General features: G+C 39.3%; 2 protein-coding genes across 2 annotated transcripts; both read left to right on the forward strand.

Annotated features, from left to right (window-relative positions):
- Positions 1-49,684: 49,684 nt before the first annotated feature.
- LOC148033353 (protein DYAD-like) lies at positions 49,685-105,331 on the forward strand. Its single transcript, XM_087680901.1, has 3 exons — positions 49,685-49,804; positions 103,951-104,855; positions 104,932-105,331. The coding sequence occupies exons 1-3, from the start codon at positions 49,685-49,687 to the stop codon at positions 105,329-105,331; spliced, it is 1,425 nt and encodes a 474-aa protein (XP_087537027.1).
- Positions 105,332-105,468: 137 nt separating this feature from the next.
- Positions 105,469-106,366, forward strand: LOC148033354 (uncharacterized). The gene is made up of 4 exons (XM_087682269.1): positions 105,469-105,624; positions 105,777-105,863; positions 106,039-106,109; positions 106,195-106,366. Exons 1-4 carry the CDS (start codon positions 105,526-105,528, stop codon positions 106,364-106,366), a joined length of 429 nt encoding a protein of 142 aa, XP_087538395.1. The 5' UTR covers positions 105,469-105,525.
- The last annotated feature ends 37,813 nt before the right edge of the window (positions 106,367-144,179 follow it).

The raw sequence follows: 144,179 nt of genomic DNA on the forward strand, positions 1-144,179 counted from the left end.
AATACCCAAAAAGGGTAACCTATATGCCACACAATATTGAGTGGAATCACTTCAACTTGACACCCCAAGGCATGTAGATCTGATTCAGTGTAGCTAATGAGAGATGATTTAGTGACATTAATATGGAGGCCCAAAGCATGATCAAATAAACATCCAATACCTTGTAGAGATTACCTCTATCTACTTCCAATAACATAAAGTGTCATTAGCTAATGCTTTTCTAATAAAATATTGATTCACAGGACCGAGATAAATCAACTCACTACTCTTTGTTAACTAGATGCAATAACAAAAAGAGAACCAGATGGGTAGTAGGGGTTAAAAATAGGGGATTGAGAGGACAACCTATTTGATCGTGCAAGAGTAAAGGGCTTAGTAACACCACAATTTAACATGGCACGTAAAGAAATGTCACTATTAATAGTGTACATCGATAGGGATATGTATGGTCCAAAACCTATGGTTTGCATAAGCTCCATAAGGAAAGACCGGTCCAAGTAATCCAATGCCTTGTACAAATCCAATTGGACTAGAATAACCTCCAAATTGGAATATTGGGTACAATCTATGCCCATATATACATTTAGGATATTATAATATATTCTTGATCTTAATGAACCCATGCTAATGGGGATGCACAATGCCAAGAAGGTGCTTATGGTGGGAATTAGCCAATACACTTGAGAATATATTATATGTAGTACCCATAAAGGAGTTCGATTGCTAATGTTTGAGCATTGAGGGAGAGGGGACTTTGGTGATCAACCTAATAACCCTCTTTCTAGGATGTAGGCATGATTCTAATAAACCAAACCTCTTGACATGTAATGGTTTGACCAAATGGGTAATCAAGTCTCGAAAAATTTATATGTAAGACTATTTAATTGGAGCTTTTATTATTGGGCAAGTGCAATAAGACATCCATAATCTCACGTTCATGAATATTAGCCCCTATAGTAGCATTGGCATTAGGGGAAACCTCATCCCTAATCAAGTGTAGATAATGTGATCAAAAGGGGTTTGTCTTGGACTAAGAAGATCTAGAAAAATTTTTCTGCACATATGAACAATGAACTAGGGTTCTGCAACCATCTAAGCATCAACATTGTGCAGTTTCACCATGTTCTTTTCCAAGAAAGAAATGCATGCAAACCATAAAGGAATATATGGGATTGGTAGACAATGGAGCTATGGAAGCATCATTTGGAGATTCAAGAAATATGAAGTGAACCAAAGCCAGTAATTTCTCTGTAGCATGCATAGGTGGCTTGCAAATCAAAGCATGATGAGTCCCATATTCTATGGAAACCCTTTGCACATTTTGAATCAACTATTCAAAGGAGGCATTGGCTATGCATGGAAAGTCTCAAAAACCTATTAATCAATAGCTCCATGTGACCATTGAAGATTGCATAGCTCAAAGAGTAGGAATCAAAACACAAAGGAGGCTTACTTGAAAGTTGTGCATAGGGGCTAATGGGCTATCTAACCATGTCATACTGCAGAGGAAAGTCATTCGATAAAGTGTATTGCTGCACTACTCTCTAGAATCTTTGGGAAGAAAACATCATCGTGCATAACATATATGTAATCCAAGTGAGTCCATGTTACCATGTGATGCACTAAATGAAAGGTAAAGCCTGAAGCTGATGGGCAACTAGAGATCCTAGTTGAGAGTAGCTAGTGCAAAATCATCCCAAACATGGCTCTCTAGTGCATCTATTGCTAATTGCTTGTCAGAAGTAGACTACAAAGGGTCAACATACATATTGAAGTCAAACATGAGCAAGCTAGGTCTACAAATGGATATACTTACTTTCATGCAATCCCATAAGTCACCTCAATGCAAGGAACGATCCAATGCATAGACCCCAATAGCCATAGTACTTGGTCTTCAAACATAAAATTACTTATCAAAAAATAGCCAAAAGACACATCGCTTTTAACGAGCATTGATTGAAATCTCTCATGAACAACCATGAGGATGGTAGACTAATGCATTGTAATGCTTGAGCATAAAACAATTGAAACCCATGTCATTCAATAATTCTACTTGCTTCATTGTGACTCTTATAGTTAGTAGAAACAATAGATGCATTTTGCACATGCCATACTATTCGCTACAAGAGAAAATCTCACAAACATTTTGAGTGCCAATCTTCATAAACTAGTAAAAGAAAGATAAGTCTTGATGCTAATCATGCCTTGATTTAACTTTTTCTATCAACATCTCAAGTAACCCATCATCCAAAAAATCAATCATCACTATAAAGGCAGTTTTCCCATGACTCTTAGACTTGGATGAGGAGGGCTTATCCTTATTTTGGAGTTCAAGTGTGAGTATCATTGATCCCATAGTGTAGTTAACTTTACCTACTTATCAAGTGCTAGATGTGTAGGTGGATTCCACGATCACTTGGCATGTGCTCACAAATGTGCAAGTGACTTAGAACCAAATGGAGCCATAGTAGGTGCATTTGGCACATGTGGAGACTTATCTTTTCAATGTCTTTTCAATACATGTACATATGAAAGGACCCTAGGCACTTATTGATAGGCTAGTTGATTGCTAAACATTGATCTTCTTGGGTTTTTAATTCTAAAAATAAATCCAACCCATCTCATTAGGAACCAAAGATAACACATGCTACTTGCCCTTAGCCAATGCATGCCATGCAATTAAATCTCAACCAATTAGGCCTCTTCGTGTAGTGTCCCACAACATACACACATGGTTTTTGTTGGTTGCCCTTATACTTGGAGGTACCAAAATAGTGTAAATAACTACTACTATATTCTTTAACAAAGGCTAATAAACATTTAGGCAATATTCAACCTCAACCAATTTTGAATATTTCTATTTAAGAAAACATTTAAAATCATCCATGCATCTCCATGGCACCACATGCATTAGCTTTCTATCAAATAAGAGAGGCCACTTGAACAAATCATCATGGTTATTTATTTATTTTAGCACAACCTCATAGAAGTCTCGAGGACTCATAAATATCTCTTATACACAATCCTGCTACAAGATGGATGCCATCTATTGGCAAATCCAAGAAAGCACCAAAATTTAACATGTGGAAAATTGAGTTGCATATTTTTTCAAATTGAAATTTTCTACTTTTTCCCTTTACTCCATATGAATGTTTGAATTTTGCCCTAGAAGTGGGTTTTGACATCATCTTGTTCGTCCCTTGCAATTGGATATAGTTCCTTTCTATAGCATTCCATTTTGAGCTTTGGTTTTAATTTTTAAAGCGTTTTGTGTGTTTTTCATTCCATTCGAACAAATGTTTGTCCATATTTTTTATTATTAATTCTCCTTTTCTTTTTCTTCCAAAAATTATTATCATATTTTTTAAATTTTTATTCACTAGTATAATGTTTGGTTCCTATTTTGGCAAAATCTTTTACTTGTTTTAAATTTTTGACTTACATTATTAGAAAAATAAAAACAAAAAAGAAAACCAAACAAAAATAATCCTCATAAGCACCCCTTTTGGGATTGCCTTCCTATTATTTAGGCATGGTTGAGATGGTTCCATTTTTTAAAAGCACAAATAAAATGATTTATTACTTTGTTTAAGTAATTGGCTAGTTAATTAACTAATTACTTTATTTATTTTGAACCTAACTACATTTCTCTTGCCTCCCTATCCCTCTCGTTATCCAGTCATGTGTGTGCACATGTGCGCGTGTGCATATGCTCCAATCCCCTTCTTCCTCTCCCCTCCTCCCTCTCCGGCCACATCACCATTACTATGTGGAGTCTACCTATCGCCGCATAAAACATTGCCACCATGCCACCTAGTTTGCCTTGTGTGTCTTGTTTTGTTGTGCCCATCCTGTCACCTTTGCATTGTTTGACTTTTGGGTTTCCACTTGCACTACTATTGTTTCAACCTCCTTTGCCTCCTCCTCATCCCCTCTCTCCTTAGCTGCTCGCATCTCTTCCTCTTTCCCTATCTCCTCAACCTCGTCCTTCCATCGCCGCCTCCTTCTTCCTTCGTCAACCTCCTCCTCTTGTGCTTCTTCCTTCTCCCTACCTCTTTAACCTTCTCCTGCCTCCCACTCTCCTACCACCTCCTCCCAAAACCACCCTCTTTCCCAAAACTACAACTTCAACTAAAACCACTCTCTATAAAAACCGCCAGTACCAAAATCACCCTCTCACCAAAATGTCAGAAGAGGACTAAGAGGTGAGAGAAGAGAGTGCAAAAGAGAGAGAAAAGAGAAGAGAGTAAGTGATAGGAGAGAGAAAGACTAGAAAGATAAGAGAGAGGAGAGAGAAGTCATGAAAGTTGTGAACAAGAAGGTAAGATGAAGAGATTATAATTGCATGAATGAAGTAATGAAAATTTACAAGTCTCAACAACTTATATACCTATCCTAGTGTGACATGGTATTATTAATAAACCATCTAAAAATAAAGTGTCTTCCCAATTTCTTACAATCCATCCCTTCTCGAAGGTTTTTGCCCACAAAAACAAAATTACAATGGCTGAAAGGTTGGGCAGAACAAAGTACTACTCTGTTTACAACCATATAAATAAGGGGAAATGAATGAGAAAAATAAAATCTTTGATTGAAATGAAGACACAAGTAAAATTCTCTATCGCGTATACCATCTGGATGTCTTTAAAAGAGATTTTGGGCCTTTAAATGTTCAAGAAAAGATCCCTCTAGAGATAGCTTGCTATAATAACAAGCCTTGCTTGACAAAAACTACCATAATTTCTCATAGGGTAGTCCAAATGAGGCGTGCCACACATTGAAACATAACTCTCAAAGAGTACTATAGCGCTATGTAGATGGCATTTTGCTGAAAATTGGGCACAGTAAAAACTATTCTAAAACAGTTTGTTTCTAGGTCCTTTTGCACCAAATTTGGCCCATTTGGAGCTATACTTTAGTGAAAATAGTGTCAAGCCTCCAAGAAGCTTCCTTGAGTGACAATCCTCTCCAGTTAATCAAGTACTCAATGATAGATCTAGAGTGAAGCTTCTTGTCACGCTATCCTATGATTTCCATAGGGATATACTATATGAGACCTTCATCAATGAGACGTAGCTCATCTATTGTATCAACATGGGTGCCATAAAATGGATTGAGATAACCAAAATGAAACACATTGTAAATCTTAGTGACAGAGGGTAGTTTGAGTCTATATGCCCAAGTCTCCTATGTGCTTCAATATCCTATATGGTCCATAAAACCTATAAGTAATTTTGTTGCTCGAACCATCTTTCAAGGTAGAGTAATGACACTTGGGTACATTCAACAAAACCAACTCTCCTTCTTGGAACTCCATAGGACGTTTCTTCTCACTAGTATAAACCTTCATCTATTCTTTATCTTTGCTAAGATTCACTTTCCATTTCCAAAGAAGGGTCTACATCCTCTCTAATTCTTCTTTCCTATGAGGGTTATCTTTTCATTGAAAAGAGCTATGGGAAGGGACACACTAGCCATACATGCCTCAAAGGGAGAAACTTTGATACTAGCATGGGTAGAGTTTTCATAAGGAAACTCAACTAATTGTAGTTCAGAGTCCTACACATCCTGCACATCATGATAGAAATGGTGAAGGAAGGTCTCTAACTAGTTATTAATCCTTGTTTTCTACCCATTGGTCTCTCTATGGATGATAAGATGTAGAAGGAGCCAACTTAATATCCATGGGGCTAAATACTGCCTACCAAAAGTTACTCATGAACTTTGTATCCTTGTAATGCACAATCACTTGCAATAATCCATGTAACTAAAAGATGTGCTCCATGCACTGATTGGCCACCTGTGATGTAATAAATTGCATCTTCATGGGAATAAAATGGGCTACCTTGTTAAACCACCACCACATAGATGTTGTTCCATCCCTTTTTTAGTTGTTAATAATAAAATCCATGGTTATATGCACCCATTTTTCTTCTCAAATGGGAAATGGCTATAGTAAACCACTTGGCTTATGAGTCTTATCCTTATTCTATTGACATGGAATGCATTTCATGACAAAATCCTTCACATCTGTCCACAATCCCTTCCAATGAAAGATTTTGCTAATTTTATCATAGGTCTTGAATAGACCATAATATCCAACTGTAGGCAAAGAATGTATCTCCTCTTTAATTTCCAACTTGAATTGAGAAGTAGAGGGAATAATAATCCTACCATTGAGCTAGATGAGGCCATTCTTAAGCTACAAGTGTGAGTTTTTCTCCATTAATCCTACTCTAATTTTTGAAATGGATGGCTAAGTTCTTCATCCAAAAGATGGGCTTCATGTAGCTCTTCAACAAAATCATCATGTAGCTCAGTCATGGGCTGAAACTTTACATGCCCACATCCTTAAAAGAGAATTAACCACTATATTATCATTTCTTAGAGTGTGTGTGATGTCAAAATCATAATTTTGTAGGATAGCCACCCACTTGCACTACATAGGAGTAAGATTTGACTAGGCAAGGAAGTATTAAGGACCCTATGATCACTCTTGATCCTAAACTGATTGCCATACAAGTAATGGTGCTACCTTCTTAAAGGCAATGACACTATGGTCATATAATAATATAGCTCCTATGCCTCTACCACTAGCATCACATTGTATAGTATACTTCTTAGAGAAGTATAGGAATACTAAAATAAGAACAGAAGTGAGGAATTCCTTTAATTAGTTGAAGCTTCTACCTACAAGGGTATTCCAAAAGAAATCTTCATGCTTCAACTTGTCAATATTAAAGGAGATATTATAGTCACATGATGCTTTATGGACCTATGGTAGAATGATGATAGATCAATAAATCCTCTAATAAAAGTAGTAGTGGTAGGCGTTGGTTAATCCTTGACACTTAGGATCTGCCTGGATCTCTTTCTCACAGTGATAATGTGGCCTAACTACTCCACCTCTATTTATATGATGAATACTTTTTCTCCTTAGCAAAGAGTCTCTCGTGCCTTAATATATCAAGTGCCTTCTTTATATGTGATAAATGGTTCTCCAATGTCTTACTATAATTCGGAAGGTTATCAAAGAATACAAGAACAAACTTAAAGAGGAAAAGTTGCAAAATCTTATTGATCAAGCTATGGAAGGTGGCTGGGACATTGGTTAATCCAAATGGAATTACCTAGAAATGGTATAGTCCTAAAGGTTGCTTAAATCTCATCACCCTCTCCCACGTGGAACTGATGATATCTTTATCTCAAGTTAATATTTGTATAAACAACTTAGCCCCTTGAGCTCATCAAGCAAATCGTCCACTCTAGGAATAGGGTACTTCCTCTTCACTATGATCTTGTTTAAATCCATATAGTCTATACACATGTTAAAATCCAATTTCTTATTCACAAACAAGACCATTGATGCATATGGTAAAGAACTAGGCTTAATGAAACCCATATCTAAAAGCTCCTTGATTTGCTTGGCCACTTCTTCATGCTCACATTTAAATAATCTATAGGGTGGCTTATTGACTAGCTTGGAGTGAGGTTGTAGATGGATCAATTGCCCATTAATGGAAAACTCCATGTACAACTGTAAAAAATCTATAGTAATCATTCCTAAATTCATTAGCCAATCACACCTAAGTACTACATCTATGGGTTCATTTCTAAGGTAATCAAATTCACATTTTGCTTCATAGTTTTTAGCCAACTTCATGTGAACCTATGGACCCATCTGGGTGCCGATTTCTTCTTTATCATTGGCTACTTGAACTCTTATGGGCAGTCGTAAATTAGTGGGAAAACAATTCAATCTGTCAGCAATTGGCTTATTTACAAAACTATTTGTACTGCCACTATCTATAAAGATAAATACATATTTTCCATGAACAATACCCTTCATAGAAAGCATATTAGGGATCTTATAACATGTCTAGGCATCCACAGAGATAGAACAAAGAATAGTGGCAACAATATGCTGATTAGTCCCACCCAGATCAAATGAGTTATGTCCATTAGGCTCAAATGCAAAGCCATTTGATGGGTCATAGAAGTAACCTTGCTCAAGATCCTCATCATGATCCTCAAATTCAGCATGTGCACTAACAATTGGTTCCTTAATTTCTTCCTCATCAACATCTTTAAGCACAATCATAATGTAATTTTTAGCATTGGAATTCTTATAAGCACATTTGGATGCATGGTTAGTTGTGTAATTTCATCACACTTAAAAGCATAGACCCTTCTTTTTCTAGTCTCTAAAGAGATCCATAAGTATGAAATTTCCACCATTGGTTGAATTATTATTGTGTCTATTTTCACCTTGTTTAGGCTTAATTTTATTGTTGAATACTAGTTTTGAAGCACTTTGTTGCCTTGAAGCATTAAATGTGGGATATGTAGGGACTTCAGGGCTACCAAATGAAGTGCTAGATCCACCAAAATTTCCACCAAAGTTTCCCTATCTATTTATAGCCCTTGGCTGTCCAAAAGAAGCATGTGTAGGAATATCCTTCATGTACTTATGAGTATACCTCCAAGCTAACACAATAGCTTGGAATACTACGGTAAGTTTATGGGCCATACTATTAGCTAATAAACTAAGCTCCAAAATATAGATGTATCTATGTAGCTTTGCATCATCACTCATACTCTCTGCATATATGGTAAAGTTCAAGAACTGGTTGGCTTATCCTCTGATATATAGGCTCCTTTGATCCAATTGATACCACCTCCTAGATAATTTCTATTTCTATATGGGAGATATGAACACTTGAGCCATCTTTAATTTGAAATCCTTCCAACTATCAATGTACTAGTTTTGTCTTTTAATGTATCTCCACCATGTATGAGCAAAGCCCTCAAGGTGAAGCGTTGCAAAATGAATCTTTTGATCATCAAACCTAGGAAAGATATCAAAGTAAGACTCTAATTTAGATATCCACACCTCCAAATCAAATGGCAAAGATGAATGGCCATTATATTTAGTCAACACTATCTTAACATGGAGCTTCCTTTCTAAAAGCCTTGCTATCCATTTAATTCTTGGGGATGGATGTACATATAACAGTGAATTGGGAGTTGAAAGAATAGAAGCATGCCTATGATAGTTGGTTTGGAATCTTCCTAGAGGAATAGGTGGCTGACTTCTAGGTCTTGGAGGGTTGGACGCATTAATTCTTAAGATTGGCTCATCATCCCTAAAAGATGTCTCCCCAATCTCATTAGTATGTGGTATACCCTTCTTTCCAATGATATCAAGATGTGGATTAGGATTTGAAGGTTGAAATGATTACTTATCCCTACTTTCCTTGTTTGCCATTTGTTATGTGAGCATTGAGCTTGTCCAAGGATTCTTTAGTGGTCTAATATTATACCTCATCCCTGCATGCTAATAGATACCTTAAAGGGGCAAGGCTAAAAGGGTTGTAAGCCTTTAGAATCTATGTCAAAAAGGAAAATGGAAAAAAAGTGACAGCCCACAGTCACCGTAAATTACCAGCGCCAACTATTGTAAAGTAATGCAACCATGCATGAAACAGTCGGAGTCCCCTTATCCTTGTGAGCTTCATTCCACCCCCATTGTCACATATATCTCCCTCTTAGATCGATAACTACCATACGATCCTTGAAAGCCACAAAGAGAGGGTTTGATAACCATAACAAAGGGAATGAGAGTGATGAATGAGAGGAGGAGAATACCTTGCAAGGCTATATATGCCTTAATAAATTACCTTAAGAACAATCCTTTTTCCATTTTTGAAACATCGATCCACGCACGCACGCATGTGTGTGCATGTGTGAAAAGAGAGAGAGAGAGAGAGAGAGAGAGAGAGAGAGAGAGAGAGAGAGAGAGAGAGAGAGAGAGAGAGAGAGAGAGAGAGAGAGAGAGAGAGAGAGAGAGAGAGAGAGAGAGAGAGAGAGGAAAAGAAGAGCAGGAGAAGAGGGGAAGAAGAGGAAAAGGGAGAAGAGGGGAAGAAGAGGAGAAGAGAGATAGAGATAAGGTAAGGAAAGACAAAGATAGAGGGACTAAGATAGTGAGAAGATGAAGATGGAGTAATATGAAAGAAAGAGAAAGAGGAGAAGAGAAGGAGAGAAAGGGAAGAAGAGGAGGTGAAGAAGGAAAAAGGGAGAGATAGAGGGAGAGGAAGAGGGAGAAAGATATGCAAAGGGGAGAGAGAGAGAGAGAGAGAGAGAGAGAGAGAGAGAGAGAGAGAGAGAGAGAGAGAGAGAGAGAGAGAGAGAGAGAGAGAGAGAGAGAGAGAGAGAGAGAGAGAGAAGAAGGAGAAGAGGGGAAGAAGAGGAAAAGGGAGAAGAGGGGAAGAAGAGGAGAAGAGAGATAGAGATAAGGTAAGGAAAGACAAAGATAGAGGGACTAAGATAGTGAGAAGATGAAGATGGAGTAATATGAAAGAAAGAGAAAGAGGAGAAGAGAAGGAGAGAAAGGGAAGAAGAGGAGGTGAAGAAGGAAAAAGGGAGAGATAGAGGGAGAGGAAGAGGGAGAAAGATATGCAAAGGGGAGAGAGAGAGAGAGAGAGAGAGAGAGAGAGAGAGAGAGAGAGAGAGAGAGAGAGAGAGAGAGAGAGAGAGAGAGAGAGAGAGAGAGAGAGAGAGAGAGAGAGAGAGAGAGAGAGAGAGAGAGAGAGAGAGAGAGAGAGAGAGAGAGAGGCTAAACCAAGCCCATAGTCATGACCTAAGAAGATCATGAAGACGCATTCATCAAGCTCCCTTAAGCATATAAAAATACTTTTCCTCTTTTAGAATTTGCAAGTATGAGATAACAACTCTTAGTGAGGCTTGGGGAATGAGTAAAACCAAGGAATTGAGGACTCAAAGGAGAAGAACACCATGGCATTGAAGAGGAGCACTATAGGAGTAGGCCATGAAGTTGCACAAGTAAGTGAAGCCTCTCCATCTCTAAGAAAAATCTAGGTGTTATGGTTGCTGTTAACCCTCAAACGAACAAAGGTGGAAAATCTGAAAAAGCTAAAGCATAAGAAAAAGGCCAAGGAAAAGTGAAATGAAAGACAAAGGCGCACAAGGAAAAGCGAAAGTCAATACTTTTGTAAAAGAGTGCAAGCACATCATGACTTAATTTAAGGAGCGCCCGGCTCTCACCCGTGCAATTTGTAAATGTAGATGGGTGGTGGAAAGAAAGCTAGGAAGATAGAAGGACAATGGGGAAAAGGGCCTAGGCCACTGTCGGCCATGTAAAAAAGGGGATAAGGGGATGACCGCCAAAAATGGATTTAGGGTTATGTATATAAGGTTCAAAAGTGAATGAGAAGCTCATTCTTGTGTGTGGCCAAAAGTGGCTCTCCTCCTCTTCTTCTTCTTCTTGTTCTTGCTTGCTTGAGCTTGTGCTTGAGAGAGGGAGTGTGAGAGTGTGAGGGAGTGAGTGTGTGAGGGTGAGGGACCAGGGAGAAGAAGCTCTCCATCTTCTCCTCTCTTCTTCTCTTCTCTTCTCTTCCCTTGTCTTGCTCACGACGATGGAGCTTGGAGCGTGGAGCTTGAGGATGGAAGCTTGCACTTGGATCATGGAGCTATTGGAGTGCATCGGAGAGGAGGTAACTTGATGAGCATGGAGGTAAGCTCACTACACCCGTAGATGTGGATGGCGCATCGGCTATGTGAGAGGTAGCCATTAGTGCTCGGCTTGAAATGCTTGAAACAATAAGCAGTCCGTGGGTCTTGGCGTTGAGCGAAGGCTCCCACATTTTGGTTCTTTTTGGCCGGGACCAACGGATTCAAGCCCTGAGCGCTTGCGCGCTTCGAATCGAGCATTGAAGTAGGGTTTTCCCTGAACTGGTGCTTGAGGTAGATAGGTAGGAAGCGAGGGAGTTTGAAGAGGTATTCGATCTCCTAAGCAAGTAGGTTTTTGTTGTTTTGGACTTGGGAAATCATGATGGAGTAGTGTAGGTATTTTTCTTATAATTTTTTCTTGCATTTAGGAAGGATAGGAGCAAAACATTGGAGCAAATAGTAGGGTTTTCTGTTGTTGTATAACAAGCTGAAATAGGGAAATAAGGGCACAGATTCAGATTTCTAGCTGGAAGAGTATGAGGGACTAATTTCTGAGGTTACATCAAGCTGGGATGGGTGAGCTTGAGAGCCAGGAAGAGAGCGAGAGAGTTGGGGAGAGACTGTTGAAGTGCTGATCGATTCAAGTGCTGCATTGCTTCCAGGTATGCTTGGTAGTTCTTTCTATTGTTTTGCACCTATTTGGAAGGCAGGGCATGATTCCGTGGAGTAGGCGTTGACCTTGAGGCATTGTGTGCAACCCGCGGACCGTCGTCCACGCCGTCGGACCAGTTCGTCCGAGTCCCAGAATAGGACTGCTCGACTTCTGGAGTCAACCGTTCGATTCTGAAAATCGGACCACTTTTTCGATCTGATTCCCAGAATCGGACGACCGTCCGATTTTGAAAATCGGACACTCGAACCCTAAAAATCGAACATAAGGAATTGGATGGCTCAGAATCGGACGCTTGTCAAAATCAGACGTGACCAATATCGGACTGCTGCACCGATCAGACCAACCCAAAATTGGACGTCTGATTTTGATAATCGAACTCCTGAAAATCAGACATCTGAGAATCGGATAGAAAAATTTCAAAATTGGACAGGTATCTAGAACACAAATTTTGATGCATCTAAACCCCGAAATTGACCCAAAGGCTATGTAGAGCTAAAGGCACATCATGGATCCATCACTAGACTGAAGCTTAGAGCAAGTAGTTCAAAATTTGGCTATAAACGGTCCTCCAAATTGTGCATGGTGTTTACCATACCGGCCTTCAGCAACACTACCGGGTGTGAGGATAGTCACAACCTTTAGCAAGGGTGACCTCATCGAACCTCGAGGGAAAGGCAAGGAAGGTGCTGTCATAATAGTCAAGCCTGCTAATGAGAGCAAGGACTTGTTGGAAGAGTTGATACAAGCACAAGTCAAACAATGAGAACTAGTGAGTGAGGCCATGCCTGAAACAAGAAGGTCAAGAGACAATGTTAAGGACGGGCTTTGGACTTACAAATATTGTAGAAGACCCTAGAAGAAGCCCAAGCCTTATAGACGAAGGCATCGATGGAGGGTCAATACAATGCCGAGATGGATATCCAAAGCGTTGCTACGTGCTCAAGGGTATTATGCAGGTAACCGATGGATTTGGGTGCCAAAACCCCCTACTAAACCTCCTTTTTCGCTTGAAGGCCAGTTTGTATCAAGAGCAAAGAAGCGTAGGAGGAGATCTAAACAAAAGATGAAGTCTCGAGTCAAAAACATTGGAGTGACTGAGCCCCTCACGGTTGGAGTCAAGAAACCAAACGAGACTAATCGGCGGGTAGATCCTCACCCTAGTATGCTTGACAAGGAGATACCAGATATAATCATTGAGGATACACGAAAGCCACTAGGTCCCAAGGAGCCTTTGATTCCCCAAGAGGATAAGGAGCACTAGAGGCACAATGCTCCTTGTGAGAAGGCTGATTACTCAACAAAGAAAATGACACAATCGTCTAATAACCTCGAGCAAATCATTCAGCTAGTGCCACATCCACCCAAGAATCCTAGATCTCCTACACCCTCTTTTTCCAAACGGACATAGGAAGCACAACAACATTCATCAAAGGCGGCTGCTCAATCCCAATCTCTATCTCCATCTAAGCTCCCAAATGACCAAGAGGTGGGACATGACACCACCCTTAGCTCCCTCTTTTTCCAAACGGACACAGGAAGCACAACAACATTCATCAAAGGCGGCTGCTCAATCCCAATCTCTATCTCCATCTAAACTCCCAAATGACCAAGAGGTGGGACATGACACCACCCTTAGCTCTCAACCTAAGGATATGCCTGTGCAATCTACCATGACTAGATCTTGATCTACACAAGTGAATGCTCAAAGGGCAACAAAAGACACGACCACTTCCAATCGACCTAAGGACTTGACACCGCAATCCACCAATAGTAGCAAGTCCACTGAACTAGTTGCTACTACTTCCAATCAGGGATCACAGTAGTCACAGCCCTTGGCCGTGACAATGCCCCTTGCAGAACGTGTCCTTAGTAGTTTACCTATGGAGGAGGCGTGGCAACCAACTTCAATGATAACTCCAACACTTCCCGAGCGCCTAAAGTCTAGGCTAGAGGAGTTAAATAGAAGGGAAGAGGTAGACTCTACAAAAAGGGAGGCTGTTGTACCCTCACACCCTAGTGAGGCTATTCAGCAGGCCACGGCTACGTCCCATGAGGACACACTAGAAAAAGAGAATGCTGAGGCCCAACCAAGCACATCAACGGTTGACCTAGTCTAGGGTCCTGAGTCATTGAGAGATGCACCTTCACTGACCAAGAAAAAGAGGAGAAAACAATGAAAACAACAACAGTTACAAGTGGTTGTGGACCCCAAGAACATTGACACCAAGAGCGTTGGAGAGCTGAAAAATAAAGCATCGAGTCCATCCACCAATGAACCCATTGATGCCTCTCCTAATAGCGGTGAAACCTCAGACACATCCGTGTGCTCTGAAAAATCAAAGCAATCGTTACCATCAATGGTTGCTTGCAACACTCAATCCACCGACAACAGAACTCGCATTGACCAATCAAGAGTGGATGCAACACTGTCACAACAGGATGACAAATTTATACCAGTCACATCCAAGGAGAACCATGATGCAATGAGAAAGCCTCGGGAGAAACATGGAAACCCCAACAGCATAAGAAATCCTAGGATTGGCCAATCTTGCTCCTCTAGGCCTGAGCCCCCAGCTATGCTAAAGCCTAGGCAAACTCCTAGAACCTTGCATGAGATAGCAACCGAGTAAGCCCTCGTTGAACATAGGAGTGTCGTAGAATGCTTAACTGAGTTGGATGCTAAGCTCAAAGTGTTCGCACGTGTCTATGTCCTGGCAGACATGGGCACATTCCCTAAAGAGTAGCTTGAAGAATACTTGCCATTTCCCTTATCCTGGGAAGAGCAAGAACATCTTGACGAGCACTATAATAGGCTCCTGTATGAATGCATGCGGCTCATCTTTGATGAGGAAGCTGATGAACTACACTTAGCTATAACATTCAATGATGTGCTCTGCCAACCAAATCTCTTAGAGATAGAGCAACTAAAGCGACAATCAGAGGATCGAAGTCAATTTGAATAACGTTGTCAAAGAGTTTATTGTTCATAATATAACTCATGAGATTCTTATGAACACAGAAGAACTTTACTAGGATTTATAAGAGGAATTTTCATACATAACTCAGTCATTGTTACCCAACAACCAACTTAGATATCACTTAGTTACATAAGTTCATTTGTATTTGTCATAAAATTTTCAGTTGTACGATGTATATTGATAACAAATTAAGTCTATGGGAACCTATAACTTGATTAGCTGGAAGTAATTGACAGTCAGCAGGATAAATCACATTGATTCAAGTGGAAAACATGGTTAGAACTCAAGAAAAATGCCAAAAGTCCAATAGGTTCATGGGGGACATGAAGTAATAAACTTAAGTGACTTGTCAATGACCTAATAGGTTAAAAAGTGAAGTGGGAGCTGAGCAGGATGTAGCCCGCATTTTTCGACGCAAAATGCGGGCCTGCATACCTGCAACAACTGGAGAAGAATTGTGAGCTATAGTGCATGCTTTGGAGCATGCAAATTGAAGGCTAACTGGAGCTGAAGATGAAGATATAAACAAGAAAGGTGAGAGCTCCTCTTACCCGTCCATTTGGTATGACAAAAATGAATGGTATGACAATATATAAAAGGGGGAAATCTGAGAGAAAAGTATTCAGCTTGCTCTTACCCAAGTACTTGAGTGACTTTGGGGCAAGCAAAGGGGGATGGTTTTGAAGGTGTATGGGCTGAAAAAACTAGTCATAAACAGGGCAGCCCACTGTTCTTGTCCATTTTGTTGAGCAAACAAGCGATCCATGTGGTTGTAATAGAAGAAATTGACCCCTTATCATCAGGGCTTTACTCATTAATGATTCGAGGAGCTTATTCTTGAGTTTATGTACACTTTTTGAGCTTGATTATGGGCTGGAAATTTTTGTTTTAAAACAGGGCCGAAGTTAAATTTATGCTCCATCAATGCATTTCATGTACTATTGATCTATGTCTTGAATGTACTTGAGTCTACCATCAAAATACTTGTTTCTTGGAGTTGTAATCCGTCTATGTACATGAGATAGAAGCCCTTTGAGCATGCATTTGGATTAAAATCTGAGAATATCCTTTATGTAATGGCTTATTTTTCCCAAATGTATTTGATGTAATCAAGTTAAAGGCATTCATTCCATTCATGTATGCTAAATACATAGAAAAAGCTTAATATCTTCTTCTTCAACTAAGTCATTTCTAAAACCCGAATCTTGTCAAACTCCATTCTTTTTCCCTTCTCCAAACCTTAAATCCCACACTCTTCTTCTGCTCTAAGCTCCGGTGGTAGACCTTCAACTCCTAACATGACAACAGTGGTGAACCCGACGTGAAGATTCACTACGGAAGAGGAAGTACAATGGGAGAATCATCAAGTTCGGGAGGAGATGCCTTGCAACAGTTTGTTCGTCTGATGCAAAAAAGCCAACAACAACAATTGCAATTTCAGCAACACTTGCAATGGCAACAACAACGGAGACAAGAAGAAGAGCGGAATGATGCCACCGCCATTAAAGCTTTGGAAGCAGTTGCAATTTAATGGGCAAAATGTGTCTTCTTTTATCCGCCTCTATATTGACAAGATGGTCTTCTTTGGAGTTCCTCATCATGCCTGGAGCCGATTTTTTGCCCGTTTGGTGGTGCATGGTCTCTAGGACCGAATTCATGGTCTTTTCCAAAAAGACGCGGGATGGTCTGCATTCAAGAAGGCTCTTCGAGAAGAATTTTTTCTTGAAGATTCTAGCCTTATGACAAAGAAAGTTTTCACTGAATGGGTTGAAAGGCCCAATAAGGGTCTAACTGCCCCCATTGCTCTTCATTGTGAATTTGAAAGAAAATTTGCTCAACTAGATCCTGACGATCAGCAAGGTATGGAAAGCCAGAAGATTGAATTATTTCTAAAGGCTGCAGATCCTTTCCTTCAAGAGAAGCTAACTGATCGACTTGAAGATCCTGACTCTGAGACGGGATTGAAGACTGCTTGGAGTGATGTCACTAAAGCAGTTAATATGATTGCTCGAAGAGAGCGGTTGCGCCTAAGATGGGGATCTACCCCTACTCCAACTGAATCCATGAAGGAGCGTGTTCCTGTTTCTTGACCTTCTGTCTCTATGGCCACGAGCAACCAAGAAATTCTGATGTTCCATCTCCAAAGAAGGATGTCATGGACGAGCTAATTAAAAGCATGCGGGATCTCCATCTTAATCTAACAGAGATTAATTCCAAAGTGGAAAAGCTTGATGTGAAATTGGAAGAAAGGGGATGGTCAACTGCCCAAAGACCTGTACAAGAAGGCTTCAAAAGACGTTGTATCTGGTGTGATAGCCTACAACATGATAAGAGGGAGTGCGGTGCATTCCGTAAAGCTGAAGCACAAAAATTAGTATTTTGGAAGGATGGTAAAATTCATGCAACCAAAATTGGGCTTCCTCTTGAGCCAAATTTCAGTAACGGTGGCATGAAGAAAAGATTGGAGGATTTGGCAACAAGGACAGCCTATGTAGCTGTTGATGCAGCAACCTATGGGTTGCAAATTGAGCCAACTAATGAAATTGTTAAAGCATGTAAAACTGATGCAAAATCTAAAGTGTGGATGTAGGCCTTAGAACGCATGGAGCAAGGCAAGGCAACCAAAGATGATTTAACTACTGCCAGTCAAAGCATCCGAGAAAGAACCGGATGAACTGAGCCAGTTGATTCATTTTCAGCTTTTGCTTGGTTAGCTGAAATTAATAATCATGAAGCCATGATAGAAGAAAAGAGAAGAATAGATGAAGATGTTGCCGGTCCTTCTTCTTCAGGGCCAACTAAACGCGTGACAAGAAGTAAACCAGATCAGCAGAAGGCTGCTGAAAATCCATCATTGCCAGAGCTTGATATGGGAGATGCCCCTCAAGCAAAGAAGACAGAAGGAAAAAGAAAAAGCAAACATCCTAGCTACAAGTTGCAGTTTGACATAGAGACCACAATGGATCTTAAGCGGATCCTAGAAGAAAGGATTCTTGGAAGTAGAATTGAATTTACATTAGGTGAAAATCTCGAAATTACAAAACGAGGATTTCACGATGTAATAATTGATGTACTTAAACGAAAAAGGCAATATGTTGGTGAGGAAACTAAAGAATCCGTGCATGTTTTTTTGCAAGCAATTCATGTGTATTTGCAGGATGAAGAGAAGCTGAAAACTCAAGGGATTCGATTGGAGGCAATCAAAGAATTGATTGCAGCCATAGAAGCCAAAGATGAAGACATCTATGAAGTAGAAACAGAAGAAGCTATTGCAAAAAATGTTATGGTGGGGACTTCTCAATCCAAAGTGCAGCCCACGCATAAGAAAGAAGCTCATCTTCATAACATGCAAGAAGAAAGTGATGCTCACTTTATTCCTAGTAGTCACTACTCCTGTACCCATTGGGCAAGGGCGACCACTGAAACCATTGTTAAGATTGGAGAAAAAGAGACTCCATGCATTGCCCTTATAGACCATGGCTTAGAGATTAATGTGATGTTAAGAAGTCTCTACGAGAATGGCGGATGGCCCATTGATGTGGACCCAGGATGGCGCATGAAAGCAGCCAATAACTCCTCTGGCGATCTTTATGTAGCATGCCCTTATGTACAAGTTGCTATTGGTAATGTAAAAGATGAATTTCATTTCTTTGTTCAAGATTCCTGCAATTATCCTATCATTCTTGGACAACCTTTTATTTCCAAGTCTCGTTTAGAGACAAAGGTCCTTGATGATGGTTTGGATAAGAAGTAAGGATGATGACAAAGCTGTCCAATTCTTGACTGTATGTGTAAATCATTATCGGAATAGAGATTGATTGAGAGATCATCTTGTTCCTCCTAATGCTTGAGAATTTAAGGGTTTTTAGGTAGCACTGCTGTAAGTGGAGGCTATGGCAATGCATCGTGTTATAAAAAATTGCATCCACATATAATGAAGGCAAGGCCAAAAGCTGACTTGCAAGTTTTTATGGCCAATAGTGTTGGTTGTTATAAACAGTTTTCAGCCATGAATGGGGCTGAAAGAAAGCATTTATGTCATGTGGAACAAGAACTGAAGCAAATTGATGTTTTGCCTAAAGATGAAAAAATCTCAGGGCTATTTTATGGGCTGATTTATAATGATACAATGGCTGATATATATGCAGCTGTTCATGTAGAAAATCAAGCTGAAAATCAGTCCATACAGGTATGCACATTGGATATGTATGACATAATTCAAGAATTTGCATATTATGAAGCTTTTGGATAGCCAAATAAGGATGAGGTAAGAGTAGAAACAAAATATAAGACAGTTGATAAAAAGGTCAAGCTAGTGGCTACTCCTCTACCACCCGAAAGCAAAGGACTGGCATAAAGGGTATCCAAACAGCCAAGCCTTTGTGATCCCAAAGGTATTGGTCACCAATTTACAGTAGAAAGTCTACAAGAGCTGAAAATTAGTGACAACTCTTTTCTCTTGCAGCTGAAAAGCAAATATTCATGCAGATGTTAAAGAATCATAGCAAAGCCTTTTCATTTCAGCCACATGAAATTGGCTGTGTGGATCCAAGTGTTGTGGCACCAATGGTGATTTTTACGGTCCCGCACGTTCCTTGGAATCTTAAACCAATTCCGGTACTAAGGGCTCATTTGCCTAAGTTATTGGAGCTTCTAAATGAAAAGATAAAAATGCAAATATTGGAGCCGTCTTCAGCCCCATATTCCAACCAATGGTTTACTGTGCCTAAGAAAAATGGATCTTTGCGATTCATTCAAGATTTACAGCCTATCAATAAAGTCACTATTAGAAATGTTGGTTCGGGGCTAATTGTTGATGAATTTGCTGAAGCATTTGTAGGAAGAGCAATTTATTCCATGGGAGATTTATATTCAGGCTATGACCAATTTCAGCTTGCTTTGGAGAGCCGAGACATTATCACAATGAAGACGCCTCTTGGCTTAGTCTGCATGTGTACTCTACCTCAAGGAGCTACGAATTCACTAGCTCACATGATGAATGCCATGCACAAAGTGTTGAGAGATTATATTCCCCAATTAACTCTTCCTTTCCTTGATGATGTACCAATCAAAGGATGTGAAGTTCATGAGAAGAATGAAGAACACAATGAGCTTGGATGTCGCAAGTTTGTTTCCGATCATATTAATGATTGTGCTCAAATCTTGTCTAAATTAGAAGAAGTCCATCTTACTCTTTCAGGTGCTAAATCTGTTTTTGGAGTCGAAGAAGTTCTTGTGGTAGGGCATATGTGTGGTTCATATGGCCGAAAGCCTTCTCCAACCAAGATTGATGCTATCAGCAAAATGCGGGAAATATGCACAAATGTTTCGGAGGTGAGAAGATTTATTGGTGCATGTGCCTTCTACCTTATTTGGATTCCACATTTTGCTCATGTTGCTGAAAATCTTTATCAACTACTAAGAAAAGGCCAAAGGTTTATATGGGAAAAAGAACATACTCAAGCTATTCGAAAATTGAAGAAATTGCTGATTTCAGCCCCCACCTTAAAGAGGGCTAATTACTCTAATGGATAGCCTATTATACTCACAATGGACACAAGTCCTATTGGAATAGGATGGGCAGTCGGTCAAGACGACCTTGGAGGCAACAGATATGCAATTCGTTTTGGAGCAAAGGTTCTTAATGAACGACAAAGAAGGTATGCTCAAATTAAAAGAGAACTTTGGGGAGTAGTAACTACATTGAAATGTGACCAGGAGTACTTCATAGGCGCACATGTAATAGTTGAAACAGATTGCCTTCCACTCTTGGGCATGATTGCCAACTGTTCCACTCCCGACATAGCTATGCTAAGATGGATAGCCTATATTAAATCCTTAAATCCTGATTTGAAACATATTGCAAGAAGAGATAATCCAGTTACTGACATGCTTTCGCGTGCCAGATATAAGAATGAAGAAGAGATGATGGATGAGGAAGAATCAGAGTCTATATTTGCTAAAAATGATGCTGTAAATGCAGGTTTGGATCTGAAAACAGCAAGTACAGTTGTACCTAATGATGGCTCAACTGTCAAAAATGCAGGTACAACATTAATTACAGTAAGTACAACATGTTTAGCTGCTAAAACAAATTTTACATCAGCAAAGAAGGAAGAAACATCCAAAGAAGGACAATGGGCAGCTGATAGGCAGCATGCTCAATGTTTTGTTATGGTTTGTTCACACTTTAAAGAAGAATATTATGCAGATGATTGGCTAAAAATTGACCAATTTTTGAGCACTATGACAAAGAAGGAAGATTGGACTAATGAAGAGTTCAAGAGAATCAAGAGAAAAGCTTATGGCTTTTTTCTTAAAGATGGCTACCTTTGGAGGCATGCGAAAAAGAAAGGGAGGGCGCCTGTTCGTGTCTTAGGAGACAAAAAAACTCAAAGACAGGTCATGAAATAATTTCATGAAAGCCTATTGGCTGGTCATAGAGGCATATGGGGCACTTTTGCCAAAATAAAAGAGAAATTTTGGTGGCAAAACATGTATAAAGACATTGAGCATTTTGTTGAGTCTTGTCATGTTTGTCAAATGTACTCTGTGGTTAAGCATAGAGATGGGCTTCAGCCTACCTTTCCTTTATCCATTCACTATAAATGGGTTATTGATTTGGTAACCATGCCTACATGAATTTGGAACATGAGATATCTAGTACTTACTAGAGAAGATCTCACAAACCAAGTGGAAGGAAAAGCCTTGACAACAAAATCTACTCAAGCCGTTTGTAGATTTTTACTTGAAGAAATATTTTGCAGGTATGGCTGTGTTGCCAAAGTAACCTCTGATAGGGGAGAATTGGATGCTGATGAGGCTTGCCATTTCTTTGCTCAACTGGCAATCAAGTTATCTCTTACATCAGCCTACAACCTTGAAGGCAATGGTAAGAGCGAAAGAGATCATCAACCAATTCTTAAAGCTTTGGCAAAATCTTGCAAAGGACAGATGAGGGAATGGCCTAGAATGCTACCATTCGCATTATGGGCTGATAGAACTACCCATAGTGCAGTAACAGGTTATATGCCGGCTGAACAAATATATGGACAGCCAGCTATTATTCCTATTGAGGAGTCCATTGCCATATGGAGTATCTTGCCTTGGAATGAAGGCATGAATAGAGAAGAGTTGTTGACTTTGCGCATAAGGCAACTTGAAAGAAGGCCAAAAGACAACCATTGAAAGGCTGAAAACAACAAGATTAAAGAATAAGAAAAGGTTTGACAAGCATCATCGACTTTGTCCAAGAGCTATTCAAGAGAATGATTGGGTACTTGTTTATGATAGCAACCTAGACAATCAATATAGTGCTCATAGAAAGCTAGGGAAGTGATGGTTTGGACCATATGTAGTAAAAGTAGTACATGATAATGCTATTTATTCTTTGGCTGAAATGGATGGAACTATGGTAAAAGTACCAATAGCTAGGAAACATATCAAGCTCTTCAAACGGAGAGAATATTCCACTTATGAGCTTGATGACTTGGATATGAGCCATCTACTTGAAGACAAGCAGGAAGGAGAAGACTTAGAGGACGAAGATGAAGATATGTTAGAAGAAGACCCTCCTTAAACCTGTAATCTTGTGAAATGGCACATGCCGGAGGATGTGCAGGTTAGGAGGGGGGTGAATGTCAAAGAGTTTATTGTTCATAATATAAATCATAAGATTCTTATGAACACAAAAGAACTTTACTAGGATTTATAAGAGGAATTTTCATACATAACTCAGTCATTGTTACCCAACAACCAACTTAGATATCACTTAGTTACATAAGTTCATTTGTATTTGTCATACAATTTTCAGTTATACCACGTATATTGATAAACAATTAAATCTATAGAAACCTATAACTTGATCAGCTGGAAGTAATTGATAGTCTGCAGGATAAATCACATTGATTCAAGTGGAAAACATGGTTAGAACTCAAGAAAAATGCCAAAAGTCCACTAGGTTCATGGGGGACCTGAAGTAATAAACTTAAGTGACCTGTCAATGACCTAAGTAGGTCAAAAAGTGAAGTGGGAGCTGAGCAGGATGCAGCCCGCATTTTTTGGCACAAAATGCAGGCCTGCATACCTGCAACAACTGGAGAAGAACTGTGAGCTATAGTGTATGCTTTGGAGCATGCAAATTGAAGGCTAACTAGAGCTGAAGATGAAGATACAAACAAGAAAGGTGAGAGCTCCTCTTACCCGTCCATTTGGTATGACAAAAATGAATGGTATGACAGTCTATAAAAGGGGAAAATTTGAGAGAAAAGTATTCAGCCTACTCTTATGTACGTCTTCCTTCATTTTATTTACCTTATTTATGGTCCTAAGTACTTGAGTGACTTTGGGGCAAGCAAAGGGGGAGGATTTTGAAGGTGTATGGGCTGTTATGGGCTGAAAAAACTAGTCATAAATAGGGCATCCCACTGTTCTTGTCCATTTTGTTGAGCAAACAAGCGATCCATGTGGTTGTAATAGAAGAAATTGACCCCTTATCATCAGGGCTTTACTCATTAATGATTAGAGGAGCTTATTCTTGAGTTTATGTACACTTTTTGAGCTTGATTATGGGCTGGAAATTTCTGTTTTAAAATAGGGCTGAAGTTAAATTTATGCCCCATCAATGCATTTCATGTACTATTGATCTATGTCTTGAATGTACTTAAGTCTACCATCAAAACACTTGTTTCTTGGAGTTGTAATTCGTCTATGTACATGAGATAGAAGCCCTTTGAGCATGCATTTGGTATATACATTTGGATTAAAATCTGAGAATATCTTTTATGTAATGGCTTATTTTTTCCAAATGTATTTGATGTAATCAAGTTAAAGGCATTCATTCCATTCATGTATGCTAAATACACAGAAAAAGCTTGATATCTTCTTCTTCAACTAAGTCATTTCTAAAACCCGAATCTTGTCAAACTCCATTCTTTTTCCCTTCTCCAAACCTTGAATCCCACACTCTTCTTCTGCTCTAAGCCCCGGTGGTAGACCTTCCACACCTAACATGACGACAACGTTGATGTGAAAACTGCGTTGCAATGACCGAACTAGGAGCCCAGATCATGACAGTCTCAGAGGAGCGATTGGCCAAATGGCGGTCTCAAAGAGACCCAACCTATGTGGCACTAACTTTCTTTCGAGTGGTGCTGATTGCCATTCGGGGTACGGACTTAGCTAAAACTAGCCAAGAGAACTCTCTGTCTGATAAGGTTCTCACTGAGGAGGAGTTACATGTTGCCAGTAGACTTGGACAAGGTTCTATGCTACTCGATGTTGCAAAATATCTATCGGTATTGAGTAAGTTGCCACGAGTACTAGATGTGTGTGCCACACTCCAGCACAATCCGAAGTTCTACAATTGGCTTTTATCGTCGTGAAGTGACATGGATTCGTAGATATGTATATAAATAAACAATGACTTTTGTGACCCTATATAGACACTATCAACACACACAAGCAATGATAGTCAAGTGCAGAGAGAAGACTTGGGTTCAACAGGCTAAGCTCCTTAGGTCCTCCTCTCACCAAACATTTAAAAGTTGTGTGACCATTTCCGCCTTGAGGTGGAGGGCATGAAACCCTCATTACCACCATAGGAACCCCTGATCAACATCTCTGATTGTGTAGATTGTGTACCATCCCTTTCTATACACCTGTCCCCCTTTCCGGTCTATCCTTCCAAGGTTGAGCCTTGCCCCACTCCATGACAACCAGTCCACGCAACTTAGCATGATCCAAGATTTGCTAATGGCTGGAGGCCAAATGAACATCATCATGGGGGCCATCCCTCTACAACAAAAATTGCATGCCTCACCTCTCCTCTTCTCATCATGTGCACTTGATAACCCACTGTATAATCCCTTCCATGCGAATAGTTTTATCTTGCCTCAAGGCCTAATCCTTGGTTCGCATATTGCAGGTCCCCCTATGGTAGCTGACATGGAGCACCCAATGCAGCTAGCTTGCAAGGATACTGATCCGGGTTTTTTACAACCCGGATTACTACCACAAAATTTTGGCCAAAGCCCCTATCAAGAGCTTACCATATCACTTTGGGTTTACTCTTCAAGCACTAGGTATGCTACATTGCTTCTCGATTACGATAACTCTAGCAAATGGGGGGAACAAGTTCTTAGGAGGTATGTCAATGTAAAGGGTAAAAGGGATGGTTATCTTAGTGAAGATGAAAATGGATTACACCTAGGAGTTGAGTGAATGCATGGATTTTTCAAAGGACTAGCCTCCAACTACACATGGGCCCCGTCTGCATCACTAAGATTTGGAATCTATCACCATCATTAGAGGACACCTCACCCTTGCACACAAGTCAATATCCACATCATGGTGTCATTTGGATCTTGCACAAAAGCTTACAAGCATGGACCCCTTTTGTCACATGCTTATATGTATTTATATACATATGGGATACTAAAGTCAAAGCAGCTTTTGGAAGCCTTTTTTATAATCTCAATAACTCCCAAGAAAAAGCTAATTTCAAGAAAATTCCCACGAAGGCCGATCGGTTTTGACCTGGTCTACAAAGTTGCAGAAGAAACTTTTTTCAAATTCCTCACGGATTTGAAGTTACGAAGGCGCAGACTGCTGGCTACATGCAATTTTCTTCTCTCTTTCACCACACCAACTTTCCACTCTATCCTTCTTGTAAATATATTATAATAATGTGCTTTGGGCACCCACCTCTTGTAATCTAGCTCCATTTCTCTATGTTGTCTACCACCACCCTTGGCTTCTTGCATGATGACCAAGGTGGGGACTTGTCCCATTCACTATGCTCCATATTTTCAAAGATGCCATACATCATCTAGGATTATGTTAATCAAGAAGATTAGCTTAATCTAATCCCTCATGGAGGCTATATAAAGAGCCCATAGGGGAAGGGGGAGAGGAGGGCGAATGACAAGTCCATGAGAGCATTCTAGAATACCCTCATCTCTTTGAGGGAAGCTATGAGTGAGTTCTTTTATTATGTAGCATAAGGCAAGCTTCTTCTACCTCTTCTCCTAATATCTCCCTCTCTTCTCATCTTCTCATCTTCTCATCCCATGTAGCATAATGGCAAGCTTCTTCTACCTCTTCTCCTCTTGTCTCCCTCTCCTCTCATCTCTCTCTCTCTTATATTTCAATATGGTGTCTAGTACATATATTCTCTCTTGTAAATTTGTGTCTTGGTTCTCTTGATTCTCTTTGAGAAAAGGAAAGGGAAGGGCGAATGACAAGTCCATGAGAGCATTCTAGAATACCCTCATCTCTTTGAGGGAAGCTATGAGTGAGTTCTTTTATTATGTAGCATAAGGCAAGCTTCCTCTACCTCTTCTCCTCTTGTCTCCCTCTCCTCTCATCTCTCTCTCTTATATTCCAATATGGTGTCTAGTACATGTATTCTCTCTTGTAAATTTGTGTCTTGGTTCTCTTGATTCTCTTTTAGAAAAGAGGGAGGAGGGACAATGACAAGTCCATGAGAGCACTCTAGAATATCCTCATCTCTTTGAGGTAAGCTATGAGTGAGTTCTTTTATTATGTAGCATAATGGCAAGCTTCCTCTACCTCTTCTCCTATTATCTCCCTCTCTTCTCATCTTCTCATTTCATGTAGCATAATGGCAAGCTTCTTCTACCTCTTCTCCTCTTGTCTCCCTCTCCTCTCATCTCTCTCTCTTATATTCCGATATGGTGTCTAGCACATATATTCTCTCTTGTAAATTTGTGTCTTGGCTCTCTTGATTCTCTTTGAGAAAATGGATGTCCTAGCCCATCCTCCCTTTGGCTAGGTGGTGCCCCTCTTTAGTTCTCTTAGTGAGGATTGGAGGTTGGATGGGTAAGAGGCAACCCATTCATCATTTCAGCCCTCAATTTTGGTGCCCCCGCTGAGGAGTTCTCAAGCTATGCTCTACAACTTCCATGAAGAAAGAAACATCTAAGGAGTTGTCCTCTTCTTCAACGAGTGTTTGTCAAGAAATCACTAAGGAGGAATCTTCATCAAACCCTATTCAAGGGATTCGCCGCTCAAGAGTACCGCAATGGTCTCCAAAAGCAGCTCAAGAGAAGAAGGACCTTTATCGACAAACGGCACGTATGCGGGTAAAGCAAGTTAATTACACACATCCTTCTTTGCTTCATGAGAAATCTTGCTCTCATCAAGTCTCTACGTCAAGGCATTGTGTTGAGTGCTTGGTGTCTAGTGTAAAGACACTCCCTACGGAGCTTCGTCTTCAAGTGGTGAAGGCGCTTTCAAATTCGGGGATTAACAAGTTTTTGGAGGGTGAGTTACACATCAATGGTGTGCGGTATTGGCGAGAGGCTACATATGGTGATGCGCTTCAACTACTACTAGCAAGAAGACTCAAAGTAATTGAAAAGATAGCTATCGAAGCCTATGAACTTTACAAGGCTGATGATGGTCACACAAAAGCTACGCTAATCAGCGGTAAGCAAGTCCTTCGCATCTCTCGAATGGTGGGATCTAAGAGGCCATAGCTTCAACGACACGCTTCATGAAAGTTTGTAGTGTACATTTGTAGTTAATGCATAAATGACTACTCCTACTTTCTACAACTTTCAATCGGTTCAAAACATTCGGGTGGATGTGTGCATTAGTAGAAAGATACATTTTCAGCAAAGGTTGGTCTTCTATTTTGGAGCTGAGAGGTTGAGAGAGATCTTATTGTCTCCTGATCCCATAATACTCCCTATTTTGGATTATAACATCTCCTTTAATGTGCACATATTCATTCTACTCTAAGTGTGTCCCATGAACCATAGGGACTTGTACGGACCTATCCGTCCACTTGCTAGACAAACCGTGCATATAATTGTTAGCACAAAGCTCAGGTTTCAAAATATTATAAGGGGCTTATTAGGCCCTCGTCGTCTTGCTGAGATTAATGCATCTATAAATCCATTTATTCTACCCTTAATAAGATATGACTTGGGCCTAGACGTGTTCATCTTTATTTTGTATTGAGCTAGGCCAACATCTTCCTATCATGGCTTTTCCAAGTTTTTTTGGGCACAAAGGGGAGAAATCTCTAGACTTTTTGGATGACTTAGAAATGGCCTTCCTAGTCACAGGCCGGGATGACGAAGCAACCAAAGTACGGGCCTTTCCTTTAGTTCTAAAGGGTGATGCTCGAGTATGGTATCAAGCTCTCTCAGAGGCTACAAAGGGTAATTGGGAGGATCTCAAGACCGCATTCATGCACAAGTACCAAGATACAGAGCCACCTGAAGATATTTGGAGACAACTCTTAGATCTTCGCCAAACCATAGCAGGGGAGTACCAAACCTATGAAGGCATGTTTATAAAATTGTGGGATAAATGGACAGCCTCTTTAGCCGAGGGAGAAAGAGTACCTGATTGCCTTAAGAAAGATTGTTTTCTAGCCGGACTCCATCCTCTACTAAGGGAGAAGGTCAAAGGAAAGTTTCCCACATCATATGAAGAATCAGTCACTTATGCGAGAGAGAAAGATAGAAAATTGAAGTATCAAGCCCAATTGAAGGGGGGAGTTGAGCCCATGCAGGTTTTACCAACCATGCCAAGGCCTAGAGAAATAGCAGAGGCCCCACCTGAACCAGAGATACCACAGCAAGAGCTCCTAGAACGCATTACTAATCAACTCGAAAGCCTTTCATTAAATTTGGTGCAAGGAGTGCGGCCCCCTCCCCTCATAAATGAAGGCAATCGAGGTCCAAGAAGACAAGAAAGAGAGTATGTTTGCTATAATTGTGGGGAGACTGGCCATGGTATGTACTTTTGCCCTCATCCTAGGCGTTTTCCAGGAAATGGGTTCCAACCAAGAAGGAGGGGACAACAAGTGACACCACCTAGGGAAAGGTTTGTTCCACTGAATCCAAGGCCTCCACCACCGGTTCAAGTTCTCCAGCATCCTCGACCACTTGCAGAGGTGCCGCCCTTGCCTGTTCAACCGCCAAAGAATCATGATGTTAGGATAATTAGTTTAGATGAGAGTGATGTCAAAGGAAATGACAAAGTAGTAGAGGTTGAAGCAATGCCGGTGAAGAAAGCCCGGAGAATTGAGAAGATGGAGCCTACACCACCAAAGGAGGTTGAAAATATGGAAGAGGAGGCAGAGTCATCAGTGGCTGCAAAGACACGCAACAGTAAAAAGAGGAGGGCTCGCTCACGCTGACACATTGAGCCAGATGATTTTCCCTTGGGTAAAGGTACTAGAGCTTATGATTTGCTTGCTGATGTGAGGAATCAAGGGCCAAAAATTTCATGGCCACAATTACTACATCTATCTCCAACAGTGCGGCGACAATGGTCAAAGATGGTAAGCATTAGACCCATGAAGAATAGACATGTGAATGCAATCCAGGCTAGAAAGATGAAAGATATTGTACCTCTAGTGGAAGCCGAAATCAATGGGCAGAGAGTGTCAAAAACATATGTGGATGGAGGTGCAGAGATTTGTGTCATGACGGAAAAGTTGATGCATCGTTTGGGATTAGAGGTAAATGAAACTACTAAATTTGGGGCCAAAATGGCTAACAATGTGGTAGTAAATTGTTTGGGAGTTATAAAGAAAGTCAAGGTAAAGGTGTGTGGAGTGCAATTGGAGCTTGACATGTATGTGATGCCAGTGAAGGGGGATGGCTATCCGCTCATTCTTGGGCGACCATGGCTAATGGGAATGAAAGCCAGACAAGATTGGGAGACAGGGGCTCTAGAGCTCAGGCCACAAAAGGGGCTGCATAAAAAATGGAAGAGCACTATCTACAACATGAAGGAGGGCCGACAGGAGGATCTTGTGTTAGAAACCACCGCTGATGAATGGAGTTCCAGCGAGGGTTGGTCATCTATGACAGAGGGAGAGTCTTCTAATGAGGAGGAAGAAAGCTCTCTAGAAGTGATGGGGATTACATTAAAAGGGCCTTCTAGTAGTGAAATTCCGCAGCAGCTTCTAAAGGTCGAGAAGGAGGGGTTAGAAAAAATGTTGGCTAAGGATCTATCAGTTGAGGAGAAGGCAGCCTACATGGAAGTGGTGATAAAACATTCTGCACTTTTTATTTCTGATTATGAACACATCACAGGTGTGACAGCAGTACAACATCACATTAATCTAAAAGAGGGAGCACGGCCAGTGGTGCAGCGACTACGACGATTGGGAGTAGTTCAACAAAACGCTCTACTCACTGAGGTGCAACGACTTTTAAAGGCATGCTTTATCTATCCAATAGGGGATTCAGAGTGGGTTTCACCTGTGGTGGTGATACCCAAGAAGAATGGAAAATGGAGGATTTGTGTGGATTACAAGCCGCTAAATGCCGCAACTAAGAGAGATCACTTTCCTCTTCCCTTTCAGGATGAAATACTCAACGAGGTGGCTGGGCATGAGAGATACACTGTTTGTGATGGGTATTCAGGTTATTTCCAGATCCGAATAGCTGAGGAGGATCAACAGAAGACCACCTTCATTACACCTTGGGGTTGTTTTGCTTACAAAGTAATGCCATTTGGATTAACAAATGCCCCAGCTACCTTCCAACGATTCATGAATTATGTCTTCCAGCCATATTTTGGGAAATCCATCAGGGTCTTTATTGATGATTTTTGTATTTATAGTTCCAAGGCTCTACATCTAGGGAAGGTGGATGAAGCTTTCAACCGACTCGCACAAATGGGGGGGCAATTAAACCATGAGAAGTGTCGAATTGGCGAAAGCAGTGTAACTTTGTTAGGGCATGTCGTAAGTGAGAGGGGCATCGAAGCAGATCCAAACAAAGTTAAGGCTCTATTGGCAGTGCCATCACCATCTTCTGTGAAGCAACTAACCTCTTTCATTCAGAAGGTGCGATATATGGGGCGGTTCATTCATCTCCTCTCCCAATTAATATTTCCACTGCAACAGTTAACCCACTCCGAGGAGCTCTTGTGGAGTGACGAAAGCGAAAGGTGCTTTCACGAGGTGAAGAAGGCTCTTAGCACCCTTCCTATAATTTTACAGCCTTGTTGGGATCAAGAGTTTTTTGTCAACCCGAGTTTTGGGGACAATGCTCTAGGGGCAGCACTAATACAAAAGGATGCTAAAACTGGACTAATGAGACCGGTTTACTTTTCTAGTAGAGTAATGACAGCATCAGAACGAGGGTACAAGATGGTCGAGGTAATGGTTTTGTCTCTAATGTTTGCTATAAGAAAGTTTCGTCCTTATCTTCTCCCTAGGCCATTCACAGTGATCACGACAGAAGAGCATTTTCCCTATGCCTTACAGCACATGGATGTTTCAGCTAGAATCGCTAAGTGGGTGATACAACTCCAAGAGTTTGACTACACCTTCAAAGTGGAGGATTCTACTCGAGCTTGCCTAGCTGATTTGTTGACCCATAGATGCCATCAAAAGAAGGAAAATGAGAAGGGAAAGGTAAAAGAGGAGACACCTCCTCTTGAGGAGCCGCCACGGGTGGAGAATGCCCACGCCCTCTACTTTGATGGAGCCTACAAGCGTATTAAAGACAGAGCGGCAGCAGGAATAGTGGTGTTCAGTCCCGAAGGTGACAAGCTTTATGGAGAAGGTATCAGCTTGGAGGATGTCCATTCTAACAATGAGGCAGAATATCAAGCCTTGCTTTTAGGTTTGAGGTGGTGTCTTTCACATGGTGTCACTCGACTTAATGTTTTTGGGGATTCTATGCTCATTGTGAAGCAAATGAAAGGAATCTGGGCTTGTAAAAATGATAACTTAGCAGTGAAAATGAGGGAAGCTAAAACTCTCATGAGAAAGCTACAGAAAGCCCAAATCTATTTTGTGCCAAGGCGCACAAATGGCGACGCAGATGCTCTAGCAGCTGAAAAATTGAAAGAGGCAATGGTGGGCATCATTGCCGTAAAGCTTCCCTTGTTTCAAGGAAAGTTTCAACTACAAGATGTGCTTTATTTTCTCGAGCAAGGTGAGGCACCTACACATATGAGTAAAAGTGAGAAAAGGTGGCTAGCTACTAAGGCCACTAAATACCGCTTGATAAATGATGTGTTGTATTGCAAAGGAAAGGATGCAGTGCTTAGAAGGGTGCCAACAGCAAAGGAGATTATAGATGTGATTAAGAGCTGCCATGAAGGGGTTTGTGGCGGACATTTTGCTCAAGAAATAACCAGCAGAAAGATTCTCCAAGCCGGTTTTGTGTGGCCTAGTCTACATCGAGATGTGCAACATTGGTGCCGCACTTGTGACGATTGCCAAAAGGCCGGACCAAGGAAGCTAGTGCATGAGGAACAAAATCCCATAACTACATATGGCCCATTTGAGAAATGGGGGATTGATGCAATAGGACCACTCCCACGAACTCAATCTGGGAAGGAATACATCATAATGGGAGTGGACTACATGACGAGGTGGGCAGAGGCTTCAGCAACTAGTAGGATCACAGCCCAAGAAGTGGGAAAATTTGTGTTTGAAAATATTTGTTGCAGGTTTGGCACACCTTTGGAAATTATCTCTGATCGGGGTCCTGGTTTTAGGGCAAACCTAGTAGGGGAGCTAATGGAAAGGCTAAAAATCAAGCACAGGCATTCTACTCCCTACTATCCACAGTGTAATGGTTTGGTCGAAAAAGTGAATGGGCTGATTTGTAAGATAATTACCAAGCAGGTACACATGCACCCCAAGCACTGGGATAAAAAATTGAATGCAGCTCTTTGGGCCTACAGGACTTCATTTAGAACCTCGCTTGGCTATACTCCATTTCATCTCGTCTATGGCCAAGAAGCTTTGCTTCCTATAGAGGTGGAACTGGCCAGTTTGCGTGTTTTAGTAGCCAGTCAAGAGAAGAATCAAGATAAGAAGTTAGAGGAAAGGATATTGGATCTAGAGAGGCTGGAGTTAGATAGAGAAGCAGCAGTCCAACACTATTCCATGCAGGCTGAAGAGAGGAGGAAGACCTTTAATAAGAAGCTGGCTAGCAAACACATAAGGGAAGGATCACTTGTGCTACGCTATGATAACCGCTTCGATAACAGAAAGGATGCTAAACTTGTGTTCAAGTGGGAAGGGCCATTCATGGTCATAAGGAGATATCCAAATGGCAGCTATAAGCTAGGTGACATAGATGGGAAGGTTCACAAGACAAGGGTAAATGGATGGCGACTGAAGCCTTATTTTCAAAGAAATATGAACACTTTGGAGCAGTCATTCAATGAAGAGCCACCAATGAGTGGGTGCAGTCCTCCTTGCTCTATTGGACCATCATTATCAAGCTAGAGGCATGAATACCTCTAGCCTAAGGGGAGGGCTAATGATCCGGGTTTTTTACAACCCGGATTACTACCACAAAATTTTGGCCAAAGCCCCTATCAAGAGCTTACCATATCACTTTGGGTTTACTCTTCAAGCACTAGGTATGCTACATTGCTTCTCGATTACGATAACTCTAGCAAATGGGGGGAACAAGTTCTTAGGAGGTATGTCAATGTAAAGGGTAAAAGGGATGGTTATCTTAGTGAAGATGAAAATGGATTACACCTAGGAGTTGAGTGAATGCATGGATTTTTCAAAGGACTAGCCTCCAACTACACATGGGCCCCGTCTGCATCACTAAGATTTGGAATCTATCACCATCATTAGAGGACACCTCACCCTTGCACACAAGTCAATATCCACATCATGGTGTCATTTGGATCTTGCACAAAAGCTTACAAGCATGGACCCCTTTTGTCACATGCTTATATGTATTTATATACATATGGGATACTAAAGTCAAAGCAGCTTTTGGAAGCCTTTTTTATAATCTCAATAACTCCCAAGAAAAAGCTAATTTCAAGAAAATTCCCACGAAGGCCGATCGGTTTCGACCTGGTCTACAAAGTTGCAGAAGAAACTTTTTTCAAATTCCTCACGGATTTGAAGTTACGAAGGCGCAGACTGCTGGCTACATGCAATTTTCTTCTCTCTTTCACCACACCAACTTTCCACTCTATCCTTCTTGTAAATATATTATAATAATGTGCTTTGGGCACCCACCTCTTGTAATCTAGCTCCATTTCTCTATGTTGTCTACCACCACCCTTGGCTTCTTGCATGATGACCAAGGTGGGGACTTGTCCCATTCACTATGCTCCATATTTTCAAAGATGCCATACATCATCTAGGATTATGTTAATCAAGAAGATTAGCTTAATCTAATCCCTCATGGAGGCTATATAAAGAGCCCATAGGGGAAGGGGGAGAGGAGGGCGAATGACAAGTCCATGAGAGCATTCTAGAATACCCTCATCTCTTTGAGGGAAGCTATGAGTGAGTTCTTTTATTATGTAGCATAAGGCAAGCTTCTTCTACCTCTTCTCCTAATATCTCCCTCTCTTCTCATCTTCTCATCCCATGTAGCATAATGGCAAGCTTCTTCTACCTCTTCTCCTCTTGTCTCCCTCTCCTCTCATCTCTCTCTCTCTTATATTTCAATATGGTGTCTAGTACATATATTCTCTCTTGTAAATTTGTGTCTTGGTTCTCTTGATTCTCTTTGAGAAAAGGAAAGGGAAGGGCGAATGACAAGTCCATGAGAGCATTCTAGAATACCCTCATCTCTTTGAGGGAAGCTATGAGTGAGTTCTTTTATTATGTAGCATAAGGCAAGCTTCTTCTACCTCTTCTCCTAATATCTCCCTCTCTTCTCATCTTCTCATCCCATGTAGCATAATGGCAAGCTTCTTCTACCTCTTCTCCTCTTGTCTCCCTCTCCTCTCATCTCTCTCTCTCTTATATTCCAATATGGTGTCTAGTACATGTATTCTCTCTTGTAAATTTGTGTCTTGGTTCTCTTGATTCTCTTTTAGAAAAGAGGGAGGAGGGACAATGACAAGTCCATGAGAGCATTCTAGAATACCCTCATCTCTTTGAGGGAAGCTATGAGTGAGTTCTTTTATTATGTAGCATAAGGCAAGCTTCCTCTACCTCTTCTCCTCTTGTCTCCCTCTCCTCTCATCTCTCTCTCTTATATTCCAATATGGTGTCTAGTACATGTATTCTCTCTTGTAAATTTGTGTCTTGGTTCTCTTGATTCTCTTTTAGAAAAGAGGGAGGAGGGACAATGACAAGTCCATGAGAGCACTCTAGAATATCCTCATCTCTTTGAGGTAAGCTATGAGTGAGTTCTTTTATTATGTAGCATAATGGCAAGCTTCCTCTACCTCTTCTCCTATTATCTCCCTCTCTTCTCATCTTCTCATTTCATGTAGCATAATGGCAAGCTTCTTCTACCTCTTCTCCTCTTGTCTCCCTCTCCTCTCATCTCTCTCTCTTATATTCCAATATGGTGTCTAGCACATATATTCTCTCTTGTAAATTTGTGTCTTGGCTCTCTTGATTCTCTTTGAGAAAATGGATGTCCTAGCCCATCCTCCCTTTGGCTAGGTGGTGCCCCTCTTTAGTTCTCTTAGTGAGGATTGGAGGTTGGATGGGTAAGAGGCAACCCATTCATCATTTCAGCCCTCAGATACTATTCGCCGTCGAAGGGAGCATGTAGCACAAGCTCCTGCACCGGAACGCTACGTACCTACCCTTAAAAGGTACGCAAAGAAACGAGGTCCCAAGCAACACCGCCGCGGACGTAGCCCAAAAATCCCCAAGCCACGGGAATAGAAGCTCAAGGGAGCACACAGGGCATGGCGACACCGGTCGTGCAGGCCCCCAACAGACGCTCGGGCACCAGGTGGTCGAAAGAGGAGAGGGCAGCTCGAGACAAGCAAGAATTTGATGCATTGTTCAAAAGTATTTTGGAAATAGTTGCGGCCAGGGACTACACCATTCAAGTCCCGCGTGACATCTTCATTGCCCAACCTCACAGGAGCCCCTCACTAGCAAAGCCTCAGTCGCCCGACCACCCGGACTCACCTCGCCTCGTACAAATAGAGTAGCTCCATATTATGTAAAAGGATTATCAAATGCTACATGGCCATGAATTTTTGTCTCTAAAGGGTTACGTATTGACATGTTCCCCAATTGTACAAACTTTTCATATCTACGTTTACTATGTTTCATGTCTTTAGCAAAAAAAAAGATAATCAAGTGCATGTGATAAGTATCTAAGTCAACACCATGGAATTCAGATAAGTGATGTCTCCTTGTGTTGCACTGGTTTATTATAGTTGTGGCATGAGCCGTGCATGTACTCTCATGAAGTGACAAGTGGATGCAGGATGACACAGGACTTCGTGCGAAAGTGTTCAATACCCAAGACACCACAAGACCACTAACCCAACGAAGAGCCGTGACAAAGCCACACTGTCAAAAGCGAAAATCACCCTTGCGAGTGCCCACGTCGCATGGCCCAAAGCATGAGCTTAACCACTTCCTCTTTTTGGGGTACACTCTACGCTGGGCACTCATGGCAGTTGTTACCCCAATTGTACCAACATCGCATGTTCCAAAGAGGGTTGCAATATCTCAAGTGTATCTCCCCTCTCAACAACTGCTTCTCTAACAATGAGGCTAGGGCACAATCATCACTGTAATATCCGTTTCCTGAGCCTTCGAAGCTTGACATTTCCCAACCCATTAAAAGGCTGATAGCCTCAACATATTACAATGGTTGTACTCAGGCAAGTCCAAAAAAAAAAAGAAGAAGAAGAAAAAAAAAAGAGAAAAAAGAAAGAAAGAAAGAAAAAAAGGCAAAAGCAAAAGCACAAGAAAAAGAAAACGGAAAAGGAAAAAAAGAAAAGAAAAGAAGAAAAAGATACGAAACACCCACAATCACAGCACATCACCTAGGGGTCCTCAAATTAGGTATGTCTAGTGATCTTGGTCAGCTGGCTCCGTCCCTAGTCCCCTAGCCCTTTAGCATTACCCACAATTGTTCACGTCACATTAAGGACAAGACATACCTAGGGAGCTTGTCTCGCCTATGGTTAGACCTGTCACCCTGACCCATTCGCACGATTCTCTCTTGCACTCTGCCTTAATACCATTGCAACCAATTGTGATAAGCACCACACGAATGGCCATGAAAAGTACACCGTCCTTATCAAGCAAGTCGAATAGCTCCCAACTACCGAAAGTGCGGTGTCCTTGTGTTCAATTAGGCTACGTTGTGCAGTCACAACACAAAGGATGTCTCATACACCTTCATGTGTAGTTCTTCTGAACATGGACAACTTTGCTTCATCCACACATTGTTACAAGAAACCAGCCCACGGTCTTCTAACTACGTAATATCTAAGTATGCATGAGCACTCATGTAATATCTGCACTAAAGTATATACACAGTTTGGGTCCTCAAGTGCAGGACAATACTCTCAGCTTGGTTAGAGTTCAACCTGTCTCCCAAACTAATTGAACTATGTCTTGTGCACGATAGAGAAGACTAGCACTACCCCTAGGGGGAGACCACCTATAACCTTTTCAATTGTAGGTATTGAAGACTCCAACGAAAGTGTCATTTGCTCTTCATCGACACTCAACTCTGAACTCTTATTCTTTATCATCCTACAAGCTCGCCAAGAATCGTCATGTGCAGAATCCCCAACAAACCAACACTTGTATCCATTAGTGCAATCCCCAACGAAGAACAACCCTACCAACAACTCCAACAACCCTACCACCAGCCACCTAGGCCACCTACGTGCCCCCAATGACCTTCCTCCACACCACCACCAACACTCCTCCATGGCAACCATTGATGTCCCTTTCACCCATGTCTCAGTGCATGCCAAAGCCTGCTACCTACGCCGGTGAGTGCCATGGGACTGGCACTCGTCTAGGAGGGGGGTGATGTTAACCCTCAAACGAACAAAGGTGGAAAATCCGAAAAAGCTAAAGCAAAAGAAAAAGGCCAAGGAAAAGTGAAACGAAAGACAAAGGCGTACAAGGAAAAGAGAAAGTCAATACTTTTGTAAAAGAGCTCAAGCACATCATGATTTAATTTAAGGAGCACTGGGCTCTCACCCGTGTAATTTGTAAATGTAGACGGGGGCGGTGGAAAGGAAGCTAGGAAGATAGAAGGACAATGGGGAAAAGGGCCTACGACCGGCCATGTAAAAAAGGGGATAAGGGGATGACCGCCCAAAAGGGATTTAGGGTTATGTATATAAGGTTCAAAAGTGAATGAGAAGCTCATTCTTGTGTGTGGCCAAAAGTGGCTCTTCTCTTCTTATTCTTCTTCTTCTTGTTCTTGCTTGCTTGAGCTTGTGCTTGAGAGAGGGAGTGTAAGAGTGTGAGGGAGTGAGTGTGTGAGGGTGAGGGACCGGGGAGGAGAAGCTCTCCATATTCTCCTCTCTTCTTCTCTTCTCTTCTCTTTCCTTGTCTTGCTCGCGGCGATGGAGCTTGGAGCGTGGAGCTTGAGGATGGAGCTTGCTTGAAGCTTACACTTGGATCATGGAGCTACCGGAGTGCGTGGGAGAGGAGGTAACTTGATCGGTATGGAGGTAAGGTCACTACACCCGTAGATGTGGATGGCGCGTCAGCTATGTGAGAGGTAGCCATTAGTGCTCGGCTTGGAACGCTTGAAACAATAAGCGGTCCATGGGTCTTGGCGGTTGAGCGAAGGCTCCCACAGTTACCTAATCAAAGTACTTAAAATTTTAATTATCAATTAGAATACCTTGACATTAAGACCAAACTAGGGATAAAGGTCAATCCTAGAAATTATGCATTTTGACCCCTTACAACAAATATGATCTTAGTCAAGGTAGTTAAAAATTGCTTATAGGAACCATCGATTCCACATCTATTGCAATTATACTTAAGGAGAATGCTTGGAAAGAACCAATGTTGTCCTTAGCTTAGCTAATATTTAAACTTGCATCAATAAGGATTATGAGTAGCTTCTATCCATGCACTCAAGTTACTTGATTATTATCAAGTTATTGTGTCTCTAGAAGGGGATTATAAAACTAATGGCCTCTTTTAGGAATTTGGAAGGAATTGTTCCTTGTGATACGTTTGGGAAGTGGTTGGTTATCTCCCAAATATTGCATCAATCAAAGGAAAGTTTGTGATGTTATAAAGAGGCTTGAGATGTGACTATGAAAATTAGTAGCACAAATTTCTTGAATAATATAGTTTGATTGATTAGAAAATTTAGGTGATTGTATCCTCTTTCCGAAGTATCCAAAGGACAATGAATTGGTTTTATGATAAGGCTTATTGTTTTGAAAAATAGAAAAGATGGATTTTCCTAGCCAATGTTAAGTTGGTTGGATAACTCTTATGGAATATCCAAGCAACTGTTTGGATTGATATTATGAAAAAGGAAATATTTTCCTAGATTGTTGTTGATAAGCTAATTGCTTAATTCTGTTTTCATAAAAGCTATTGTGCCCTCATGGGCAGACATATAGTTATGCACTAAACTTCCCCCAAGGTTAGTTATGGAAGACCTTCACCAAGGGGTTGTTTGATTGTCTAGAGGTTAACCCCATATGTGAGAGATCTCTCTATAAGCAACTCTTGGGCATGAGGAGATGAGGATGCCAAGGAGGCTTTGGCTAGTAAGCCCCTTATGCTCCTAGGAATTTCCCAATCCCTGCATGACCCAATATGACTTCTTGAAAGGCCCTAATGCTAGGTAAGGGTGGATTGGTGGGTCATGTGCTTGAGATTGGACACGAATTCTGGATTAAGGGACGGAATGCTAGGTTGGTATTGCACCTTGGAGAAGGTGCAAAACAAGCACATTGTTGTGACATAATTTATGTAAAGGAACTAGTGTTTAATGGCTAATTAAGGAAGCTCTTTGTGCATATTAGGACTACATGTGTTAGGATAATTAGATAACTAAATTAAACCCTTGAGGAAAGCAGGAGGATGAGATCCCAGATCGATCTATCCTACGGATGGGTGGTCTTGATGAGTCAAGCGTTTTTCTTCAAGGTGCTAGATTTAGGAAGTGGATGAATACCTCGATTAATGCCATTTTAGAGGAACAAATTTGAGACTATACCCTAGAGGTAAAGGGGTTGATGCATATTACTCCCCCTCATTTCTCACTTGTTATGAATCAAGTGTGATGTTGATCTGCTTCTATTTGAGTTGACTTGTGAATGCAATGGCTCAAGGGACTGATGCTAGTTAAGTTAATAGGCGACCTTAACATTCATCACAAAGTGGACTCGAGAGAGTCTGAGCAATAAAACCTATGTGATTCTAAGGAGTATTGGGCACAGTTGCTTAGGAAAGTCTCTCGATGGACCACTAAATCGTGCCATTGAGGGCTTCTTAATTTGGCACATTAGACGTGGAAAGAGCAAATTTCTCATAAGGACTCCTTAGTAGAGTGGGCCATTTACCTCATTACTTCTTTGATTTTGGCATTTGATTGAACCATCTATTGAACCACTTGGTCTAACTTGGAAAAAAGCTCCATGTGTCTAATGGAATGTCTAGTTTCATGGTTATAAAGTATGACTTTAAAAGTACCATATGCACCATACTCTTCTGATTCCTCTTCCTCATGATGTGGCTCAGGTATTGCTTCACATACTTCCTTGATTTATTGTTGGACATCCTCATTGGATTTGTGCTTTCTCTTATCTCTAGCCATTTCTCCTCACTATCAAAGTGCAATCCAAATAGGCCTCATGTCACAAAAATGTCCCTAACTTTTCACCACAATATCCAAATGATAAATTTTTTGATTCAAAATGAAGCTAACAAATAACTCTTCAAGATGAGCCATCACACTTCACTTCATAATTAGATTGGAATATTTTTAGAATATTTTTTTCTTGCTATATAAAATAGTCCAACACCTTGTAAACTCATTGTTTCAACCAATATGAGAATTTTGAGAACCTTTGTTCTACCATCCACCTCTTTATCTAAGAGCTCCGCCTACCTCTAAAGTTTCCATGGCCTCTTGAAACTTGCATTTCACTGAACTATTGATTTAACCTATGTTGTTGGTTATCGGTATCATGTCTGGAGGTAGTCAAAAGGACAAGTGAACAAAACAGAGCAAGCCCAAAAAAGCGAGCGAGAAAGGTGAATGATATAGTGGAAGTCAAGTGTAGTTTAAAACTAAGATGGGATTTTATGGAGTTTAGAACCTATATAAAATTATTGAGTGTAGGTAATTATTAAGGATCCTTGATTTTGAAATCTCATATTCCAACAAAAGAAATTATTCTTAAATTAATGTGACTTTCACATAAGGAAACAACTTTTTATACTTAAAAAAATCTAGACATTATTTCAAGAAAATGATTGGAAATAACTCTAGTCTTTTCTAGTTAGTAAAATAAAGGTAAGAAAGCAATCTAGTCCTTTTTTCAAGCTTGCAAGTGAGCTCTCTAAATCGATTGATAAGGAAAAATGTTATCATAATTTCATTGCTTATGAAACTCCTTATGCCATAAAGCTTGTTGTATGCAAGCCAATAAGCCACTACCTATACTAGTCATTTTTACTTGCTTACATAATAAAAAGTAAGATTCATGGTCAATATCATCCCATTATGTCTGAATGAATTCATCATCCACATATTAACACTTTAATCTATCCTTCTCCACAACATCCACATCATACTTTGAACTTTGAGCCATTATCTCTACCATAGATCTTGCATAACATGGAAGAATGCTACAAAAACACACACAATAAGAATAAGATAAAATAAGTTACTTTGTATGCCCAATTCTAAAATATGTAACACATAAAGAAATAACAATGAGTTAGGATACAATATAAATGCTATGCTTTAACATAATAAATCTAAAGTTCTCAAAACATAGTATCTCCCAAGCTGTCATCGGTGTGAATGCTCACTAGTGTCCACAACTTGCACTTTCTAGACATCTAATTCTAAGTTCTCATCAAGACCCAATCGTGCCTTGTTTGCACCTACTTCTTCTATAAGAGGTCCAAACTACATCATTGACTATATCTTCATAGATATTGAATGAGAAGAATGGATGAGAAGATGCTGGGTATGCACACATTAGAGATGTGATGCCACACCCCATCTCCAAAATCAACCTTGATAGTGGACACAAAAGATCCAATACTACATAGAGCAAGAATATAGGTGATCTCTAAAGAGCTCGAGACTAAAGAGATGAAGAAGACGGTTGTGCCAATCTATTTCTCTCTAGAAGGTAGTGGGGCCAATAATCACTCGATGGATCAAATTGTAACTTATGAAATTGAGAGCTGCTCTCTCCAAGAAAAGTAGGTGGGTGACATCCAATGCAATGAGCAAATACCAATAGAGAAGATCAACTCTACATAAAGCATAAATGTCAGACATTTACATCGAAAGAATTATAATAAAAAATTTAAGATCACTGACCCTTTAGATCACATTGGTTCCCATAGCCACATGGAAACTTGTCAAGCACAAAAACTCTCCTAACAACTTCAAGACCAAACACATGTACATACTTCTTAAGCCAAGACAATGCATCACACATTTTGTTAAAGAAAAATTTAATATCTTGTTTATTTAGGTGCTTATACCAACACAAATTAACCAAGACAATATACTTATTGAATTAATCCAAGTAACTTACCATTCGTTGTCTCCCAAAGAGATAGTGGCAAATATAATTCCTAGGTGAACGTGTGCTTCCATGGGCATAATCCAAGTAGGTAATGTGGTTTCTTTATCAATCAAACATCTAGTAGGAAAGTCAATAAAGACAACATCACAAGCCCATTTTACGGATTTCCCATTTTATACATATGTCATATAATCTTTAGCAAGCTTAGAAAAGAACTCATGTACTATCTTGTAAGCATCATTTCTTTTCCTTGCAACAAAATCTTGCCCCATAGAGAGGTAGTCACCCATCATGCACCTGTATCAAATCTTGCCATCATTTGTTTTTGAAAGCATACCATTTAGTGGCCAATGAAGAAACACAAATGGAATGACCTCCTTGACAGCCACCCTTTGCCCTACAATAAAAGAGAAGGATTTTCAATATTTAATTACAAAACCAAAATCCATATATATGTGTAGAAATTGGATGTACAACATGTGTTGTAATCTCCAATGATAAACCAAGAAGTGGAAGGTCCATATCATGCCCATCTTGTTAGCCAGCCTTTTATGTATCCTGGCACGTTCTTTTTTCAATGCCTCCTCTTTGTTCTCCATTGAAACTGTATTTGATACCAAATCTTTAATCTTGTTGAGTTTTGAAGTGTACTCAACCTTCACAATTGAAGAAAAACCAATAAATTTTACCCTTGCAAAGAAAACTTATCTATTTGAATCCCTTTTAACAACAACTATGACAAATATTACTTGAAATACAAGTCTTTCCAAATAGCCCCTTGTCAATGGGTACCATTGTTGTTTTCCCTTACACTACTATCTTTTTCTCTAAAAGACTCAAGTAGTTTCACTTGATTCTAAGGTAAGGCACTCAAGAATGCATTGATGTCACACTTGAAGATATTATTGCAGTTTCAAAGAACATCCCACAAGCTAGGTTTCACGATGGAATACTTGTTCATAGTAACAAAAGAAAACTTCAAAATTTAAGCCATATATATATTAATGTTAGTCATCTATTCATTGATAATAAAAATATTAGTACACTTACCTATTAACTCTCTAGAGTCTAGCAAGAAGAGCAATCTTTGAAATGCATGTGGGATCAATAACAAAACACACAACCCTAATGTGATGAGATTTATTTTCTTAGTATATCTGTGAGATCAACTCCATCCAAGTAGTCAAGCAGTGGTTTCTTTCCGATACATATAATATTTTTATGGACAAGAACCTGAAATTTGGTTTTGCCAAGACCTCTTTCTCAAATGTAGCATCCACTTCACGCCACAAAGAAGATCAAGTTGATACTATGACAAGGGTCATTGGTGTTTCTTCTCCTTTATACATATATGTTGAAATGCACTGTTTAAGGAGGACATATATGCACATATCCCTCTAGCAATAGCATGTGCAATCCCTCTAAGTGCTCTATGTAGATTTGTTTACAAAAAACATCACCATGTCTACTAATAGCATTACTTGTTTGGAAGGTACAAATCTAAGAAAATATGGTTGTTAAAAAATTTCACATGTTTTAAATGCATGTTGGTTTAGAAATGGCCTTCTCCAAAAATATAGGACAAGTGTAATGATGCCATTTCAAAGGAGTCATGGTCAAAATAATTACAATTGTTAGATGTCATACTCAATATTAAAAGAAAACAATTTATTGAAAAGAAGGAAGATAAGCTTAGAGATAGGGGCTACAAATATCTTGGCATAGCCAACCCCACTCATGGGGAGGATTTCTTCCCTGTGCTTTATGAAATTAGATGGGAGGAAAAAAACATGATGGCAATCACGAAAGACAAGTTGTATGCCATTTGTAGTGCAAATGTTTCATCAACAAGCTAGAAATTCGTAACTATTTAGAAAGCTTGGATATGTTGTAATGTATAAAGTGATGTCAAGCTTGCTTACTCATGATTTACTTTTTCAAATGGAAAAAATGAGATTTTATTGACATTAGCATGTGTAAAGGCGAAAGACCTTCCAGGGTCACATATGGCTGACCCAAAGAAATTTTAGATTTAGAGCTAAGAGGTGTTTTGGTACCATCTCCTTGGCGAATCATTGTTACTCACATCAGATCATTACAGGTGGATGTCATTATATTGCCAAACACCTTTTTTTTAAGGTACAAAGGCAGAACCATGTTCTGAAAGTGTTCTCCCATTTGGTTATCGACATAAAGCATGATGCAAAATTTAACAATATGCTAGAGTTAATGCAAACTAACAAATGTTTGGTATATAGATTGGCATTATTTTGTGTAGTATATTTATTGTTTTTGTTATTGGCACATGTACATTTAAATTGAATAGATGTTTGTGTGTTATAGATGGCTAAGAGGTATTTTATATGATGAAGGATTTGCAGTCTTGCCTCCTCTACTAGAGGAGTGATTGTACCTTTGTAGCAACAACCACATTTACTCGAAAACAATGTTGGTGACACCATGGGAGTGCCAGTAATGCCCATGGAGGTTAGAATAGCCATTAGATGAGATGCAAATACAAGAGATTGATATTTGAGAGAATAAGTTGTCAAGGTTTCCATTTAGGCTTGGTGATGGTGATGTGACCATTTATTGATAATTGTGTTGGTGTTTGATTGCAAGATTCCAATTAGAGGCAAGCCATCACAACTACCTCATGAAGTTGCAAGGCCCACAAATGTGGATGAGGGTGTGAATGCACCAAAGGCTCATAGTGCAAAGAAATTCTATGAAAAATATGCCCATTTACCAACTTAATGACTTAAGAAATGTTTATCTAGGGTGTATGATTTTTAACAAGAATAATAACTTTTTTCTCAAGTAGAAGGGGAGTCATCTGATGGTGAAAGAGTAATAGCAATGCCATTGCATAACATTACTTTAAAAATAGAGATTATTGAAGGTTGTCTTATACACTCCTAGACTATGTGCATTTTTTGTTTCAATTGTTTAGAAGTATTAATGTGATGTGTTGCAGGAAATGGCATTGATATCATTAGCATAGACATAGAAGGTATAAAAGCAACAAAGGGGGCCACAACTGTTCCAATTGCAATAAACTTTGAACGAGCACATGATTTAGATAGTGAGGAATGAGAAATCAAACAAATGTATAGAAATCAAGCTTATGTTTACCTTGTTAAGTCACAATCGAATGCCATTTTTTAATGTAGACAAAAGAAAATGCCGACGGAAAGACAACCATGGTGTGCACATCAAGCTAGCCTTGAAAACTTTATTAGTAGACCACTCCTTTGTATCCCTCACTTCAATTCCATTTGAGGAGTTTGCAAGTCACCTAGCCAAGTGGAAAACATGTATTACTATTTCTTGTTGTAGATCATGAATCCACATAAATCATGATGCCTTACTTACCATGGAAAGTAGCCTAATATAAATGTTATGTTTTGAAAGGCTTCCAATATCAAACTCTTGTTGATGCTTAATGGTAGATGTATATGCATTGGACACATTTGCATGGGTTGGGTACATGGTTTCTTCTTTCCATTTACATTGTGTCTTGCTAATATACAAACTGGTATACATAATAGTTATTACAGATGTCTTGTACATGTAGCATTTTGCACTTTATGGAGACAAATACATACAACATGTAGTGCTATGAGATGGTGCCCTCCTTTGGGGTGGCACTCTTTCTTTTTGCTAATTTCCCTACTTCCTTGCTTGTTTCTAGGATGGAGGAACAAGGTTGATATATTTTGCACATTATGGTTGGAGACAAATACATAGGACATGTTGCACTTTATGGAGATACACAATAGGACATGTAATGTCATGAGGTGTCCTCCTTTGGGGTAGCATGCCTCCTTTTTGCTGAGTTTTATACTTCCTTGCTTGTTGTTGGGATGGAGGGACAAGGTTGAAATAATTTTTATACTTTCAATTAAATCTTCATTTTATGTAATTAAAAGTGAGTATACAAATTTACTAAGGGTAATGTTCATTGCATTTTAAATTGGTGGAGGTGTCCCTGAGTGGAACATGCTTTTCACAAAGTTGGTGAAGGGAACTATATATCTAGCCCATAAGTTCCTTGTAGATACATAATGTTTGGCACAACACTTTGGAAAAGTGTTAAAGGGTGTACAAAGTGCAAGCTTAAAGCTCCATCGTACATGGATTCTCATGTGCAATGGAGGCTATAAGCATCCAACCACTATGAGCTCTAGCTTTTTTCTATTAATTTAAAGTACTATTAAGTAAATTGGCAATGAACACTTCTCCACATGTCATTGATTTGACCATTGGATTGTTTTATCAAAGAGGAGTCCCTATGCCCATGTTTGATCATGAAGAGGGAGAGAAAGTGGGACCATACATGTACCCCCTAAGACGGAGCCTCCTCCTAGAGTCTAATACATTTGAGTGCATAGATATGGATGGAGCCCTTTGCAGGGATGTGGTGAGAAGTAAGACATATGATAAGTCATATCCTATGTATGTATAAATAAAGTAGACATTATGTGTGAGGTGAATTTAAGGTCAAAAGGTATCTATCACTTTATAGGATACTTTTTTGTGTATCATAGTTGACAATGAGAGAAGGAGAAGAATAGAGATGATGAAGAAGAAAAACTCTTAAGCCTCCATATCTTGTGCCATTGCTCCTTCCATTGTGTATCCTATTCTATTCTTTTCAATTGGTATCAAAAGAGTGGGAATGTGAAATCAAAAGCTCAGATTGAGGGGTGCACCAAATTGAGATCTACATCGAATTGAAAGCTTGTTGTTCACCATTAAATCATGCTACAAAAGAATGCATGGCATCAAGGTTCAATCAATTTTCAATTTTGGATTGGCTCATGTTTCTCATGTTTCAATTGCTCAAAGCTAGGGAGTAGCTTAAGCTCAAGGCTTGCTTGAGTGGGGGGACTTGCTTGTGAGAAAATGCACATGAACTACTTGCAAGAAAGCTTAGGGCTTGCTTAGGAAAAAGAAGTAGGGGGTTTGATGCAACAGACAAAGAAGAGAAAGAAGGATACTCATTTGGGCAAGGGCTTCTGAAGAGTTGTGCAAATGAGTATGTTCCTCTCACAATCAACCATGCAACATCATCTGAAAGGGTTGGCATGATTTGATGCAGCTAGAAAATGGCTGCCTTACACTTGTTTGATTCTAGTAATAAGCTTCTTTAAGCTTTACCAAAACTTAATACGTTAACAAACATGGATCTTGAACTCAGTTTAGCTATGGAGGCTTGAACTCGTAAGCAAGAGACATGAAGAAGACTGATGATTAGATACAAACTTTTACTCAAGTGAATTAGGTTCCAAGATAGATTAGCTTGGACTCATAAACACAATCTTGAGTGGATAGAGTTACAGACTCTAAGTACAAAGTACAATAGCATTTATAAAAAGGCTGAACCAAGTACATGCTTTTATAGCTTTCCAACTTCTCCACTATCCTCACTGTGCATATGGGATTTAGGATAGCTCTTCTTGAAGCATACATCATTTGTCTATTTCTCAACACCCCCCTCAAATGATGAGTCCCTACACTTGCTGGCTTTTGCCCCCCCTACATGATAACATGGCCTGGAAGACTAGCTCATAGGCAGCCTAGTCAAGTTAAAGCTTGGGACTTTACATTTTGGCAAGGGTTTTACAAATCAAATCCACTAAGGGAACAAATTCCTTAAAACAGTTTGTCGTAGTTGTTGATGGTAGCGGAAGTATCTTTTTCTTCTTCTTCATTCATGAATTGATTTTGATGGTGGTTATTCTGCATCTGTTGTGCTCTTTTCTTGTGGAAGCATTCGTTGGAAATATGGCCAGTTTTACCACAATAACGACATGTCATCCGATTCTTGTTGTCGGTGTTGAATCCTCGACCTCTTCCTTTGGGTCTAGTAGCTCCTCTAGTGTATAAGAGGTTTTCCATTGGGCTAGTTTCTTTTACATCTTTGCTTTTAAACTTGCTTTCTTCATCAAGCAGTGAGTTCTCAATATCTTTGAGTGAGAGACTCAGAACATTACTTAGAGTGGACACAAGGTTCTCATATGGATCCTTGTTTACACTTGCAAGCAGTATGGCTATTGCTTCATCTTCATCAATATTTTTTTAAAGAGATGCAAGCTGAGTTTTTAAACTCTTAAACTTATTAATGTGTATGGTCATAGAAGCAATGTCTTTGATATCCAATTTATAAAACTGCATGAGAAGTTTTACCTTTGAATTCTATGCTTGAGTACCAAACATTCTATCAAGTTCCTCCCAAGCGGTTCTAGCATTTCTAATGCCAGATATATGATATAGCACATCATCACTTAATCCCCAAGCAATGATGCCTAGTGCCTTATTATTCATCTTCTTCCATTCTTTGGATTTGAACTGGTCTTCTTCAACGAACCCGTCTTCATCATCTTCCTTCTTGTTATCTGCATCATCTTCAAACAAGTCCCACAAGTCTTTCCGCATAAGATGGTACATGGTCTTCTCCTTCCAGGCATGGAAGCCTTCACCATTAAACTTTGATATATGTTCTACTTCAGTCATCTTAGTAGGAGGTCTTACCACAAGAACTCTCAGGCAATGTCTATCCCTTTACAAGAAGATTGAGATTTACAAGTGATTTTATAATAAAACATTACATAACTTGAGAATGTTCTTCAAAATTGGAATCGAAAGATGAGTTACTCTTGAGTAACTGAAATATTCAAGTGCCAAGAAGCACTATTTGAGTATCAATAGATACTATATCTTTAAAGATCTTGATATTTTGCTCGATGTTGCTAGGTAATCTTTGAACTTCCCTGGATCCTTCTAGATCTGTAGTAGGCTTCAGAGATAATTTTAGAGTGATCAAGGTCACTATTGATGATGCCAATAAGAAAAGATAAGGTTGCCAAGCTTTCTAAGTTCTTGGCTATGGCTTCCACTGTTTAGGGTTTCACACAACCCTGGTTTTTTTGTTTTAGCAGGAGCTTGGCGTAGCCATTTGAGCTGAAAATTGGATGGGGGATAGCCTATAGTATAGGCTTTAAATGCCCCATACAAGCAGGGCGAATTGGAACCTCCAGAGGTCGCGTAGACTATATGACTGCAACAGGGTGCAATAGAGACAGCGATGGCCGATTTTTGTAATGCTGGGCTCTGCGATGGACAATGTCGTGCTCTGATGCGACAGGGAGCTACGCTGGGAGCAGAAGAAGAGCTTCTCAGTAGACACCTTAAGCTAAAATTGTCTGTATGATGAGATCTGAGAGCTCCACTAAGGATAGGTACAATCTGGCTATGGTGTCCAAGAAGAAGTGTGTGAAAATAAAGTAGGAGATGAACTCAACTAGTTGTCTTGAGCTGGAGTTGAGCTATGATAAGCTGGAGAAGTAGGAGAAAGGTCTAAATTGAGCTCACCATGGCTTTGATACCATGTTAACAAACATGGATCTTGAACTCAGTTTAGCTATGGAGGCTTGAACTCGTAAGCAAGAGACATGAAGAAGACTGATGATTAGATACAAAATTTTACTCAAGTGAATTAGGTTCCAAGATAGATTAGCTTGGACTCATAAACACAATCTTGAGTGGATAGAGTTACAGACTCTAAGTACAAAGTACAATAGCATTTATAAAAAAGGTGAACCAAGTACATTCTTTTATAGCTTTCCAACTTCTCTACTGTCCTCACTGTGCATATGGGATTCATGATAGCTATTCTTGAAGCATACATCATTTGTCTATTTCTCAACATAATAAACCTTTGAACTAGTTTAGGTTCTGATGAGTAGAGGTGAATTGGTTATTTTGGACAACTCTATTCACATTGACAAGCAATTAAATTGGTTTTTTTTGCAAATTGATTCACTATTGGACTATGCACACTATAGAGGGTGAACTAGCTTGGTTCAAGACTTAAAGGCTAGTTTATGCCATTTTCGAGTGCCAATTGGAGGGAAAAATGTATTAAAAAAAATTCCAAAAAATTTATAGTGGGTTGAGCTTGTTTGGGACATCCTTCTTGGCATGAAAAACTATAGAAAATTTGGTCAATTTAGACACATTTTTTGATGCTTTTTGGGTCATACGTGTACAATTTGAGTCCCATTTTCACTATTTCTTGCTAGAAGCCGATGTTTAGGCATCATGTATGGACACATATGATAGTAGTTGAATACGTGTACAACATCTATTGCAATGGAACTCAATTTATATGTATTTTCTTGGGGATTTTGAATGGTTTATGATTGCAATTTTGATCGATTGATGCTTTGTCTTGTTCACATGCTTGGATATCAATGTGACACATTATTTACATGTACTTTTGCTAAAATTGAAGCCATCATAATGTCTAAGACAACACAAATTATGCAAATTGTGGGTGACAAATTGACTAAGGACAACTACATTGTATGATCCTACTATATGGAGAATTTCTTAATGGGAAGAGGTCTATGGAACCTCATTATAAGTGAAGATGCATGCCCAAAACCACCTAATGAGCCTACTAAAGATTAGAAAAATGAGTGCAATGTTCCATTTTTTTTGCCAAAAATGTATCTTTTATGGATCTTGGGCCACTTTTGTGCTTTAAATGAGGCTCTAAAATTTAGGTTTCATCCACACATATATACCTAAATCTTAGCAATTTTCTACACATCAAAACTAAAAATTTCCATTAAAAATATTTTTATTATGTGTTTAAATATTTATTATTTATTTTCTTGATTTTCAAATTTATGAAGCTTATATGGATTGGAATACAGTAGTATATTCTATACAACACCATAAGAACATCATTTGAACTATAAAAACCCATGAAATTACCAGTTTTCTACTAAATCTTGCATTGTGAGTTTGACAATTTTGATTTTCATTACATGAATCGCTAGAATTTACTGATTATTTTATAATGTCAAATATTTTCAAGTATATTCAACCATATTTCATAACAAGAACAAAATATTTATCATAAAATTCAATAAAAGACCATTTACGCTATAATCTGCATACGCATCCCATCATATTTCAAAAACGAGAAGCTGTTGATGCTGTTTTACACCCGTTGAAGCCTCCTTTCTGCCTTGTTCCATTCCTCGCATCTCGTCACAAACCAGTACTCATTCCACCTCATCCTCTTAGCCCATATGAATAATGATTATGGTGAGGGAGAAAGAGAAGAAAGAAAGACAGAAATTTGAACTTTTCACAAAGTGCATCAACTCTTGCATAGTTTCTTGTGATATGGGCTATGGAATGATAGCATCTCAACTCCAGGAGGAGGAGGAGGCTTGATTTGAATAGTCATAAATCTCCATTTTTTGTATTAAAAAATGGGACACAAAAAAACTTGCAGCCCCTCCCTCCTCATGACATGGTTTTTTGTTCTTGGCTCTCTTTTAATCTTAATTAACATATAACTTCCAAAGAAACTAGTTTGACCCTTGCATATTCACATTGTTTGAAAGTGGTTTCGGTCTAAATGGAGGGGCAAACAACCTTGAATTCGTGATCCGATTGGAAGAGCGGCCTCCTGGCATCGAAATCTAATATCATAGCCTTTGTCACTTGCTTTCCGGCTTCTAGATCAAATAGATGTTTCATAATGCCAAAACTTACGACCATTAAATAGGGGGTTAAAAGGACTTTGATTGATGAACGGACACTTGCGTTGGATTCCCGGTTGTGTCAAAATGCACTTAGGAAAACTCTAGCTCCTTGATCCTTTGATTGACCCATTTCTCACAAAAAATGTCTCTTTTATGGATCTTGAGCCACTTTGGTGCTTTAAATTTGGCTCTAAAATTAAGCTCTCACATTGGATATCTATATGTATCTCATCGACATTGATTCCGCACATTAAAAAGGCAAATACTTGCAAAGATGCTTGGGAAATCATTGAGAAGATGTATGGCATATGCACAAAGGCTAGGAAAATACAACTAAAGTAGATATTGCATGGTGCATTGGAGAGGAAATAGAAGTATCGGTGACTATGTGGTAGAAACAAAATAGGTTGTAGAAGATCTTGCTTCAATACATACACCAGTTGATGATGATGATTTGGTATACAAGTCCCTTGATACTTACATTTCTATGAGAGAAGACTCTATGCCTGATTTTCAAGATCTTGTATGTCAATAAATTATCCAGTTGATGATGATGATTCGGTATCTCATAGAATCAGGTTGTAGAAGATCTTGTATGCTTCAATAAATACACCAAAGGAGACTCTATGCCTGATGATCAATAAAGGACTTGGACCTGCATACAAGTCCCTTGATACTTCCATTTCTATGAGAGGAGACTCTATGCCTGATTTTCAAGAGTTGATTGCTTTGCTTCTAATGAAAGAGATGAAGTTGGACCTCAATGCATCAAGTAGGGGAAAGAATGCAAATTGGGATAGTATGTTTTATCATTAGTGAGGCCGTCATAGCTCATCTAGAGCTAGAGGATCATCTTATGGTTGTGGAGACAATTTTGCATGAGGCTATAGTACTTTTTGACTAGTCACTTTGAGAAAATGTGCTTTCAAAAGAGAAATGCTATGTTTAGGGGTCAAGGAGGACCCAGTTTGAACACTATGTAGGTAGATAAAGTGGTGCCGGCTATGATTCTAGATGTTCCTCACATGGCTATTGACTTATTTCTTATTATATTTAGTTTGTTGCACCTATCTACGTTTGGCATAGTTATAGCACCAATCGATTAGTATCATCAGTTATACATTTTTTAACTTACTAAGCCACTTTTCTTTATATTATATATTATATACACTTTGTGTACATTGTATTGTGTGTAAAAGAATAAGAATAAAATGGTAAGAAAATGTTTTAGTCTCCATATCTCTCTCTTCTTATGTTCTTGAGTGAGCTTCCTCTTTTGTATATGGTGTGTGTTTAGCGCAACGACTCAAGCAAGTCCCACTATCACATGATTCGTGACATGATATCAATGCGTTACTAGTAAAAGAGGCTAGTTTTGAAGGCTAAAGTGAAGGAGAAGAAGCAAGGATTCGAGCAAGAAAGGGCAAAGCAAAAATCTCAAATTGCTATGAGATTTGGTGAGCGAGCAAAGCACTGTATATCTTGCAAATGAACACTTAGAACTTTTTTCAGAGATTTTTTGGATCCACAAGATTGTAGACAACAATTTTAGGGTATATTGTGATTTCGGTTGTGTCAGCCAAAAGTGAGTCCACAAGTTACAGATTTTGAATATATAAGTTTTAAGCTGCATTAACAGCAAGTCTTATCTGTAATCAAGTTATAGATTACATGTACTATTGAGTAGTCTATGAAAAAGGCTACTTGGTATATTGTTGTGTACTTATTGTGAAAGATTGTAGAAGAATTGCTTGCTGTTTTATATCAATTTTTTGATAATGGTAGAGAACAATGAAAACCCCATCATTAAGAAGTTAGACAAGAGCAACTATCCATCATGGAAGTTCAGTGTGATGAAATGGAGCTAGAGCTAAGTGATCCTGCAACTACAGATGAATTAAAGGCATGAAAATAATATAATGCAAAAGACAAAGAGGTGATGTATTGGCTATTTGGAGTCATTGATAATACTATGTTATTAGAGCATATTAGAAATGAAAAAAGTTCACATGCAGTATGGACCACATTTAAAAATATGTTTCCTATGAATACAAAGGCACAAAAGATTTAGCTCAAGCAAGGGCTGAATAATTTAAAGAAAAAAAAATCAATGAGTATGTTTTGAAGGTAATGAGTACTGCAGATACTTTAGTAGCGATCGATGCAATGCTTAGTGATGATGATTTGTTATCATCTACTTTGGGTATTCTTAATAATGAAAAGGCTTGGAAATCATTTGTTACTTCTTACATGTATGGAAGCCACTTCTAGATTTTGATGTTAATCTCTCTCATGATAAGTGAAGGGATCAACATGTAGGGTGAATCATAAAAGAAAAGTGATGAATACGTCCAAACATCCTACTTGAGTTTAGGAAGGGGATGTGGCAAGTCCTCTTCAAGAGGTTGTGGCATGGGATGTGTTGATGATAACCAACAAAATAAGTCGAATGAATAGTTTGGTGATATACAGGTTTCAAGAGGCCGTGGAAACTTTAGAGGCAGGGGGAGCTCTAGAGGAAGAGGTGGATGGCATAACAGATATTCTGGTAATTCTAGTATTGTTTGTCATTATTGTGGTAAAATGGGTCATATTGTAGCCCATTGTTATGCTAAAAAGGAAATTATCTACAGTGGTAAATTATAACAAGGAAACTATGCATCATCTTCTTGACAAAAGGAAGACAAAAATGAGCATCTATTTGTTATCTAGAATATGATGAATGTTGTTACAAGAAAGGAGAAACATGATGATGTATGGCATGTTGATTCAAGTGCATCTAATCATATAACTAGCCATGTTGAATGGTTTGAAGAGATGCATGATTTACAAAATCCATGTTATGTACAAACATGTGATGATTCATGCCACTTGATTTTTTTTACACATTGTAAAAGTTTCCTTGTCCTTGCAATATGGTCATGACAAACAAAGAGTCTATTAGATGTTTTACATGTACCATCCATCTCACAAAGAATTTAGTGTTTGTTGGTCAAATTATAGATCAAGGATTGCAAGTTTGATATAATGCAAAAAGCTATTTTTTGAAAGATTTTAATGATAAGTACAAGTTAGTCACAAAAGAAAGTAGAGTTGGTCACATGTTGACTTTAGATGCTAGAATTTATGTTATGAATGCTAATGTATGTTGAAGGCAAAGGAGTGGTTTTGCTGACATTGAAATATGGCACAAACAAAATTTCATAAAGTATATGAAGCATGTTAGTTTGGTAAGTAGGTAAGATAACCTTTTTTGCATGATAGAGGTATGAATAGGAATATACTTGATATTATGCATATAGATGTTTGGAGGCCTACACAAAACATATCTAAGTGGTGATAAATATTTTGTTACATTTATTGATGATTGTTCAAGGATTCTATGGATGTATTTCATGAAGGAAAAGAATGACGTGTTTAAGCACTTTTAAAGCTACTCTTGAAATGAAAACAACCTTGAAATTTAAGCGTTTGAGGTCAACTGAAAGGGAGAGTAACTCTCTAATGATTTTAATGACTTCTTGAGGTCTCATAGGATGAAGAGACAGTTTACTTGTATAGATATATCCCATAGCAAAACCAGATTTCAAAAAGGAAAAATAGACATATTGTAGAAGTTGCATGGGCATTGATGGCTGAAAAGAATTTGCAAAACAATTTTGTCTTGAAGCTTTTCACACTATTGTCTATATTATGAATAGAACTCCCATAGTTGTACTTCATGGGATGACCCCTGAAGAATGCTTTACAGGCAAGAAGGCCAATGTCTCAAACCTAAAAGTATTTGGTTGTACATATATTCATACGCAAGATGGGTACGAAAGAAGCTTGATCCAAAGGATGAAAATTGTATTTTCATTGGATAGTCTTTAGAGTGGAATGGGTATGGCTATTATAACCCTGTCCACAGGTGAGCTTAGAGTGAGTAGGGATGTTATATTTTATGAGATGAGTAGTTGGTATGCATCTACTGGTGATGCATTCGATGATAGTAATGATTATGATAGTTATGTGCAAAAAGAAAAGCAAAAATCACAGAGTCTTAGTGAATCAAAAACATCATCTGGTACTATATCTATAGTTAGTTCTTGGTGTCAGAGACTAAGGAGCGGTCTCATATCTTCAGGTGGATCTACTAGTCTTATAAGTAAAGATAAAAGGGAAGAAGAAAGTGTCAGATGGTAATGATCCATCTACTAGTCATTTGGGGTTTGATGGAGATTCCAGTGGTTCATAGAGTTTGGATGATGAACTCGGCATTCCTTCAATCGAGACACCATGTGTATAGAGAGCACATGGTAATGTAAAGGCTCCACTAAGTGACAAAGATTGGGTTTTAAAGGTTATATAGCCCACCATTATGCTTATATGGTAAAGGTGGTTGAGGATGTTGAGCCCACTTGTTTTGAAGATATTATTGGTCATGCTCATTGGGATACATCAATGGATGAGGAGATGGTTGCATATTAGAAGACAATAAGACTTCGAATCTAGTGCCATTGCCTAAGGGCAAGAATTCTATTATTAAGAATAATGTAAATAGTTATGTTAGCAAGTGTAACACCAGGTTGGTTGCAAATGGAGGTGCTCAAATATACATCATAGATTATGAAGAAACATTTAGTCTAGTTGCTAGGATGGCAACTATTAGATATGTGATTACTTTGGCAGCAACCAAAGGTTGGAGTTTGCAGCAAATGGATGTAAAGAATACCTTTTTGCATGGTGAATTGTAAGAAGAGGTGTATACGGAGCAACTAGTAGGTTATAAGGATATAGAGCTATTTCACTTATGTATGTAGGTTAAAGAAGGCACTCTATGGGTTAAAGCAAAAACCTAGAGCATGGTTTGATAACATTGGAGAGTATCTTGTCAGCATTGCCTTTCATGTTACTAAGGCTAATCACTCACTTTATGTGAGAAAGGGAGATGTAGGTTTAGTTATCATAGTCATCTATGTGGATGACTTGATCATTACATGTGACAATGATAGTGGGATTGTAGAAGTCAAGAAAAATTTAAAGAAGAAGTTTGAGATGAAGGATTTGGGTGAGCTAAGATACTTTCTTGGTATTGAGGTAATCAGATGTGATGATGAAATATGGCTATCCCAAAGGTAGTATGGCTTGGATATGTTGTCCAAGTATGGTACAACATGTTTTAGTGCCATTAGAGCAAAATGTAAAGTTGAGTGCTAATGTTGGGGATGAGATAAAAGAACCTACTATGTTTATGAGGATATTAGGAATAGGTTTTGGCCTTGTGAGCTAGATTATGTAGATGCCTAGAAAACCTCATTTGGATGTATTTAGATGCATACTGAGGTATGTGAAGTCCACTTTATATAATGGAAAATTTTATGAGGCAGGTAAGGATATACATGTGTTTGGATATACAGATGCAAATTGGACTAGTAGGATGGACAGAAGATCTACTAGCAAATTCATGTTTTCCCTTGGTAGTATAGTAGTTACATAGAGTACAGAGGCTGAGTAGTATAGAAGAGCTACTATGGCAGCATGTGAGGTGGTATGGCTGTAAAAGTTATTGGGTGATTTGCATGTATAAGGAGATACTTCAGTTATCATTCACTATGACAACATGAGTAGCATATAGCTAGCTAGGAACCTAGTGGTCCATGCTAGGATAAAACACATTAAGGTGCATTACCACTTTCTGAGAAAGAAGGTACTTGCAAGTGAGATTGACTTAATATTTGTTAGTACTACATAGGTTCAGATAGTTGATATTTTCACAAAGGCATTGGGGGTGTAGAGAAGCTTTGAAAATTTCGAAGCTCACTTGGAGTTATAGAGATACAGTTGAGCTTGAGGGGGAATGTTGAGATGGCAAGCTTAGTATATGCAGACATTGATGATGGAGTGCACATTTTGATGGGTCTGCACATCTACACTTAGCACATTAGTGGTCATTATGATCCTCACATGGCCATTGATTTATCACTTATTATATTTAATTTGTTTCACATATGTAAAGCTGGCATAGTTACAGTGTTAGTCGATTACTATAGTCAATTATGCATTGTTTAACTTAGTAGGCCACTTTCCTTTATGTTCTATCTTATCTATACTTTGTATACATTGTATTGTGTAGAAAAGAAGAAGAAGAAACTGGCAAGAAAACCTTTTTGGCCTATATCTCTCTCTTCTTCTGTTCTTGAGTGAGCTTCCTCTTGTATATATGGTGTGTATTTGGTGCAATAGCTTAAGCAAGTCCTCCTACCACATAATTCATGACACATCTCTTCACCATCAAGTATGTACTTGGTAGTATGACACACTCTCTAAAGAGGATGATTGGGTTTTGGACTCAAGTGCTACAAAATATATGACTCACCATGCAAAATGGTTTGATAGAAAGCAACAAATGCAAACTAAAGAGTATGTGGCTATGAGAGGTGACACATTGCATAAGACAACTCATATTGGGAGTGTGCCTTTGGCAACTAGAGATATAACTAAAAATAAGCTTGGGAATGTCTTATATCTGCCCATTATTACTAAAAATTTGGCTTCAATTGGTCAAATGGATGATCAAGGATTGCAAGTGAGGTTTAATAAGTATGGTTGCTTCATTGAGTTCAAGAATGAAAAACTAGGTAGGCTTATTACTCGTGCTCAAAAGAAAGGCAGGTTATTTGCTTTGGATGCAAGAACTCCCATCATTCAAACCTCTATGTATATTGAGATAGAGCATGGATAAGATAAAGATGTATAACTATGGCATAGAAGGATTGGACATGTAAATTTACAAAGGCTTAAACAGATGCAATCTAGATAAGTGGTTTGTGGGCTTTAATAGTTTGGGTATGTAATTTATGATTATGTATGTGAGAATTTGGCAAGCACTCTAGACTCCCATTTCCAAAGAGGGGGAGAGTGAGAAGCTATTCTTTGGAAATGGTGCATCCCAATATTTGGGATCCATGTCAAAATGTGAGTGGGAAATGTAGGCTCTATATCACTTTCATTGATCACTTTAGGAGGATGATATGGGTGTATTTTTTACAACACAAAAGTGAAGCATTTGAAGAGTTTTTAGAGTTTAAGGCTATGGCAGACAAGCAATTCTAGGGTACATAAAATGCTTTAGATCAGATAATGGTGGAGAATATATGTCAAATGATTTCTCTTACTATTTTAGAGGCCATTGGATCAAAATATAGATTACTTGTAGGTATAGACCATAGTAGAATGGTGTGGTAGAAAAGAAGGACATGATTATTATAGAAGCAATAAGGGCAATGTTGAATCAGATGCACATACTCTTGATTTATGGGGTTGAGGTAGTACATACTGTAGTCTATATCATGAATATGACAACTATAGCTTTTATGCACCATGTCTCCATATGAGAAGATGTATGGTAGGACACCTATTGTTGCATACCTTACGGTATTTGGTTGTGTATGATATGTACATGTCCTTGATGATTAATTTTCAACAAGAAATAAGCGAACCTTTGAACACATTTGGGTAGCAATCTTTCATCCCCATTGGCTACGTGAACTTTTATTGGATGCCGCAAATCTATGGGTAGACACTTCAAAATCAATCCATGGAAGTGTGTGTTGCACTTTCCATTAGAATAAAAATATTCTTTTCATGGATGCTTCCTTGGGTTTGAAGTATCCTTAGACTCTTAGAACTAGTCCATGCATCCATTGAGATAGACTAAATAGAAATGGCAACATGTGAAAAATCATTCCCACATAGATCAAATGGTAGATTCCCACTTGGATCAAAAGGAAAGCCATCGAATGGATCATAACATTGTTCCTGACCACTTTTCTTGCCATAATCTTCAGTTTCATTATGATTCAAGATATTTGGGTCCTCCTTATTTTAAAATATTCAATGATGGACATGCTATTAACTTTGGCCTTTTTGTAGCACATTTAGAGGCATGGTCTTTTGTACATTTCTCATTGTACTTAAAATGCAAGACTTTTTCCTATGATTCCTTCAATAGGTTCATGTGAATAAACTTTTGATTTTCTGAAATAATTGATCATTTTGGCTTGCTATCCACTTGTCTATTCTATATTTTATCATTATTTTTTGGTCTATAATTACTTTGGCAATTAGAAGAATTAAATAATGGATAGATTGGTCTCTTGTACTTCTACTAGGTATGTTATTGTTGCCAACTTGGCCCTACTTTAAAATAGTTCTTGGATGTCCATAACAACGTGACTAAAATGTAGACTCTCTTCTATACTGTCTTCTATACCTTTCCACAAGCTTTTTAGCCTTAACAAGGCTAGTAGGATTTCCTATGCATAGTGACATTAATGAATTGATTGGTATACTCATGCATGATGAGACTCTCTTTGCTTCAATCCATACCACCATCTAGTAAGCTTCTCTTTCTCAATCCATACCACCATCTTAAATGCTTTCCATGAATCCAATAATTGATTCTCCCTTTTGATGTAGCTCCACCATGTGTGGGAAAAAACTTCCAAGTGTAAGGAGGTGATACTCAAGTGTTACATATTTTCCATGTTAAGATGGCAAACTCAATATGTGTGGATATCGAGGACGGAAAACTCGGTTAGATGTGTCTGCACATCTACACCTAGTACGTTGGTAGTCATTATGATTCTCACATGGCCACTGAATTATCACCTATTATACTTGGTTTATTACACCTACTTACAACTGACATGGTTTTACAACATCAATCAATTAGTATAGTTAGTTATATACTATTTGAGTTAATGGGCCACTTTCCTTTATATTGTATCTTATTTATACTTTATGTATATCATATTGTGTGAGGAAAAAAGAAGAAAAACTAGCAAGAAAACATTTTGGTCTCCATCTCTCTTCTTGGGTTCTTGAGTGAGCTTCCTCTTGTGTGTATTCAATGCAATAGCTTAAGCAAGTCCCTTCGCCACACACTTTGTGAGAAGCAAATATAGTTCTTAAGGTTAAAGTAAAGGAGATTGAGTAAGGATTCAAGAAGCAAATAATTAGTAAGAAGCTCTCCAATTTTCTCTCTTTTTCTCTTGGATATCGGTGCATGTGGAAGCACCAAAAGTAGGGCAAATCAAAAATCTTAGATTGTTGTGAGATTTCGTGAGCAAAAAAAATAGAGTATGTTCTACCCATTAGGGATTTTCCACTATGTTTTTGGCTATCTGAGGTCATTTTGGGCCTTCTTTTATCTCCATAGGGTTACGCGAAATAATTTTAGGGCATACTATAATTTTGACTATGTCGGATACTCTCAAGTGTACAGGTTGCAAATTTCAAATTTGGAAGTTTATGAGGTGTTTGTTATTAAGAAGCAAACATAATGTTTATTTGCAAACAAGTTGCAAGTTGTATGTATTATTGAGCAGTCAATGAAAAAGTATGCCCAATATATTAGTATGCATATCTTGTGAAGATTACAGATGTTTTGTTTGTTGTTTGGTACTCAGTTGTGTCATAATGGTTAAAAATAACACAAATCCTATTATTGAGAAACTAGACAACAATAATTGTCCATCATTGAAGTTTTGTATGATAAACTTCCTTATTAGAAAAGGCATCTTCAAGTTTATTTGAGGTAAATAAAGGAATCAAAGCTAAGTGATCTTGCGACTACTACAAAAGAATTAAAGGTGTGGAAAGAATGGAATGCAAAGGAAAAACATATAATGTATTGGTTATCTATAGTCATTGATAAAACTATAAAGGGGCATATAAGACATGCTAAAATTTTATTTGCAGCTTGAGAAACCTTCGAGAATATGTTTTCACTAAATACAAAGGCATGAAAGATTATTAATGAGTATATTTTGAATGCTTTGAAGAAAAGGAAGATGTTAATTAATGAGTATATTTTGAAGGTGAGAAGCATTACATATGTCTTAGTAGGTATTGATACAATGCCTGATGATAATGATTTGGTTTCATCTACTTTGGGTAGCCTTAATAATGAGATTGCCTAGAAGTCTTTCGCTACTTCTATATATGTACATAAGTAATTTTTAGATTTTGATAAGTTAGTCTCTATCATGATCACTAAAGAGATCAATATGTAGGGAAATCATCTAAAGGAAGTGGTTAATAGGTCCAAGATTTTACTCAAGTTCAAGAAGGAGATGTGGTAGATCCTTTTCAAGAGGCCATAGTATGGAACATACTAGTGATAACCATCAAAATAGGTTAAATAAAAAAATTGGTGAAATGTAGGTTTCAATAGGCTATGGAAACTTTTGAGATAGGGGGAGCTCTAGTGGAAGAGGTGGATGATAGAATAGGGGTTTTAACAATTTTGGTATTATTTGTCATTATTGTGGCATAATAGATCATATTACGACCCATTGTTTTGATAAGAAGGATAACATTGGCAACGGAAAGTTGCAACAAGAAAACTATGCATTGTCTTCAAGATAGAATGATGAAGAAAATGAGTGTTTGTTTTTCATGAAGATACAATGAATATTATTATAGAAAAAGAGGCATGTGATAATGTATAGAATATTAATTTAGGTGTATCTAATCATATGACTACCCATAATGAATGGTTTAGAGACATGCAAGGCTTAAAAAGTCTAGGTTATGTAGAGATAAGTGATGATTCATGTCATCCAATTTCACATATCAAAAAGTTACATTGTCCTTGCATGATGGTCAGACAAAGTGTTTGTCAAATATTCTACATGTGCTATCCATCACAAAGAATTCGGTATCTATTGGTCAAATGGTAGAGCAAGGGTTGTAGGTTAGATTTAACATGAAGGATTGTTTTGTTGAAGACTTCAACACGATAAGTGTAGGTTGATTGCAATGAAAGCAAAGTAGGTCACATATCTACTGATGTGCCCGACTGAGGAGCCCTCATTGGTATGATTTAGTAGTCTCTCGAGAGAATTTTCCTAAGTGACACCACTTGGTACTCCTTAGAATAATTTGTCACCTAGGTGATCTCTAGTCCACTCCGCAACGAAAGTTTTGGTTGTAACCCATGAGGATCATCGACCTAAATTCGAGCTCCTAATTTGACACTAAGGTTATCTAATAGCTTAGCTAGTGTTGGTTCTTGAGCCACTACATTTGCAAGTCAATTCAAACCAAAGCAAATCGATGCCACACTTAGTTCATAGTGAGTGAGAAACAAGGGTGAGCAATATGCATCGACCCCTCTACCCATAGGGTATAGTCTCAACTCCGTTCTCCTAAAACAACATTGATCGAGGTCTGAGACAAGACACTAGGTAGTCATGCATTCGATCACTTTCCTAAGTCTAATGCTTTGAAGGAAAACTCTTGGCTTACCGAGACCACCCATCCATAGGACAGATCTGTAGGGGTATTGCCCTCTCGCTTTCCTCGAGGGTTTATTTTAGTTATCCAATTATCCTTACACATTTAGGTTTGACATACAAATAAAGTTTCCTTAATTAGACATTAAACACTAATTACTTCACATAAATTATACCACGAACACAAATACAATATTAAAGAAATCTTTTGAAGAGTTATAAAATTATGTACTTGTTCTATATCTTCTCTAAGGTGCAATGCCAATTTGATATTTTGTCCTTAACTTTGAGACTTGTGTCCAATTTCAGGCACATAATCCACCAATGCACCCTTATCTATGATGAGGGTCTTCTAGGAATTGCATCCCATCACCTAAGGGTTAGACAGACCCAAGGGGTTTACAACCAGATTCCCCCTTGGTACCCTTGTTGCCTCCTAGCCTAATGTCCTCTCTATGGGGAAATCTCTTGTATCTAGGGTCAGCCTGAACCTCCAACATTGTCAAATAGCCCCTTGGTGAAGGGCTCCCACCACTAATCTTGGGCAAGATTTAGTACGTAATCAAAAAGAAAAATCCACCCATGAGGACATAAGAACTTTTGTGCAAATATGCGGCCAAGAAATCGATTTATGATTAATAGCTAGGAAAATATTTCTTTTCTATAATATCAATCCAAAAATTACTTGAATACTCCATAAAAATCAGGCACTTATTTTGGATAGCAAGACTATCTTTTTCACAAATAACTAGTCTTTTCTTCAAAGACAATCTCAATAACCCAATATACACCCTTTGCTCGATGCTTTGCAAATGAGAATGCAATTCCTTTTCTTTAATTACTTTGCAATAATGATGCAATCTATAATAACTTATCCTTCCATTAAGGAGCGATTTCAGTGTTACATGCTAAACACATAACGGAGTACCATGTTTTTCAACCTTTTTATTTACATAATACAAATTTCCTTTTTTACCCAATCCTTGGATTTTTCTATAGAGTGATATCTATTCTACATTCTTCTAGGTCACTAAAATTCTCTATCACATGACCAGCTTCAATACTTAGCAATATGAGTTGCTACTTTACAATGCAATTTTCTGCACACTCTTTATGCTTCAACTTTATGAACACCCTTCATTTCTTATGCAATAGCAAGAGGTCTAGATATTAAAGATATGACTTATGAGATTAAACTAGGACCGTATGACAACCATAATTCTCAACTCATTTTTATAACCAAAAGCAAGGAATATAGGGGGTTGTTGGGCTTGGAAAGTTTGTGATGTGGGTGGAATGACCACCATAGTCACGGAGGAGTGCTTGGCATTGAAGATGATCCTCTTGGGGTTCATCATGCATCCCAAGCTTTATATGCTCTTTCTTGAAGCATGTGCTTGTCCTTTACTTTTTATCTGCTTGGAGAAGTAGTACCCACTTTCTTAATCTCTTTCTTTCCATCTATCTCAAAATTCTTTCTTCCTCTTTATCTCTAACTCTCTCTTCTTCTTTTCCTTCTTCTCACTTCTCCTACTCCTCCTCTCTCCTCCTTTTCTCTTCCCCTCTCCTCTTCTTCTACTTCCTCTTTTGCTTTACTTCCCTCTCTTCTTCTACCCCTCCTCTCTCTCTTCTTCTTCTCCCTTTTTCTTCTATTCTTCTCCTCTCCTCCTTCTCTGCCCTTCTACTCCTTCCCTCTCCTCTTCTTCTACCTCTCTCTCTCTCTCTCTCTATGGATACAATAGCCACGACTAGCAGTAAAGAAGAAAATTAAGCTAATACTAAGGCTCTTTATAGCCTTAGTTACTAAGGCTTTGTAGTTGTCGTAGTGGGTGGAGAGAGAGAGAGAGAGAGAGAGAGAGAGAGAGAGAGAGAGAGAGAGAGAGAGAGAGAGAGAGAGAGAGAGAGAGAGAGAGAGAGAGAGAGAGAGAGAGAGAGAGAGAGAGAGAGAGAGAGAGAGAGAGAGAGAGAGAGAGAGAGAGAGAGAGAGAGAGAGAGAGAGAGAGTAGAAAAGACTAGTTTATTATCATCCCCATGGAAGGCCAAATTATGACCCATGGGACCTTTCTAGATATGATTCTCCTCCAGTTAGGAAAGGGTAGCTATGGTGAAAGAATGATCTATGCAACGTGGTTCTCCCGAAAGCGTAACATGCGGGTGATGAGAGCCCCAAACTTTGATATAGGAGTAGTGGTCAGAAACTTGTGAAATGGCCCCTGTAAAGGGATATCAAAGTCAGCCCGTATGTGTGCATATGCTGGGCATGCCATAATCATGTGCTCCTCTGATTCTACACTCTGTAGTCCACATAGCTTGCATAACCTCGTCTCTCTTGCCTATCCACTCCATGCACCTATCTCGATCAATAAAGTGTGTGATCGAGTTCGAAGTCGTGCAATATTCCATTTAAATACCACCGAGAGCAGGTTGACTATGTATGGCTGCATGTGTGCCTTTGCTTACATGTAGGATTCCCAACATGAAGGATAGATATGCATATTGTAATAAGAAAGTTTGCCATTTTCTCCCTTGTTTTGATGTTTTTCTTGATACACTTGTAAGAGGTCTGATTGAAATGTGTCCATGCATACATCTTCGGATGCCATATCTAGATATCTATCCACTCCCCACCCTTTAGACCATTTTCACATATCCAGCACCCATCTCCTTGAAAGCACTTTACTTTTCCACATTTTTTGTAGGCGTGTGCTAGTATCACATGCCCATTTGGGGAGCCTACTGTCATCCATTTGATGTACTCGGGTGACATATCTCAGTACTCGGATCATAGAATGTACCTCAATTGGTCGATGGCCAACCAACTTGATAACATTAAGCTATGGTTTTTCCATTGGCCATTTTTGTTCTAATACTCACTTCTGTTGTACTACATCTAATCATGCAAGAGTACCCAAACTCGAAGAAAACTTACTCAAATCAAGAAAAGAAATTATTGTGACATTTTGTTCAATTGTTATTGCAATAGTAGAGGATCATTACAAGTATAGGGTCTATTACATCTAATGACTATCTTTCTAGGATTTCTAATTATTCTCATATGGGTTCCTAGTCTTCATCGCTATCTGATTCTTGAAGGAAACTGAATGCAAAACTTGTACGGCTTCACTTTGTTTCTAGTTCCTCATCTTCTTGATCTAACATACATCAATTAGCTTGGATATGTCCTAGTTGCAAAGGAAACATTGGCAATTTGGGCATTTATTTTGGATGTGCCGTATCTCACTACACTCATGATATTTCTTCCCTTGGTTTTTCAGATAATCATAGTCTTCTTCGATGTCTGTTAGGAAGTAGTTGTCTTCAAGAAGTTAGTCTCCATTAGGCCTGATCTAAGCTTTGGCTCGTATAAGAGTGTCTTGCAAGTTGGTTGGCCTTAGAGATTCTAGATGGTGTTTAATGACTGATTTAGTCCATGGTAGAATTTGGCCACTTGTTGGATAATATCCATAGGTAGTGCATATTTTTGCAGTGCCACAAGTTGGGAATAGTAAGTCTCTAGGCTTTTAACCTTAATTGGTGCAAGGAGAAGAACTCGTTCATCTTGATGGTACGATAGGAAGGTGGCAAGTGTCTTTGTCATATGGCCTTCTTGATAACTTCCTAGCTTATTAGGGTTTTATTGGTAGCATTTTCTCGCCACCACTATTTCCACCATAAGCATGCCTCACTTACCAACTTTAGCTTCGCAATCATAGTCTTGTTAGCTTCACTTATGTCTATCACATGAAAACAATCTTCAAAGGTTTCAATCCAAATTTCAGTATCACTCTCAACATTGGATCCTTTTCTTGTGAAGTCAAGCAGCTTGACTTGCTTCAAGAGAAACTTTTTTTCTTGAAACTCAACATTCATGTTGATAAGATGTGTCTAATAATCAAAATCATATCATTTAGGCATGTCAAATGTATTACATGTGCCATCCATCACAAAGAATTTAGTGTCTATTGGTTAGATGATAGAGCAGGGGTTGTAGGTTCGATTTAATACAAAAGGTTGTTTGGTGGAAGATTTTAATGATAAGTGTAGGTTGGTTGCAAAAGGAAGTAGAGTTGGTTGCATATTCACTTTAGATGTTGGAATTCCTACTATGAATGCTATTATGTATATAAAGGAAAAGAAGTAGCTACAGACATTGAATTATGGCAAAAACATATTGGACATGCAAGTGTGCGAAGGTTGAAACTAATGCAGTCCAAATGGTTGGTTACAACATTACCTATTTTTACAGTCGAAGAATTTCATAAAGTATGTGAAGCATGTCAGTTTGGTAATAAGTAGACAAGGTAACCTTTTTCACATGATGATAGAGATGTTAACATGAATATACTTGATGCTATGCATATAGATGCTTGGGGGCCTACACAAAATATATCTCTTGGTGGCAGTAGATATTTTATCACATTTATTGATGATTTTTCAAAAAAGCCATGGAAGAAAAAGAGTGATGTATTTGAGCACCTCAAAACTTTCAAGATTAGCGTTGAAATAGTATTAGGCTTGAAAGTTAAGTGCTTGAGGTCAAATGGAGGGGGGGGGGGGGGTGCACCTCTCTAATGAGTTCAACGACTTCTTGAGATCTCATGGGATAAAGAGATATTTTATTTACAGGTATACCGCACAACAAAATGGGATTGCGAAAAGGAAAAATAGGCATATTGTAGAAGTTTCATGGAAATGGATGGGTGAAAAGAATTTGCCAAAAAGATTTTTAGTTTGAAGTTTTTTATACTACTATTTGTATTACGAAAAGAACTCCCATAGTAGCTATAGTTCATGGGATGACCCCTAAAGAATGCTTTACAGGGGCAAGAAGCCCGATGTGTCATACTTTAAAGTGTTTGGTTGTATTGCATATGTTCATATGCCCAATGAGCTACAAAAGAAGCTTGATCCAAAGGTTGAAAAATACATTTTCATTGGATACTCTTTAGAGCAGAAAGGATATTGCTATTATAAGATGTAATCCTATCATAAGTGAGTTCAGTGAGCTGGGATGCTATTTTTGATGAGATGAGCAATTGGCATGCATCTAGTGGTGATGCATTGGATGATGATAATGATCATGATAGTTATGTGTAGAAAGAAAAGCAAGAACTATGTAGCCTTAGTGGACCAAAAATATCATTTGTACTACATCTATAGTTAGCCCTTGGTTTGGGAGACTAAGGAGTTGCCCCACCCTCTTTAGGTGCATATATAAGTGTTGTAGGTAAAAACAAAGGGAAGAAGAATGTGTTAAATGGCAATGATACATTTGTTAGAGATTCAGATTTTGATGGAGATTCTAAAGGTTCAAAGATTTTGGATGATGAGCTTGGTATTCCTTTAGTTAAGGCACCATATGTATAGAGAGCATATAGTAACGTAAAGGCTCCACTTAGTGATCCAATGGTATGTAGGTCTAGTGGTCATATACCATGTTAGAAAGATTTGGTTTTGAAGGTTATGCAACTCATCATTATGCTTATATGGTAAAGGTAGTTGAGGATATTGAGCCCACTTGTTTTGAGTATATTGTTACTCATGCTCATTGGGATGCAGCAATGGAGGAGGAGATGGTTGCATTAGAAGCCAATAAGACTCGGATTTAGAGCATCGCACATATGTGTGCAGGTTAAAGAAGGTGCTCTATGGGTTGAAGCAAGCACCTAAAGCATGGCTTGAGAAGATTAGAGAGTATTTTGTTAATGCTGGCTTTTATGTTTCTGATGCCAATCACTCACTTTATGTGAGAAAGGGAGATGCAAGCTAGTCATCTATGTGGATGACTTGATTATTGTGGGTGACAGTGACAGTGGGATCGTAGAAGTCAAGGACCTTTTGAATAGAAAGTTTGAGATGAAGGATTTGGGTGAGATAATGTACTTTCTTAGTATTGAGACTATTAGATATTATGATGGGATATGGATATCTCAAAGGTAATGTGGCTTGGATATGTTGCCAAGTATGGTATGCCAACATGTAAGCCTCATTTAGTACCATTGGAGTAAAATGTGAAGTTGAGTGCTGATGTTAGGAATGAGATAGAAGACACTCTCATAGAGTGATTTACTTGTAATTGTATTCATCTTGAGGCTAACACACTTCTATATCAAGAGTTTCCAATGTATTGGGTTTGGAATACATGAAGGAAAATATGAACAAAGAGAAAGCATGGAAACACATGTATTTGGACCTATTTTGTTACTTCTTCATGTGGGGAATGATCCTACTTGCACCTACTCCTTACTATGTGCAAGGGGTGCACTTTGTTTGAGGCCTTGCATACAAATGATAATATCACATATTCCACTTTTCAGGAAGCTTGCATAGAAAAATGTATGTTGGCAACCAATGAAGAATGACATATGTGCTAGGAAGAGGGTCCATTGATGCAAACAAGTAAATAGTTGAGGATTTTATTTATTTTGGTATTTTGTGAGCCAACACAATCAATCAACTCTAGAAAGATTTTTTGGTATTTTGTGAGCCAACACAATCCAGTCAACTCTAGGAAGATTTTTAAGTACCATTCATAGAGGAGGATATAGTACATTGAATATCTTTGCAAAATAGATCAAATGTTTATTTGCAAGATGAGGCTACTAATGAAGCATTGATGCATATGAAATATCTTTTGTATCCACATGGTTGCAACTTAGCTGACTATATAAGATTGATTGAGTTGAGGATGTATCCCTATGCAAACCCTTTCTTGTAGGATGAATTGACTTATGATAGAATGGAAGAAGAGAGAACATAATTAGGCTTGCTTGACTTAGTCATAACATCTTTTGGTATTAATGCATTGCTTCTACCAAATGGTTGTATAGTCCACTCAAATACCCTTGCAATATGATAACCGTTTTACTTGCAATGTACATGTTTAGAGTAACCTTGTAGAATTATTGAAAGAAACCATCATTATTTGTGAGATGAAGCTCTAATGATGCATGGATACACTTTTGAAGCACTTAATAGGGCTTTGAAGGATATAATGCATAGTGATAAGCCATTTGGCAATAAGGTTTTGCTTGGTGGAGATTTTAGGAAAATCTTGCATGTTGTACTAAAGGATAGTTGTGAGGATATTGGAGTGCAACTTTTTATTATTCCAATTTGTGGTAGTAAATCAAGGCTTTAAAAATGACACAAAACATGTGGATAATAGTGGATGGGCAACGGTTTATCAAATGGTTGCAAGACATTGAAGATGGAAAATGTTCATCAAATAATGATGGTATGCTACAAATTCCAACTGGAATGTTATTGAATGGGGGATCAATGCACGACTTAGTTACATGTGTCTCTCAAGTTGTGCATAGCACAAATGATCACAGGCCCTTCTTCAATGAGTATGCCATTCGTGCATGCCAAAATAGTGAGGTAGAAAGGTTAAATAATCATGAATTGTAGTTGATGCCAGGCTTGGGGAACTTACTATATGTATATTCTCTACATCATGTGCATTCAAGACCTATTTATAAATATCTTTATCTGCAAATTATTTTTGAATAAAACATAACCCTTTTCTATTCAATTTGTAAATAATCCCTTTATATTACACCCTTTTGTATGTAAAAAATGTTATTTTAAAAATACATTATTTTGAACCCACTTGATGCACACGTATTCATGAGTAACTTACCCGAGATGCCACAAGAAGCTAGACAATATTATAGTGGTGATTCTATTATAGATGTAATGGCCTATCATGATCACAAACATAAATCTGCCAGAAATAATTCTACTAGATTATACAACTTCTTGAATCAATTTACATCCATATCTAATATTTAATTTTCAAGATTGATATGCAAACATAAAATATATAACATAATTATTCACAAAATATCACTCTCCTAAAAAATATGTAGCAAATTATTCTTGAACAAATAACTCATCATAGTTAACGTTTCCCAAGACTAGCTTATTAAAACTATGTTTGTACTATAGAACAACAAAAAGAACTAGCCTAGTGGATAGCCACTTGGCAGTTAAGTGCATTTGGGTGATGACACTGTTAGGATGGGTGACCTTTCGAGAAGTCTTTTCTACAAGATAGTGGGAGCTTCTCGCGCACAACCAATGGCACCAACGAAGCCTTCATAGCCTGTTGCCAAGTATGCCAAGGCCAAGATGCCAAGGTCTATGCCTTGGTCATCGCCTTGGAGTGACAGCCGCGTGACGATGTGCCACGTGGTGCTCGCCCATATATTCATAAATTTTTATCTTCATGCTACAAAAATGGAGCTTCCTCTCTGACGTCATCAATGATGTCATCAGAAATGATAAAAGAAAGCGTTCACTCTTTGTCATTGATGATGTCATTGAAAAACACAAAAAGCCAAGTGTCCTCTCTTTTACACCCCCTCGCAAAACTATAAATTGAGAGCTTGGGGATGACCAAGAAGAGGGACAAGAGCATTCTTGACGAGGACGAGACGTTGATCGAGAAAGAGGAGACTCTATTCTACGAGACGAAGAGACATCATTCCATTCAACCCAAGGAAGGGGATACGCTGAAGGTCTCTCATCCTCTTCTACTCTAATTTGAGAAGAAAAAATACTGAAGAACTTTATCCTGTTCTATCAATTCGGTTAGAAGTCATACCTCTACTCTCGTCCCTATTCTGTCTATGAGAGAGAGAGAAGTATTGCTCTCCACGAGGCAAGAAGAACCATCCGCGAGGCCTACATCATTGAATCCCGCAATAACCATCATCATCATCGAGACTCTATTACTACCGTGTTCTTCTTCTTCTACGAATCATATTTCCGTCATGGCCCCAAAGAAAAAGAATTCAAAAGCGGAAATTGTGAATGACCCTACTAATGTGGAAGCAACAGTTGGAGTTGCGAGCACATGAGTCATGGCCACGTATAACAACCCTTTACCAATTGCGATACCACAAGTTTTTCTAGAAATTTTGATCCAAATTCAATAAAAATAAGATAAGTCTCTTGTGAAATATTGAGATCTTAGAGTATTCACTTGGTAAATTATTAGAACATCTTATAGGCTAGAAAATTTTAGGGGAACTATGAAAACCTAAAACTCAAGAGAAATCATGAGAAATTTTAATGTTAACCCCATAGAAAAGAAGACTACTGAATTCAAGACGAATTTACTAAGAATAAACCCTGAAGAAACTAGCCAAGGATATAGTTTTAATCTAGAAGCTCTTATAGAAGATTTAAAAAAAATTCAGAAATAACTCTAAGTTAAAGAAATTGACTTAAGGCCAAGAAACTTGGTTACAAGAATAAACCTTTAACTGGGAAGTTCGAGACCCCAAAATCTAGATACCCTTAGTTAAATTCCAAGGGGAAGAGTTCACTATGTGAAATTCAAGTATCGATTGCTACTAGATTAATCATCACTTGAAAGTTGATTGATTGAAGTCATAATTGCTTGAAGACATCAATCTTGTTTGTGATTTTCTAGATTAGATCTTGATTGAATTAAGTATTGGAACATATAAAAATTGAGGAGCCCTATACCTCCCCCATGGATAGGTGCTGAATCCCCATACCAAGAGGAGATGTTTTTACTGACGCAGAAGTATGGAATGACTTTGATGGCGAGTGGTCTCCGAGTAGGGATTGTATTAAGTAGGAGGTGGTTAGGGTGCTAAGGGGGACTCTGGCTAGTAAATCCTTTATGCACCTAGGAACTAGTTGGTCCCCTGTATGATGGAAGTTCTACTTGAGACACCTAAAAACACTAGCTATAGTTGGATTTGGTCCTGGTGATGTGCAGATGTGTCAGATGAGGCATCACATGAAATTGTAATTTTTCTCATGTATGGGCGGGAGAACACACATTATGGAACATAATCAATGAATTTGTTTTATTCTGATTGTATGACTGTGAGTAACTTATGCGGATGAACAACTGTGCATAAAAGGATTCTTTTTAATTAATGAAGTTGTTTTTATATGTTTCACGTAATGTGGTAGGTAATTAGATAAGTAAGAAATTCCATAGAGGGAAGTGGGTGGATGGATTCTCGACAAATCTAGTCCTATGGCAGGGTGGTCTCGATTAGCCGAAAGGTTTCCCCAAAAACAAACGCTTGGAAAAAACTCTAGGAAGGGCCGATTCGCTAACTTACCTAGCGTTTGGTCTCAGAACCCGAAGTGTAAATTATCTTAGGGGAAAGGTACGTCGGCTGTGCTAGAGCACTGCGAGGGATTTCATAAATCCTTAGTCTGCTACTAGAAAAAAACGTTGTACTCCATGAACCAAGGGTAATGGTAGTCGCTCCTTTTGGACAAGAAGTCTCTCAAAGGACACCTCCGGATGTGAGCTAGTTGTTGATAGGTGATTGTTAGGTCAATTAGGGACCTTCAAGTTGGTGGTCCTCCGTGCGTAATGGTATGGCGCTTCCCCTACTGGGTAGGCCTAGGGTTAACTAGCCAAATCCGATCATTCTAGTTAGAGTATGGATGGAGACAACTGGAAGGTAAACTCTGGGAAACTAATAAAAGGTTATCCATCATGTAATCAAGGGCGGGTATGTTACGCTTTGCAATTTGAATGACACTAGATATGAAATATACAACTAAAATAATCAAGATAGTCACCAGCTTTCAAGTGAAGTCACATGGCATATAAGGGTTACTTTATAGATGCTAATTCCAAGTGCCTATATGCATGAATAAGTACTAAGGTAAAAGTACTAAAGTAATGGTCTAACACATGGCTCCGTTTGATGGATGACTAGGATAGTTAGGACTTGTATCCTAGATTGCTAGTTATACCTTGCTTAGCAACCTTGCATCTCTTGAAAAGCCACACACTGAGAAATAGTGAGTAAAGCCCCTCTAGGACACTGAAAGCCCTCCTGTGCAGTTGCATAATAGGCCCTAAGTGTTGGTGAGATGAAAGCCATGACTATGATGGAGCAAAAACAAAAAGTACAATTGGAAAAGAACTAGACACTATGTTTGGGTACATAAGGAATAATGGCCACGCATGAAGACACATTAGTAATCAATTGATCACCACTAACCACCAAGGAAGAATCATGCTCCATTTCCTTCAACTCTTCATTCACCTCATGAAGTACTTCCTTAAGCATGTCATATCTGTTAGCACTCTTAAACTCCCTTTATTTCAACAAACAAGCAATATAGTCATCACTACTTCTCTTAGCATCTAAAGCATAATCTAGTTGAGCATTCAATTCCATGCATGTAGTCTCAAGCTCGTGAACTCTATGCGTCAGAGCTTCCTTGTCTTGCACCAAAGAAGCATCAATAACTAAAACAAAGGAATCTTTGAGCACCTCATAAGGCAAAGAGATCACTCTAGTAAATTTTATCTCACAATATCCCAAGCATTCTTCACCTCAGTCAGTAAGACATTCCTCATATCATGAAGCTCTAGTTTAAACACAATAGTTGCATCCACATCCACTTTAATGTTCTACAATTTTTTTTTCTCCACACAACTTACAATGGATGGAATCTCTCAAGCAACAACGTATGCTCAACCTCACTATGCTGTAATGTATCCTTCTCATGCATGCCACCCATCCTAATATTTCCAATTTTAACCTCTTTCTTGCATGAAGCTCATCACCCTATTTACCATCATGCAAGTTGCACTCTTTCATGATGTCCATAGATGTATGCAACCTAAACTTAGAAGCAATTTTCTTAGTATACACTACTGCACCATATCCCACCTATACAAGATTCCTATAGATGGCCTACTTGGCTTGATTCCCATTAACCATAACCTCGGTTGCATCAAGATGTTTTCCATGTTCTTGACTATCCACACTAGCATACACATCAATAACATTACCTTGCAAATCACTGTAATTTGCCAAATTTGGGAGTAAGCTTTGAATGTAAAGATCTAGTATACTCATAAAGAGCAACAAAAAAGTATCCCATTCTTGATTCCTAAAACAACTTTATTGATTTAGACATTCTAATCTCTACCATAAGCCTATCATACAATAAGCCCGACCAATTTGGCATGGTCACATGCTCAACATAATATATAATCTCAAAAGTTTCTCTCGCTATGCTGTTAGTCTTGATGAAAAACATAAACTTTTTCATGAACCAACAAAGTTGCAAATTTGTAGTTGCATCAAGTTTTTTTATGACATAAATATTTCTTGGCCCCATGGGATTCCCAATTTCCTCATTTGTTTGCTCCTCCGAGCATCCCCAAGATGTCATATTGGAATTCAAAGGAAGAGTGAACACATGACTCACAACTTCAACTGTCAAGTCTATCTTTTGTGCAATCCTACCACTAGTTTGGAAAAGTATATCCAACTCAATAGAGGCACGAACATTAACATACCATTTTTCCCATGGCAAATAAGCATATACAAACAACTTGATTTTCTCTAACCACTCTCGGCGTACAACCTCATTTATGTGAAGAATAAGTGCTAAATTGACAAATCGAGTGACCATATTAGTTGCAATAGGAAGAATGTTAGCATTTTTAAGTGTTACCTCTCCTTCCTTAAGTAGTCCTTGCTTGTCGTCATCACCAAAGCCAATATCTTCTTCATCCTCAAGGTTAGCCCCTCTGGCACATTTAGACATAGCTAGCTTGTGCACAAAAGATCTCATGGCATGTGTCATGGATACAATAGCAACATAGACCTACAAAGGTGATGGTGAGAAGGAGAAACAAGCACTCTCATGCTCCATTTACTTTGCCAACTAACTGAAAGTTTTTTCCCTTTGTGCCAAATGTCACTTCACTCTCATAGTCTTGTGACTTTTTACACAATGAAATGTCCTTTGTTGAAAGATGTCCCAACTAGGAAGAATGAGATGAACATGGGTATAACAAGGTTGAACCATTATTTTAAATCTAAAACCATTCACTGTAAGTTTTAATATATTCCCTTTTTGGCACTGCAATAAAAATGTTCCTTGACCAAGATCCTTAAAGAAAATGAACGGTCTAGCATGCCTAAGTTTTAGTCTACCAATACAAATTTCAAGTCTTGAGTTGTACACCACAACCCAATCCCCCTCTTCAAAGATCTCATTTTTTACATGCTTATTCACCCATGCTTGCCTTCTAGACTGTGTGACTCTTGATACATAGGTAGCTAACACTCGCTCCTATTCAAGCTTCAGGAGCTATTCCAATCAATGTTGCACTAACCTTTTAGAATCTAGCTTGTGCTCTACAATAATCCTTGTTAAAAGCAAGGATCTAGAGCATGGCAGGAGCTATGGTGGATTGAAGATCAAGGCTAGATTCATGTTGACATAGACAATGAGTAGACAACAATTACACAAGTGAATTAGGTTCCAAGATGGAAGCTTGGACTCATAAAGAAAATATTGTGTAATGGATTGACAATGACAATGACACTAATTGAAAGAGGAAAACATCATGATATTGCATTATTGATTGTCAGAGTGATAGTCAAGTACAATGCTTTATAGAAGCTCTATAGGTAGCATTTTGCACCATAGTACTTATGGGATTCAGGACCTCTTCCTAGACTACTAGTATTTCCCTTGCTCACCACTACTCCATACAAAGAGGCTATCACATGGGTGTGATTGCATAAATCTCAATACCCCTACTCAATCACAACCTCGAATAGGCAGTAAGTGTATAGAGGTTGTGTTGAGATGACAAGCTCAACATATGCGGACATTGATGATGGACCGTCTGGTTAGATGGGTCCACATGTCTACACTTAGCACGTTGATGGTCATTATGACTCTCACATGGCCACTGACTCATTACTTATTATATTCAGGTTGTTACACCTATTTACAGCTGGCATAGTTATAGCGCCAGTCGACTAGTGTAGTCGGTTATGCATTGTTTCACTTAGTATGCCACTTTCCTTTATGTTGTATCTTATCTATACTTTGTGTACATTGTAAAGTGTGTGGAAGAAGAAGGAGAAACCAGCAAGAAAACGTTTTGGCTTCCATCTCTCTTCTTGTCTCTTCAGTGAGCTTCTCCTTGTGCATTCTGTGTGTATTCGGTGCAGCATCTTGAGCAAGTCCCCCCACCATGCGATTCTTGACATGGTATCAGAGCCGCACCACTGAGAGAGGTTGATTTTGAAGGCTGAAGTGAAGGAGAAGAAGCAAGGTTCGAGCAAGCAAGTCATGGGTAAGAAGCTCTTCCACTCTTCCACTCTCTCTCTTGGATAGTGCCTGTGGAGGCACCGGAAGCAGGGTCGAGCAAAAATCTCAGATTGCAGTGAGATTTGGTGTGCATGAAGAGCATTGTCTATTTTGCAAATAGGCCCTTTAGGGCTTTCCCGCAGTTAATTTAGGCATCTAAGGCCGTTTCAGGCCCCATTTTAAAGCTGCAAGGTTGCGGACAACAGTTTCAGGATACACTGTGATTTCGATTGTTTTGACCGAAAGTGGGTATGCAGGTTACAGATTGCAAATCTGTAATTCTTAAGGTGTTTGCAGGAAGCAAACATAAGATTTATTTGCAAACAGGTTGCAGATTGCATGTATTGTTGAACAGATAGTGAAAAAGGCTGTCTGGTGTATTGCTATGCACTACAGGTTGAGGGTTGCAGAAGATTTACTTGCTGTTTGGTATTAGTTTTATGATAATGGCAGAGAACAGTGGAAGCCCCATCATTGAGAAGCTTGACAAGAACAACTACCCTTCATGGAAGTTCCATGTCACGAACTTCCTTATTGGAAAAGGCCTCTATGAGTTTGTTTCAGGTGAAGAAAAGGAGCTAGAGGTGAGTAATCCTCCAACTGTAGAAGAGACAAAGGCACGGAAGGAATGGAATGTAAAGGATAAAAAGGTCATGTATTCGTTGTCTGCAGTAATTGATAATAATATGCTGGGACATATTAGGAATGCAGAGAATTCATATGCAGCTTGGACCATACTTGAAAGTATGCTTTCTGTAAATACAAAGGCACGAAAGATTCAACTCAAGCAAGAGTTGAATACATTGAAGAAAGTGAAAATGTCTATCAATGAGTATGCACTCAAGGTAAGGAGCATTGCAGATGCCTTGGCAGTGATTGATGCAATGCCTGATGATGATGATTTGGTGTCGTCTACCTTGGATGGACTTAACAATGAAAAGGCTTGGAAGTCTTTTGTAACTTCCGTATATGTTAGAAAGCCATTTCCAGATTTCGATGAGTTGGTCTCCCTTATGATCACTGAAGAGATCAACATGTAGAGTGAGACATTTGAAAAAAGTGGTGAACAGGTCCAAGCTTTCTACTCTAGTTTAGGAAGGGGACTTGGTAGGTTCTCTTCAAGAGGCTGTGGTAGTGACAACCAGCAAAACAGATTGAATTAGCAATTTGGTGATATGTAGGTTTCAGGAGGTCATGGTAACTTTAGAGGCAAGGGGAGCTTTAGAGGAAGAGGTGGATGGCAGAACAGAGGCTCTAACAACTCTGGTATTGTGTGTCACTATTGTGGCAAAATATGTCATCTCACAGCCCAATGTTATGCTAAGAAAGATGATATTTGAAGTGGTAAGTTGCAGCAAGGAAACTATGCATCGTCTTCATGAGATAATGAAGATAAAAATAAACGTCTATTTGTTATGCAACATATGTTGAATGCTGTTACAAGAAAGGGAATACATGATGATGTTTGGTATGTTGATTCAGGTGCATCCAATCATATGACCAGCCATGGAGAATGGTTTGGAGAGATGCATGATTTGCAAAATGTAGGTTATGTGCAAACGGGTGATGATTCATGCCCCTCAATTTCACACATTGAAAAAGTTCCCTTGTCCTTGTATGATGGTAAGACAAAGAGTCTTTCAGATGTATTGCATGTGCCATCTATTACAAAGAACTTGGTGTCAGTCGGTCAGATGGTAGAGCAAGGGTTGCAAATCAGATTTAATGCAAAGGGCTGCTTTGTAGAAGACTTCAATGACAAGTGCAGGTTAGTTGCAAAGGGAAGTAGAATTGGACATATGTTTACTCTGGATGTTGGAATTTCTACTATGAATGCTGCTATGTATACTAAAGGAAAAGGTGTTGTTGCAGATATTGAAATTTGGCACAAATGCATTGGACATGCAAATGTACAAAGGCTGAAATTAATGTAGTCCAAAGGGTTGGTTACAGGTTTGCCTACATTTAGAGTTGCAGAATTTCATAAGGTATGCGAAGCATGTCAGTTTGGTAAGCAGGCAAGACAACCCTTTTCACATGATAGAGATGTAAGTAGAAATATCCTTGATGTTGTGCATACAGACATTTGGGGGCCTACACAAAATGTATCTCTTGGAGGCAGTTCATACTTTGTCACATTCATTGATGATGGTTCTAGAAAGCTGTGGGTATATTTTATGAAGGAAAAGAGTGAAGCGTTTGAGCACTTTAGAACTTTCAAGGCTACATTTGAAAGAGAAACATGCTTGAAAGTAAAGTGCTTGAGGTCAGATGGAGGGGGAGAGTACCTCTCGAATGAGTTCAGTGATTTTCTAAGGTCTCATGGGATAAAGAGATAGTTCACATGCAGGTATACCCCACAGCAAAATGGAGTTGCAGAAAGGAAAAACAAGCATATTGCAGAAGTTGCACGCGCCTTGATGGCTAAAAAGAATATGCCTAAGCATTTTTGGTCTGAGGCTGTTCATACTGCTATTTATATTATGAATAGAACTCCCACAGCTGCAGTTCATGCGATGACTCCTGAAGAATGTTTTACTGGCAAGAAGCCTGATGTATCGCATTTTAAGGTATTTGGCTATATTGCATACGCTCATGTGCCAGATGAGCTACGGAAGAAGCTTGATCCAAAGGCATAAAAATGTGTCTTTATTGGATACTCTTTAGAGCAGAAAGGGTATCGATGTTATAACCCTGTCACATGTAAGTTCAGAGTGAGCAGGGATGTCATCTTTGATGAAATGAGCAGTTGGTATGCATCTAGTGGTGATGCATTGGATGATGATGATGATCATGATACTCATGTGCAGGCTGAAAAGCAAGAATCACGGACTCTTAGTGGACCAGAGACATCATTTGGTAGTCCTTGGTCTGGGAGACTAAGGAGTACCTCTACATCTTCAGGTGCATCTAGTAGTACTACAGGTAAAGATAAAGGAAAGAATAAAGTGTCAGATGGCATTGATGCAGTTCTTGATGGAGACTCCAGTGGCTCAGAGAGCTTGGATGATGAGCTTGGTATTCCTTCTGTCAGGACACCAGGTGTATAGAGAGCTCATAGTAATGCAAAGGCTCCATTGAGTGATCTGGTGGTACGCAGATCTAGTAGGGCCAGATATCCTGTTAAAAGATTTGGTTTTGAAGGTTATGCAGCTCACCATTATGCTTATATGGTGAAGCTAGTTGAGATGTTGAGCCCACATGTTTTGAGGAGGCTGTTGGTCATGCTCATCAGGATGCAGCAATGGATGAGGAGATGGCTACATTAGAGGCCAATAAGACTTGGGATCTAGTATCATTGCCGAAGGGTAAGAAAGCTATTGGATGTAAGTGGGTTTATAAGATTAAGCGCAATACAGATGGTTCTATTAGTAGGTACAAAGCTAGGCTTGTTGCAAAAGGCTATGCCCAGATATATGGCATAGATTACGAAGAAACCTTCAGTCCAGTTGCTAGGATGGCAACTGTCAGATGTGTGATTGCTTTGGCAGCAGCCAAAGGTTGGAGGTTGCAGCAAATGGATGTGAAGAATTCCTTCTTGTATGGTGATTTGGAGGAAGAAGTGTATATGGATCAACCAGTAGGTTATGAAGATTTAGAGCATCCCACGTATGTGTGCAGGTTGAAGAAGGCGCTCTATGGGCTCAAGCAAGCACCTAGAGCATGGTCTCACAAGATCAGAGAGCATCTTATCAATATTGGCTTTTATGTTTCTGATGCTGATCACTCACTTTATGTAAGAAAGGGAGATGCAGGTTTGGTCATCATAGTCATCTATGTGGATGGCTTGATTATTACAGGTGATAGTGATAGTGGGATTGTTGAAGTCAAGGACTTTTTGAAGAAGAAGTTTGAGATAAAGGATTTAGGTGAGCTAAGGTACTTCCTTGGCATTGAGGTGATCAGATGTGATGATGGTATATGGCTGTCCCAAAGACAATATGGCTTGGATATGTTGTCCAAGTATGGTATGACAATATGCAAACCACTTTCGGTCCCATTGGAGGAGAATGTAAAGTTGAGTGCTGATGTTGGGGATGAGATAGAAGACCCTACTATGTTCAGGAGGATAGTGGGGAGTTTGATCTACATGACCATTACAAGGCCAGAGTTGAGCTACGCTGTTGGTCTTGTGAGTCAATTTATGCAAGTACCTAGAAAGCCACATTTGGATGTAGTCAAACGCATATTGAGATATGTGAAGTCCACATTACATTATGGACTTTTCTATGAGGCAGGTATAGATGTACAGGTGTTTGGATACATAGATGTAGATTGGGCTGGTAGTTTGTTTGATAGAAGATCTACCAGTGGATACATGTTCTCTCTTGGTAGTTCAACAGTTGCTTTGTCAAGTACAGAGGCTGAGTATAGAGGTGCTGCTATTGTGACATGTGAGGTAGTATGGCTACAAAAGTTAATGGATGATTTGGATGTGCAGGTGGAAGGTCCAGTTGTCATTTATTGTGATAACATGAGCAGTATACAGTTGGCTAGGAACCCTGTGTTCCATGCTAGGACAAAACATATTGAGGTACACTACCACTTTGTGAGAGAGAAGGTACTAGCAGGTGAGATTGACTTGGTGTATGTCAGCACACAGGATCAGATAGCTGATATCTTCACGAAGGCATTGGGTATAGAGAAGCTTCAAAATTTTCGAAGCTTACTTGGAGTTGCAGAGGCAAGCCCTTGGTAATGTCCCACACTTGAGGATTCAGTTCATGCGTTGTTGGAGGTGCGGTGCAAAACTTAGGGTGACAGGTCTGAAAGTCCTGCCCTTGATGTGCCCTAAGTGTGAAGTGGGGAAGGGGCTAGGGAGAACCCTAGATGTAGTGAGTGTGGTGCACAATAACAATGAAGGAAGACTACAAGCACATGTGAAGTGTTCTCCTTGTTAACTTGCTTAGTAGTAGATTCATATTTCAGCTTTGCTATTTTTTTTCTCTTGTCTTTCTCTCCAGTCACCTTGTCTTTGTTCCCTTGTGGCTTTTTCTCTTTTTGCTTTTTGTTTTTTTTTTTGAAAATGAGAGAGGGAGTTCAATTGTCAAGGAATATCACACCCATTTAATCACGGGGCGGCTCGCCGCAGGCATTGAGATAAGAATGCGCGACTTTGTAGGTATTCTTTAATATCGGCCTTAGCCCTCAGAGGAGTGGTTGACAAGAAAGGGTGATTACACCTTGTGAAGCGGGTGTCACTCATATTTTCTAAGAGCTCTAGACAGAAGGAAGTAAGGAGAGTAGGCCGCATCATTAACCTAGTCATAGCTCTACTATCTATTCCTAGGTTGATATCAAAGAAGAGTGGGGGAAGATGGGCTTCCTCTACTGTGGGTTTTTGGAGTAGCAGGAATTTGATAAGTCGGAGGTAATTACAAGTGGTAAAAAACACTGGATCTGGGCAGGAAGAGAAGTCTGCAAGGAAATGATTTATAAAAGGAAGTATATCTTCTAACCTAAACACTAACATTCCTCAGGGCTTCTAGCATTTACATTATATATTTTTGGAAAGTCGTAATCCCCATGTAAGTCTCTATCATAGTCCACTCCATGCCTACGGGGAAAGGGCATGTAGATAGGATCATTGCGCTCTTCGGGGAGTGAACTGCAAAAGGCGGTCCATGCCATCAAAATTGGTGTCCCAAATCCTCCTCCGCCATTTCGGCTATGCCTCATAGCCTTGGACGGTTTTGGGAACCAGATTGACCTTATCTTCCCAGTAATCTTGTGGCTCTTATCGCCACCTAGTCATTATCATGCTCCTCTCTTCTATCCACCTATTTGCAAGTTCATTAGCCAGATCCTTGATCTTGGCTAAGACTCCTAGAGGCAAGGCCCAGTACAGAGAGCGTGGGAAAGCAAATGAGAGCTCAAACGGCCTTTTATGGAACTCTCGCTGACGCCAAATGACCAACTCCTGGGGCCAGTCTATAGGATGTGCATCACCTCTCAGTGGCATGGGCTCTTTAGGAAGTTGTCTTGGAATTGTGCGTGCTTGGTGTTGGGCCTCCTCAGCTAATTCTTGTCTTCTCCTCCTTGCTGCAACTATACGCTCAGGTAGATGGGCATCTGCAGGTTCTTCCTATGGGAGATCGGGTTGAGGCGAACTCGGCATTCTTTGTTGCTATTCTTCATCACCTTGCTCGAAATCTGGACCCTCTTCGACATGTCGCTCAACCACAAATGGGATGACTGGCAGTGGTGGCGGTGGCTGTTCATGCTCCTCAAAACCTAACTCCTTGAGCTCAGCAGTGGAAAGGCCCGTACAACGTAAGTAGTGTAATTGTTGCTCCTTAGTGATCCCTGTACTCGTTGGGAGCTCCCGCTCTTAAAGACCATATCTTAGAGCTCGGGTGGTTAGCTCCAACTTTCTTTTCACCTTTTCCACTGGATCATCACCCTCAGCTTGTGTGACATGGAGTACCCTGTTGAGTGAAGGCCTACCGCTGTGTTTTAGTAGTTATTTTGGCAGCTTCAACCCTAACTTTTGCAAGCATTCTTTCGCATTCTGCCACTGCCAAGTGTTCAGTCAAGTCCCTCACCTTGTCAAAATTATTCCTTTCCCAATCCATAGCTCTTTCCTCCATCCTTTTTCTCTATTCCTCTAGTTGGCTCGCCAGGGTGGTCACTACCTGTTGCTGCTCATTTGTTAAAAACCACAACTGGTTCCTTTCTCTTAACTTCTGAGCCAGCTGCTCTTCAACAATCCCTTTGGCTTGATCTACAATGCTGAGCCTTTGGTGCACCTCGGCTAGTACTTCTGATTTTTCCTACACCAGCTACTCTTGGCTCTGGATCTCACCAAGGAATAGCCTTTTTTGATTGAAAGCCATGGCCATGAGGACCTCTACATCTTCCCGGGAGGTCTCCAACGCATCTTGTAATCTTTGCACTTCATTTTGTAGCCGTTTTGCTTCTGTTGCTGAGACTCGTGGCCCTTCACTCTTCAGAAACTCGATTTCACTTAATAATCTGTTTTGTTCTTCTAGCTCCTGCCACAAACGGAGCTCCATGGTATGTTCTTGTGGTATACTGGCTTCGCCTTCCTCAACCTCCTGCTTTAGCATTTCCACTTAAGTGACCTTTTGCTGTAGATCATTGTATTGCTGCACTAGTAGCTTTAGACTCCTTTGCTCTGCCACCAAGTTCTGCTCTTCGTATTCCAACCTTTGTTTAAGGTGGCTTTCGTTGTTCTGGGCTTCCTTTGTTTTTGCTACTAGCTGGTCCTCCAGGGCCTTCATTTCTCTTTGTCAGTCGGATCCTTGCCTTGAGACTTCTAGCCTAAGAGCAGCTGCTGACATTTCTTTTTCTTTTTCTAGCTCCATCAAGGCCACTTTCTTCTCTTCCTTCACCTTGTCTAGTTGTGCCAGTAGCTCAGCCATATATGCATCATAGTCAGTGTCGGCAGGCATGGGAGTATGGGGTGTGGTGGTTGATGCCTCCAGACTTTGTCTTTTAGGGTCTTGCCGTGACTTTGCATCTGCGCAGCGGGCCTTTTCAATCTGGTTTCTGGCATGATCTTGGCCACTTTGCTCACTAGCATTTGCATCATGTTCATTAGTTGTGCCATGTCGAGGGGAGGTGTGGGTTGTGTGGTGGTTGCAGTCTGGTTTCAGTCGTTGCAGGCACAAAAGAGGAAGGAAGTGGATGTAGTAGGGACTTGCCCTTGCCTACAACCACTGGAGCTGCTTCCACACTTGAACTAGCTTCAGCTTTATGACGGGGACTCACAGGTTTGAGCTCTCCACCCCCGTGGGTCTCTTCCATAGATCTTCATGTAGCCTCTGCCAACTCGGCCAGCTCCTTCAGTCTCTGCTCTTCAGCTTCTTCTGCCACCCTTCTTTTCCTGTCCTCTTCTGCCTTCTTTAATTCTTCTCTTATCTTTGCAAGCTCTTCCTCCTCTTTCCTCCTTCTTTCTTCCTCAGCCCTCCTAGACTCTCTTTGAGCCCTCTTGATTTCAGCTCGTTCTTCTTTGCTTAATTTCTCTTTCCTTTTCTTCTGTCTCCTATCCCCTTTCTTTTGTTCTTCCGGTTTGCTTGCTTGTGTAGGCGGCACCTCCCGTTCTCCCTTGTCACTTATCATTCTTTCGCTTGATTCTTTTCCTTCGTGGTGAGGTGGGCTTTGATGTGCAGCTTGCTCTTCCCTAACTCCAGCATCCTTCATTGCTTCATCTATGATGGCTATCAAAACACCACCATATCTAATTGTGGTTGCCTTTGAGGCAGGTTTCTTCCTTGTGCAGCATGCAGTTGAGGTAGGGGATTCTCCTCCTGCTGGTGCTTCCGCTGGAGTGAGAAGGGCAACTGAGCTTTGAATGGTTTTGTGCACGAACCCATTCCAGTCTACCTCCTCAGGGACTCCTACTGCGATGCTTTCTAACAACGGGACCCCGATCCTGTTCATCAATGCGTTGTACCTTTGGCCCGAGAAGAGTGTGTGGATCATCTTTGCTTGCACCTTCATTGCTAGATCCGAGATGTCAGCCAAGCTGAAGTGAAAGTTTTGTCCAACATCTTGATGCAGGTTACTAAGTCATCCCCAGAAGTCGCGGCGAGGTCTTTAGCCAAGGAAAGGAAATGTCGTACCGCGTAGGAAGGTTTAAGATCTGCTAGTGGAAATGGTGCAAATGGACTGGATAGTGGTGACTCCATCATTGGTATCACAGGTGTGGCTTTGCACTCCAAAGCACTTTGAGGTGCTGTAGGAAGCTCTGGGGGCATGGGAGTTGTGCTGGGTTCTGAGTGAGCAGTCATCGGGGTATTTAAGTTCTTTGGATTAGGTAAGTCTAAGGCTTGTGTCATTTGCTTTGGTCGATAAATGAGCTGGGGCTTACTAGCCACAGCGGGCAATGGTTTGCTGACTATGCCCTGGGCACCATGTGTGCAAGCCTCCCTCACTGGGGTGAGAATGCTTGTAGGTGAGCTTTTAAACTTGCCATTTTTAGGCACCCAAATCCAGGGGTTGCCCTCGTAGTATCCTTGTGCTCGCAAGAGATCTTTGGGGACCCATCGCGGCATGGTTGTGTGTCTACGTCGATAGCATCTAGACTGCCTCTTAGGCCATGATGGGCTGATTATTTTGGCATTTCGAATCATGTTTGGGTGGTCTACCCGGGTGTGGTCTTTGCCGTTTTGGCACCCATATAAGCTTGGACTCCTTGGCCTTGTGAGCACTCTTGGTGGGTTTGGGCGTAGGGTCGAGAGCCTGGCATGAGGCCTTAGTTTTCTTCTGTTGAAACATGGTCGTAGGGGTTTCTACCGGTGGCTTCGTAATGGTGGAGTCAGGACAGCCCTTGTTGAAAGTCGTCACTATGCGCACATTGCCTACATGCAAGATGAATGTGGTTTAGGTTGTAATCCACATTACAGTTTGTTTGCTTCTTGAAAGTACGACCTAATAGTGACATATTACCGGCTCCTTTAGTGTCAGGCAACACATGGAAGAAAGCTGGTAAACTTTCAGACTCGGTAGAAACGACTACCTTGCACTTCCCTAGGTGTGAATAAGCATTACCCCCAAACAGGGTGAGTTTGGCATTAGTGGGCTGTAGTTTCGGTTGAACAATGCGTGTCCAATGGTCATGCGTCAAGATGTTGTAGTCGGAACCTTCATCAATCAAGGCATCGAAAGAATATGTCACTCTTGTTGTGAATGTGATTCGTAGATATGCCGGTGCCACTGCTTCTTCGTCCTGATCTGTAAGGTCAGTTATAGTAGCCATGCAGACGTTCATTGGGGGTTCTAGCATGGGTGGCTCATGTAATGGATGGGAAGGCGGATAGTACTTCTTTATGCGGCTGCCATTAAAAAAGCCTATTCCTTTGCCTTCAAGTGTCTCTAACTCAACATTCCCCTGTTCTACCAATCATGCGTACTCTGAAAGGCCCTAGCCCCCAAAACTTGATCTTCTGTTTATGTCCTTTTACAGAGTATAGCAGAACAAGGTCCCCTTGTTCAAAGTCTCACTATTTGACATGCTTGTCAAACCACATCTTTCGTCGAGCCTTCTCACAAATCAGAGAGTGAGTGGCGAGGAGTCGGGTCTTCGTTAGGCGCTCTAACTCCACTAAGCAATTGGTCCAAGCCTCTCTTCCCTCCCAATGCTCTTGGACTGCTATCCTTAAGCTAGGGATGAAGAATTCTAAGGGTAAAATGGCTTCAGTTCTGTACGTCAGCCTAAAAGGCATTTGTCCTACAGCCATTTTATAAGTAGTGTGATAGGCCCACAAGGCCGCCATTAGCTTGTTGTCCTAGTCACTTCTTGAAGTAGACACTACCTTTGTAAGCACGTTGACTAAGATTTTATTTGTGGATTCGGCTTGGCCATTAGCCTGAGGGTAATAGGGAGAGGACTTCTGATGAATTATTAGGAAGGTAGAGAGCAGGTGGGAAATCACCTCATTAATGAAGTGCGTGCCTTGGTCACTTACAAGTTCGATTGGACAGCCAAACCGTGAAATGACCTGCTCACACAAGAACTTTGCAGTGGCTCTAGCATCATTCTTCCTCGTGGCTCGTGCCTCTGCCCACTTCGTTAGATAATCGCTTGCCACTATGATGTAGCAAGCTTGGGAATATTGTGCCACAGGACTGATAGGTCCAATAAAATCGATGCCCCATTTTTCAAAGGGTTGTCAGGCTATGACAGGGGTCAACTCCATCTTGTCTTTCCACACAGGCACTTTGGTCCTTTGGCACTCATCGCAATGCTTTACGAATTTAGCTGCATCGCGGAAAAGGGTGGGCCACCATAGTTGGGATTGTAGCCCCGTTCGGGATGTTTTGTCCCTGCTAAAGTGTCCTCCAACGATTCCGCCATGTGCTTCTTTCAATGCATCATACATCTTGTGCTCGCATACGCATCTACGCAATAAACCGTCTTGTCCCAACCTGTAGAGTTGGCCGGCTACTATCAGTTGGTATGGCTGAATTTTCAAGATAAGTCTTCTCAGCCTTGCCTTCTCAATGGGTCTCTCAGGTAGTCCTCTCTCTAGCACTTGCACTATGTCATCGGCCCAGTATGGCGTCAGATAAGCTTTAAACAATTCTCTCTCGCTAGACAGGTTAAAGAGATGAGCATTCGGTAAATCGTCAGGTATGCCTTGTCCAGCGGCTTCTCCTGTGGATATGCAGGACATGTGGTTAGCCATGTAATGCTGCTTTCCTTTGCGTACAACCACAGAGAAGTCAAACTCCAGTAGAAGGAGTAACCATCTAGCTATGCGCCTCGTAGCGCAAGGCTTGTTCACAAGATAGCAAGGCTTGACGGTCAACAAAGAAGACAAAGGGAGTGGCCAACAGGTAATGCCTAAATTTCTTTACCGCAAATACCATGGCCAACCCCTCCCTTTCTGTCATGGAATAGTTCATCTCGGTCTCTGTGAGCTGCCTGCTGGCAAAACTCACCAGGTAATCTAAGTTATGTTCACCAGGCTGGCATAGCACTGCTCCAATAGCGAACTTAGAGGCGTCTATGTGTACATGAAACGTTATGTTCCAGTTTGGCGCTCATAAGATTGGTGCAGTAGTAAGAGCCTTTTTCAACTCCTCATATGCGCACTGGCATTCCTCCACTCGAACACTATCAACAGCTTGTACAATGGTCTAGCAATTAGTGTGTAATTTAGTACAAAGTGTCGATAATATCCAGTGTGTCCTAAGAAGCACTAAACTCCCTTGTAGTTATCGGGTGGCGGTAAGTCAACAATGACTCTGACTTTAGAAAAGTCAGTGGCAATGTCGTTCCTTGACACTACGTGCCCTAAGATGCATCCGTGTTTCACCCAGAACTGGTACTTTAAGGGGTTCAACGAGAGGTGGTACAACCTACACCTTTTAAAGATAGCTCTCACTTTCTCTAAGTGTTCGGCCCAACTAGAGTGTATGTATAAGTCATCTACAAACACTTCCAATTCGCGCCTAAGCATGTCCTTAAAGATAGTGCACATTATGCATTGAAAAGTCGCAGGTGCGTTCATCAGCCCAAAAGGCATGACAATGTAGGCCAATACACCCCATTCCGTGGCAAAGGCAGTCTTGTGCCTATCGTCGGGGTGCACTTGCACTTGATTATAGCCCGAGAAACCATCCAAACAACTGTAGGCTTCTTTACCTGCTACCCTCTCAAGCACGTGCTCGGTGTAAGGTAAATGATAGTTATCCCTCTTTGTAGCGGCATTCACTTTCTTGTAGTTCACGCACACTCAGATTTTTCCATTTTTCTTCATAACAATCACGATAGGTGATACCCAGTCCGTGTGCTCGATCTCATATTGTGGGAGCTTTCGCTCAACCGCAAAGACCCTCGGACCGCTTATTCTTTCAAGCGTTTCAAGCGAGCTCTAATGGCTATCTCTCACCTAGCTGACGCACCGTCGATCCTACGAGTGTAGTGAGCTTACCTTGATGCTCGATTGAGTACCCTCCTCTCTCTTGCACTCCGGTAGCTCCACGATCCTAGATGCTAGCGCAAGCATCCTCAAGCCTCCTCCATCTCCAGGCTCCATCCTCCATAGCCGCACGTGCAAGAGAAGAGAAGGGAAGAGAAGAGAAGAAGAGGATAGGAGATTGTGAAGAGCTTCACCCTCTTGATCCCTCACCCTCACACACACTCACTCCCTCACACTCTCACACTCCCTCTCTCGAGCACACACAAGCAAAAAGGAGAGAAGAAGAGAAGAAGAAGATGACTCCTTTTGCCACACACCAAAGAATGAGCTTCTCATTCATTTTTCAACTTTATATACAAAACCCTAAATCCCTTCCGGGCGGTCATCCCCTTTTCCTCTTTTACATGGCCGGCCGTAGCCTAGGCCCTCTTTCCCATTTCCCACCATTCTAATTTACCCTATTTCTACTAATGCATACACTTTGCACACGAGCGAGCCTGGCACACTTTTACACAGATTTGGGGGCACTCCCCTATTTTGATGGTGTGCCTTTTCCTCTTTCGCCTTTTTTTTGCTCTTTTTCCTTCTTCCCAGTTTCTGCTCCTCTGTGCTGCGGTAACGTGGTCGGAAACACGGTAACACATATATGAATCTTCCCCTCATGAGTTTATCAATCTCCTCTTTTACTGCATGGGCGTGTTTGGGATTCATGGAGTAAGGTCATTGTTTTGTTGGCATTGCATCAGGGACCATTGGGATATTATGAGTGACAACCCTAGGGTCGACTCCCTTAAGTTCATCCAGGCAAATACATCAATGTACTCTTGCAAGAGTGCAACAAGTTTAGTCTCCTCATCCTCCGTCAAGTCATCTGCAATGAATACAAGCCTTGGCTTTTCACCTTCCCCAGCCAAGTTAACTTCCTTGACTTTGACCGGGTCCCTCAATTGGTTCACTAGTTTGGCCTTGTCTTTTCGCACCTAGTAGAATCACCACTCTGTCACCCTTTTTAAATTTTGTAAACCGTTTGGGTAGATCCTGCGGTTTCTTTTGCCTTTCTGCTTCTGAGTCCTTTGCTTACTTCCTGGCCTCCTCCTTTAGCCTCCTGTGCCTTAGGTGGACTGGCAAGTCTCCCTTGGTGCATTTGACTTTAGAAGGTTGTGGTATCTTGGGATCACTCTGAGTGCTGACTTCCGACTCTGAGTTAAACTCACATCCCTCACTTGAGGAAGGTGTTTCCCTAGGGGGTCGTAGTTCAGTAGGTGCATCCGTCTTGAGCATTGGGATTACCCATGGTCGTGCCACTCCTGCTTGCTCATAATCCACGGCTCCTATGTGTTCTAGCCAGGATCTGTCACACTCCATTTGCATGACTCCTTTTTTGTTCTGACTGGTCCTTCCTCTCCTAGGTCTCGAGTATGCCCTGATTTGTTCTATCACTTTTCCTTTTGTGTCGTACTCTATTGTATCTATCTCTTCTTCACTCTCCTCTCCCGTAGAGCGACAGTCCTCATACTCCTCGTCATCAGAGTCCTGCCTTCTGATTGCTCATCATCACCTAAGCTTTCCTCTCCAATAGATCACGTAGAGGTTTTAAGTTAGCAGCCAAGTTGCCTTCCAGTTTATTGGTCAGATACTTTACGATTTCCTGAAGCTCTAGTTTGTTGTTGGGGATATGGAACGAGGTTGGTTTGCCTGGGTTGAGTGAGCTTCCCGCTATCATGCAGAGTGGCACAATTGGCATGATTGCAGCTTTAGCAGCCTGCCGATATAGTTCTTCCTCATCCGAGAATGGTAGGTCAATGGTTGCCAAAACGTGCATCCAATCCCTCTCATCCTGAGGGCAAGGAATATATTTAGTGAGTGATCCATAGGGTTTGGTCGTTTGAGTATCGCCTTTTAGCATAGCTGAGATGACATCTAGGTCAACAGGGATCGGGTCGTCTTCCAAGTGTCCATCTCTACCCTTATTGCACTAGTTCTATTCCCTAGGAAAATCAAACCATTGCCCCAGTCCTCAATGACACGCGCATTCCTCATCCAAGGTCAACCTAATAGTATGTCGTAATCCACTCCCTTCATGACAATGAAGTTTACGGAAAACTACACACCGACAATCTTTATGGCTAATTCTTTAAGACCCCGAATGGTCTTACATTCATTCCATTTGCTAATGTGACGTTAAACCTGACAGTCTCTACAGGAGGGTTTCCCCATGCCTCTAAGACTGCATGGCTTAGTACACCAACACCTGCGCCTGTGTCTACAATTCCTTTTCTCATCATATCTCCTAAGGCTAGGATGGGTAAAATTGCATGCATTTCAGTGCCTTCCCAAAAAGCATTGATGTGCAAAGACTTAGGAATTGAGTGTAGAGTTAGACTTGGGATATGTGTAATCGCATCATGATCTTGCGGATGAGCACCCGCAAGTCCTGTGTGTCCCTCCATCAAGTCTTTTAACTCTTGCCATAAGGAATGATTCTGCCTAAGCAGGTCTTCCAAGCTTAGAGTTACTGGAGTAGACAACAAGGTTGTGAGGAGGCTACTGGGCTCTTGTCTTCCCCTGAGGCTAGCATTTCTAGGCCATGTGTTCTGTCTGCCCTGGCAAGTTTCCCCTTGGCCTTGCTTGCTGAGTTGCCCCTAGTGGTGTAGGTATGCTCGCAGCTTGTGGTTTTGAAGGCGAGACTCATGTGCTCACGCTGGAGAAATCATCAATAGGATCTTCTAATATGGGTTCAGCATCCTTGAGGTGCTTTTGGGGATCCTTGACCCACTCCTTGACCTTAGCTATAGCCTCGAGTTGCCGTTTGGGATGGGGATATTCCCCTGCCTTGGCACTCCCTAGCTCGGCTATCTTAGGAGCTGAGGTCTCTGCCTCTACGTCTGTGACCCTCTTACCCGTTACTAATGTAGTCTCTTCCTCGGCTTTAAGAGTTATCTTTACATCAGTTCTCTTTTTTCGTCTCCTCCGGCTTTTCTTTCCTATTGAGGTTGCATCAAGGTTACTTGGCCCTGGCAAAGAGATGCCTGCCTGTTTTGTTTGACCTTGCGTCATAACATGTAGTGGGATGGGTGTATCCTCACTGTCAAAGGTTTCCACTCCAAAAAGCCCCAAAGGCACCGATGGCATGTTGGCAGAGCTGGTTGATGGCTTCCGCCTAGGACAGTTAGGAAACAGATGTGTAATTCCACAGTCTGTGCATTGGAGATCCGTTTTGTCCTTGTTAGCTTGTTCTCATTCTGGGCAGCGTGATGAAATGTGGCCTGAGTGGCCGCAAGTCCAGCATGTGGCTGGATCTTGGCTTGGCCCTCCAAAGCCTCTGCCTCTTCCTCTTCCTAAAGCCATCACCGGCACCGGCGGCGGCTGATAGTCCATCAGGACTGGGTTTCCCTCCTTGTCATAGGATATGTATGGGTTGACATATGTTTCTTCCTCGTTAGGCTCCTCCACAAAGTGAACAGGAGCATCGCTAGATGGGTGGGCTATAAAAGGCCCTGGTGGTCTGGGTATACCAGTTGGGTTCATCTCCAACCTAGGTATGACAGGTCTTGAGTCAGTCGGTGTTGGGAGAGCTAACTGGGCTCCCCTCCCAAAGAAATTGGGTGGCCTATTACCTAAGTATGGAGGGTTGTACTGCTGCGCATATGGGAATCTCCTCGGCATTTTGCAATGCACTGCATCATGCCCGAATCTACCACAAATTTGAGCACGGTCGAGATCTAGGATCTTGGCACTCAACTTGGAGGTGATTGCCGCCGTAGTATATACATTGTACATGCGATCTCACAGGCTTCCTTACCAGCTCTTGCAACCATGCAATCTCAATTCTCATTTATGCCATCCCCTGGTCATGGTCTACATTCTTTTCCTTATCATGCACACTAGCAGTTGCTTTTCCCCCTGAAGTAGTTGATCTCTCAGGGTCCCTCTAGCTTGCACTCTCTCGGTTGGTAGTCCTCATGTTGCGTTCCCTGAGTTGATCATCTACGCGTATTGCCTCCTCGAAAACTCTAGCTAGCACGTCTTGTTGCAAGGTGGAGTTATTGGCCAAAGATTTGTAGAGCTCCTCACTCCGAATCTCATTCATGAACACTGTAGACATTGCCCTCTTGGTAGGTCGCTCATTAGCAAGGATTCTCTTGTAGAGGCTACGCACCTGAGTGACGCAATCCCTAACATCTTCCTTCTCCCTTTGACTGATATTCATCAACCTAATGATGAGGTTATCCAAATACCCTGCCTCCGAAAACCTCTTGATGAAGAGGCCCTTAAGGCAAACAAAGTTCGTATGTTCTGCGTCATCTAGACTAGAATACCAAGTCCTCCCCTTATCTCCTAAGCACAAGCCGAAAGCTTGAGCTCGCTGCGCAGGGTCAGTAAGACTGTTTGCCTCACATACTTGCTCGAACTGCTCCATGAAGCTGTACGGGTCACTGCTAGGTTCGTATCTAGCTAGTTGTTTTGCTACGATGGGGATTCTAGCCTGCCCTTTAGCCCCTTGTGTGACTCCCAATCCTGATAGTAGCGCGGTGGCTAGGGCAGTAGCATTTTGTTCAACGGACGTATTGTCCAAGAGTCGCTTTGCTACCAGTTCGCTCAATGTCATGTCAGCCTCTGCTGCTCGTTCCCTCTCTACATTCGGTCTAGATTTGGCCGCTCCAGCTAGGTCTAGCACTCATCTAGCCTCATACATATCTACGTCTTGATGTAGCCTTCTAGCCCTTCGCTCATGGTTGTAGGCAATTATGCCTTCTAGTGCTCTCTTGATTGCTCTTCTCTCTTCTTCCAGGTTTGCTAACACTTCCTCTACAGGTTTGCCCTGGATTACGGTCCTAGTGAGTAGATCATAGTTGTGGACCAGTTCCTGGACTGAGGTTGGAAATTCTCCTACGTCTAATTGGTCCTCTCCTCATTTGCCTCTTGATCCCGACATTGTTTCTGCTTCGAGCTCCACGAGGTTGTCAATAAATCCAAGCAGCTCCGGTAGCGTCCAATCCTCTATATTGTTGCTTTCCGTGTCTTCTGTCTTCTCCAGGTCCTACTAGTAGGGCACTCAGGCACCTGTCTAAGTCTTGGGGTCTTCTCCTACTAGTGGGTTCGTTAATGTTATTAGATATCCTGATGTGTTCCTTGTTATTTGAAAGCAACTGCAATCCTTATTCACACATTATGCTTAGTGCTTTTGAGGTGCTTGGTGCGAAAACAGGCTTTTCTCTTTTCTTGCAGTGCAAACTTAGTGGAACAGAAGAGTGAAGTGCTGATGCAGAAAGCGTTTAATGCGAACTCCACTCTGTTTCTCTCCACATTCTTAGCTTGATTTGAGTTCTAACCTTGGTTCCCGGCTATTCTATGGTCTTTTTGAAGGTCTGTGCTGCGTTTTCTATTCTGCTCTAAGTTCGATTGGTCTCTGAGGTTCTAATGGTTAAACTAGGTCTTGGGGGTGTTTAGGGTTGTGTCCTGGGGGTCAGGTCTGTGGCAGGGTCAACTAAAGATTCTATTTTTCCTTCTGGCAGGATGGTCTGATTTCCAGAATCGGACTGTTCAATTTTGAGAATTGGACAGGGCTGGTCCGACTCTAGTAGTCGAACGGTCTAATTCTTGCAGTTGGACAGGGCTGGTCCGACTCTAGTAGCCGGACATAGCTGGTCCGATTCTTACAGTCAGACAGAGTGGTCCGAGTGCCACATGGCATGTCCGATCAGACTGTCCGATCCTGTAGTGGGGTCCGATTCTTAAATTGTTTGGTCCGATCTAAATGTTGGATGGTCCAACTAGCACCTGGTCCGACTCTAGTAGTTGGACGGTCCGATTCTTGGAATCGGACGGGGCTGGTTCTTGCAGTCGGACAGGGCTAATTCTTGCAGTCGGACAGGGCTGGTCCGACTCGTAGGACATGGATGGTCCGACTCCCTCAGTTAGATCATTCGATTCTGGGAATCGGACGGTTCGACTCTAGGACTCGGGTGGTCCGATTCTGGGACTCGGACCACTGAGACCTGGTCCGATTGCGTCTGGCGGCAGGCACAATTTTGACGCGTTTCGATCCCACTTGACGCTTGTTACACACAATCACAAGAGACTTTCCAGATCTGATTAGGGCACTACTAAGAAGCACCAGACTCACTTGGGGCTGCACAAATTGATGGCACCCAAAATCGTGATAGCGCTCCCTCTTCCTGGTAACCAGAAGCTCTCTCTCTCTCTCTCACAAAGCTAACTAGTGTAATGAGGTTTGTCCTGGCCTCCCAAGCCTCTTAAGGTCCTTTCCTAGCACTGCAAAACCTTAAAGCTAGTTCCCTTTTCCCTGTTTTACCCAGAAATTTGAATCTGGTCCTCTGTTTTCCTGTTTCCAGCAGCAGCCAAAACCTCTGTTTTCTCTTTTCTTGACCTAATCTAACCTTAATCTAGTGCAGCCAAAATGCAAAACAGAGATACAGAATGGTAGTCCTACACTAATGCTTCCAACAAACCAAAACACTTGTTTCACGGATTAAAACCTCCTAAATCTTCTAGCTATCTCGAGCACTGGTTCGGGTTGCAAACCCTACTTCTATGCTCGATTTGATGCGCGCGGCACTCAAGGCTTGATTCCGTCGGTCCCGGCAACGGAACCAAAATGAAGGGGAGCTACAAGCTCTACCCCGATACCTATGGACCACTTATTGCTCAAGTGTTTCGAACCGAGCGGCTATGGCTACCTCTCACATAGCCGATGCGCAATGCCTACCTTACGGGTGTAGTGAGCTTACCTTGATGCTCGATTGAGTACCCTCCTCTTTCTTGCACACCGGTAGCTCCAAGATCCTTGAGGCAAGCTCAAGCAACCTCAATCCCTCTCCCATGAGCTTCATCCTCCATAGCCACGCGTGAGACAAGAGAAGAGAAGAGAGGAGGGGAACATGAAGAGAGAAGATGGAGAGCTTCTTCTCCAAGATCCCTCACTGTCACACAATCACTCCCTCACTCCCTCACACTCTCTCAATTCCTCTCTCAAGCACAAGCAAGAAGACAAGAAACAAGAGAAGAAGAAGAAAAAGCTTTGGCCACACACAAGAATGAGCTTCTCATTCACTTTTCAACTTTATATACAAAACCCTAAATCCCTTTTGGGCGGTCATCCCCTTTTCCTCTTTTTTACATGGCCGGCCGTAGCCTAGGCCCTTTTTCCCATTGTCCTTCTATCTTCCTAGATTCCTTTCCACCGCCCGTCTACATTTACAAATTGCACGGGTGAGAGCCCGACGCTCTTTTACAAGATTTCAGGGTGCGCCTTTTTATTTTAAAATGTACCTTTCCCCTTTTGCATTTGCCTTGGACTTTTAAGGTTGCCCTTGCGGTTTTGGCCTTTTCTCCTATTCTTTCTTCAGTCGGGCTACCTTTTTTTCGCCTTTGCCCTGCGTCTTTTTATTTGCTTTTGCTTTCTTCGTGTTGGGGTTAACACTCATGCATATCACCATGCATGTGAGCTAGATTCATCATTCATGGAGGTTTGAGAGTCTCTAATCTCCCTCTGGAGTTCTTCATGGGCCTTACTTTTGCATTTCTTGCCAGCCATCTTGATGTAGAACATAGGACCCACTGTCAGTAAATGGGGTGTAAATTTTGGTGGAAAACTCCAATTAGAGAGGTTGTTGATTCAAATAAAAAAGGAGGAAGACTATTTAAGATCAGCTATTAGGCTTTATGACAAAAAATGATCAGAATTTTTGGCGATTGGATTTCTATGTCTAGAGTGCTATGCACCCTATCCACAGTGAGCTCAATGCACAAAAATTGCAATAATTTTTAGATCGTAGATTTGATTAGGGAAATTTTTGATTCCAATTGGAGCAGATAAAGCCCTATTTGAGAGAAGATATAAGGGTATAGTACAAATTTTTTAATAATTGAATCTATATGACTGTCCTTATTGACCGTGACTAAAAACATTGCCTGTCCCTTGATGCAACTATACTGTATGAATAACTCATAGACTAAGGGGCTTGAGAAACATCATAAATAGCATCCTGAGCATACTGATCACAACCCCAAGTACATTTACATGTCCATATGTTTGGTCATAACTACATAAGTGGAGCTTAATGCCATACATCACTTTTGATTGCATACATTTCAAGTGTCATACAAGAGCACCATAACCATTAAAAGGATGTCCAAAAGGGATTATTTCATTGGGAGTGGTACTGACCGTAGGAGAGTACCTGCACCTGCATACAAGTATTGGGCTTCAGATAAATGGGAGGTGGAAAAAGTTTCCCTCAGGCCGGGGTCATGCACCCTTTTAAGGTCTTAAGTGGTAAGGGGGGGTTACCTCTCTTTTGGCTTAACACTTCACCTAGCATCGACCTTTTTCCTCATCCAGAGTATACATGGCATATATTTTTATTAAGCAATTAGAATGAGATGCATTGAAAAGGAAGCATTGGGTCATTTCATGAGATGCAAGGATGAACAAGAGCTTGGATAGGGATCACCTTGGCAGTCCAGTGACTCATTGGTTGCTACTCACATGTTTATAAAGGCTTATTACTCACTTGGGATTAATCCAAGAACACAAGAGCAAGAAGGAGTTAATGTGAACAAATGAAATTGAGTTAGGATTAATCATGATGCACTGGGAAGCAAATGAGATATTGATTTCAGTAGGCACATGCATACAATGAAGGAGTGAACGAATAAAACTTGTGCAACCTTAACTTTCCAACAAAAGGAATTAAGCTTAGCAAGTGGATTAAGATGAGAGATTAAGATCAGATTGACATACCTCTTCAGTGGTATTGGGGGAAGATAGTTGAAGCATGATCCACCATGATGCCAATTGCTCCATCAAGCAAGTGTGATTGGTTGGAGCACTCCAATGGATTAAGCCTTCAAGCATTCAAATGCTTCCATTGATGATGGGCGCTCCCAAGTTTGTACCAAGCTTAACCTTCAGTGATGGAAAGCTACAAAGAGAGCTTTCATGGCTGTCCCCAAGAAATCTCTACTTGCTAAGCTCCATGTCTTCAATCCAGTAAGAGAGGTCAAGAGTGGCTAAAGGAGCTCCTAGGGGGTTGAGATTTCAAGGGTGTGGGGGCTTGGGTTGAGCTTTAATAGGTCAGATAACTCTAGGTGAAGAATCCATAATTGCCCAAACTATCCAGCTGCTGTCCAAGGTTTATTCCATGGACAAGAATGCCAAGATGGAAAAGGAAAGAGTGCTGAAGGAGAGCCCTAGGATGGCCAAGAGTGCCAGAGAGTAGCAGGAAGGTAGTAGGAGGGCCAAGGCAAGCAGGGATAGTCATCAAAAAATGCGTCAAAAATTGGAGGGTTGCCTTGCAGGCCTTAGGGGTAGCAATCCCTCACTCCACTACTTGATCTCAAGTTGAGATTGCCAAGAAAAAGGTTCCAATGTTGGATGGTGGTTTGGGTGGGAGTAAGTTCTTGAAGATTTTTGGGGTTGGAAACTGTGGAAGTCTCTTGTAGGAGAAGAGAGAGAAGAAGGGCTAAGGCAAAAAGTAACTGCCATTTTTGCCCTCTTCTAACTCTCGAGTCTCTAAACTTGGCATGAAACCCCTAAAATTTGCATGAAAAGAAGTGACGACTTGTAAGTTAGCCATTTTACCTCTACATATGTCTGAGTCTCTAGCCATAGCTCTTGCTTGCTCTAAAAAGTTGGGACAAACTGTGGTCCTTCCTGCTATATCTATACATATAACCTAAGTAACTAGGGTTTGGGATTTAAAAAGGGAGAAAGGGGAAAGAAGAAAAGGACCAAAGCTTTATGCTTTGATACCACTTGTAATGAATGAAGCTGAGAGGAGAGAGGAGAATGAGCTGAAGGGAGAAAAAGAGAGAAAGAAGAAGAGAAAGAAAAATTAGAAGAGGAGAGAGAAAGAAAAAAAAGAGGGGAAAGCCATGGAAGTTGGAGATGAAGGTGAAGTTACATATTGAATCCAATCAATTCTCTTGTTCCTTTCCGGGGTTTAAAATAGATATTGTTTCTACTATAACTAATATTGTTTTTCTTATAACATCCCATTTTAAGGCATTACAATTGGTCGGTATGGTAACACAATCGGGTTTTTTCCAAGAGATCACAATTTATACTCTCTATATATTTATTATAATATAGGATTGATTTTTAAATGAAATAATTACATAAACGTAATGGAAGCTTAAAAGGTGATTAAAGCATTTTGTAAAGTTAAGAAAGATCTAACTTTATAGCATGCTGTAAATTGATCTAGTTTTTTTCAAAAGATCATTTCTTTGTGTGTGTGTGTGTGTAATATGAGTTTGATTTCTAAATTAGATAACAACTTTAAATATGATGGATGCTTAAAAGGTGATTAAAGCATTATGTAAAGTTATGAAAGATCCAACTTTGTCATCCATAACTGTATTTTTATAATGCAAATGCAAAAAAAAGTCATGCGTAACTATAAGCTTTGACAAGCTTTTAATGTTGGGCTATTTATCGATGATAAAACACCATCAAAACCATACAATGTTTTGTCATGGTGGAAATAAAGAAAATCAATAATGTGCTAATTCCAATAATTAATCTAGATAAGTAAAAAGATGTTCTATCCCCTTCTATGTAAATTTTGGCTTTTCCTACTAGAAGATCCAAATACCAATAGATTTATTATACCATTGATGATCCATTAATCAAAAAATCAAATTAGACCATTAATAAATCATATACTCCTTATAGAAAAAATTATAATAGATGTGATGTTTTGACTTTCATGACTTCCCATACATTAATTTTTGAAGAACTTAGGCTATCAAAAGTGGGGTTTCAAATAGAATAATCCATATCTTGTACCTTGCCACCTTCCAAGATCGATACGGTTTTGAATACCTTTACACGGGAATTGCCATGTGTACAACCGTTAATTCTAGAGCATATCAGATATGTTTAGTAACTTAAGCAAGTCAAGACTTGACTTGAGGAGGATTAGAGCATAGAAAAGAACAAGCTTTAAGATTTTTTTAAAAAGCTTAATAGAGAGAAGGAGACCACGGCTGAATGTGACACCCCTCCCCTCTGTTTTTTGTCAATTCATCACCATCATATTCTCCCCTCCCAATTTGGGAAACTAAAAGAAAAAAAAAACCTTGAGATCTCCCTTCTCAATCCCAAAAAAAGACTCCATCAATCTCCCCCTTTTATTACTTCAACAAGATGCCTAGGTTGAAGGAAGATCACATGAAAACTAGACGAATCAGTCATGGCATCTCTGTGCAGCTTCTCTGGACCTCAAAGAACAAATTGCCATCATCAGATTGCATCTCGAAAGCTTCCAAATAGTTGCATTGGCAAGATACCCTCCATAAAGAACTCCTCTTCTTGGCAACAACTCATGAGACCCCTTCCCTGTAATTAAATTGTAAATATGGGGCATGAGAAGCCATAGAGGAGATTAGCCTCAATCAAAAGAAGAGACTCTTCTCGAATCAAGAGAGAAGAGCAAGAGGAGAGTGAGTAATTCTTATTGCAAAGACAAGGAGGATGCTTTGCTGCCTTTCTAGATAAAATCCCATCTCTTCTACCTTCATTCCCTTGTAGAATCGAGACTCTACTCGATTTTTTCTCAATTCCTATTTTTGTCGTCTCTATCGAATCAAATCAAGATGAGCCATAGCTATACTATGGAATCTTCTCTCCAATTACTTGATCAAAGACCATGGACCTAAAGAGAAAAATTACAAAGCTCTTCGAAGCAAGAGCTATTAATAACACTGCAAGGGCAACCACTACAAATGGAATGGAAAGTATCGAAATTACAAATGAAGCCACAAATACCAACAACAACCAAGTGGTCGTCATAAATCCCTAGGTGCTATATTTGACTATTATTTTAAATATTAAATACAACAAATAGATCATGATCTTGGAGATATCTAAAATTGCATTGTAAGAGTAGTATTTTTCCAAATAATCTCATGCATAAGAAAATTACTAAAGAAAAAATCTTAATTGCAAATTCAAAGGATTAATTTGATTATATGAGATGTACTAGGAATAGAACACATGGAAGTTATTGCACTACCTAAAAGAATTTATGATTTGATTGCATTAAATAGGATCTATCAAGAACTAGATTTAGGGACTATGATTTTTGCAATAATAAATATTTAAGTAGTTAAAATTTTGAATCCAATTTGTACTAAATTGATGGAACCTCCGATCGATAAATATGAACACTAATCCCTTGAAAAATCTTGAGATGGAATTATTAGGATGCTATCCATAATAAAATATCCAAGGGTTTTGAACCTAGTGAGTTATCACTAGATAAGGACCAACATAATTCCATTAAGAAAAAAAAAGAGAAAAGAGATCATCACAAAAGTTTTTTCCTATAGAAGTACTTTATCAATCTTAGAAGGATTGATGGATTGTTCGAACCCTTGAAGAGGGGAGTTTTGAAAAATTAACTCTTGTTAAAATTTATCTTGGGTTAGATCCCAAGAGAAGAGTAATTCAAGAGGATTATGGAAGATATTGCCACTTACACTAAGTTTAGCTTTGATATTGTCATTCTAGGAAAAGGGTTTCTTTTGGAAGGAAATTCATTAAAATTGTTGTGTATAATACATTTGAAGTAAGCTGTTGTGGTTGTAGATTAGATTCTAGATTTTCTTAAATTATCAGGATTCAAGATGATAATCAAGTACAGATTGTTGTGACTGAGGCAATATTTCAATAGGCACAGAACGCCAATTGAGGTAGTGTTCCCTGGTGACACTAGACCTCCCCAATGTCACCATGGATAAAACCTACTCCAAGGGTTTTTTCTGTTTTTGCATTGGTAGGTATGGATCAACGTGAAAGGTCTTGTCGTAGGAATTTCTAGTTGGGCAAGAGGAGTTGAGGATACCGAGGCGATTTGGTCACAAATTCCTTAGACTCTTACGAACTGTCAATTACCCTTCAAACCTAGATAGTATTCTAGAGGTCCCAATACTAGTCTAGGGACTGAACTTGGTGAGAGTTATACCTTTGGATTGATATTATGTCCAGTAAGGATAGGAAACATTGTAAAAAGATATTGTTTGAGAAAGAATTACTTTACCTTATTTTTGTTTTGTAAAATAAAGATGTGTAACGAATTTGTACCAGGAGAATCAAAGAACTTGTTTCTATATGTCAAACTAACTTCCGCCAGTTGATTTTCGCTTCTGCTACAGCACAAAACACCTTGAGAGCTAGTCTCACCCTTTCTAGCATCAACTCATCGTCTTCTATGTAAAGTGTTGTATCATCTGCATACTTTGAGTCTAACAGCTTTGTTTCCTCTCTCACTGGAAGTAGAGGCCGTGTAACCCACTCACACGTGATCTGAGGAAGTGAGACATCACCTCTCTCACTGGAAGTAGAGGCCGTGTAACCCACTCACACGTGATCTGAGGAAGTGAGACATCACCTCTGCAAAGAGTAGGAATAGATACGGGGCTAGTGGGCAGCCTTGCCGTACTGATCTCTCCAGCTGAAACTCCTCCCCTCTCTTGCCACCTATGAGAACCTTGCTGGTGGCCGATCTGTAGAGTGTGGAGATCTCATAGATCCATTCTTCGGGGAAGCCCAACCTCTCCATGCTGCCCTCCAAGAAGTCAGAGTCTACCCTGTCATAGGCTTTCTCAAAATCCAAGAGTAGTACCGCCAATCCTTGACCACTATGCTGGGGCAGTTTGAGTTGATGCAGCAGGCTGGACAAAGCCAGTGTTCTGCATTGTGAGCTGACTTAATACCTTTGTTTACTTTTTAAATAGCAAGGTTCAATGATTTGAGTTTCAAAAAAGTTTTGAGTTGAACAACTCAGCCTTCACTAAAATATGCTTTCTCGACATGCAGTGGTGGCTAGAGAGTTGAAGCAAATTTGCACTTGAGCTAATGAACACTTGACTTTTTGCTAAAGTTCACATTTCTTATTACTTCAGTGAATAACTGGGTTCTTGGTGCCTTGTTATGTGCAGGTTAGTGAAACAACAGAGCACAAGGTCACCATCAAATTTCCAAGCATATCATCATTAGGAGCACATTTTGAAAGTCCTTCATATAGATGCAAGGACATAATCCCTCATGAACGTGTGATTACACGCCAGCTTTTTCTGCAGCCTGACCCAGTTGCTACATCCCCAGTTGTGGATCAACAGTTTGTTATGACTTACAAAGTTGCGGAGAGGGTGCTAAAACAGATTGTTCCTTCTGCAGATTTTGATTGCAGCGGCCATTTAAAAGATTTTTGGTTATGCATGAACATAACTGGTGATGATGATGCGTGCATTGCCACAAGCCAGCAAGAGAATTTGAGAAGGGAAAGGGTTGACAAAAAGATGGGTTCATTATCCGTGCCTCTATCCATATTACCTGAAAGGCATCCTTCTGAAATGAAATCACCTTTGATATCACATGATAAGATACTCAGAATGAGTGAACTGCAAGACAGGGCAGACACCAGTGATTTCAAAACATCAGAAAATCTCTGTGCCATCAAGCACACTGATGATATGCAAAATGCTGAGCGTGTTGTTGTAGACAGCCCCTCAAGGGGCTTATCTCAAATGAAACCCAACACTGCTCTTCCAGTGGGATCTCCTCTATCAGAAGATAAGAGCATACCACACTGGGGAATCCGGAAAAAAATGAGTTCAAGATATACATGCCTGAGAAAGAGCTTGCCAAGTGCGAATCTTGGTGCAAGCCATGTACAGAAGCAGCAGGTGCAGTTTCCTGCATCTTCTAAGTTTTGCAAAGACAATGCAGAACCAAAAGCTGATGCTGATAAGTTCAACGCAGTACAATGCAAAGTAACAGATGGTCAAAAGGGATTTCTCAAAGTGCCAAAAGACATGCAGGAAGGAAGATGGTCTTCTGAAAGGTTGGGTACCAACCTTTTTTATATGAATCTGTAAGGCAATCAAACTTATGGGTTTTAAGTTGAAACTTTCTTGCAGATACAAGGCTGCTCAGCTTAAGCTCATAGATATCTTGCATGAAAAGGGTGCAGTTCCTGGGAAGCCTCTTCTCAGGCCTGCTTTGCGGAAAGAAGCTAGGAAGTATATTGGCGACACCGGATTACTAGATCATCTTCTGAAACATATGACAGATTCAGTGGTCTATGCAAATGAACGCTTTTGTCGGCGCCATAACTCTGAAGGAACAATGGAATATTGGCTTGAGGATTCTAGCCTCATGGAACTTAGAAGAAAAGCAGGGGTTGATAGATTTTGGGTTCCTCCTTCAGGATGGAAACCTGGCGATCTTATACCTGGAAAATTCTGTGGAGCCCTGCCTACAAATCAATCAGAGGAAATGAGGCGAATAAAAGATGATGTGGAGAACCTCAAGAGGTAGCCATAGTCATATGATGTCAGCAGTGTGTGTAAGTTTTGCAGGAGTACATTTCGTTGCCGCTGAAAAGCAAAAAAAGCTTTATGGAGCAATCAACAGTTTGGACTTCAACTGCAAGCGTTTTCTAACCCATGTAAATCTTGTGCTAACATAGCCTCACTTTAATAGCCAAATGCAGTACTTTTCACAATGGATGCATGGCAAGTTTAGTGATATCAGATAATGCCTCTCTCAAGACCAAGCGGTATTCTGGATCCTGGGAGAAATTCCAACAGAATATCAAAGACCAAATACTGGTACCTATGGAAAGTTGATAGAGAGGCTGTCTTACCTGAAATTTGAGAGGAATCATTTAAGAAGGCTTTTACTGTGTAGTAAACCCCTGAATACCTGCAATGCAAACAGAAGGAATTTTTATATTTGGTCAGACAATGCCATCATTATTCAGGATATGCGTAAAGATATATTGAAGGTGAGAGAAGCAGTTAACAACCACCAGGAGATGTATACAAAACAGTCTTCAGAACCAATGGCTGTAAGTGCCTCAAGCAGAGGCTCTAACATGAAAATGATCAGGTTAATACTGTCTGAACGGTTAAGTTTGCAATAGTGGTACCATCACTTTGTAGACTTGGGTAAGAAGTTTGCAGAAACATACTCTGGTCAAGTTGCTCATAAAAATGACAGGACAATTGTTTTGTGACAAGCAGATCGAGCAAGCAGTTCAGAGCAGAGTATTAGAGAAACAGGCAAACATGGGGAGCAGGAAGTCATCAGGATTGTAAGTTGTGTTAAAGCCCTGTATGGCCCATGGTTTTAGAGGTCAAAGTGACGAGGATTTTGTTCTCAGTGTCTTTGAATGGCAGAGGTCACTGCGGTATACAAGAGCACTTGGAGAAAATTGATGACGACATCAGAAAACTAGCCGAGGTGGACGGAATAGAACTTATTGCTGTATATATCCTCATGCGATGTTTGGAGTCCGATAACCACATTCAGAGTGTCAGAATGCAAACAAATGTCTACTCTGAATCCTGATGTACTGTCTGGATATATACAGCAGTCAAGTGCTGCATATATCCTCATGTACTGTTAAGCGCCGCTGGCTGAGACCAGCACTTGACAGGGGTGATGGGTGGCACCTGGAAAAAAGAGGTTGCACTTTTGCACTTGCATGGCTCTTATTAACACACCACAACTCGAGATTGCTGAATGAATGTCACCCAGGAGGCAATATCCAAGTACAACCTGCTGTCCACTGCAGAGAACATGCAGCTTAAGCCTCAATTACACGAAAGTCGAGAGATGGTCGTAGCCATGCAGGTCGGATTGTTTTTAATAATTTACACCGCTAGTTTTACTGGATTAGAGAGTTGACGAGCTCTTTATTTAATTTGTTTCGCGTGTCCGTTTTCCATGTGTGTTTCCAGGAGGATCTGTCTTGTGCTTTGCAGACGGTTGCTGCGACAGCGATGGCGGACATGAAGGAGGAGGGTCAGGGCTTGTGCTTGCTACTCTTGTTTTGGTTATATAATCTGGGCTTTGTGGTTTTTGGTTTTTTAGGCTCCCAAGTGCTGCTTGAAGTAAAGCCCAACTTCTAAGACTTGGAGCACATTGCAAGATATGTTTTTCTTCGAAGCAGCAGTTGGAATAATTCTAGATTCTTTCAAGGTTTGACAATCTTCAATTGGATGTACTCAAAAGTCTAGAACTTTGAATCTCTTGTTACTTTTGGATATTGTAGAAATTGTTCCGTGCCTCTTGAAAAATAATTTCGTTTTGCAGTGGAGTATGGATTCTTTCGGTAATATGCTTGTGGATTGGAAGCTTTAGGGTCACTCTAGACATAAATTTGCTTATGTTCAAATATCTTAAATGTATCCATTCTTGTGCATCTTGATGGTACTAGAGTTTCAAATGTGTATTTTATGTACATTCGTACTGATCTCACTACTGCATCTTTGAAGCCTTTTCATTCATTCTAATCATTCCCTCACCAAATGCATATTAGGTGTATCAAAACTTGAAGGAATACCTCATAATAAGTTGTCTTTATAGCTTAACAGCTGAATATTGATGTGGATTGATTCTTATACTTATCCATAATCAGCTTTGGAGACAAAGGTTGATCTAATTCACGACTTTGGGAAATTGTGTTAGCATATTGGTACAACAATTGTTGCTTCAAATTTGGAGACAAAGGTTGATCTAATCGACAACTTTGTGAAATTGTGTTAGCATATTGGTACAACAATTGTTGCTTCAATTTTCCATGTCAATTGAGGATGAGGAAACCTCAAATAAATAGGACGTTGTCTTTATAGCTTAAGAGCTGAATATTGATGTGGATTGATTCTTATACTTATCCATAATGAGCTTTGGAGACAAAGGTTGATCTAATTCACGACTTTGGGAAATTGTGTTAGCATATTGGTACAACAATTGTTGCTTCAAATTTGGAGACAAAGGTTGATCTAATCGACAACTCTGTGAAATTGTGTTAGCATATTGGTACAACAATTGTTGCTTCAATTTTCCATGTCAATTGAGGATGAGGAAACCTCAAATAAATAGGACGTTGTCTTTATAGCTTAACAGCTGAATATTGATGCGGATTGATTCTTATACTTATCCATAATCAGCTTTGGAGACAAAGGTTGATCTAATTCACGACTTTGTGAAATTGTGTTAGCATATTGGTACAACAATTGTTGCTTCAAATTTGGAGACAAAGGTTGATCTAATCGACAACTTTGTGAAATTGTGTTAGCATATTGGTACAACAATTGTTGCTTCCATTTTCCATGTCAATTGAGGATGAGGAAACCTCAAATAAATAGGACGTTGTCTTTATAGCTTAACAGCTGAATATTGATGCGGATTGATTCTTATACTTATCCATAATCAGCTTTGGAGACAAAGGTTGATCTAATTCACGACTTTGTGAAATTGTGTTAGCATATTGGTACAACAATTGTTGCTTCAAATTTGGAGACAAAGGTTGATCTAATCGACAACTTTGTGAAATTGTGTTAGCATATTGGTACAACAATTGTTGCTTCCATTTTCCATGTCAATTGAGGATGAGGAAACCTCAAATAAATAGGACGTTGTCTTTATAGCTTAACAGCTGAATATTGATGCGGATTGATTCTTATACTTATCCATAATCAGCTTTGGAGACAAAGGTTGATCTAATTCACGACTTTGTGAAATTGTGTTAGCATATTGGTACAACAATTGTTGCTTCAAATTTGGAGACAAAGGTTGATCTAATCGACAACTTTGTGAAATTGTGTTAGCATATTGGTACAACAATTGTTGCTTCCATTTTCCATGTCAATTGAGGATGAGGAAACCTCAAATAAATAGGACGTTGTCTTTATAGCTTAACAGCTGAATATTGATGCGGATTGATTCTTATACTTATCCATAATCAGCTTTGGAGACAAAGGTTGATCTAATTCACGACTTTGTGAAATTGTGTTAGCATATTGGTACAACAATTGTTGCTTCAAATTTGGAGACAAAGGTTGATCTAATCGACAACTTTGTGAAATTGTGTTAGCATATTGGTACAACAATTGTTGCTTCCATTTTCCATGTCAATTGAGGATGAGGAAACCTCAAATAAATAGGACGTTGTCTTTATAGCTTAACAGCTGAATATTGATGCGGATTGATTCTTATACTTATCCATAATCAGCTTTGGAGACAAAGGTTGATCTAATTCACGACTTTGTGAAAATGTGTTAGCATATTGGTACAACAATTGTTGCTTCAAATTTGGAGACAAAGGTTGATCTAATGGACAACTTTGTGAAATTGTGTTAGCATATTGGTACAACAATTGTTGCTTCCATTTTCCATGTCAATTGAGGATGAGGAAACCTCAAATAAATAGGACGTTGTCTTTATAGCTTAACAGCTGAATATTGATGCGGATTGATTCTTATACTTATCCATAATCAGCTTTGGAGACAAAGGTTGATCTAATTCACGACTTTGTGAAATTGTGTTAGCATATTGGTACAACAATTGTTGCTTCAAATTTGGAGACAAAGGTTGATCTAATCGACAACTTTGTGAAATTGTGTTAGCATATTGGTGTTGAGATATCGAGCTCCACTCATGATACGCCAGGGTGACCGTTGAGTACTTATGTCACCGACTTGTCTGTTGCAGACGCGGTTGGTACACCGCCGATGAATAATAGCTACATGATAGCTATCCTTATCTACTCTAGTTCGTGGCTCAGTTAGTATGCCACCTTAGTTAGTTGAGTTTGGTTTGAGACCCATACATAGGGTTCTTCTATTTCTTTGTACTAGAGTTCTTTTTGGCTTACACAACTAAGAAGAGGAAAACTGTTTTCAGCCTCCACCCTTGTGTGTCTTCCCCCATTGTGCAAGCAAGAAAGCTTCAAGAGAGACTCCTTCCTTCTCTCCCACAATCTTGACATGGTATCAGAGCCTTGTTCGTGGTAAGGAGCTCAAGAAAGCAAGCCAAGCTCGCGGTGGCCTGGTAAGAGGAGCAGTGTTGCTTTCATTTTCTGTTTTGGGAGCAGATCTCTGCAGGTAGCACAGCCGGAAATTGCAGGAGTGCATTGTCTCAGGTTGAGACGCCCTTCGCGGTGAAGCAAGAGGGCAGTATATGCTGCGGGTAAGGGCTTTAGCCCTTGGCGACCTTGTTTTTTTGATTTGAGGCCATTTCGGGGCATGTTTTGCAGACGGAAGTTTTCTGCACGCACTCAGGAAAAGGCTCAGTTTTATGCTGTGCAGCCACTGTTCTACAGGTCGGTGAAAAGTTACTGTAGAAATTGCATCGTATGCTTGTGCGCAGAGACATTGGGAGTTTCAGAATTATCCTTGGTTCCTGTTTATGCAAAATCGTCACTAGGAAGTGACTGTGTGGTCAAATACCACTTTCGCCAGTTTTGCAGATTTGCCCTTGTGAGGGTGAAGCTGTGTTTTTTGCAGTAACAGAATTTCTTGCAGTATTCTGTAATGGCGTCTGATTCTCTTTCACAGATTGTCACTGAAAAGCTTGACAAGAACAACTTCCAGGCATGGAAGTTTAGAATGACGAATTTCCTTATGGGAAAAGGATATTGGGAATTTGTTGCAGGAAATGAAGAAGAACCAGTTCTTCCTGATGTTCCCAATCAACAGCAAATGCAGGCATTCAAAGCATGGCATGAGAGAGCCAGGAAAGTTATGTACTGGCTGTCTATCAGCATTTCAGACTCTATGATTGTGCATATTCAGGATGCAAGTACGCCAAAGGAGGCATGGGATACTCTGTCAAAAATGTATAGCACAAATACACAAGCCAGGAAAATGCAGCTCAAGCAAGAGTTGCATAATGTGCAAAGAGAAAATATGAGCATCAATGACTACCACATGAAGGTGAAGAAGATTGCAGATGCACTTGCTTCCATTGGGTCGCCAGTGGAAGATGATGATTTAGTTTCCGTGACCTTGAATGGTCTAGGAAAGGATTATGCACAGTTTCGAACATCCATTTCCGTTCGTGAAAGATTTCCTGACTTTGAGGAGTTGATTGCTCTTCTAATTTCTGAGGAGCAGAGAAATGGTGGTGCATCTTCTTCAGGAGGAACTTCAAAAGAAGCTGTCTTCTACTCAAATGCTGGAAGAGGTAGAGGCAGAGGTAGAGGAGGCCGATTTGGAGGCCGTGGTAGAAATCAGAATATGCAGCAAACTCAAGAAAATCAGTCCTATGGAGGAGGACGTGGTAACTCTAGAGGCAGGGGGAGCCAAAGAGGTCGTGGTGGATGGCAAAGAGGCCAAAATGCAAACAGTAATGTTGAATGCTACTATTGTGGTAAAATGGGTCATATGGCTAAAGACTGCTACAAAAAGCAGAATGACATCATGAATGGAAAACTGCAACAAGAAAATTATGCATCTTCTAGTAGACAGGGTGATGACAGAAATGAGCATCTGTTTATGGTGCAGCACATGAACAATTCTGTGACAAGTGCAGAAGAAAGCAACGATGTATGGTATGTTGACTCAGGTGCGTCAAACCACATGATAGGTCATGCAGAATGGATGGAGGATGTAAGGAAAATGGAAAAACCAGGATTTGTGGAGACTGGTGATGATACTGCACATCCGATTGTGCAGATTGGAAAAATTCCCTTGTCTATGCAGGATGGGAAAAAGAAATACCTGTCCGATGTATTTCATGTCCCGAATATCACCAAGAATCTGGTTTCTGTTGGTCAAATGGTTGAACAGGGCTTGCAGGTCAGATTTAATCCTCATGGATGCTTTGTTGAGGATATGAAAAATAAAGGTCGCTTGATAGCAAAAGGAAAGAAGAAGGGCAGAATGTTTACATTGGATGCAGACATGTCTGAATTGAGTGCATCAATGTTTGCACATGGGACCGGTGTAGTTGCAGATATTGATATCTGGCATAAACGCATTGGTCATGTTAATGTACAGCGACTTAAATCAATGCAGGCCCAAAATATTGTTGCAGGTTTGCCAAAATTCAAGGTTGCAGAAATGCATAAGGTATGTGAAGCCTGTCAGTTTGGAAAACAGGCAAGGAAACCATTTCCTAGACATGTTCAAGAGAGTGAGAAGCCATTGGAATTAATCCACTCTGATGTGTGGACAACTAAAGCTGCATCTCTTGGAGGCTGTCATTATTTTGTCAGTTTTATTGATGACTATAGCAGAAAAGTTTGGGTGTATTTTATGAAAAAGAAAAGTGAAGTTTTTGGGCATTTCAAAACTCTTAAAGCTATGGTTGAAAAAGAAACAGGCCTGCAAGTAAAATGCCTAAGGTCAGATGGAGGGGGAGAGTACCTCTCAAATGAGTTTGCAAGGTTCCTACAGGAGCATGGTATAAAGCAGCAATATTCATGCAGTCATACCCCACAGCAAAATGGAATTGCAGAAAGAAAAAATAGGCATATTGGAGAGGTATCTCGTGCCATGCTTAATGAAAAAGACCTACCATATTTTTATTGGGCTGAAGCAGTTGCTACAGCAGTCTACATAATGAACAGGACTCCCACTGCAGCAATACATGGAATGACTCCAAAGGAGAGGTATACTGGTAGGAAACCAGATATTTCTCATTTGAAAATTTTTGGTTGCATTGCCTATGTACATGTGCCAGATGAGTTGAGATCCAAGTTGGATCCAAAAGCTGAGAAGTGCATCTTTATTGGTTACTCTCTGCAGCAAAAAGGGTATAGATGCTATAACCCTTCTACTCGTAAGTTTACAGTGAGCAGAGATGTTGTTTTTGATGAGATGAGTAGCTGGTATAAACCAGTAAATGTGATTGATGATGTAGATGCACAAAATGGTAATGCTGCACAGAATTCACAGCAGCAGTCACAAAATATTAGTGGACCTGGAGCGTCCTCTAGCAGTGGTTCACATTCTTCGCCATGGACAGGCAGATTGAGATCAGGAGAATCTTCTGAAGGCAGCGCAAATAGTGGTATGCAGGTATCACGAAAAGGAAAAGAGAAGTTAGATCAGTCCATGTTTGATGTGAATGCAGGTCACTCTTATGTGGATGGTGAATCCAGTGGCTCAGAACAGAGCATTGATGATGAGTTGGGTATTCCTTCTATTGTTACACCTGGAGTAAGAAAGACCAGGGATGTTTTGAGAGCACCTGGGAGTGAACCCACTTTGCACAGGTCTACCAGAGTTAGGTATCCTGTGGATAGGCTGAAATATGATGGATTTACAGCCATTCACTATGCATATATGGTCAAGGTGATACAAGAACCAGAACCCACTTCTTTTGAGCAAGCCATGGGAAAAGAAAAATGGGAGAAAGCCATGGATGAAGAAATGGATGCCTTGGAAGCAAATGCTACATGGGAATTGGTACCTTTGCCTAAAGGTAAGAATGCAATTGGCTGTAAGTGGGTCTATAAGGTGAAGCACAATGCAGATGGTTCTGTGAACAGATACAAGGCAAGATTAGTGGTCAAGGGGTATGCACAAACATATGGCATTGACTACGAAGAAACATTCAGTCCGGTTGCAAGGATGGCAACCGTAAGAGCAGTCATTGCTATGGCTTCATCAAAGGGATGGTCTTTACATCAGATGGATGTAAAGAATGCCTTCTTGCATGGTGATTTGCAAGAAGAGGTCTATATGGAGCAGCCACCAGGTTATGTGCATGCTGTTAATCCTGAGTTTGTTTGCAGGTTGAAGAAAGCATTGTATGGCTTGAAGCAAGCACCTAGAGCATGGTCTGACAAGATAGGACAGTATCTTGTCACTATTGGCTTTCAGATTTCCAAGGCAGATTTCTCACTTTATGTGAGAAAAACAGAGAAAGGTATTATGCTACTTGTCATTTATGTTGATGATTTGATTATGACAGGTGACAGTGATGAAGATATCCTTCATGTGAAAATGCTATTGAAGCAGAAGTTTGAGATGAAGGATTTGGGAGAGCTGCGTTATTTCTTGGGCATTGAGGTGATTAGATCACCAAGTGGGATACAGCTCTTGCAGAGGCAGTATGGATTGGACATGCTGTCCAAATATGGGATGACAGGCTGTAAGCCTATTTCAGTTCCTTTGGAGCAAAATGTGAAGCTGAGCACAGATGCAGGTGAGCTTCTAGAAGACCCTACTATGTACAGACGCATAGTAGGAAGTTTAATTTATATGACTATTACCAGGCCAGATTTGAGCTATGCTGTTGGATTGGTAAGTCAGTTTATGCAGGCTCCAAGGAAACCGCATTTGGATGCGGCTAGATGCATACTCAGGTATGTGAAGTCCACATTGGAGTATGGACTATTTTATGAGACTGGGGTTCAGATACAGTTGCATGGATACACTGATGCTGATTGGGCTGGTAGCATTTCTGATAGACGATCTACCAGTGGATATGTGTTCTCTTTCGGGAGTGCTGCAGTCACTTGGAGCAGCAAGAAACAGCCTACAGTTGCCTTGTCGAGTACAGAGGCGGAGTACAGGGGTGCAGCAATGGCTGCATGTGAGGTAGCTTGGTTGCATAAGCTAATTTATGATATGCATCAGTCTACAGATGGGCCAGTTGTCATTTATTGTGACAACATGAGTAGTATACACTTGGCAAATAACCCAGTCTATCATGCTAGAACAAAGCACATTGAGGTGCATTATCACTATGTGCGAGAGAGGGTTTTACTAGGTCTTATTGATCTAGTTTATGTCAGCACAGAGGATCAGGTAGCTGACATATTCACGAAGGCATTGGGCGCAGAGAAGATGCGCAAGTTCAGATACCTGCTTGGTGTGCAGGAATTGGGATTGAGCTCGAGGGGGAGTGTTGAGATATCGAGCTCCACTCATGATACGCCAGGGTGACCGTTGAGTACTTATGTCACCGACTTGTCAGTTGCAAACGCGGTTGGTACACCGCCGATGAATAATAGCTACATGATAGCTATCCTTATCTACTCTAGTTCGTGGCTCAGTTAGTATGCCACCTTAGTTAGTTGAGTTTGGTTTGAGACCCATACATAGGGTTCTTCTATTTCTTTGTACTAGAGTTCTTTTTGGCTTACACAACTAAGAAGAGGAAAACTGTTTTCAGCCTCCACCCTTGTCTTCCCCCATTGTGCAAGCAAGAAAGCTTCAAGCGAGACTCCTTCCTTCTCTCCCTCAATCTTGACAATTGGTACAACAATTGTTGCTTCCATTTTCCATGTCAATTGAGGATGAGGAAACCTCAAATAAATAGGACGTTGTCTTTATAGCTTAACAGCTGAATATTGATGCGGATTGATTCTTATACTTATCCATAATCAGCTTTGGAGACAAAGGTTGATCTAATTCACGACTTTGTGAAATTGTGTTAGCATATTGGTACAACAATTGTTGCTTCAAATTTGGAGACAAAGGTTGATCTAATCGACAACTTTGTGAAATTGTGTTAGCATATTGGTACAACAATTGTTGCTTCCATTTTCCATGTCAATTGAGGATGAGGAAACCTCAAATAAATAGGACGTTGTCTTTATAGCTTAACAGCTGAATATTGATGCGGATTGATTCTTATACTTATCCATAATCAGCTTTGGAGACAAAGGTTGATCTAATTCATGACTTTGTGAAATTGTGTTAGCATATTGGTACAACAATTGTTGCTTCAAATTTGGAGACAAAGGTTGATCTAATCGACAACTTTGTGAAATTGTGTTAGCATATTGGTACAACAATTGTTGCTTCAATTTTCCATGTCAATTGAGGATGAGGAAACCTCAAATAAATAGGACGTTGTCTTTATAGCTTAACAACTGAATATTGATGCGGATTGATTCTTATACTTATCCATAATCAGCTTTGGAGACAAAGGTTGATCTAATTCACGACTTTGTGAAATTGTGTTAGCATATTGGTACAACAATTGTTGCTTCAAATTTGGAGACAAAGGTTGATCTAATGGACAACTTTGTGAAATTGTGTTAGCATATTGGTACAACAATTGTTGCTTCAATTTTCCATGTCAATTGAGGATGATGAAACCTCAAATAAATAGGACGTTGTCTTTATAGCTTAACAGCTGAATATTGATGCGGATTGATTCTTATACTTATCCATAATCAGCTTTGGAGACAAAGGTTGATCTAATTCACGACTTTGTGAAATTGTGTTAGCATATTGGTACAACAATTGTTGCTTCAAATTTGGAGACAAAGGTTGATCTAATAGACAACTTTGTGAAATTGTGTTAGCATATTGGTACAACAATTGTTGCTTCAATTTTCCATGTCAATTGAGGATGATGAAACCTCAAATAAATAGGACGTTGTCTTTATAGCTTAACAGCTGAATATTGATGCGGATTGATTCTTATACTTATCCATAATCAGCTTTGGAGACAAAGGTTGATCTAATTCACGACTTTGTGAAATTGTGTTAGCATATTGGTACAACAATTGTTGCTTCAAATTTGGAGACAAAGGTTGATCTAATCAACAACTTTGTGAAATTGTGTTAGCATATTGGTACAACAATTGTTGCTTCAATTTTCCATGTCAATTGAGGATGAGGAAACCTCAAATAAATAGGACGTTGTCTTTATAGCTTAACAGCTGAATATTGATGCGGATTGATTCTTATACTTATCCATAATCAGCTTTGGAGACAAAGGTTGATCTAATTCACGACTTTGTGAAATTGTGTTAGCATATTGGTACAACAATTGTTGCTTCAAATTTGGAGACAAAGGTTGATCTAATCGACAACTTTGTGAAATTGTGTTAGCATATTGGTACAACAATTGTTGCTTCCATTTTCCATGTCAATTGAGGATGAGGAAACCTCAAATAAATAGGACGTTGTCTTTATAGCTTAACAGCTGAATATTGATGCGGATTGATTCTTATACTTATCCATAATCAGCTTTGGAGACAAAGGTTGATCTAATTCACGACTTTGTGAAATTGTGTTAGCATATTGGTACAACAATTGTTGCTTCAAATTAGGAGACAAAGGTTGATCTAATCGACAACTTTGTGAAATTGTGTTAGCATATTGGTACAACAATTGTTGCTTCAATTTTCCATGTCAATTGAGGATGAGGAAACCTCAAATAAATAGGACGTTGTCTTTATAGCTTAACAGCTGAATATTGATGCGGATTGATTCTTATACTTATCCATAATCAGCTTTGGAGACAAAGGTTGATCTAATTCACGACTTTGTGAAATTGTGTTAGCATATTGGTACAACATTTGTTGCTTCAAATTTGGAGACAAAGGTTGATCTAATCGACAACTTTGTGAAATTGTGTTAGCATATTGGTACAACAATTGTTGCTTCAATTTTCCATGTCAATTGAGGATGAGGAAACCTCAAATAAATAGGACGTTGTCTTTATAGCTTAACAACTGAATATTGATGCGGATTGATTCTTATACTTATCCATAATCAGCTTTGGAGACAAAGGTTGATCTAATTCACGACTTTGTGAAATTGTGTTAGCATATTGGTACAACAATTGTTGCTTCAAATTTGGAGACAAAGGTTGATCTAATCGACAACTTTGTGAAATTGTGTTAGCATATTGGTACAACAATTGTTGCTTCCATTTTCCATGTCAATTGAGGATGAGGAAACCTCAAATAAATAGGACATTGTCTTTATAGCTTAACAGCTGAATATTGATGCGGAATGATTCTTATACTTATCCATAATCAGCTTTGGAGACAAAGGTTGATCTAATTCACGACTTTGTGAAATTGTGTTAGCATATTGGTACAACAATTGTTGCTTCAAATTTGGAGACAAAGGTTGATCTAATCGACAACTTTGTGAAATTGTGTTAGCATATTGGTACAACAATTGTTGCTTCAATTTTCCATGTCAATTGAGGATGAGGAAACCTCAAATAAATAGGACGTTGTCTATATAGCTTAACAGCTGAATATTGATGCGGATTGATTCTTATACTTATCCATAATCAGCTTTGGAGACAAAGGTTGATCTAATTCACGACTTTGTGAAAATGTGTTAGCATATTGGTACAACAATTGTTGCTTCAAATTTGGAGACAAAGGTTGATCTAATCGACAACTTTGTGAAATTGTGTTAGCATATTGGTACAACAATTGTTGCTTCAATTTTCCATGTCAATTGAGGATGAGGAAACCTCAAATAAATAGGACGTTGTCTTTATAGCTTAACAGCTGAATATTGATGTGGATTGATTCTACTTATCTATAATCAGCTTTGGAGACAAAGGTTGATCTAATTCACGACTTTGTGAAATTGTGTTAGCATATTGGTACAACAATTGTTGCTTCAAATTTGGAGACAAAGGTTGATCTGATCGACAACTTTGTGAAATTGTGTTAGCATATTGGTACAACAATTGTTGCTTCAATTTTCCATGTCAATTGAGGATGAGGAAACCTCAAATAAATAGGACGTTGTCTTTATAGCTTAACAGCTGAATATTGATGCGGATTGATTCTTATACTTATCCATAATCAGCTTTGGAGACAAAGGTCGATCTAATTCACGACTTTGTGAAATTGTGTTAGCATATTGGTACAACAATTGTTGCTTCTAATTTGGAGACAAAGGTTGATCTAATCGACAACTTTGTGAAATTGTGTTAGCATATTGGTACAACAATTGTTGCTTCAATTTTCCATGTCAATTGAGGATGAGGAAACCTCAAATAAATAGGACGTTGTCTTTATAGCTTAACAACTGAATATTGATGCGGATTGATTCTTATACTTATCCATAATCAGCTTTGGAGACAAAGGTTGATCTAATTCACGTCTTTGTGAAATTGTGTTAGCATATTGGTACAACAATTGTTGCTTCAAATTTGGAGACAAAGGTTGATCTAATCGACAACTTTGTGAAATTGTGTTAGCATATTGGTACAACAATTGTTGCTTCAATTTTCCATGTCAATTGAGGATGATGAAACCTCAAATAAATAGGACGTTGTCTTTATAGCTTAACAGCTGAATATTGATGCGGATTGATTCTTATACTTATCCATAATCAGCTTTGGAGACAAAGGTTGATCTAATTCACGACTTTGTGAAATTGTGTTAGCATATTGGTACAACAATTGTTGCTTCAAATTTGGAGACAAAGGTTGATCTAATCGACAACTTTGTGAAATTGTGTTAGCATATTGGTACAACAATTGTTGCTTCAATTTTCCATGTCAATTGAGGATGAGGAAACCTCAAATAAATAGGACGTTGTCTTTATAGCTTAACAACTGAATATTGATGCGGATTGATTCTTATACTTATCCATAATCAGCTTTGGAGACAAAGGTTGATCTAATTCACGACTTTGTGAAATTGTGTTAGCATATTGGTACAACAATTGTTGCTTCAAATTTGGAGACAAAGGTTGATCTAATCGACAACTTTGTGAAATTGTGTTAGCATATTGGTACAATAATTGTTGCTTCAATTTTCCATGTCAATTGAGGATGAGGAAACCTCAAATAAATAGGACGTTGTCTTTATAGCTTAACAGCTGAATATTGATGCGAATTGATTCTTATACTTATCTATAATCAGCTTTGGAGACAAAGGTTGATCTAATTCACGACTTTGTGAAATTGTGTTAGCATATTGGTACAACAATTGTTGCTTCAAATTTGGAGACAAAGGTTGATCTAATCGACAACTTTGTGAAATTGTGTTAGCATATTGGTACAACAATTGTTGCTTCCATTTTCCATGTCAATTGAGGATGAGGAAACCTCAAATAAATAGGACGTTGTCTTTATAGCTTAACAGCTGAATATTGATGCGGATTGATTCTTATACTTATCCATAATCAGCTTTGCAGACAAAGGTTGATCTAATTCACGACTTTGTGAAATTGTGTTAGCATATTGGTACAACAATTGTTGCTTCAAATTTGGAGACAAAGGTTGATCTAATCGACAACTTTGTGAAATTGTGTTAGCATATTGGTACAATAATTGTTGCTTCAATTTTCCATGTCAATTGAGGATGAGGAAACCTCAAATAAATAGGACGTTGTCTTTATAGCTTAACAGCTGAATATTGATGCGGATTGATTCTTATACTTATCCATAATCAGCTTTGGAGACAAAGGTTGATCTAATTCACGACTTTGTGAAATTGTGTTAGCATATTGGTACAACAATTGTTGCTTCAAATTTGGAGACAAAGGTTGATCTAATCGACAACTTTGTGAAATTGTGTTAGCATATTGGTACAACAATTGTTGCTTCAATTTTCCATGTCAATTGAGGATGAGGAAACCTCAAATAAATAGGACGTTGTCTTTATAGCTTAACAACTGAATATTGATGCGGATTGATTCTTATACTTATCCATAATCAGCTTTGGAGACAAAGGTTGATCTAATTCACGACTTTGTGAAATTGTGTTAGCATATTGGTACAACAATTGTTGCTTCAAATTTGGAGACAAAGGTTGATCTAATCGACAACTTTGTGAAATTGTGTTAGCATATTGGTACAACAATTGTTGCTTCCATTTTCCATGTCAATTGAGGATGAGGAAACCTCAAATAAATAGGACATTGTCTTTATAGCTTAACAGCTGAATATTGATGCGGAATGATTCTTATACTTATCCATAATCAGCTTTGGAGACAAAGGTTGATCTAATTCACGACTTTGTGAAATTGTGTTAGCATATTGGTACAACAATTGTTGCTTCAAATTTGGAGACAAAGGTTGATCTAATCGACAACTTTGTGAAATTGTGTTAGCATATTGGTACAACAATTGTTGCTTCAATTTTCCATGTCAATTGAGGATGAGGAAACCTCAAATAAATAGGACGTTGTCTATATAGCTTAACAGCTGAATATTGATGCGGATTGATTCTTATACTTATCCATAATCAGCTTTGGAGACAAAGGTTGATCTAATTCACGACTTTGTGAAAATGTGTTAGCATATTGGTACAACAATTGTTGCTTCAAATTTGGAGACAAAGGTTGATCTAATCGACAACTTTGTGAAATTGTGTTAGCATATTGGTACAACAATTGTTGCTTCAATTTTCCATGTCAATTGAGGATGAGGAAACCTCAAATAAATAGGACGTTGTCTTTATAGCTTAACAGCTGAATATTGATGTGGATTGATTCTACTTATCTATAATCAGCTTTGGAGACAAAGGTTGATCTAATTCACGACTTTGTGAAATTGTGTTAGCATATTGGTACAACAATTGTTGCTTCAAATTTGGAGACAAAGGTTGATCTGATCGACAACTTTGTGAAATTGTGTTAGCATATTGGTACAACAATTGTTGCTTCAATTTTCCATGTCAATTGAGGATGAGGAAACCTCAAATAAATAGGACGTTGTCTTTATAGCTTAACAGCTGAATATTGATGCGGATTGATTCTTATACTTATCCATAATCAGCTTTGGAGACAAAGGTTGATCTAATTCACGACTTTGTGAAATTGTGTTAGCATATTGGTACAACAATTGTTGCTTCAAATTTGGAGACAAAGGTTGATCTAATCGACAACTTTGTGAAATTGTGTTAGCATATTGGTACAACAATTGTTGCTTCCATTTTCCATGTCAATTGAGGATGGGGAAACCTCAAATAAATAGGACGTTGTCTTTATAGCTTAACAGCTGAATATTGATGCGGATTGATTCTTATACTTATCCATAATCAGCTTTGGAGACAAAGGTTGATCTAATTCACGACTTTGTGAAATTGTGTTAGCATATTGGTACAACAATTGTTGCTTCAAATTTGGAGACAAAGGTTGATCTAATCGACAACTTTGTGAAATTGTGTTAGCATATTGGTACAACAATTGTTGCTTCAATTTTCCATGTCAATTGAGGATGAGGAAATCTCAAATAAATAGGACGTTGTCTTTATAGCTTAACAACTGAATATTGATGCGGATTGATTCTTATACTTATCCATAATCAGCTTTGGAGACAAAGGTTGATCTAATTCACGACTTTGTGAAATTGTGTTAGCATATTGGTACAACAATTGTTGCTTCAAATTTGGAGACAAAGGTTGATCTAATCGACAACTTTGTGAAATTGTGTTAGCATATTGGTACAACAATTGTTGCTTCCATTTTCCATGTCAATTGAGGATGAGGAAACCTCAAATAAATAGGACGTTGTCTTTATAGCTTAACAGCTGAATATTGATGCGGATTGATTCTTATACTTATCCATAATCAGCTTTGGAGACAAAGGTTGATCTAATTCACGACTTTGTGAAATTGTGTTAGCATATTGGTACAACAATTGTTGCCTCAAATTTGGAGACAAAGGTTGATCTAATCGACAACTTTGTGAAATTGTGTTAGCATATTGGTACAACAATTGTTGCTTCAATTTTCCATGTCAATTGAGGATGAGGAAACCTCAAATAAATAGGACGTTGTCTTTATAGCTTAACAGCTGAATATTGATGCGGATTGATTCTTATACTTATCCATAATCAGCTTTGGAGACAAAGGTTGATCTAATTCACGACTTTGTGAAATTGTGTTAGCATATTGGTACAACAATTGTTGCTTCAAATTTGGAGACAAAGGTTGATCTAATTGACAACTTTGTGAAATTGTGTTAGCATATTGGTACAACAATTGTTGCTTCAATTTTCCATGTCAATTGAGGATGATGAAACCTCAAATAAATAGGACGTTGTCTTTATAGCTTAACAGCTGAATATTGATGCGGATTGATTCTTATACTTATCCATAATCAGCTTTGGAGACAATGGTTGATCTAATTCACGACTTTGTGAAATTGTGTTAGCATATTGATACAACAATTGTTGCTTCAAATTTGGAGACAAAGGTTGATCTAATCGACAACTTTGTGAAATTGTGTTAGCATATTGGTACAACAATTGTTGCTTCCATTTTCCATGTCAATTGAGGATGAGGAAACCTCAAATAAATAGGACGTTGTCTTTATAGCTTAACAGCTGAATATTGATGCGGATTGATTCTTATACTTATCCATAATCAGCTTTGGAGACAAAGGTTGATCTAATTCACGACTTTGTGAAATTGTGTTAGCATATTGGTACAACAATTGTTGCTTCAAATTTGGAGACAAAGGTTGATCTAATCCACAACTTTGTGAAATTGTGTTAGCATATTGGTACAACAATTGTTGCTTCAATTTTCCATGTCAATTGAGGATGAGGAAACCTCAAATAAATAGGACGTTGTCTTTATAGCTTAACAGCTGAATATTGATGCGGATTGATTCTTATACTTATCCATAATCAGCTTTGGAGACAAAGGTTGATCTAATTCACGACTTTGTGAAATTGTGTTAGCATATTGGTACAACAATTGTTGCTTCAAATTTGGAGACAAAGGTTGATCTAATCGACAACTTTGTGAAATTGTGTTAGCATATTGGTACAACAATTGTTGCTTCAATTTTCCATGTCAATTGAGGATGAGGAAACCTCAAATAAATAGGACGTTGTCTTTATAGCTTAACAGCTGAATATTGATGCGGATTGATTCTTATACTTATCCATAATCAGCTTTGGAGACAAAGGTTGATCTAATTCACGACTTTGTGAAATTGTGTTAGCATATTGGTACAACAATTGTTGCTTCAAATTTGGAGACAAAGGTTGATCTAATCCACAACTTTGTGAAATTGTGTTAGCATATTGGTACAATAATTGTTGCTTCAATTTTCCATGTCAATTGAGGATGAGGAAACCTCAAATAAATAGGACGTTGTCTTTATAGCTTAACAGCTGAATATTGATGCGGATTGATTCTTATACTTATCCATAATCAGCTTTGGAGACAAAGGTTGATCTAATTCACGACTTTGTGAAATTGTGTTAGCATATTGGTACAACAATTGTTGCTTCAAATTTGGAGACAAAGGTTGATCTAATCGACAACTTTGTGAAATTGTGTTAGCATATTGGTACAACAATTGTTGCTTCCATTTTCCATGTCAATTGAGGATGAGGAAACCTCAAATAAATAGGACGTTGTCTTTATAGCTTAACAGCTGAATATTGATGCGGATTGATTCTTATACTTATCCATAATCAGCTTTGGAGACAAAGGTTGATCTAATTCACGACTTTGTGAAATTGTGTTAGCATATTGGTACAACAATTGTTGCTTCAAATTTGGAGACAAAGGTTGATCTAATCGACAACTTTGTGAAATTGTGTTAGCATATTGGTACAACAATTGTTGCTTCCATTTTCCATGTCAATTGAGGATGAGGAAACCTCAAATAAATAGGACGTTGTCTTTATAGCTTAACAGCTGAATATTGATGCGGATTGATTCTTATACTTATCCATAATCAGCTTTGGAGACAAAGGTTGATCTAATTCACGACTTTGTGAAATTGTGTTAGCATATTGGTACAACAATTGTTGCTTCAAATTTGGAGACAAAGGTTGATCTAATCGACAACTTTGTGAAATTGTGTTAGCATATTGGTACAACAATTGTTGCTTCAATTTTCCATGTCAATTGAGGATGATGAAACCTCAAATAAATAGGACGTTGTCTTTATAGCTTAACAGCTGAATATTGATGCGGATTGATTCTTATACTTATCCATAATCAGCTTTGGAGACAAAGGTTGATCTAATTCACGACTTTGTGAAATTGTGTTAGCATATTGGTACAACAATTGTTGCTTTAAATTTGGAGACAAAGGTTGATCTAATCGACAACTTTGTGAAATTGTGTTAGCATATTGGTACAACAATTGTTGCTTCAATTTTCCATGTCAATTGAGGATGAGGAAACCTCAAATAAATAGGACGTTGTCTTTATAGCTTAACAGCTGAATATTGATGTGGATTGATTCTACTTATCCATAATCAGCTTTGGAGACAAAGGTTGATCTAATTCACGACTTTGTGAAATTGTGTTAGCATATTGGTACAACAATTGTTGCTTCAAATTTGGAGACAAAGGTTGATCTGATCGACAACTTTGTGAAATTGTGTTAGCATATTGGTACAACAATTGTTGCTTCAATTTTCCATGTCAATTGAGGATGAGGAAACCTCAAATAAATAGGACGTTGTCTTTATAGCTTAACAGCTGAATATTGATGTGGATTGATTCTACTTATCCATAATCAGTTTTGGAGACAAAGGTTGATCTAATTCACGACTTTGTGAAATTGTGTTAGCATATTGGTACGACAATTGTTGCTTCAAATTTGGAGACAAAGGTTGATCTAATCGACAACTTTGTGAAATTGTGTTAGCATATTGGTACAACAATTGTTGCTTCAATTTTCCATGTCAATTGAGGATGAGGAAACCTCAAATAAATAGGACTATTTACGAAGTTTATAAACTTTCGAGATGCGAATAGCTTTTATCGATTTTGCCATGTAGTAAGGGTCTAATGATCATAATAAAACCTTATAACTCATGATTTAGGCACTCACTATTGTTCTAATGTAGTCATGGTAGATATATCGTGGTTATATAACTAAAGCCCTATATAATGAATCTATCCCTTACTACAAGTATTGTATAAACTTGTAATAGGTATATTGTTGAGACATCAAGCTCAATACAAGCAGACACTCGCATACTTGAGATGCCAATTTCAATACGAGTAGACACTCACATACCAGGATGACCGTTTTTGCATTCATATCAATGATATGGTTGGCCGTACTTGCATTAGCATATCATTCCAGTGATACTTTACAACTGGTCATCAGTTAATCCATCTATTGGAACGATGGGATATCTATCTAGTCGTCTTTCTAGTTAATGTGTTTACACTATGGACCGCTTGTATATTATATATGTCGTACTCTCTTTACTCTTGGTTGATTGTTATAGTGGAGAAGAAGAAGAAGAAAGACCGGTTTTTAGCTTCCTATCTTGTATGAATTCTTTGTGTGTGATGCATCTTGTCAGAGTGTAAGCTTCCTCTCTCTCCCATCTTTTCATGGTATGAGAGTGGCATTTAAGTAACGAGTTGTGAGTTAGAAGTATAAGAATCTTTTAGGAAGCCCTACCATGGAGTACACGTGGAGATCTCGCATGCCATCTCCGATTGACAAGAGATCTTTGTGAGCTTGGAGTACTTGAGTATAATAGGTCTTCGGTCTACAATTGTCTAGTCAAATTTGTGTTTTGAATGCATTTGATCCTCCGTTTAAGAGTTGAGGTTACTCTATGTGCATCTAGTAAGGTACATGAACTTTGCAGGCCTCATCATTTTGCAAACAAGTTGCAAGTGTTAGGTGTAGCAGACGATATTTGGAGACTATCAGATATTACATGTGTTGCTTAGGGTACGCATATGTACTATGTTGAGTATAGATGATAGTTTGTTGAATTAGCATGTTGTTGATAAAATCATATTTTTGGGTTTTGCTACACAATGTTTGAGGGATTTAATTAGATTGTTAGTGACAAGCTTAATAAGCATAACTTCCATGCTTGGAAGTTTAGATTGACTAATTTTTTTTTTTTGGGTAAAGGTTATTGGGCTCTACATTGAAGGAGATAATGCTAAGGCTTTAGAGTTACTAGAGGAAAATCCTATGCTTGAGCAAGCCAAGACATTTAATGAATGGAACTAGGGTGCTCAAAAAGATATGTATTAGCTTTTCATCAGTGTTTTAGATAATATGATTAGTTATATACATGATGTAGATAATCTTTTAAAAGTATGGAATAATGTGGTCAAACTGCTTGGTACAAATATAAAAGCTCAAAAGTTATAATTGAAGTTTGTATTAAACAATGTCAAGCATTGTAATCTATTTATTAATGACTATGCATTGAAGATTAAGAGCATTGTTGAAGCTCTTGGATCTATTAATGTGCAAGTTGATAATAATGATATAGTGATTGAATGTTTGGAAGGAGTACGAGGAGTTTTGAACCTCCATCAATACAAGAGATACCATTCGTGATTTTACAAATCTAATATCTATATTGGGATTAGAAGATAATTACTTGGGACTTGCTATATCTTTATCACAAAGCAATAACAATTTAGAACATGTGCTCTACTCGTAACACAAGTAGAGGTAGAGGTCATGGTGGTAGAGGCCATGATGGTGGTCGTCGTGGACAAAATCAAGAGTAATCTCATGACTCATAGGAGTGGTCACATATAGGTGGTAGAGGTTGGCGGTGTCAAGGTAGGATCCATAGAGGATATGACAAATATAATGCAGGTTATGCTAATAGAGAATATTATAATTGTGGTAAGAAATGTCATATTGTATATGACTATCCTAGAAATAATAGAAACAAGAGAAGACAATATAACGATTATGTATCCATTGGTAATCAGATTGATAATGAAAAGTTTGTTATGTATTATATGATAAATGTAATAAATGCAGATGTATCAATAATAATGATTGATGATGTATGATATGTGGATTTAGGTACCTCTAACCATGTGATGTCTCATGGAGAATGATTCAGAGAAATGAAAAGTCTTGCAATGCTTTAATTTGTGAAAACAAGTGACAATGCAGTGCATCTTATTGCTCATGTTGGGAGTGTTCTATTGTTTAGGATGGAAAAGTTAAGTACTTCGTTGGCATATTGCACGTGTCTAATCACAAAGAACTTAGTTTCTGTTTTGAGTAGGGATTGCAGGTAAAGTTTAATACTAATGGTTGCTTTGTAGAAGATTCCAGGAATGTATGTAAATTGGTTGAAAACGACAAGCTTGTGGGAAGGGTTTTTACCTTGGATATAAATGTGTTTGAGTTGAAGGCTATTATGTTTGCAAAAGGTACAATTGTGGTTAACATTAACATTTGGGATAAACGTATTGGTCATGTAAATGTGCGGTGGTTAAATAATACACAGTCATAAAATTGTGATTGGCTTGTCTAAGTTCAAAGTGGTTGATTTTGAGAAAGTTTGTCAAGCATGTCAACTTGGAAAATAGACAAGACATACATTTCCTCATGATAAACATGTAAGTAAGCATTTACTTGAATGTTGTACACTCGGATGTATGGGTTCTTACAAATACTGTATAAATGGTTAGATATAAGTATTATGTAACCTTTATTGATTAATTATCATAGAAGGAAGGTATGGATGTACTTCATGAAGGAGAAAAGTGATGTACTTCTTTACTTTTAGGATTTTAAAAATTTGGTTGAGAAATAATTAGGTGTGTAGATTAAGTATATAAGGTCAAACGGAGGGGAAGAGTACATTTTTAGTGAATTCAATAGTTTTGTGAAATAGAATGGAATTTAGAGGTAGTTTACATGTAGGCACACTTTATAACAGAATGGTGTTGTTGAAAGGAAGAATATAAACATTGCAAAAATTGTACGAGCCTTGATGGATGAAAAGAATGTGTCATTATTGGGCTGATGTTATCTTTAGAATTGTATATATTATGAACAAGACTTTCACTATTATAGTGTATGATGTGTCACTAAAGGAGAAGTTTATTGGCAAGAAACAAAGGTCAAAGTATTTGGATGCATTGTATATGTACATGTTCTTGATGAGCTAAGAAAAAAGTTGGATCTAAAAGTTGAAAAGTGTGTATTTATTGACTATTTTCTTGAGCAAAAAGGGTTTAGCTATTATAATCCAATTACACACAAGCATTACAAATGATGTAAAAGAACAGGTGATTGTAGAAAATGTGGGTCCATAGTCACAAACATTGAGTGGGCCAAAAGAGTCATTTTCTAGTAGGTTTATTAAGAGATCATGGAGTAGTAGGTTACCTACCAATAGCACTTCTACTAATGTAAAAAATATATCACACAAGAAAAGAAACAATGATTGATTCACTTCGTGTGTTAGATATTTCTGCAGGCTATTCATAGATAAATAGTGAGTTTGATAGCTTAGATTAGAGTATGGGTGAGGCGTTTGATGGCTATTCACATATAGATGGTGAGTTTGATGGCTTAGATTAGAGTATGGATGAAGAGTTTGGTATTCCAATTGTTCATACACCTAGTGTAAAAAAAAAAACTATTGTAAAGGGTTCACAGAGTGCTCTGCAAGTATGCAAGTTAATGAGAGAAATGTATTTCGTAAATAGGTTAACATATGATGGCTATGTTGTCACCATTATACATATATGGTAAATGTTATATAATTGGTTGAGTCCACTTGTTTTGAGAAAGTTATTGATTATATGCATTATGAGAAAGCCATGGATAAAAAAATGGGTGCATTGGATGTAAATCAAACTTGGGATTTGGTACCATTTCCTAAGGGAAAGAAAGCTAAAGACTATAATTGGGTTTACAAAGTAAAACATAATGTAGCAGGTAAAAATGAGACTGATTGCCAAAGGTTATGCACTGTAATTGGGTCTACAAAGTAAAACATAATGTAGCAGGTAAAAATGAGACTGATTGCCAAAGGTTATGCCCAAACTTATGGGATTAATTATGAGGAAAAATTTGCTTCAATGGCAAAGATGACAATTGTAAGAGTCCTCATTACAGTGGTTGCAATATAATGTTGGGTTTTACATTGAATGGATATAAAGAATGCATTCTTGCATGGCAAGTTGTAAGAAGAAGTATACATGGAGTAGGCACAAGTTTATGAGAGCATAGTCCACCTCGATTATGTGTGTAGGATATGCAAAGCCTTGTATGGGTTGAAACATGTATTGAGAACATGTCATGTAAATATATCACAATATTTTGTCTCTTTTGGTTTGGAGATCAATTGCTTTATGAGTGCAAAAGTGATAGAGGCATTGTTGCGATTACCTTGTATAATGATTTGATTGTTGGGGGTGATATTGTGTAAGAGATGGAGCATGTGAAGAGTCTTCTCAAGCAAAAAATTAACATGAAAGATTTGGGAGAGCTAAAGTACTTTCTTGGCATTGAGATTATAAGAACATCTAAGTGGACATAACTCTCCCAAAGGTAGTATATCTTGGATATGTTGACAAACCATGGTATGGTTGATTGTGAGATTAGACAAATGTAGTACATCTTGGATATGTTGACGTAGCATGGTATAGTTGATTGTAAGCTAATCTAAGTGCCATTAGATCAAATTGTAAAACTAAGTGGTTATGTGGGTGAGATGTTGGAGGATCCAACAATGTATAGGAAGATGGTGGGAAGTTTGATATTTGTTACTATTATCACGCTAGATTGTAACTACATAGTTGGCTTGGAGAGTAGTTTATGCATGTGCCTTGTAAGCCTCATTTGGATAGTATGAGAGGTACCTTGCGGTATCTTAAGGACACATTAGATTATGTTATCTTTTATGAGACTGACTTGGTGGTTTAGTTATTTAGTTATACTAATGTAGATTGGATAGGTAACATGTCTTATAGGAAGTCCACCAGTGGCTATGTATTTTCTATTGGAAGTAGGCTATGACTTGGAGTAGTAAGAAACAATACATTGTTGCATTATCGAGTACAAAGACACAGTATCATATGGATGTTTCTCTCACAGCATGTAAGGTAGCTTGGATGCAAAAGCTACTTGATAATTTGGGGGTATAGATAGACATCAGAGTTGTAATTTATTGTGACAACATGAGCAACATACAATTGGTGAGGAATCCAATGTGTCATGCATGTACAAAACACATTGCAGTTCATTAACTTTTATCAAAGAGCAAGTCTTGGTAGGTGACATTGATCTTATATATGTGAGCACAAAGAATTAGATTGCAGATTTTTTTACCAAGGCCTTATGAGTAGAATAGCTTCAACGATTTTGAAGCTTACTTGGAGTATAGGTCATGGAGTTGAGCTTGAGGGGAAGTATTGAGATACCAAGCTCAATACAAGAGCTGACACCCGAGCACTTGGATGATCATTTCTACATTCATTTCATTGATATGATTGGTACTTGTATTGGCATATAATTCTAGTGATACTTTATGGCTAGACATTAGTGAGTCCACCCACCTGAGTTATGGGATATCTATCTAGTTATCTTTTTAGTTAGCGTATTCATGCTATGGACCTTTTATATATCAAGTATGTTGTACTGTCTCTTTATTCTTAGCATAATATTATAGTGGAGAAGAAGAAGAAGAAGAAAGACTAGGGTTTTTAGCTTCATATCTTGTGTGCACTCTCTAGTTTTGGCAAGAGCTCAAGCTTTCTCTTGTTGAATGTTAGAGTGACAATATGAGAAGGTGTACACAAGAGGGAGAGAGAGCTCAAGTACAAGAAGAAGATCTTGTGTAATGAGTTGCTCACAAGTACAACTAGTACACTCTCTCTACATTTGGGAGTGACCTCTAGGCTGTCTATATAGCCTCATTGTGGGCTAGGGTTAGGATTTCCCTTGGCCTATGACCCATTCACACCTTACCTTCCCTCATACACCCTTGCCTACTCAAGGTTCCTATGCTATACTTCTAACATCTCTCTCTCCCTCATCTTTTATGTATGACATCTCAATGCACTTTATTTTTAGACCCCTTAATTGTGTACTAAGATTTGAAACACACATAGTTTTTAACAATATCCATGTGTATATTCAATGCAATGAAATGGAAATTTACACTTCAGTTCTTCAATAATTTCACATTTGAGGTTTATCGAATTTTCATAACATGATATGACTACTTAATTTTCACCATTATGTGAATATAATAACAAATTTGATCACTCTTGTATACAAGATGTATTGAAAACTATTTACTTTAATTTTCATGGTTGTGTTTTTGATAATGTAGATGTAATTTTAATGTAAAGAGAGATTATATTACAACACACAATATTTACAATGCCATTTTAAGAACACAAGTAACTCCGTCATACTACTCACAATATTAAAGAACATGTATTGTCTATTCATAGCAAAGAAGCTTTGAGGCTTAGATATAATCTTGATTGACATCATCCAAGGTATCAACAACAACATTACTTCTAAAAAGCGATTCATTATGGCAATCAAATGCTTAACAATGCCATTATAAAAACCACTAAATTCATTGGCTTATTATAGAAGTTTTGCAATTCCATTAGTAAGAATCCAATTAACTTCATGAACTTATTACTAATGGTCTTGAAGGACATGAAATTTTGTCTACTCCTAAGAAAGAGGCCATGGGCGTTAGGTTAGAATTTGGTGATCTATACCATCAAGGCACGATAGTAATGTGTCTCCTCAAAGAGTAGCTCATTGCAATAAACAAATAGCTTGGATAGCCATAGCTTGAAGAATAGACGAGCATATAAGAGGCATCAGCCAACTTTTTTGCATTGCTTCCAAGTGCTTACTTCCAAATTGATCATAGGATGCATGCTGTGAGGTGTCCGCCAAGCTCATTCCAAGGCGCACCTTTCTGTAGTCTATTGATAGGTTTTCCAAATGACACCGCCCACGGCGCTCCCTTGGAACATCATAGGGTTTGTCACTTAGACCGCATTGAGTCTACATTGCAATGGAAGTGTTTTGATCGAACCCACTAAGATCGACTTGAATTTTCAGGTTCTTAAAATCAGATAGGTCTCCTAATAGTAAATTTGAGTTTCCACTTCTACAAGATTACTCAATTTGAAGCGGACTTGACATTGCACTTAGTTCAAAGAGAATGGGAGACAGGGGAGTGTAGTTCGTTTAACCTCCTACCCATAAGGCAAAATTCCATTTTGGCCCCCTTAAAACAATGCAAGTTAGTTCTACCTAACGACTAGTTGGTCAATTTATCATCTTTCCATTTCTATTTTCGATTTAGAAAATCTCCCAACTAATCGGGATCACCCTACGGACCCGTCGGGGGTCACGACCACTCGCTTTCCTTTGATGACAGAATCATCTTTAGTTTTTTAATTACCTACAGTACATTTATTGGGACATATACAATCAGCTTCCTTAATTAGTCAGTCGTTAAATCACATGTTCCTTCACGGAATTTATCTCATGGACATGCATATAATTCAAACAACCCTTGAGTAAAACAAATTTCTTTATTATATTGAAATTTTATTATAATTTCATCTTTTCAACCCTACAGAAGATATATAGAATTCCGTGAGGGTATTCTACCCATCAAGTTTCCACCCTCGTAAGTAGTATTTAGGATTCCAAGATCGTATCCTGGGTCATGAAGCGGCTCGTCAGATTCTAGGAATAATGCGAAATTTACAGCCAAAGCCCCCTTTGGCACCCACATTTCCTACTGCCCAAGACTATTCCTACGGAGAGATGTTTCGCTACAGAGCTAGTCTAAGCCTCTCAAAGCGATAACCATGACCCCCTTGGAGTAGGGTCTCGCAGCTAGCTTGGGGGTAGCCTAGCACAACCTTTTCTTTTATCTTGTTTATCAATGTTTTTAATTAGAGATCTAGATTCTAGCAAACACAAACATAGTCTGATGGTTCTGTTGGCTTCAAAAGGGAGGTAAAACTCCAAGATACTTGATACTTGGTCAAAGATTTTCCAAATCAATCCTTCTTCTCATTGTTCAAAGTGCTGTTTGCTGCCCGTAAAGTGCGATTGCAATGCATGTGATTTTTCCAATCCTTCCTTTTTTCATTAAATCTCCAAAACTAGCTAAAAAAGCCACTTGCTTTTTTTCACATGACACCCTATTCTAGGAGTTTCCATAGCTTTTTAGGATATTTACAATAAATAATATCCAAAATATAAAAAATGTGCTAGTTTTGTCCAAATTTTTGGATCATCCATACTATACACATTGACATTAATGACTAATATGGCTCATAACTCTCGTTCACATGGTAACTTCCGTGATGGGTGGCTATAGTCCTTGTCAATTTAGAAAAAATATTCGGTTATGATCCTCAAAATTTTTTAAAAAATATTAGTTAGTTTTTACTTTAGTTAGTAACCTTACTAACTTACTAATTGACTAACTAACTTTTGAACTAACCAACTAACTTTTCATTGCATGGAAGTATTACATCCTCCTTCCCTTAGAGAAATTGATATGTCCTCATCTCAAGAAAAACCATGGGTATTATTGATAGAGAACATTCTCATCTATCCATGTCCCATATTCTTTTCAGGATAATCATTCCACTGGACAAGGTATTCTCTAAGGGATCTACTCCTCAATTTTCTCTCCCTTACATTAATTACTCTGCCAGATTGTAGCTCAAGGACTCCTTGGTTAGGTATTACAACTTGTTGATAATCAATGATATGGTTTGGGTTAGCTATGTATGCTTTTACTAAGCTAACATGAAATACATTGTGGATTTTTATATTTTTTAGGAGTTGTATCTTGTAAGCGCTTGGTCCTAAGCACTTGAGAACCTTATAGGGTCCACAATATCTTGGGTTTAGCTTCTTAAATTCTCCTAAAGACAAAGAACTCTTCTTTGGATGGACACGGATGAAGACCATGTCTTCCTCTTTGAAAAATCATTCTTACCTTTTTAGATTAGTATATGTCTTTTGTCAGTCCTTGATAGCTTGAATATCCTGTCTGATAATCTTGATTTGATTATCCATTTTTTGTAACATTTTTCTCAAAGCTTCTACCCTTATAGTAGGATCAGAAAAATTAAGTGGCATACGGTATTCTTGACCATATAGTGCCTGAAATAGAGTCATATGAATACTTCGATGATAGGAGGTATTATAAGCAAATTCCACTAAGGGTAGATACTGAATCCACCTTTTAGGTTCCTTTGCTACAATATGTGCGTAGAATATCCTCAATTAATTGATTCACTCGTTCTGTCTATCCATCAGTTTGTGGATGATAAACAATGTTGAAACAAAGTTAGGTTCCAATGGCTTCAAATAGATAATTGATGATCCTTTTATGTAACCCATGTAACCTAAAAATATATTTCACAAAAATTCTTGCAATATTTGAAGCTTTGTAATTTGTTTTTGTTGGAATAAGATGAGCAACCTTTGTTAACATGCCTACTATCACCATTTTTGAGTTATATCTGTCTTGTATAGAAGGTAATCTAACTACAAAGTCCATGCTAATAAACTCCCATTTCATATGAGGTATGTTAAGTGGTTGGAGTTTTCTTAGTAACTTGACATGTTTAGATTTTGCCCTTTGGTAATTTAGACATTCAGTGATATACTTAAGCATATTACCCTTGAGTCTTTGCTAGTAAGACCTTTTCCTGACAGTATTAAGAGTTTTTGCATACCTCGAGTGTCCTAAAAAAGGAGAGTCATGTGTTGAGATGACAAGCTCAACACATGCGGACATTGATGATGGACCACCTGGCTAGATGGGTCCACACGTCTACACTAGCACGTCGGTGGTCATTATGACTCTCACATGGCCACTGACTCATTACTTATTATATTCAGGTTGTTACACCTATTTACAGCTAGCATAGTTATAGTGCCAGTCGACTAGTGTAGTCGGTTATGCATTGTTTGACTTAGTAGGCCACTTTCCTTTATGTTGTATCTTATCTATACTTTGTGTACATTGTAAACTGTGTGGAAGAAGAAGAAGAAACTAGCAAGAAAACGTTTTGGCCTCCATCTCTCTTCTTGTCTCTTGAGTTAGCTTCTCCTTGTGTATTCTGTGTGAGTTCGGTGCAGCATCTTGAGCAAATCCCCCCACCACGCGATTCTTGACATGGCATTAGAGCCACGCCACTGAGAGAGGATGATTTCGAAGGTTGAAGTGAAGGAGAAGAAGCAAGGTTTGAGCAAGCAAGCCACGGATAAGAAGCTCTCCCATTCTTCCACTCTTTCTCTTGGACAGTGCTTGTGGAGGCACCAGAAGTAGGGTAGAGCAAAAATCTCAGATTGCTATGAGATTTGGTGTGCGCGAAGAACACTGCGTATTCTGCAGATATGCCCTTTAGGGCTTTCCTATTGCTATTTTGGCCATCCAAGGTCATTTCAGGCCCCGTTTTAGAGCCGCAAGGTTGCGGACAGCAGTTTCAGGATACACTGTGTTTTCAGCTGTATTGATCGAAAGTGGATGCGCACGTTACAGATTGCAAATCTATAGTTTTTGAGGTGTTTGCAGCAAGAAAAAATAATATTTATCTGCAAAGAGGTTGCAGATTACATGTGCTATTGAGCAATTGGTGAAAAAGATTGCTTGGTGTAGTGCTGTGCACATCTTGTGAAAGATTGCAGAAGATTTGCTTGCTGTTTGGTATTAGTTTTGTGATAATGGCAGAGAACAGTGGAAACCCCATCATTGAGAAGCTCGATAAGAACAACTACACTTCATGGAAGTTCCATGTCACAAACTTCCTTATTGGAAAAGGCCTCTACGAGTTTGTTTTCGGTGAGGAAAAGGAGTCGGAGGTGAGTGATCCTCCAACTACAGAAGAGACAAAGGCATGGAAGGAATGGAATGCAAAAGACAAAAAGGTCATGTATTGGCTATCTGCAGATTGACAATAATATGCTGGGACATATTAGAAATGCAGAGAATTCATATGCAGCTTGGACCATACTTGAAAGTATGTTTTCCATAAATACAAAGGCACGAAAGATTCAACTCAAGCAAGAGTTGAATACATTGAAGAAAGGGAAGATATCTATCAATGAGTATGCATTGAAGGTAAGGAGCATTGCAGATGCCTTGGTTGCGATTGATGCAATGCCCGATGATGATGATTTGGTGTCATCTACCTTGGGTGGACTTAACAATGAAAAGGCTTGGAAGTCTTTTGTAACTTCTGTATATGTCAGAAAGCCGTTTCTAGATTTCGATGAGTTGGTCTCCCTTATGATCACTGAAGAGATCAAGATGTAGAGTGAGACATCTGAAAAAGGTGGTGAATAGGTCCAAGCTTTCTACTCCAATTCAGGAAGGGGACATGGCATGTTCTCTTCAAGAGGCCATGGTACAGGACGTGGTAATGACAACTAGCAAAATAGATTGAATCAACAATTTGGCGATATGAAGGTTTCAGGAGGTCGTGGTAACTTTAGAGGCAAGGGGAGCTTTAGAGGAAGAGGTGGATGGCAGAACAGAGGTTCTAACAACTCTCGTATTGTGTGCCACTATTGTGGCAAAATAGGTCATATTGCAGCCCAATGTTATGCTAAGAAAGATGATATTCACAGTGGTAAGTTGCAGCAAGGAAACTATGCATTGTGTTTACGACAGAATGAAGACAAAAATGAACGTCTGTTTGTTATGTAGCATATGCTGAATGTTGTTACAGGAAAGGAAACACGTGATGATGTTTGGTATGTTGATTCAAGTGCATCCAATCATATGACCAACCATGCAGAATGGTTTGGAGAGATGCAGGATTTGCAAAATACAGGTTATGTGCAGACGGGTGATGATTCATGCCACCCAATCTCACACATTGGAAAAGTTCCCTTGTCCTTGCATGATGGTAAGACAAAGAGTCTTTCAGATGTATTACATATGCCATCTATTACAAAGAACTTGGTGTCAGTCGGTGAGATGATAGAGCAAGGGCTGCAAGTCAGATTTAATGCAATGGGCTGCTTTGTAGAAAACTTCAATGACAAGTGTAGGTTGGTTGCAAAGGGAAGTAGATTTGGACGTATGTTTACTCTGGATACTGGAATTCCTACTATGAATGCTGCTATATGTATGCTAAAAGAAAAGGTGTTGTTGCAGATATTGAAATTTGGCACAAACGCATTAGACATGCAAATGTACAAAGGCTGAAATTAATGCAATCCAAAGGGTTGGTTATAGGTTTTCCTACATTTAGAATTGCAGAATTTCATAAGGTATGTGAAACATATCAGTTTGGTAAGTAGGCAAGACAACCCTTTTCACATGATAGAGATGTAAGAAGAAATATCCTAGATGTTGTGCATACAGATATTTGGGGGTCTACACAAAATGTATCTCTTGGAGGCAGTTCATACTTTGTCATATTCATTGATGATTGTTCTAGAAAGCTGTGGGTATATTTTATGAAGGAAAAGAGTGAAGCGTTTGAGTACTTTAGAACTTTCAAGGCTGCAGTTGAAAGAGAAACATGCTTGAAAGTAAAGTGCTTGAGGTCAGATGGAGGGGGAGAGTACCTCTCGAATGAGTTCAGTGATTTTCTGAGGTCTCATGGGATAAAGAGACAGTTCACATGCAGGTATACCCCACAGCAAAATGGGGTTGTAGAAAGGAAAAACATGCATATTGCAGAAGTTGCACGTGCCTTGATGGGGCTGAAAAGAATATGCCTAAGCATTTTTGGTTTGAGGCTGTTCATACTGCTATTTATATTATGAACAGAACTCCCACAGCTGCAGTTCATGGTATGACTCCTGAAGAATGCTTTACTAGCAAGAAGTCTGATGTATCGCACTTGAAGATATTTGGCTGTGTTGCATATGTTCATGTGCCAGATGAGCTATGGAAGAAACTTGATCCAAAGGCAGAAAAATGTGTCTTTATTGGATACTCTTTAGAGTAGAAAGGGTATCATTGTTATAACCCTATCACATGTAAGTTCAGAGTGAGTAGGGATGCCATCTTTGATGAAATGAGCAGTTGGTATGCATCTAGTGGTGATGCATTGGATGATGATGATGATAATGACACTCATGTGCAGGCTAAAAAGCAAGAATCACGGACTTTTAGTGGACCAGAGACATCATCTGGTAGTCCTTGGTCTGGGAGACTAAGGAGTAGCTCTACATCTTCAGGTGCATCTAGTAGCACTACAGGTAAAGACAAAGGAAAGAATAAAGTGTCAGATGGCATTAATGCAGTTCTTGATGGAGACTCCAATAGCTCAGAGAGCTTGGATGATGAGCTTGGTATTCCTTTTGTTAGGATAACAGGTGTACAAAGAGCTCATAGTAATGTAAAGGCTCCATTGAGTGATCCGGTGGTACGCAGATCTAGCAGGGTCAGATACCCTGTTAAAAGATTTGGTTTTGAAGGTTATGCAGCTCACCATTAGCTTATATGGTGAAACTAGTTGAGGATGTTGAGCCCACTTGTTTTGAGGATGCTGTTGGACATACTCATTGGGATGCATCAATGGATGAGGAGATGGCTGCATTAGAGGCCAATAAGACTTGGGATCTAATATCATTGCTGAAGGGCAAGAAAGCTATTGGATGCAAGTGGGTTTATAAGATTAAGCACAATGCAGATGGTTCTATTAGTAGGTACAAAGCTAGGCTGGTTGCAAAAGGCTATGCCCTGACATATGGCATAGATTATGAAGAAACCTTTAGTCTAGTTGCTAGGAAGGCAACTGTCAGATGTGTGATTGCTTTGGTAGTAGCCAAAGGTTGGAGGTTGCAGAAAATGGATGTGAAGAATGCCTTCTTGCATGGTGATTTGTAGGAAGAAGTGTATATGGATCAGCCAGTAGGTTATGAAGATTTAGAGCATCCCACGTATGTGTGCAGGTTGAAGAAGGCGCTCTATGGGCTCAAGAAAGCACCTAGAGCATGGTCTAACAAGATCAGAGAGTATCTTGTCAATATTGGATTCTATGTTTCTGATGCTGATCACTCACTTTATGTGAGAAAGAGAGATGCAGGTTTGGTCATCATAGTCATCTATGTGGATGACTTGATTATTATAGGTGATAGTGATAGTGGGATTGTTGAAGTCAAGGACTTTTTGAAGAAGAAGTTTGAGATAAAGGATTTAGGTGAAGTAAGGTACTTCCTTGGCATTGAGGTGATCAGATGTGATAATGGTATATGGCTGTCCCAAAGACAGTATGGCTTGGATATGTTATCCAAGTATGGTATGACAGCATGCAAACCACTTTCAGTCCCGTTGGAGCAGAATGTAAAGTTGAGTGCTGATGTTGGGGATGAGATAGAAGACCCTACTATGTTCGCTACAAAGAGAGAAACGATAAGTAGATCCTCTCTTGTAGGATACTTATAGCCCTCTAATATGGTTTTATAATCCACTCAAAAGACAGTCACAAAACATAAAGGCATACATATTAAGTATGATGGAAAAAAGAAACAAAGTTTGATAGTGGTACAAGAGAGTGTCTCATGAGCCATGAGGCTCATGAGCATCATGAGAGTCAGTGTGATAGACTGCTCCTGTGCATGGTGCTCATGTGATACAAGAGATAAAATATCCATATCATTAATCTTATCCATTATAAGCTCCCTAATATACACCTAGTTATGAATATCATGCAATACATCATTAATATCAACCTTGATAACATCAACATTAGAAGATCGATTTTCAGCATGATCAATCTACTTAACACTTTGCAAATTAGTAAACATTTCCACAAGTCTATGATACTCAACCTACATCCTGCAAGTACCTAGAAAGCCACATTTGGATGCAGTCAGATGCATATTGAGATATGTGAAGTCCACATTACATTATGGAATTTTCTATGAGGCAGGTACAGATGTACAGGTGTTTGGATACATAGATGTAGATTGGGCTGGTAGTATATCTGATAGAAGATCTACCAGTGGATACATGTTCTCTCTTGATAGTGCAGCAGTTACTTGGAGCAGCAAAAAGCAATCTACAGTTGCTTTGTCGAGTACAAAGGCTGAGTATAGAGGTGCTGTTGTTGCAGCATGTGAGGTAGTATGGCTGCAAAAGTTATTGGCTGATTTAGATATGTAGGTGGAAGGTCCAGTTGTCATTTATTGTGACAACATGAGCAGTATACAGTTGGCTAGGAACCATGTGTTCCATGCCAGGACAAAACATATTGAGGTACACTACCACTTTGTGAGAGAGAAGGTACTAGTAGGTGAGATTGAATTGGTGTATGTCAGCACACAGGATCAGATAGCTGACATCTTCACGAAGGCATTGGGTACAGAGAAGCTTCAAAAGTTTTGAAGCTTACTTGGAGTTGCAGAGATGCAGTTGAGCTTGAGGGGGAGTGTTGAGATGAGAAGCTCAATACATGCGGACATTGATGATGGACCACCTGGCTAGATGGGTCCACACGTCTACACTAGCACGTCGGTGGTCATTATGACTCTCACATGGCCACTGACTCATTACTTATTATATTCAGGTTGTGACACCTATTTACAGCTGGCATAGTTATAGCGCCAGTCGACTAGTGTAGTTGGTTATGCATTGTTTGACTTAGTAGGCCACTTTCCTTTATGTTGTATCTTATCTATAATTTGTGTACATTGTAAAGTGTGTGGAAGAAGAAGAAGAAACTAGCAAGAAAACGTTTTGGCCTCCATCTCTCTTGCAATGAAGAAATTTAGGCATCATATTCTCTATGAGCAAGTAGTATTCTTTACGAAGGTGGAAGGACTCAGATTGTTGATGAACAAGTTGCAACCACCTGAACCATTTCGCAAAGTGATTAATCACTTTGCAGGAGTTCAATTATGAGATTAGGAGCAAGCCACCAAAGCTACAGGGTATTGCAGAATGTCTTGTGGATTTCGGGGAGCCAAAGGAAATTTTGGCTAAGGGAAGCGATATTGAAGGTCTATTGAAAATTGTTATAGCTTCCATCCCTTCCTGGTATGTGGCTATAACACATTATTTATCTATAGGAGGATTTAGTGTTGCTTTATCAAAGTCTAAAAAGAGAAAGATCAAGTAACAAGCATTACACTTTTCGATTATAGTGGGTGTCTTGTATCACAGAGGAGTAGATGATATCTATCATCGTTGTGTAGTACCTGATGAGCTACCATTTATTCTTGAGGAGTGCCATGATTTAGCATGTGGGGGACATTTTGCTATTTAGCTCACCACCCAAAAAGCTCTCCGTACTAGATATTGGTGGCAATCAATTTTCCAAGATGCTTTCAATTATGTTAAGCATACACAATGTGAGGGAAAATTGTAGGTGACCTATGAATCTCATTTTGGTTATGTTACCCTTTGAAAAACGAGGTATTGATTTTGTGGGACCAATATACCCTTCATCAACTATGTGAAAGCAGTATATCATTATAGCAATAGACTTCTTTACAAAGTGGTCTAAAGCTTGAGCAATAGTGAAGAACAATGCTAAGGAGATGGCTAGTTTCATTATGGAGAAAATTATTTGCCACCGGTCCACCGAAGGAGATTGTGTTTGATCGAGGGACACACTTCTTGAACAAGGTTATAGTGGCCCTAACTGAAGCTTTGAAGATTAAGCACAATAAGACTACCCCATATAATCCTCAAACGAATAACTAGGTTGAGAGTAAAAGTAAACAACTTGTGGGAATCTTACCCAAGATAGTATCGAAAAGCAAGCATGATTAGGATAAGAAATTATATGTGGCAGTGTGGGCTTACGACATGACGTTTAAGAGAGCCACATGCCACACCCCGTTTAAGTATGGCAGAATACAAGGCCTTGATCATGGGGCTGAATGTAGCTTGATGTGGTGGTATCCACTGATTATTGACTAAATGTAACTCACAGTTAGTAATCAATCAGCTAAATGGGACCTATAGTGTGCCGGATCCCATCTTACAAATGTACCATCATGCAGCCTTGGATATATTGCATATCTTTGAGAGGGTGACTTGTCAGTTAGTTCCTTGACAATGGAATCACTTTGCAAATTCTTGGCTAACTATGCTTTTGTGGAAGATGTATTTTTCAATTGTGGTCCAAGGGAGTCCTTACAATTACCTCCTAACATTAGCCGTGGATTACTTTGGGGTCTTCTTGCTGACACTTCATATTTTGTCCACCGATGGTTAGTTTGGGTTATGAGTCAGAAAGTAAGTGAACGCCTTCCTACTTTGTCATGTGGACACATAGGATTGTATGTCATATTTGTCGGACACCCCTTGCTATTTATGCAAGGGGTTAGCTAATAACCTAATGCACTCAGTGTAGGGTCTAAGAGACCTTATCCTTGGTCAATTTTGTGCTTTAGTAGAGTAACATTAGGACCAAGGGTTTTAACAATATGCTATACTGAATGGTAGTAAAATACTTTATTTCATAAGGCCAAGAGGGCCATTCTATTGGCTATGAAATGTTGTATCTCTTTAGGCCAAGAGGGCCATATATATGTTTGGTGTAGCTACGTTTAATGGTTTTGTATTTTAGTGATTGCATCACATAGGTTGGACAAAGTGCCTGGAGGGAGCCTTTGTTGTGCAAGAGCTTCTTGTGGCTATTCCAAGTGATATCTTTGCCTTTCTGAGTTTTTTGGTATCATCTCCTTTTCGAGTTTTTCCCTTAAGCTAATAGTGTTATAGTCTTTTTGTTTGTGGGGATAGAAAATCAAGGCATGAATTCCTAGGGTTGGGTTAGGTATATATGGGGGAGATTTGAGTAGTTGTCTACCTCCTATTAGGACATTGTTAGGCATTAAAGACATGTGATAGAGGGTAGTCCTTATGACATTGTCCTTCTTGCTTGCTAGGTAGATGTCCTAGGAGTCCTTGTTAGTGTGAGGCAGTTAGAGAAGCCTACCGAAATAGGAAAAAAGGGAAAGTTCTAAATATATGTCGAAGATCAAAATTACAGAGGTGTGTAAAAAGGGGTTTTAACCCCTCAATAAGAAAAGAAAAAAAAGGAAGAAAATTCCTACTAGAAATTGATTATCACTTGCGGAGGCCTAGTAGGTTCCTGGGGACAAGTCAAGGGACATGGGGCCGATGCCTTGTCTTCCTAGGAGTAGCAACTAATTGGAAAAAAAAGGAAGGTTGGAGCGAAAATAAAAGTGCGTGACAGAAAAGGATTAAGTGTCACCTTGTGAGAGCTTGATAGGTTCTTGGGTACCAAATTAGGACTTGAGGCCAATGCTCTGTTCTCCTTGGGTCACTCTACACTCATCTCCCTTCTTTTTACACACCTGAGTATGGAAACCTTGGGAGGAAAATGTATTGCAATAAAAATATGATGACTAGGCTATAGTAGTCCTTGCCTAGTAGGAGGTCCTTGTCTAGTTGTCCTAAGTTAAGTAGTTAGTCCAGACCACCACTAGGATAACCTCTTTGATAGGCTTTTTAGCCAGTCCGTGTTAGAGAAGTTAGTTAGTGACTCACTTTGGATGTCTGTCAGATTATGCTGGGCCTATCCCTTGTGAATTCTCATGCCTTGATTCTCTTAGGGGATAGGATGACAGTTGTTCCTGTGCTTTGTTGAGTATATTTTTTGTGGTAGCTTGATGCTTTCTTTGGTTGTTGTTTGTGCAGATGAGTTCGGGCTGAATTGCCCTATCTCGTAGTTGCCAATGAGAGTGGATTTTTCAAGGCATTTTTTGAAATGGAAAATAGCCTGAGAGGCCATAAAAGACCAAATTTTCATGCAAAATGAAACGATTGTAGATCGATGAGCTGGAGTTTTCCTAGATGGAGTTCGATGCCAGAGACCGAATGCAAGTCTCGATTCGCTGATCAAAGTCCATTTGAGCCCCCATTAAATCCCCACAAGGTTTCATATTATGAAGTAGTTACATGATTTGAGAGCCAGAAAGTGCATCAAGGTCCCAAATTTATAGATTTTAACGTCATGAAGCCATCCAG

Source organism: Lygodium microphyllum, chromosome 7 (genome assembly GCF_053477565.2).
Source record: "Lygodium microphyllum isolate KBCC chromosome 7, Lygodium_microphyllum_v1.1.10, whole genome shotgun sequence".
NCBI classification, from domain to species: domain Eukaryota; kingdom Viridiplantae; phylum Streptophyta; class Polypodiopsida; order Schizaeales; family Lygodiaceae; genus Lygodium; species Lygodium microphyllum.

Bases quoted from the DNA above. Each gene is read 5' to 3' on its own strand.
- LOC148033353 (XM_087680901.1), top strand. From the start codon at position 49,685: ATGGCCGATTTTTGTAATGCTGGGCTCTGCGATGGACAATGTCGTGCT. The intron at 49,805-103,950 runs GTATGATGAGAT...TGTTATGTGCAG, and splicing joins ACCTTAAGCTAAAATTGTCT to GTTAGTGAAACAACAGAGCA. The intron at 104,856-104,931 runs GTTGGGTACCAA...ACTTTCTTGCAG, and splicing joins GGAAGATGGTCTTCTGAAAG to ATACAAGGCTGCTCAGCTTA.
- LOC148033354 (XM_087682269.1), top strand. From the start codon at position 105,526: ATGGCAAGTTTAGTGATATCAGATAATGCCTCTCTCAAGACCAAGCGG. The intron at 105,864-106,038 runs GTAAGTGCCTCA...TGTGACAAGCAG, and splicing joins AGTCTTCAGAACCAATGGCT to ATCGAGCAAGCAGTTCAGAG. The intron at 106,110-106,194 runs GTAAGTTGTGTT...TTTGAATGGCAG, and splicing joins AGCAGGAAGTCATCAGGATT to AGGTCACTGCGGTATACAAG.